A 127,500-nucleotide genomic window follows, 5' to 3' on the forward strand; every position below is an offset into this window, starting at 1 on the left:
AACTGTACCAAGAACTGTACCGAGTCAGCCACAACAGAGCTGGAGATATTCTGTGATATCGTCTTGGAGGGGAGCGTATTAACCATATAATTAAACACTTAGTGGTTTTAACTGGGTAGCTTGTAAATAGGGTCCATATTCATAAAGCGCCTCAGAGTAGCAGTACTGATCTGGGATCAGGTCCTCCCTATTATTCATTATTATCGACTACAGTCTTGGAAGAATAGGTTCTACCTGGAACCAAAAAGGGTTCTTCTATGGGGACAGCCGAAGAGCCGTTTTTGGAACCCTTTTTTACTAAGAGTGTAGGCAAAACAGATCCCAGATCAGATTTCCTACACTAAGATGCTTTACAAATATGGCCGTATCACAACGGACTCACTCTGTCTTTGAGTCACACTTCATTTGGATCGTCCCATATAGATACTCTACAGATGGTCATACTATCAACAAACTATCTGTTGATCAGCAACTGCATGGTAAGGCTACGGTTAGGGTTAGGTTTAGAATAAGGGTAAGGGTTAAGGTAAGGGTTAGGGCTAGGGTTAGGGTAGGGGTTAAGTTTAGGATAAGGGTTAAGGTTAAGGTTAGAGCTAGGGTTAGGGTTAGTAGATAGTTCAAATCTTACTGATAGTCTGTAGAGCATCTACAAATGGACTATCCAAATAAAGTTTTACCTGTCTTTCTCTAAAAGCCATGGCATGGAAGAAGAGAGCGAGGGAGGCTGCCATGGAAGAAGACAGGGAGGGAGGCTGCCATGGAAGAAGAGAGCGAGGGAGGCTGCCATGGAAGAAGAGAGGGAGGGAGGCTGCCATGGAAGAAGAGAGGGAGGGAGGCTGCATTGGAAGAAGAGAGGGAGGGAGGCTGCATTGGAAGAAGAGAGGGAGGGAGGCTGCCATGGAAGAAGAGAGGGAGGGAGGCTGCATTGGAAGAAGAGAGGGAGGGAGCCTGACATGGAAGAAGAGAGGGAGGGAGGCTGCCATGGAAGAAGAGAGGGAGGGAGGCTGCCATGGAAGAAGAGAGGGAAGCTGATGCTGGTGAACAAGCTGAGCTCCTGGAACAGTGGAGCATACAGGGTTAGCCGTGTTAGCTTAACTCGCTATCGCCAGCCGTGTTAACTAGCTATCTATGTGCAAGGCAGCTCCAACCATACTAACTAGCTGCTGTTACGCTGTGCTAGATAGGCAGCTCCAGCTGTATTAACCAGCTCCAGTTGTTTTAACTAGCTTTGGCCGTGTGAGTTAGCTAGCTCCAGCAGCCCATATGGAGCTAGGGAAAACTGAAACATACCTAGTGATGTGACAGGTCAGTTACAAAACAGATTATGTATGGCTGGTTAGCGTTGCATTTCCAGGGCACAGATATATTATTTATACCCTCCCATGCATGTCCCTGACTCTATTACGGGCCTTAAATTCCAGGGATAAAGGAACCATTTTCATGCGAGGAGTGTGTGTGTAAGTGTGTGTGTGTGTGTGTGTGTGTGAGAGAGAGAGAGAGAGAGAGAGAGAGGAGAGAGAGAGAGAGAGAGAGAGAGAGAGAGAGAGAGAGAGAGAGAGAGAGAGAGAGAGAAAGAGCGAGTGAGAGAGAGAAAGAGTGAGCGAGAGAGATTGAGTGAGGCAGGATTACAGAAGCATTTACTGATGTGTCCGTGTTAGAGAGAGAGAGGCCCATTTATAGGACAAATGGGCTGTGAGAGAGAGGAAGAGAGAGGAGGGATAAAATAGAGTACATCAGAGGGAGATGTGGAAGAATATGGAAAAGAGAGGAGAGCAGAGGGTGAATTTGTAAAATAAAGTAGAAGACAGCAGAAAGAGATAAATAAAGAAGGATATAGTGGGTAGAGGAGAGCAGAAAGAGATAAATAAAGAAGGATATAGTGGGTAGAGGAGAGCAGAAAGATATAAATAAAGAAGGATATTGCAGGTAGAGGAGAGCAGAAAGAGATAAATAAAGAAGGATATTGTGGGTATAGGAGAGCAGAAAGAGATAAATAAAGAAGGATATAGTGGGTAGAGGAGAGCAGGAATAGATAAATAACTAAGGATATAGTGGGTAAAGGTGAGCAGAAAGAGATAAATAAAGAAGGATATTGTGGGTAGAGGAGAGCAGAAAGAGATAAATAAAGAAGGATATAGTGGGTAGAGGACAGCAGGAAAAGATAAATAAAGAAGGTTATAGTGGGTAGAGGAGAGCAGGAAGAGATAAATAAAGAAGGATATAGCGGGTAGAGGAGAGCAGAAAGAGATAAATAAAGAAGGATATAGTGGGTAGAGGAGAGCAGGAAGAGATAAATAAAGAAGGATATAGTGGGTAGAGGAGAGCAGGAAGAGATAAATAAAGAAGGATATAGTGGGTAGAGGAGAGCAGAAAGAGATAAATAAAGAAGGTTATAGTGGGTAGAGGAGAGCAGGAAGAGATAAATAAAGAAGGATATAGTGGGTAGAAGAGAGCAGGAAGAGATAAATAAAGAAGGATTTAGTGGGTAGAGGAGAGCAGAAAGAGATACATAAAGAAGGATATAGTGGGTTGAGGAGAGCAGGAAGAGATAAATAAAGAAGGATTTAGTGGGTAGAGGAGAGCAGAAAGCGATAAATAAAGAAGGATATAGTGGGTAGAGGAGAGCAGGAATAGATAAATAAAGAAGGATATAGTGGGTAGAGGAGAGCAGAAAGAGATAAATGAAGAAGGATATAGTGGGTAGAGGAGAGCAGAAAGAGATAAATAAAGAAGGATATAGTGGGTAGAGGAGAGCAGGAATAGATAAATAAAGAAGGATATAGTGGGTAGAGGAGAGCAGAAAGAGATAAATGAAGAAGGATATAGCAGGTAGAGGAGAGCAGAAAGAGATAAATAAAGAAGGATATAGTGGGTAGAGGAGAGCAGGAAGAGATAAATAAAGAAGGATATAGTGGGTAGAGGAGAGCAGGAAGAGATAAATAAAGAAGGATATTGTGGGTATAGGAGAGCAGAAAGAGATAAATAAAGAAGGATATAGTGAGTAGAGGAGAGCAGGAAGAGATAAATATAGAAGGATATTGTGGGTAGAGGAGAGCAGAAAGATATAAATAAAGAAGGATATAGTGGGTAGAGGAGAGCAGGAAGAGATAAATAAAGAATGATATATAAATAACTAAGGATATAGCAGGTAAAGGAGAGCAGGAAGAGATAAATAAGGATATAGTGGGTAAAGGAGAGCAGGAACAGATTAATAAAGAAGGATATAGCAGGTAGAGGAGAGCAGAAAGAGGTAAATAAAGAAGGATATAGTGGGTAGAGGAGAGCAGGAAGAGATAAATAAAGAAGGATATAGTGGGTAGAGGAGAGCAGGAAGAGATAAATAAAGAAGGATATAGCGGGTAGAGGAGAGCAGAAAGAGATAAATAAAGAAGGATATAGTGGGTAGAGGAGAGCAGGAAGAGATAAATAAAGAAGGATATAGTGGGTAGAGGAGAGCAGGAAGAGATAAATAAAGAAGGATATAGTGGGTAGAGGAGAGCAGAAAGAGATAAATAAAGAAGGTTATAGTGGGTAGAGGAGAGCAGGAAGAGATAAATAAAGAAGGATATAGTGGGTAGAAGAGAACAGAGCAGATTGCAGGTAATGCTGCTTTGCTCTCATTACTTTTCTCTCCAGCATTATTGTTTAGGAAATGGATATTACTGGGGACATAATAGCCTTTACTGGCAATTTCCTCTTATTTAATTCCCCTAGTCCTGCAGTTTCAATCAGCTTCAAAGCCAGATGAAACGCTTTGCTGGGTCAGGGAAGGCAGCATCCATGTTTCGTCTACAAGAAAAATAGCACGCCTTGGCAGTCACTGCGTGAGGTTTATTCTCCAAGCAGTGTGCAATGCATACAAAATCAATAGAGCAGTGTAAAAGTCCATGATGGGTAAAACTGTACACTGTTTAATGATGTACTGTAATAAAAACAAATCTGTCATTGAGGGCGATGTTTCATTTCCAGTTAGAGCAGGTAGGACAGAAGTTTGTCAGTGTATCTGTTATGGGCTACTTGTAAGACCCCATCTTAACCATATGATACGGTGCTTACGGTGTAATGTATCTTTGAGTATAGATCTCCTCAGATGTAGAGGCTATAGTGAAGGCCTGTTTTCAACCTGTTTACCATCCGTCCCTGAACGTGGCAGGATCAATCCCCTAGAGCCACTTCCGTATAATGTCGCCAATCCACTGGAAATGTACCTTCCAATGTATTTCTTAATCCTGGCCAACCGGTAGTGCTTACAACACGTTTCATTTTTCTCTTAAGGAAGGATGATAGGCTAGGTTCACACTTTCATCAGCAGATTGCTACAAACATTACACCGCTGCAGGCTTAATTGGAATAATTCAACACTGTACTTTGATGTTAAAAATATGTGTGCTAGCTGCATGGGGTTCCAGGGAGGTCACAGTGCTTGAGGTAGTTGCTGGTAGGGAGCCGAGAGAAACTAGGCCTATGATGACATCACTATTCCCAGCTATTGTTTACAGAGTGTTGTGGTGGTAAGCAGCAGTTTAGGACTGCAACATTTCAGCAATTCAGATGTCCTGCTCATTCCCTCCTCCAACCGAGATTCCTCCACCCGAGATTACTGGAAAACCTGCACATTTTGGTAAAGTTACAGGAGTTTTGCAACCTTACAGCAGCTCAATGTGTTTCCCACTAATGGTGTATTCTGTATACCACCACCCTATCCGTTTCCACTTGTTACACCGTTGAAACTGAGTTCATGTGTTGTAGGTAACATCTCAGGAGACTATAACATTGGTTGAAATACATGGGGAAAGCATGAGAAAGGCCCTACATAACATAGCTAGAAGAACTGAGGCAAAGATCTTCAATGTGCTGTAGCTTCTCTGGCTTCAATTCGTAGGTTTAATACCAATACAGGGGTGAACCTGTGCAGTCGTCTCAAATAAAACTGTGAAGGACCTCGGCGTTACTTTGGACCCTGATCTCTCTTTTCAAGAACATAGCAAGACTGTTTCAAGGGCAGCTTTTTTCCATCTACGTAACATTGCAAAAATCAGAAACTTTCTGTCCAAAAATGACGCAGAAAAATTAATCCATGCCTTTGTTACTTCTAGGTTGGACTACTGCAATGCTCTACTTTCCGGCTACCCGGATAAAGCACTAAATAAACTTCAGTTAGTGCTAAATACGGCTGCTGGAATCCTGACTAGAACCAAAAAATCTGATCATATTACTGCAGTGTTAGCCACCCTACACTGGCTTCCTGTTAAGGCAAGGGCTGATTTCAAGGTTTTACTGCTAACCTACAAAGCATTACATGGGCTTGCTCCTACCTATCTTTCCGATTTGGTCCTGCCGTACATACCTACACGTACGCTACGGTCACAAGACGTAGGCCTTCTAATTGTCCCTAGAATCTCTAAGCAAACAGCTGGAGGCAGGGCTTTCTCCTATAGAGCTCCATTTTTATGGAATAGTCTGCCTACCCATGTGAGAGATGCAGACTCGGTCTCAACCTTTAAGTCTTTACTGAAGACTCATCTCTTCAGTGGGTCCTATGATTGAGTGTAGTCTGGCCCAGGAGTGCGAAGGTGAACGGAAAGGCTCTGGAGCAACGAACCGCCCTTGCTGTCTCTGCCTGGCCGGTTCCCCTCTCTCCACTGGGATTCTCTGCCTCTAACCCTATTACAGGGGCTGAGTCACTGGCTTATTAGTGTTCTTCCATGCCGTCCCTAGGTGGGGTGCGTCACTTGAGTGAGTTGAGTCACTGACGTGGTCTTCCTGTCTGGGTTGGCGCCCCCCCTTGGGTTGTGCCGTGGCGGAGATCTTTGTGGGCTATACTCGGCCTTGTCTCAGGATGGTAAGTTGGTGGTTGAAGATATCCCTCTAGTGGTGTGGGGGCTGTGCTTTGGCAAAGTGGGTGGGGTTATATCCTTCCTGTTTGGCCCTGTCCAGGGGTATCGTCGGATGGGGCCACAGTGTCTCCTGACCCCTCCTGTCTCAGCCTCCAGTATTTATGCTGCAGTAGTTTATGTGTCGGGGGGCTAGGGTCAGTCTGTTATATCTGGAGTATTTCTCCTGTCTTATCCGGTGTCCTGGGTGAATTTAAGTATGCTCTCTCTAATTCTCTCTTTCTCTCTTTCTTTCATTCTTTCTCTCTCTCGGAGGACCTGAGCCCTAGGACCATGCCTCAGGACTACCTGACATGATAACTCCTTGCTGTCCCCAGTCCACCTGGCCGTGCTGCTGCTCCAGTTTCAACTGTTCTGCCTGCGGCTATGGAACCCTGACCTGTTCAACGGACGTGCTACCTGTCCCAGACCTGCTGTTTTCAACTCTCTAGAGACAGCAGGAGCGATAGAGATACTCTGAATGATCGGCTATGAAAAGCCAACTTTCATTTACTCTTGAGGTTCTGACTTGTTGCACCCTCGACAACTGTGATTGTTATTATTTGACCATGCTGGTCATTTATGAACATTTGAACATCTTGGACATGTTCTGTTATAATCTCTGGACTGGCCACCCCTCATAGCCTGGTTCCTCTCTAGGTTTCTTCCTAGGTTTTGGCCTTTCTAGGGAGTTTTTCCTAGCCACCGTGCTTCAACACATTGCTTGCTGTTTGGGGTTTTAGGCTAGGTTTCTGTACAGCACTTTGAGGTATCAGCTGATGTAAGAAGGGCTACATAAATAAATTTGATTTGAACCTTCAGTGTGACACCAAATGACAATAACAGATGTATGCTGAAAATATACAGTATATAAGCATGCTTTGATTTGTATTTTTCCAACATGACTTTCGAGAGTAGGCATTGCAATTCAGGACACATCGGCACAGTATTCCTCAAAGGCATCTCATTTTTGCATTTGTCCTTGAATGCTGACTCTGGACATTGTCACCTCTTCACGAACAATAACAAAAAAGCATTCTATTGGTATCTGCAACATTTGATTTCCCAGAATGCCAGAGGAAGAGTAGAGTGGAATGTTACTCTGCGTTGACAAGTTAGAGAGCGAGGCCCTGACATTTCAAATGCTTACACGTTTTGTACGCTATTGAACTTTCCTCTTTGCCTACAGAAATTTTGAATAAATCACCAAATAAGTAAAGGCAAACAACACAACATATTTATTCCTTCACTTTGTGTCCTGCGGTGGATTCAGAGACAAGAATAATGACAACAATTGTGTTGTGTTTAAAACCTGAGCTGAATGATAGAGCCAGAGACTGGCAGATAGAAACAGAGTGGGCTGGTTTTCAGCACATGCTTCTCATGACGGGCAGACAGTATGAAACAACCATGGCAACAAACACCAACCGCCACAATTCCAGATGGCCGGAATTCAATGGCCCGGGATTCAATCATAGGCACATTGTGGTCCTCTGTGGCTCAGTTGGTAGAGCATTAAGCTTGCAATGCCAGGATGGTGGGTTTGATTCTCACTGGGGAAACCTATAGGAAAACTGTAAGTCTCTTTGGGTAAAAGCAGCTGCTCAATGGCATATGTAATGTGACAAGGGCCCTGCATTTCTGTGACGTTCATGAAGATCGTATTCACAGTAAACGCTGTGGATGTAAGCATCATTTACAAGTCAAAGCTATGTTCTACATCCCATAATAAACAAACCATCTGTTATTGGTAGAAGGTAAAACAGCTTCAGTTTTGTAACTATAGGATCCCACACGTTCTAAGTGGAATGTTTGCAAAGAGCATCGTTATTATGTGCTCAAGTCTCCAATCTGGGGTTTGAGTTTGTATTGTATGTTGTATTTTTCTACAGGGTTGTGTGGGTAGAACAAGAAAACCCTGCAGACAGATAATTTATCCTGTTTGTTGTGAATTTTGTGAACTCCTTGAGGAAAACACCTATTCTGGTTCAAAGCAGGGCACCATGTAGGGAATAGGGTGCCATTTGGGAAGCATGCCATGTCAGCAAAGTCAGGGTAAAATGCCAGACATGGTCAGTATCAAAACCCCTCTTATAAATTTGGGTCAATGTCGTCCGGGTTAAGGGAGGGTTTGGCCGGCCGGGATGTCTGACCCATCGTGTTCTAGCGACTCCCGTGGCAGGCCGGGCGCATGCACGCTGACACGGTCGCCAGTTGTACAGTGTTTCCTCTGACACATTGGTGGTGCTGGCAAGCAGTGTGTCAAAACGCAGTGCAGATTGGCAGGGTCGTGTTTCGGAGTACGCATGGCTCTCAACCTTCGCCTCTCCCGAGTCCGTACGGGAGTTGCAGCGATGGGACAAGACTGTAACTACCAATTGGATATCACGAAATTGGAGAGAAAAAGGGGTAAAAGGTATTTTTTTCAGGAACAACTACTGTACTCTGAATCATTCTAAAATATCAGATGCCACACCAAGGATCCGTACCTGAGTAGTACTGTACGTTGGAATACCAATGAATGAAAAGCAGTCGAATTGGAGAGAATGAAAGAAGTCGCAAACTATTTAAAAACTGTAGAAGGAATAGACGGAATATTATGGAGTCTGACAGCATTGATGCATCATTGGGGGAACTCTTTCACTTTTCCCCCCTCCCCTTTTCTCTCCCTCTTTCTTTAACTCTCACTCTTTCCCCATCCCCTCTCTTTCTATCTCACTTTCTCTCTCTCACTCTTTCTCTCTCTCTTTCCCACCCCACCCCTTCTCTTTCTCCCCACAACCTCTCTCCCCTCCCCTCCTCTCTCTCTATTCCCACTGTGTGGTAGAACCCTACCGAGGGCAGGCCTGACTAATAGTGGGGGTTTACCCTGTAAAACAGCAGTTAAAAGCAGCTATGATGAATCAAGACTTCTCAGTACATCTGCTGTGACAGCTGGAGTCAGAGAGGTAGCAGAGGAGAGCGGAGAGGGAAAGGGAAAGGGGGATACCTAGTCAGTTGTACAACTGAATGCCTTCAACTGAACTGTGTCTTCCGAATTTCAGCCCAACCACTCTGAATCAGAGAGGTTTGGGGGGCTGCCTTAAGAGAGCTTCACCCATTATGAACAGCTTCGATAGTAAAGACGTCAGCTGGATAGACAACTCTGTCAGGGCTGGCCAAGCTGCAATGAAACCTACAGGCGTATCTCCCAGGTTTCAGTCATATAGTACACACGCACATACTCTATGTGGCCAAAAGTATGTGGACACCTGCTTGTCAAAAATCTTATTCCAAAATCATAGGTATTAATATGGAGTTGTGCGAGTTGTGCGAGGTCCATTTTTGTATGGACCTCGCTTTGTGCAAAGGTCATTGTAATGCTGAAACAGGAAATGGCCTTCCCCAAACTGTTGCCACAAAGTTGGAAGCACAGAATTGTCTAGAATGTCATTGTATGCTGAAGCATTAAGATTTCCCTTCATTGCAACTAAGGGGCCTAGCCCGAACCATGAAAAACAGCCCCAGACCATTATTCCTCTTCCACCAAACTTTACAATTGGCACTATGCATTTGGACAGGTAGTGTTTCCTGGCAACCGCCAAACCCAGATTAGTCCGTCGGACTGCCAGATGGTGAAGTGTGATTCATCACTCCAGAGAACACGTTTCCACTGCTCCAGAGTCCAATGGCGGCAAGCTTTTCACCACTCCAGCCGACGCTTAGCATTGCGCATGGTGAGCTTAGGCTTGTGTGCGGCTACTTGGCCATGGAAACCCATTTCAAGAAGCTCCTGAAGAACTGTTTTTGTGCTGATGTTGCTTCCAGAGGCATTTTGGAACTCGGTAGTGAGTGTTGCAACTGAGGACAGACGATTTTTATACACTACGCGTTTCAGCACTCGGCGGTCCTGTTCTGTGAGCTTGTGTAGCCTACCACTTCGCGGCTGAGCTGTTATTGCTCCTAGACGTTTCCACTTCACAATAACAGCACTTACAGTTGACCGGGGCAGCTCTAGCAGGGCAGACATTTGACAAACTTAACTTGTTGGAAAGGTGGCGTCCTATGATGGTGCCACATTGAAAGTCACTGAGCTCTTCAGTAAGGCTATTCTATTGCCAATGTTTGTCTATGGAGATTGCATGGCGGTGTGCTCGATCTTCAGTAAGGCTATTCTATTGCCAATGTTTGTCTATGGAGATTGCATGGCGGTGTGCTCGATTTTATACATCTGTCAGCAATGGGTGTGGCTGAAATAGCCCAATCCAATATTTTGATAGGGTCTCCACATACTTGTGTGTATATAGTGTAAATAGAATGGAAATGATGGGGGAATGAATAGGAGGTGCATCCTCCCAGCCTCCCGGATCCTCCCAGCATTCAGTCTGATTGCACTCTCGCTGTCAGACATAGCTTGAAAGTAGATGTTTTATCCTGTGACATTTGCACTGACTTTCAGAAAAATGGATGTTGTAAAGGCTTCTTGTTTGGTGGCCAAATATTGACAGATCTTCCTGAAATGAGCTCATTTCAAACAGAACCTCCATCACCTCAGGGCATGCAGCTGTAACTACAGACAGAGCTAGCTAACTCAGCTAACTCCAATAGGCACCCAAACTATAAACCAACCGCACAGAAGACATGTTGTATATGGATTGGATATGTTATCGTGGCTTGTCTAGGGTGTCAGAGGTTTGAATCCGGCCTACTGGTCTACTGACACAACCTCTCTGTATCTTTCCCCACTGTCGTCCTCTATCTCTATCTGTTCAGTCAAATCAGAAAATACATTAAAACAGGATGTTGCAGGCACAGTACTCTGCATCCTAGGTGTTGTTTGAGCTTCGAAGAGGTGAAAACTAGTCATGTGGAGTCATTGTCAGAATTTTGTCCTTTCTCTGAACAAAATGCTGATTGTCACTTGTCAGTGTTTTTTAATGACAACATTTCCACCTTCCACTAGTTCTTTTCCTCTCTTGTCTTCCTCCCTCACTAGAGCAATTTGGCGTGTTCTCACTTCTTCCTCTCCCGGGTTGCATTGCCTCATATGTGACAAGTCATTTTCTGTATCCACCGAGCTGTCAATCATACATTCAGGATGCATCCCAAATAACACACTGTTCCCAATATATCACTGCACCTGTACATAGCCCATCTATAATTTAACCCATACAACTCCCTCTTCCCCTACTGTATTTATTTATTTATTTATTTTGCTCCTTTGCACCCCATTATTTCTACTTTGCACTTTCTTCCACTACAAATCTACCATTCCAGTGTTTTACTTGCTATATTGTATTTACTTTGCCACCATGGCCTTTTTTGCCTTTACCTCCCTTATCTCACCTAATTTGCTCACATTGTATATAGACTTGTTTTTCTACTGTATTATCGACTGTATGTTTGTTTTACTCCATGTGTAACTCTGTGCTGTTGTATGTGTCGAACTGCTTTGCTTTATCTTGGCCAGGTCGCAATTGTAAATGAGAACTTGTTCTCAACTTGCCTACCTGGTTAAATAAATGTTAAATAAAATAAATAAATATAGTGCACTGTTTTTGACCAGGCTATGATCAGGAGTAGTGCACTATAAAGGGAAAATGGTGCCATTTCAGAAGTAGTGCACTATATAGGGGAAAGGGTGCCATTTTGGACCCACACACTCAATCAATAATTCAACGCTGTGTTTTTTCCATCTATCACATAGGAAGAAGGCAATGAGGGGCTGCAGTACGTTGCCATGGCCAAACACGGTGTGGAATTAGAGTTTCAGGCATTAAGCTGCACAGGTATGTACAAAGTAATATACTCATTACCTTGCCTTTGGGGGGCAAGTGGGAGGTAGAGGGGGTATGTGACCTGTATGTACAGAGGACACTGGAGGAACTAGAGAGGCCAGAAAAACCTCCAGAAATAGGTTGCATCCAAAATGGCACCCTGTTCCACATGTAGTGCACTACTTTTGACCAGGGCCAATAGGGTATGGTCAAAAACTAGTTTACTATGTAGGGAATAGGGTGCCTTTTGGGATGGGTTTTCACTATGAACTGGGATCAGTCTAATGGAGTGGGTCTGTTTTCCTTCCTTGTAAATGTTTTGCCTTGCCCATTTGCCATCGACTCTCTTTTTATCGATAACAGCATCTCAGCATCTCAGCACCTCACACCCCACCACCCACCACCCCTCTCCCCCAGGAACACCCAAAATACACAAGAACCCGTTTTAATCATGTTACATTTTATTAATTCTCACAGCCGACGGAGAGCGACAGCCTTATTAATCATGTTCTGCCCTCACCGAAAAAAAGGCGGGTGAAACGACCGCGGGAAACATATTGTCGTTTGTTTATGCACCAAATTAATTTCTCTCACAACCACGTCTTGTTTCAGAATTAGATGAAATCCGCCCCAGGTTAAGGAATATTCATGGTTTGCGTGTTAATCCTTGTTTCGTCTTACTCCTCAGTGTATTTCTGTAACGGTTGGTAGCAACAGGCCAGATCCAGATATGGTGATGAACACACTCCATGCAACATTGGTTGAACACAACATGTGTTAGGAGAATAGAGGACAATTTAGTAAAATATAGTAGAGAAGAGAATAAATCAGTACAGAATAGAATTTGATTGAACAGAAAAGAATAGGACAGAATATAATAGGATAGAATATAATAGAATACGATAAAATAGACTAGGATATAATTGAATAGGATAGAATATGATAGAATAGGAACAGAATAGAACAGGAACAGAATAGAAAAGGATAGAATAGAACTGTCATAGGCGTCGTAAGGATTGGACCAAGGCGCAGCGGGTAAAGTGCTCATCTTCTTTATTTGAAGTAACGTGAACACTTAAACAAAATAAACAAACGACAAAACAGTTCCGTAAGGGAACACAGGCTATACAGGAAAACAACCCCCCACAAAACACAAGTGAAACAAACCCCAACTAAATATGGCCTCCAATTAGAGACAACGACAACCAGCTGCCTCTAATTGGAGGTCCTACCAAAACCCCAACATAGAAATAGAAAACTAGATTTAAACATAGAAATAGAAAACATAGAACCTAAACCAAAAACACACAAAACAAACACCCCCTGCCACGCCCTGACCAAACTACAATGACAAATAACCCCTTTTACTGGTCAGGACGTGACAAGAACAGGATAGAATAGGAACAGAATAGAATAGAATATGATATAATTGAATATAATATAATAGGATAGAATAGAATAGGAACAGAATAGAACAGGAACAGAATAGAATATGATGTAATTGAATATAATATAATAGGATAGAATAGAATAGAATAGAATAGGAACAGAATAGAACAGGAACAGAATAGAATAGAACAAAATAGAATAGTATACAATAGAATACAATTACTTTATCTTCCTTCTTAGAGTGGATGGTTGTCACAGGTTTTCAAACAAAGAAACAGCAAAACAATAGCCATTGTTGTGGTACAAATGAACTTGGAATGTACTATGTGGTTTGCCTTCCAGCATTTGTAGATTATGTACAAATATAGATCCTATTTAAATGCATTTGTGCAGTGTTCAGTATAGTTTTCAATGTAATTGTGCATTTCAAGTCATTAGCAGTGCCAGTCTTTTTGGTGATAGGTATGCCATTTTTTCAGCAATATGCTTTCCTGTTAATTGTATAGTCAGTGGTAGTACATTCTTGGTCAGTTATTCACACACACACACACATGCACACACACACACACACACACACACACACACACACACACACACACACACACACACACACACACACACACACACACACACACACACACACACACACACACACACACACACACACCTCCTGCAGCCTACACAGAGGACTCTTCTAGCTGGGTCAGGTCACTGGGCAGCACCATGCCCATTCAGCCCTGGCAGGACTGTTATCAGGCAGCCTGTAAAGCTGTGAGCTCAGAGGTTAATGAGTTACTCTTGACCATACCTGGGCCTAGGCAGACGCTGAGGCACAGCCAGACTGGCATAGACTGGCACAGTGAAGTGGCATGGGGAGTCTGTGGCACCAAGAGTATTAGTTATTTCCCTGGTGTATCATCTCAGAGATCTCACTATAGATGAACAGCATCATTGTAGGGCCGATAGAATAGACAAATATGCATTTAAAGGGCGTGGAGTTGGTTTAATGACCACCTAAGCTGATTGACCACTTGAAATACTATATTTAAACCCCTCTGTATTCAAGTTGTATCTAAACCTGTGATTTTTGTATGCTTCCCAGTGCAAGTTTTGTCATTGGAGTCTCTCTACAATACAGTGGATGCCAGGTAACTAGGGGCAGGTGACAACTCTAGCAGGATATTCCTATGTTCTCTCTGGCTCTGTATCTCTCCCTTTCTATCTCTGTTTTAGCACGGCCCCTCTCTCAACTGGTTGGCATCCTACTATGGCTGTATGACAGTTATCTTCATAATTACAGTCATTGTCAAATCATTAAGAATACACATTGTGCTCAACATGAGTCACTTTGCATTAAATCAGAGGCTGTCCCTTGGGCACCACACAATAAGGATTGGGACAGCTCACTCAGTTAAGCAGTAAGGATAGGACAGCTCATCTACATGGTGCTGGAGGGGACAGCATACATGGGGAGAGCAGGGTGGTGGACACAGGGGATCACCACAGGGGCTTAGGATAGAGGGAAAGAGGGGACAAGGGAGGGATTCTCTCTCTGGTCAATCACCAAGGGAAGGAAGGACAACTTTATTAGGGTCTATCCAGAGCCATATATAGAGGATGTTGTATAGTATGGTATTGCATATTATATTATAATATAGTATAGCATAGTACAATACAGTATATCACAGTATAGTACAGTATAATATAGTATAGTAAAATATAGCATATGATAATATAGTATAGCATAGTATAATATAGTATAGCATTGTATAGTACATTATAGAATAGCATAGTATAGTACAGTATAATATAGTATAGTATAGTAGAATATAGTATATTGTAATATAGTATAGCATAAAATAATATAGTATAGTATAATATAGTATAGAAAATAATAGTATATTATAGTATATTACAGTGTTGTACAGTATAATAGAGTATAGTAGAATATAGTAGAATTTAGTATAGTAGAAAATAGTATAGTATATTACAGTATAGTATATTACAGTAGAGGATAGTATAATATAGTTTAATATAATATAGAATAGTGTGTTATAGTATATTACAGTGTAGTACAGTATAATATAGTACAATATAGTAAAATATAGTATAATTTAGTATAATATATTATAGCATATTATAGTTGTCACGTCAGTCGGAAAGATGGGACCGAGGCACAGCGGAATGTGTATGCTCATCTTCTTTTATTGAAGGAACATGAACACAAAACAAAATAACAAACAATGACGACGAAGACAGTCCTGTCAGGCTAAACGCTAAACACGGAACAACTACCCACAGAAACCCATGAAAAAACACCCCTACTAAATAGGACCTTCAATTAGAGGCAACGAGAAACAGCTGCCTCCAATTGAAGGTCAAACCAATAAACTAAGCATAGAAATAGATAAACTAGACACAGGCATAGAAATAGACTAACATAGAACATTGCCCAACAAACCCCGAAACACATTAAACAAACACCCCCTGCCACTTCCTGACCAAACTACAATAACAAATAACCTCTTTACTGATCAGGACGTGACAATAGTAGAGTATAATCTAGTATAGTATAGTATAGTATAATATACTATAATATAGTATGATATAGTATAGTATAATATAATATAGTAGGATATTGTATAATCTAATATAGTATAGTATAGTAGAATATAGTATAGCAGATAATAGTATAGTCTATTACAGTATAGTAGAGTAGAGTATAGTATAATATAGTTTAATATAATATAGAATACTATATTATAGTCTCGTCAAGTCTAGTCTAGTATAATAGCAACCTCAATGTTAGATTTTGTTCTCAACATTAGCCTCCGTTTGACAGTGGGTCATATACCGTATATGACATTGACTCTGGGCTTATCCATCCATTCTCAGTGCTGCTGCTCTTCCCAACCCTACAGCAGTAGTCAAAGTGGGACCATCACACAGTCATACATGTAGCGCAGCATATCATTACAATAACGGACCAGGGCATACATAGTTCATCATCACCGTTGGCGTTGTGTGTGTGAGTGGATGAGACATGACATGGCCTAATGTTGTCATGTTCATTTGGTGTGATTGTTTTTGCATGTGTGCTAAATCATGTTCGATCTAAATCAGATTGCCATTAATCAAAATGATTCCATGTAACTATGTTTGAGAAGTCACGTCATTCAAATCAACTCATCATCATTCCATAATTTGTAACTGTCATGCTAAGTACGTTACATCAAGCTAATGATGTCTCTTTTCACTGTTATTATGTGTGGTCATAAGTATGCTAGCCTGGTTAAATGAGACCGAACGCTGTGCTCACCATTGAGGAAAGCATTCAGTCTGGTTTAATCAGGCTATAGCCACGCAGGGTGGACAGTCAGATGTAACTCAATATAATTCCATCCATCGGGACACAAGTGCAAGCCCATTGTCAATCTAAAAACAGTTGTTCCTGTAGTATAGACAGCAGAACAGTCCAAGATACATACTTAATTAGAACAAACAGAAGATCTTCTAAGTAAAAGGATTTCACCAGTGGAGGCTGGTGAGGGGAGGAGGACTCATAATAAAGGCTGGAATGAAGTCAATAGAATGGTAACCACCACATGGAAACCAGGTGTTTGATGTGTTTGATACCATTCCATTCACTCCATTTCAGCCATTATTATGAGCCGTCCTCCCCTCGCCAGCCTCCTAAACAAACAATAATCAGTCAGTAGCAGTCTGAAAGGCTTGAGGAGTTAGCCTGCAGTGGGCCTTTCCAAAGCTCTCCATGCCCACATACAGACAGGCTGACATACTGGCTGACCTAGCCTAACCTAACCCTCGAAGTGTGGGGTGAATCCTCTGAGGAACCGCCCTCTGACTAAAACCACTTGTTTACCCTGCACTCCCATGTTGACATCCAGGCCACAGTGACCCAAGGCCAGGTTGACATTCAGAGCCTTACCCACCATGACAATACTGTTCCCTGGTCAGGGATGAAAGGAGGGCTGGACTTTCTGGAGAGAGAACCAGGAGGCAGGGACAGGGACAAGAGCTCCATTGGGAGGTATGAAGGGAGGCAATGTATGTTGGCAGAGAGGGAAGGAGGTAAGATATGTTGGCAAAGAGGGAGAGAGGGAGGGAGGGGTTTGGTTAGTGTAAAGCTGAATATAGTCTAGCGTGTAATGATATATAGAGGTAAAATGCAGTCAGCAAATACAGGCATGCATACCTATTGTTCTACTGTAGTTGACATGATGTATTGTGTAAATATTGTGCATACATCCCTTAATAATGATACATATATACATTATTCTTCTAGGGGAGAGTAGAAGATGGGTTGACTCCATGGTCTGTACAGAATGCCACCGGCCCAGCACACACAGACGGCAAAACCCCAACACCTATCTATGCACGGAGGTTGTCCATTGTGACATAACGTTGCCTGCGGTGACATGAATTGGCTTGTATCGGCAAAGCTTTAGGTGCTGTAAGTACTGGGATCGACTGGCGCAGGAACTAACTTCAGCATGGACAATAGGAGAGACAAACTCATCAGAGATGGGTTAGGTCAAGATGTGTTTATATTATATTGCCTGGCCCAGATCGCTTTGTGCTGTCTTGCCAACCCTGGTCCCAGATCTGTTTGTGCTCTCTTGCCAACCCTGGTCCCGGGATCTGTTTGTGCTGTCCTACCAACTCGGCAAGTCAGTACCAACAGATCGGGGGCTAGGCTAGATGATATATCGTGGGTGACCTGTTTCCTGCGTTTTGAATGTGGGCCACTGTTTTCATCAAAGCTGATAGGAGATTAGTGAGGGTGTCACACAGGGAGACAGAGGAGGGCCATCTGCATACCTCCCACCTTTCAGCGACAACACACAGAATCACGTCTGTAGTGTCGCTCAGACAGGGGTTGAAACATCTGCAAAAACCAACACAAACACCACACATACATACAGTGAGGGAAAAAAGTATTTCATCCCCTGCTGATTTTGAACATTTGCTCACTTACAAAGAAATTATCAGTCTATAATTTTAATGGTAGGTTTATTTGAACAGTGAGAGACAGAATAACAACAAAAAAATCCAGAAAAACGCATGTCAAAAATGTTATAAAATGATTTGCATTAATGAGGGAAATAAGTATTTGACCCCTCTGCAAAACATGACTTAGTACTTGGTGGCAAAACCCTTGTTGGCAATCACAGAGGTCAGACGTTTGTTGTAGTTTGCTACCAGGTTTGCACACATCTCAGGAGGGATTTTGTCCCACTCCTCTTTGCAGATCTTCTCCAAGTCATTATGGTTTCGAGGCTGACGTTTGGCAATTCGAACCTTCAGCTCCCTCCACAGATTTTCTATGGGATTAAGGTCTGGAGACTGGCTAGGTCACTCCAGGACCTTAATGTGCTTCTTCTTGAGCCACTCCTTTGTTGCCTTGGCCATGTGTTTTGGGTCATTGTCATGCTGGAATGCCCATCCATGACCCATTTTTAATGCCCTGGCTGAGGGAAGGAGGTTCTCACCCAAGATTTGACGATACATGGCCCCGTCCATCGTCCCTTTGATGCGGTGAAGTTGTCCTGTCCCCTTTGCAGAAAAACACCCCCAAAGCATAATGTTTCCACCTCCATGTTTGACGGTGAAGATGGTGTTTTTGGGGTCATAGGCAGCATTCCTCCTCCAAACACGGCGAGTTGAGTTCATGCCAAAGAGCTCCATTTTGGTCTCATCTGACCACAACACTTTCACCAGTTGTCCTCTGAGTCATTCAGATGTTCATTGGCAAACTTCAGACGGGCATGTATATGTATTCATGAGCAGGGGGACCTTGCGGGCGCTGCAGGATTTCAGTCCTTCACTGAGATTAGGAGCACTCCCTTTAAGAGTGTGCTCCTAATCTAAGGTCGTTACCTGTATAAAAGACACCTGGGAGCCAGAAATCTTTCTGATTGAGAGGGGCTCAAATACTTATTTCCCTCATTAAAATGCAAATTAATTTATAACATTTTTGACATGCATTTTTCTGGATTATTTTGTTGTTATTCTGTCTCTCACTGTTCAAATAAACCTACCATTAAAATTATAGACTGATCATTTCCTTGTCAGTGGGCAAACGTACAAAATCAGCAGGGGATCAAATACTTTTTCCCTCACTGTACACACATACAAAAACACACATACACACACACACACATACACATACACGTTTACACAAACACACTTGTTTTACTTCCTGGAAGCCACCCATGACGAAAGAGCCACCTTAAGAAAACACACGAGATTGATTTCATTAAACGGGTAGTTAATGTTTTTCACAACTCATTAAAGATAATTGCAATCCTTTTCTCTTTGAGTGACACTAGTTATTGACTATCAGGCAGAAATAGCGGTTGATGTTATTGACATGCTTTACCGCTTCTCTGCAGGGACGCTACCAGACTCTTCAATCATCAATGTTGAATTATTCAAATGTAATTACACTGAAATTCACATCTCTTCCCCGCAGGATCAATAATGATCAGTTCCTTTAATCAGAGGAAATGTATAATTTCGTCGAATGGGTGTGTCATCTGCCCTCATCTGCTCTCATCGGCCTACAACTGTCGTCATCCTCATGGTAACAAAACCACAGAGCAAACAGAACGATAGCTCACAAATGCACGCAGACACACACTTACACACACACACATCCTTAACCATATCCTCCTAGTGTGTCGTCATCCAGTCATCCGGCCAGCAGGCCTACTTATGGTCTTTCAGGAAGGAGAGCCAGAGCCAAACACAACACCAGGCAGAGAGAGGCAGAGTCACAGCCACACAGACTGCTCCTGTTCCTGGTTCAAACACACACCCTCTCCCCCTGGCTGGCTGTTTCTCTTTCAACTTCCAGACTGAGCTGTAACATGCAGTGTATGTCAGTGGAGGCTGATGGGAGCAGCTATAGGAGGACGGGCTCATAGTAATGGCTGGAATGGAATAAATGGAACGGTATCAAACACATCAAACATATGGAAGCCACATTTGACTCCGTTCCAACATTCCATTCCAGCCACTACAATGAGTCTGTCCTCCTATAGCTCCTCCCATCAGGCTCCACTGGTGTGTGTGTGTGTGTGTGTGTGTGTGTGTGTGTGTGTGTGTGTGTGTGTGTGTGTGTGTGTGTGTGTGTGTGTGTGTGTGTGTGTGTGTGTGTGTGTGTGTGTGTAGCTGCCCTAAATTTTAACAAGACAGGGGACCAGGCAAGAACAGCCTACGAGAGACACAGCTGACCATGACTGTTACGCAATTTGACCGCTCTTTACATGACCCAGAGGTGAAGGGAGGAAGTCAGGCTGGTTTCATCACACTGCTATGTGCCCCATCCCTGTTAGGAGATTTATTAGTCATATGTATGGAATACACCGTCCAACGGAATGCTTTCTTGCAGGTTCCATCTCAATAATGCAACAACAATAAGAAATAATAAGAGATAAGAATACAAACATAAAGTAAATGGAATAGAATACACATTTTATACAAGTATAATACAAGAAGGCATAATTTATGCTCCAATGTTTACACGTGTATTGGGGAAAGGTCTGATAGCAGCAGTTGTGATGTGTGTGTAGCATGAATGTATATGTGTGTATGTCCGTGTGGGTGTGTAGGTGTGTGAGGGAGTGCATGTGTGCAGGTGTGGAGAGTCTGTGGAGATGGTCAGTACAGTTCAAGGGTTCAGCAGTCTAATAGCTTGTAGATAGAAACTGTCTCTGAGCCTGTTAGTAGGCAGTGGCAGCGTAGCCTAGTTCGACTAGTAACCGAGAGGTTGCAAGTTCAAATCCCTGAGCTGACAAGGTACAAATCTGTTGTTAGTCCCTGATCAAGGCAGTTAACCCACTGTTCCTAGGCTGTCATTGAAAATAAGAATTTGTTCTTAACTGACTTGCCTAGTTAAATAAAGGTAAAATAAAGAAGACCTCATGCTCTGATCATCTCTGCCTGATGGCAAGTGAGATAACAGCTCATGGCTGGGGTCTGTTGGGTCCTTGCATGCCTTCCTCAGGCACTGTTTTGCGGTTCAACCAATCCAGTTAATGTGGAGGAGGAGTTAAGACGGTGTGTCAGCTTGTTAACGTCCAAAAGCAGAAGTTGCACCACAGGCTCTCTTTTCATTCCCCCTGAAAACCATAACGTGTGTGTGTGAGACTCTCCATGACTGCTTTTGGGACATTGGGGACATTATTTCAGCTAGTCTGTCCCACGAGCCTTGAAATTGCAGGAGCGTGTGACCTCATTTCCATGACCTTTGATTAGAGTGCAACCTTAGTCTCAGTGGCATGGCTATATGAGATGGAGTAGGGTGAAGACATTGCCCCTAGAGGCTGATCTTGGGTCAGTTTTGCATTTCCCAACTAATGGTTGAGGTTAGGATAAGGGAAAGCACCCAGGAGCTATGTGAGATACTGTTGTGACGCTCAAGGACCCATTAAATGCCCTTATCCTCTGATCATTGATTAGCTATAGATTGATATACTTATTGATTAATTATTGGCTTCTTTTATGCATAGCAATAGTAGCCTGGTCCTAGATCTAGTTGTGCTGTCTTGCCAACTCCTATGGTCATTGTCATTGTTTGGCATATCATGACAATAACCTTACGAGTTGGCAAGACAGCACAAACAGATCTGGGACAAGGCTATAGAAATGCATCTCTTTACCACATCCACACACACTATGGTAGGAATACTATTATAAAATACAGTGTGTTGATGCCTCAAGGCAATATCCCAAGTATCTATTACAGTACATACTGTATGATAGCTTACTGGCAATATCACCCATCTGTCTGCACACGTTACTTTTGTTCGTGTTCACATTGATCCAATATCCCTCTTGCTGGAGAAACGGCTCAGAGATTGTGTCCCAAATGGCACTCTTTTCTCTATAAAGTGCACTACTTTTGACCAGAGCCCATAGGAAATAGGTTCCCATAGGTTCATTGGGGATATCTTCAGCTCCACTTCGATGATGATAATAGAGCAACACGGTCTAATTTCAATATGTAAAAATCGTGACATTGAAGCCTTGTAGTTATATGCACGTGACTATTTTTTCCCCTCTAGTAGCACAGACTTTTCTGATAGATACTTTGTTAAGGAAAAATGTACCTACAATAACTGAGATACAGTGCATTCAGAAAGTATTCAGACTTCTTGACTTTTCCACATTTTGTTACGTTACAGCCTTATTCTAAAATGGATTAAATCGCTTTTTCCCCTCATCAATCTACACACAATACCCAATAATGACAAAGCAAAAACATATTTTTTACATTTTAGCAAATGTATAAAAATGCTAAACTGCAATATCACATTTAAATAAGTATTCAGACCCTTCACTCAGTACTTTGTTGAAGTACATGTGGCAGCGATTACAGCCTCAAGTCTTTTGGGGTATGACGCTACAAGCTTGGCACACCTGTATTTGGGGAGCTTCTCCCATTCTCTACTAGCCTCTCAAGCTCTGTTAGGTTGGGTGGGGAGCATCACAGCTATTTTCAGGTCTCTCCAGAGAAGTTTGATCGGGTTCATGTCCGGGCTCTGGTTGGGCCACTCAAGGACATTCAGAGACTTGTCCCGAAGGTTTTCATCAAGGATTTCTCTGTACTTTACTCCGTTCATCTTTCCCTCGATCCTGACTAGTCTCCCAGTCCCTGCCACTGAAAAACATCCCCACAGCATGATGCTGCCACTACCATGCTTCACCGTAGGGATCGTCCCAGATTTCTATCTGTATCTATTCCAGAGATAGCACACCTGATTCAACTTGTCAACTAATCCTCAAGCTCTTCAATAGCTAGTTCAGAGCTAGAGAAAAATGGTGAAATGACTGGAGTATCCCGAGGAGAGGTTTGAGAACCACTGCAGTAGAGCACAGCGGAGTGCAGTACATTACAGTAAAAAAAAGTATAGAAAGTTTTTTCAACATTCATTCAGAGGCGAAAATGAACCTGATTTCAAAGTCTGGAAAATGTGGATTTTCGATTTCCGGAAAATACCAATTTTCAATGTCCTAAAAAAAAACATGTTTTCAACATCCGGAAAATACATATTTTAAACTTCCTGAAAAGACGTCTTTTCACCTTCCATTCAGAACCTAAAATGAAGCCAACTTCAACATAATTTTACTTACTGAAAAGTAACTTGACACTGTTGATCAATCAGACAAATTTGGGTTAAAATGGCATGAAGTAAATTGCATTGACAGAGGAGGGTGTACTGAATTAAATCATAATAAGGTAAGGGCTAGAATTTGTTCTGGATGCTCGAGCAGCAATATGTCGGTCTCATGTGTTGATCTAGCTAATTAGGTAGCTAGCTAGCATGTGTTGCAATGCGCAGCCAATGCGCTACTTGCATGTGCATTGGCCGGGTTTAGATTTAACATGGCTAACTGTTTCTTAGCAAGACGATGAGTTTTATCAGCTACAGTTTGTTTGGTGAGAGGCTGATCTTGGTTGAGTTAATGTAGGCTAGCGGTGTTTATGCTGAAACTGACGTCTGGCTGCACACATAGCAACCTTGCCAGTTTGGCAATCATGCCAGAGTAAATAGATGAGCAATGCCAATTGCATATATTATAAGTTAGCAGCATGGCAGTTTCCCAAAGTTTGAAGTTGACTATGCACTTTACACAGCTAGCTATGCTTTATGGAAGAATGTAGCTAGCTATCCAGGATATATTGTCAACATTGGTACAGTCTCATTGACTTGTAGCTGCTGGCTAGTTGGTGAGCTAGCTGGCTATAATAGCAGCCAAGGACGCTGAGATTCGAATGAAAATATGTTAGCATTGTCAGAAATGCTATAAAAAGGTAGAACATCGTTGGTTCTTAATAATGGACAGAAATGATCTGGGGAGAGCGATAAATTATACATTTTATAAAAAACTGTTGCACCTACAAACTTAGTCAATATGGCATTTTTTAAGTCCAATGGTCACTTTATGGACACGATAGCCTCGTTTTAATCCGACGTCTAGAATATGAGCTAGGATGGCGCAGAAAATACACTTAACTCAGTTAAAAAAATCTGGTATGTTGTTCTCGGTAACGGCCTGACGGCTCATGACGAGAGGCGGGGAATGTGTTGTGTACCTCCAATAAAGTTCATTTGCAAATTTTCATTGAGATTGGTGTCATTGGTTTAGATATGATGATAAGGAGATTTGAATATAACACTGAGCTTCAACCTATGCCTATACTATTGTGGCCACATGTCATTTAATGTGTAATTTACTAAGAGTGAAAGGAAACACTGGTTGATGAGGGATTGGTTGATGAGGGATTGGTTGATGAGGGATTGTCACCAAAGAGAAAAGAACTGAGTTGTGGGTGTGATTGGACCAGTGTTTGTTGACCACAGTGGTTCTGTTAGTTTTCTTTTCCCACTGAGGTACACACACACTCAAACACACAGTTTTACTGCATGGGAGCCACCAAACGATCAAACCACCCTCAGTGCTTCATTATCTCTATTGGCCATTGACGTCAGCCACTGATACGGACGCCGTGTGAGACGACCAGATCTTGTCAGAAGGAGGAGGGGGCCTCTATCTCTTTTTCTCTTTCTCTCTCTCTGATAGTGCTGTGACAGCTGAGGATTTGTTCTGTTCCAATATCACTGTGGCTACAGCTTAGAGTAGGTAGGGGCTGGCTGTAGATAAGCCTGGTGTTGTGTAAAAATGTGTGTCTGTCCCCGCTCAGGGGTGTCTCTTTCAGGGATTAGGAAGAGGCTGAGAGCCTGGGTCAGACAGTATCTCCTCTGGTCCTTCAGATTTACATGGCACCAAAGAGGGTCACTGTCACTCACAGGGAGAGGGGTGGTGGGAGAGGGGGAGAAAGGGGGATGGTGAAAGTGCAATCAGTAGATGAGGAGGACTTTTGACCTCAATTAACCAGCTCGATCACTCGTTAGCGGCAAATGAGAACTGGGGGTGAAACTGAGAAGTAGTGTTTTTAATTGGGATTATTGGCCTTAGTCTTTCAGCTTGGAATGGGGAATTGGTATCTGTGTGGGAGGTGACCAAGAACCCGATGGTCACTCTGACAGAGCTTCAGAGTTCCTCTGTGGAGATGGGAGAACCTTCCAGAAGGACAACCATCTCTGCAGCACTCAGGCCTTTATGTTAGAGTGGCCAGACGGAAGCCACTCCTCAGTAAAAGGCACATGACAGCCCGCTTGGAGTTTGCCAAAAGTCACCTAATCACTCTCAGACCATGACAAACAAGATTCTCTGGTCTGATGAAACCAAGATTGAACTCTTTGGCCTGAATGCATAGTGCCACGTCTGGAGAAAATCAGGCACCGCCCATCACCTGGCCAATACCATCCCTACGGTGAAGCATGGTGGTGGCAGCATTATGCTGTGGGGATGTTTTTCAGCGGCAGGGACTGGGAGACTAGTCAGGATCAAGGGAATGATGAGCAGAGCAAAGTACAGAGAGATCCTTGATGAAAACCTGCTCCAGAACGCTCAGGACCTCAGACTGGGGCGAAGGTTCACCTTCTGTAATGGAAATTATATGATTAAAGGTTTGACTCAATGATTTCACTCAGAAAGCATATAACCTGTTGAAATGTATTCGAAATTATAAGGCTATAATAATGGGTTAAAAACTATATTCCAATACTGTGTGTGAGTAAGACACTGTTACTATTTCAAAATGAACAGGGCAGAGTTGATAAGACGACCTTGTGAGAGGAACAGGGCCTCCCTAGGGAGGGGAACAACTGCCCGAAAACGGCTAGGCTGGCAAAAGATAAGGAGACAGGTGGTCTGGGTACTGTGGAAAAATACAGCCGCCTAAAGCTGGGTGGAGTTCTCTACTGAAGTACGTTTATTTGTGTGTGTGTGTGGTAATATGAAAGGCTGTGTGCATTGTATGAATTTGAGAGCTCTCATAAATAAACATTTTGACCCTTGTAGGCTGGCTATGCGTCTGCTTCATTCAACCAGAATCTTACACACTCTGGGGGGGCAGACTGAGTAGTTTAATTGAAGTTCGGTTTAAGAACATTGATAACTTAATTCTCGTAACACCTTCCAACAGGACAACAACCCCAAGCACACAGCCAAGACAAGGCAAGAGCGGCTTCGGGACAAGTCTCTGAATGTCCTTGAGTGGCCCAGCCAGATTCCGGACATGAACCCGATCGAACATCTCTGGAGAGACCTGGAAATTGCTGTGCAGCGATGCTCCCCATCCAACCTGACAGAGCTTGAGAGGATCTGCAGAGAAGAATGGTAGAAACTCCCCAAATACAGGTGTGCCAAGCTTGTAGTGTCCTACCCAAGAAGATTCAAGGCTGTAATTGCTGCCAAAGCTGCTTCAACAAAGTACTGACTAAAGGGTCTGAAGTTTTTTTTATATACATTTGCTAACATTTCTAAAAAACAGTTTTTTCTTTGTCATTATGGGGTATTGTGTGTAGATTGATGAGGGGAAAAAAACGATTTAATACATTTCATAATAAGGCTGTATACATTTGCAAACATTCCTTTAAACCTGTTTTTGCTTTGTCATTATGGTGTATTGTGTGTAGTTTGATGAGGAGAAAAAAATGATTTAATACATTTTAGAATAATGCTGTAACATAACAAAAAGTGAAGGGGTCTGAATACTAATAGGGGCGGCAGGTAGCCTAGCATTGGACTTGTAACCGAAAGGTTGCTAGATCGAATCCCCGAGCTGACAAGATAAAAATCTGTCGTTCAGGGGCAGGCTGTAACGCCCTGGCCATAGAGAGGGTTTTTTGTTCTCTATTTTTGGTTAGGCCAGGGTGTGACATGGGTGGGCGTTCTAGGTTTCTTTTTCTATGTTGGTGGTTTTCTTTGTTTCGGCGTGTATGGCTCTCAATCAGGAACAGGTGTAGATCGTTGTTGCTGATTGAGAGTCATACATAGGCAGCCTGTTTTTCCTTTGGGGTTTGTGGGTGAATGTTTTCTGTTTAGTTTGTTCCTGAAAGAACTGTTGCTGGTTGTTTTTTGGTTCTTTTTGTATAGTGTTCATTCGGTTATTAAAATATCTTGTAAGATGAACACATCCTCCGCTGCACCTTGGTCTCATTTGAACGACGGCCGTTACACAGGCTCTCATTGAAAATAAGAATTTGTTCTTAACTGACTTTCCTAGTTAAAGGTAAAATAACAATGTTTAATATTTTAGCGTCACCATCTTTATTGCTTAAATAGATACAAATGCACACACAACTTTCAGCTACATATTCAATTGACAGAGGTAATGAACTGCCCGTTGATCCGCACAGCAATTGATAAAACAGGACCATGTTTGCAAGTGTTTCCGATCTTATATCAATATTACACCGGTAAGCTAATGGTTCCAGAAATTAGGAATAGGGACAGGCTCTATAGACCTCTATATACGGTATGAGTGTCTGTGTCCAATGCACCACCACCTGTTGTTATACTGGGCACCTACTGACCAAAAAAATATGTTAGGAAATATATTTTTTCTCAATGACATGTACTGCTATCATAAAGTTATTAAGGAACTACAGGCAGGCACCACATTATTACAAGACAAAACAGCTCGCTCAATCAAGCATGATGGTCTAGTAAGTATATAAGCAAAGCTTGCTTTCATATAATTAAAAAAGGTAGAAAAGGATTAGTCGAATGGGATTAGTGTGGTGTGTGTAGAATCCAATGCTTTAACCTGTACGTGGTACAAATCACATTATTGTGGGAGCACCTCTAATAGTATGAATTAGAATGTTTGAGAAGGTTTGAATCCTAAGAAACCTGCATACACATTCTTTAAAGTACAGTATACCAACATAGCTACTGTAGTAGGTCAAAGCTGTGTGCTGGAAAACCTTGGTGGAGTAGGCATTGTGGTGCTCATGTGAGTTTTCTTTCTTTTTTTCTTTCTTCAGATCAATGCCTACTTCTCACTTTAAACCTAGGTGGGGTTTTTTATAGATCAATTTGTTTGTCTGCACTGTACATTACTTTGGGAACGTTATGTGCATCCCAAACGGCACCCTATTCCCTATGTTTTGAGCAGGGCCCATAAGGCTCTGGTCAAAAGTAATGCATTTTATTTTATAGGGAATAGGGTGCCATTTGGGACGCAGACCTTCTATGCATCAGCCCACATTCTCACAGCACAAAGAGCATTAATTGAATGTATGTCATTGATTTCACAGAGCAGATTAACTGGTATGCAACTATAGGTAAAGACAACTGCTCTCTGGGTTATGTTCTTTGTAATGATAGAATTGCTGTGAATATTGCATGACGTGCACGGTTAGTATGTGAGGGGGAACTAGGGTGTGATGCCTTTGGTTCTCTTCAAGCATGTGCAAGGTGTTGGTTCCTACAGGGAGACTGACATAGCTCAAATCAATGCACGCACGCACAGACACACACTTTGACACACACACGCACACATGCACGCAGAGACACACACACACACACAAAACACACAAGACAACACATGCCAATAACACATCACTTATATCATCCGTCCAGATCTATCTATCATCTCTAGCTGAGAGCTGGAGTGATGATGCCTCATGCATCCATCATACCCACAATGCCCTGGTTAGCAGACAGACACTGTCGTCCTCACTCCTCCAAGGTCTCCTTCAGACTGCTATCAGAAGACACATAATAGATGAACTCTGTCTGTCTTTCTGTCTTTTCTTTACCGACCTCTTTGAGTATTGCAATATGCATCATATTTACCTCAGACACTGCTTGTGATGTAGACTTGTTTTGTGTAATTTCTTATAAATGATTTCATATTGCAGTGAGTGCTCTACAGACACCTGTGCAGACTTATGTGTTCAGTTTGTTGAATGGGAGCTGTTTCAGAGGTTAGCAGAAGGAACAGAATACACCACCTATCATCGACCCACAGTAAAGCAGACACAGTAAAATGGACTGGCGGACAGACAGACCCCCATGCAAGCGCACATACACACACACACACCACACACTCAAAAACAAACTTGGTTCAGCAAACTATATAAGTACGCTTGCAAAGAACCTCGCGCTCAGTCCCACCTTTTAAAACACTCTAATTAATTAACCATTCTATTGAGCCAAAGAGGTCCAGTTCAACATTCTACAGTGAGCATCCATATAATTGTATCCCCTTCAGTCAGTCTACAACAGTCCAGCTCAGCCCTCGGGGCAAGATGAGCACTGCTGCCTCAGTCACACCCACACTCCTCTGTGTATATAGCCAAAGTTGGACAGACCAATGTCTAGAATCTGGAATATGCATTGATTTCTCCCTTTTTCCATTTTCTACAGAAAAAGAGTGTGTTTATGTGTGTTCCCTCGCTTATTCTTTTATTTTTTACAGAAACTGAGAGAGATTGAGTCCACCAGCTCTTCAGCTCCAACCAGTCAATGGTGGGAATAATTCCAACACACTCAGACAGGCGAGGGTAACTACGCCTGTCTGAGGTCACCCTGTCTCTTAGGAGTTAAAGGCCACCAACCTAGGGCAATGTACATAAGTATTCACACCACTGAGTCAATACTTTGTAGATGCACCTTTGGCAGCAATTACAGCTGTGAGTTCTCTGGATGAGTATCTAAGAGTTTTCCACAGCTGGATTTGCAGCATTTGCCCATTATTGTTTTCAAAATTCTTCAAGCTGTCAAATTGGTTGTTGATCATTGCTAGACAACCATTTTCAGGTCTTGCCATATATTTTCAAGCAGATTTAAGTCAAAACTGTAACTTGGCCACTCAGGAACATTCACTGTCTTCTTGGTAAGCAACACCAGTGTAGATTTGGCCTTGTGTTTTAGGTTATTGTCCTGCTGAAAGGAGAATTCATCTCCCAGTGTCTGTTGGAAAGCAGACTGAAACAGGTTTCCCTCTAGGATTTTTCCTGTGCTTAGCTCCATTCCGTTTATTTTTTATCCTGTAAAATTCCCCAGTCCTTAACGGTTACAAGCATACCCATAACATGATGCAGCCACCACCATGTTTGAAAATATGGAGAGTGGTACTAGGTAACGTGTTTTATTGGATTTGCTTCAAACATAACACTTTGTATTCAGCACAAAAAGTGAATTACTTTGCCTTGTTGCAAACATGATGCATGCTTTGTAATATTTTTCTTCTGTGCAGGCTTATTTCTTTTCACTCTGTCAATTAGGTTAGTATTGTGGAGTAACTACAATGTTGTTGATCCATTCTCAGTTTTCTCCTATTACAGCCATTCAACTCTGTAACTGTTTTAAAGTCACTGTTTTGAAATCCCTGAATGGTTTCCTTCCTCTCCGGCAACTTAGTTAGGAGTTAGGAAGGACGCCTGTATCTTTGTAGTGACTGAGTGTATTGATACACCATCCAAAGTGCAATTAATAACTTCTCTATCCATTTTAAATTCAGGCTGTAAGACAACAAAATGAGGAAAAGGCAAGGGATGTGAATACTTTCTGAAGGCACTATACATACAGTAGCTGCAGGATTAACTGTGTGTGTGTGTGTGTGTGTGTGTGTGTGTGTGTGTGTGTGTGTGTGTGTGTGTGTGTGTGTGTGTGTGTGTGTGTGTGTGTGTGTGTGTGTGTGTTCATGCATGCATTTGTACATGAGTGTATCAGGAATAACTTCATGTGTTTCAAAAGTCAACCTGAACTCATTCCACGGGTATTAAACATTTTCCAAGACGTGCTATAAAAATAATTAATTTCTCCCTTCCAACATACACAATGGCCCAGAGTGAAACAACTGCTGTCTCCGTGTGAGAAGAACATGTGTATGCTTCCTTTCTAAGTAAATGGCACAGCATTATAATCAGTGGTCTGTACACCAGATCTAACGGTTTTTAATAAAATCATGGTCCTGGCGTTAATAGCCCGAGGGTGATAACGATTACAGTTTATTATAGATGCCATTTCTATACCTGCTCAGTGGGTGTCTGCCTAGCTGAATAAAATAATGAATTCCACTTCCTTGTCACAAGAATAGTACAGATATGAAGAATGACTATAAATCACGCTGGCAGCCATCATGATATTTAAGACTTTTAAAACGCACCTCTAATGTTCTTCTGCATCCTCTCATGACTTCAGTCTCTACCCTTTTCTTAAACGGACAATCTGTGATTGGTACATAATATATATTTTTTTACTTTTACATTTTGATTTCATGGATCCTTGCATCTATAGCTCTGTCTATGTATTTGAGAGTGGTTACATTTATCCAACCCCATCCATCAACTCTTAAACAAAACAAGTGGTGGGGTGCTCGCTTTGCTGTTGCTTGAATCCCAGATTGCCCCCTTTAAAACACATGATGCATATTACCCAAATCCTTTGTTGCTTGCTTGACATTAGTACCTGGCCATCAATAAAGCTGTTCATACAACAGACAATAACTTTGTCCTTTTAATCAGATTCCAATACATGGAATTTTGCTTTCTTTGTAACAGAGGTAGACTGTGATGAACAAACCACAGGGAATGGTAGTTACTCTTCATATGATGAATGCATTATATGTATGCCTTATGCCATATATCATAAGTACGCCATACAGTTGAAGTCGGAAGTTTACATACACCTTAGCCAAATACATTTAAACTCAGTTTTTCACAATTCCTCACATTGAATCGGAGTAAAAATTCCCTCTCTTAGGTCAGTTAGGATAACCTCTTTATTTTAAGAATGTGAAATGTCAGAATAATATGAGAGAGAATGAGTTCTTTCAGCTTTTATTTCTTTCATCACATTCCCAGTGGGTCAGAAGTTTACATACACTCAATTAGTATTTGGTAGCATTGCCTTTAAATGGTTTAACTTGGGTCAAACGTTTTGGGTAGCCTTCCACAAGCTTCCCACAATATGTTGGGTGAATTTTGGCCCATCTCTCCTGACAGAGCTGGTGTAACTGAATCAGGTTTGCAGGCCTCCTTCCTCGCACAGGCTTTTTCAGTTCTGCCCACACATTTTCTATAGGATTGAGATCAGGGCTTTGTGATGGCCACTCCAATACCTTGATTTTGTTGTCCTTAAGCCATTTTGCCACAACTTTGGAAGTATGCTTGGGGTCATTGTCCATTTGGAAGAGCCATTTGCGACTAAGCTTTAACTTCCTGACTGATGTCTTGAGATGTTGCTTCAGTATATCCACATAATTTTCCAGCCTCATGATGCCATCTATTTTGTGAAGTGCACCAGTCCCTCCTGCAGCAAAGCACCCCCACAACATGATGCTGCCACCCCCGTGCTTCACGGTTGGGATGGTGTTCTTCGGCTTGCAAGCCTCCCCCTTTTTCCTCCAAACATAATGATGGTCATTATGGCAAAACAGTTATATTTCTGTTTCATCAGACCAGAGGACATTTCTCCAAAAAGTATGATCTTTGTCCCCATGTGCAGTTGCAAACTGTAGTCTGGCTTTTTTTATGGCAGTTTTGGAGCAGTGCCTTCTTCCTTGCTGAGTCGCCTTTCAGGTTATGTCGATATAGGACTTGTTGTACTGTGGATATAGATCATTTTCCTCCAGCATCTTCACAAGGTCCTTTGCTGTTGTTCTGGGATTGATTTGCACTTTTCGCACCAAAGTACGTTCATCTCTAGGAGACAGAACGTATCTCCTTCCTGAGCGGTATGATGGCTGCGTGGTCCCATGGTGTTTATACTTGCGTACTATTGTTTGTACAGATAAACGTGGTACCTTCAGGCGTTTGGAAATTGCTCACCAAGGATGAACCAGACTTGTGGAGGTCTACAATTTTTTTTCTGAGGTCTTGGCTGATTTCTTTTGATATTCCCATGATGTCAAGCAAAGAGGCACTGAGTTTGAAGGTAGGCCTTGAAATACATCCACAGGTACACCTCCAATTGACTCAAATGATGTAAATTAGCCAATCAGAAGCTTCTAAAGCCATGAGATAGTTTTCTGGAATTTTCCAAGCTGTTTAAAGGCACAGTCAACTTAGTGTATGTAAACTTCTGAACCAGTGTAATTGTGATGCAGTGAATTATAAGTTAAATAATCTGTAAAGAATTGTTGGAAAAATTACTTGTGTCATGCACAAAGTAGATGTCCTAACCAACTTGCCAAAACGATAGTTTGTTTACAAGAATTTTGTGGAGTGGTTGAAAAACGAGTTTTAATGACTCCAACCTAAGTGTATATAAACTTCCGACTTCAACTGTATATTACGCATAATGCATTATAACGTGCAACATAGGCTTTAATAACTGCTCATAGCCCTGTAACTACATGCATAAAGCATAATGAGCAGGCTGTGTAATGCCAAATGAAGCATTATGAACAGGCTGTGTAAGGCCAAATGAAGCATTATAAAGTATTATAATGCCCTTTATTCTTGAAATTGTATTTTCTCTACCATTTGTATGCAGAAAGTGTACAGGGCTGAAATCAACTATGTATGTCCTCAAAGACGACATGTTCAGACTGGTTCCTACTGCTTTGAAATGAGCATTGTTTCTCAGATGTAATAAAACATACATATTTCCCTCTCTCTCTCTTTCTGTCAGTCAGAACCAATTGCATACAGATGCGAGCTGGGGCAATGACTACCTTTACACTTAGAGCTTAGCATCAGTGGATTCTCAGACGTCTGTTCATGCCAAATTGTTTTGTCTGGAAACACAAGATGAGTTGGGACAGCAGGCTCGCCTTTGGGGAGAACAATTTGTTTACTTGTTAGCTTTAATATCCTATTTTATTTATTTAGATGTGCAAATCTGGCAGGGGCATGAACTTGAGCACAAATGCCTCTGGGACAAGAGACAGAAGCCAAGTGAAACTCTTCAATTCTGTCCCAGTTAGTGGTGCCATTAGAAGCACAGTGTACATGCACAAACACACACACACACACACAAACCCCTCCCTCCCCTCCATTTCACATCATATTTATTACCCCATCATTTCCATTCTAGTTATTTTACAGTAATGTTTTAAGCGGTAGACATTGTTGCCCATAGATAGTTCATGTTTATTGCTCCACATTGCTCTGCATCCCACACGGTTGAACCTGTGTGGCACATGACGAGGTAAATAGATTTTCTGCATGAGGAGTGTGTTGTATATTTAGCCAGTCAAAAGGCCTATAATTGGCAGATTGAATAAACTCCAAGGCACTTAAGCGGTTATTCATTTAATCCTCTTCCTCTGCTTGCATCCCAAATGGCGCTCTATTCCCTACATAGTGCACTACTTTTGACCAGAGCCCTATGGAAGTAGTGCACTAGCGAATAGGGTGCCATTTGGGATGGAAATGCGAGTGCTTTAGGTGCCAGGCTAGCTCTTGCTGCAGCATGTAATAATTTCATGTCTTTTTTGCTGTCGTAATGAAATGTTTGTCTCATTTTCTCACAACAGATAGTTATTGTTATCATTCACTTTCAGAAGGAGGTATTCAAGTTGTTGATGCATAACAGCCATCACAACACATTCATATGCATTAATGAGATCCTTATGGACAGTATTGAAATCATTAGGTTAAGTACAGAGATTAGGTATAGTGCCTATCATAGCCCATCATCTTCAGACAGTTAAACACACACACACACACACACACAGACAGGGGCAGATTGGCCATCTGGAATATTGGGCAAATGCCATGTGAGCTGGTCCATTTTAATCCAGTGGACCTGTCTAACTTGTTTTTTTTCTTTATTTGGCTAATAATGGTGTATAGGATGATGTATTAAAAATGCTAGGGCTGATTTCTGGTCCTAGTCCGTCCAGACAGACAGATACATACACACACACAGACACAGACACACACAGACACACACACAGACATACACACAGAGGGGAGTGAAGACATGGGCTTGCCATTCCCAAAAAAGGAGATCTTGAACCTAAAAGGGTTCTTCGGCTGTCCCCATAGGAGAACCCTTTGAAGAACTGTTTTTGTTTCCAGGTAGAACCCTTTTGGTTCCAGGTAGAACCCTTTTCTGTTCCATGTAGAACTCTTTCCACAGAAGAACCCAAAATGGTTTCACCTGGAAACAAAAAGGGTTCACCTGTTGGGACAGCTGAAGATGCCTTTTGGAACCCTTTTCTCTAAGAGTGTAGCTTCATGTCATGAAGTATGGGTATGTGCAATTGCGGTCAAGTGTATCTGTAACGATCGTCTGGAATAGGGGACCAAGATGCAGCGTGGTGAGTGTTCATATTGAATTTTAATAATACAAAAAACTTGAACATAAGACACAAACGAACGCCAACAGTTCTGTCGGTGCAAACCACACAACAGAAACAACTACCCACAAAACCCCAAAGGAAAACAGGCTGCCTAAGTATGATTCCTAATCAGAGACAACGATAGACAGCTGCCTCTGATTAGGAACCCTACTCGGCCCAAAACAATGAAATATAAAAACATAGAAAAAGGAACATAGAACGCCCACCCAATGTAACACCCTGGCCTAACCAAAATAAAGAACAAAAAAACCCTCTCTATGGCCAGGGCGTTACAGTATCCACCAAGTTGGACCAGCATGCTCCAGTGGTGTCTAGGCCTGCAGTAGATGTAGCCTAATGGACCAAGTCCACAACGTTTCCTATATTATTTGCTTCAGAGCATCAGTGTCGACTGTGGGCCCAGCTCCACGAGGGGGAAAAGGGGGGCTTAGCCCCCTCATTTGAAACTTGAGCCCCCTCAGTTTTAGTTTTATGTCATTATATAAAAATAGCAAAAAAGTTCAAATAATTGATTGACAGGTTGGCGCAAAATCTGTATCTCCGCTGCGCTGTGTCAGCACAATGGACAGAGGGGCTGTGTGTAGGGGATAGGTTATGGAAAGCCACTGGGGTGGTTTGGTATGACTTCTTTGGGTTTCCATCAAAAGTGGGAAAAAACGCTTCTCATCTGTGGTAGGCTACTGTAAGTGAGTAACGTAATACAGCCTGTAATATTTGATTTTGGTTCATAAGGGCGGGGTCAAGTTTACCATTGAAGCTGCTTCACCAAAGACAGTATAGTATGAAGATAGGCTCAAACTGCTTCTCCAATATAAATCCCTGATCACACTTGTAGTTGATGTCATGGTGACGTTGGATAGCTAAGCTTATGCGCAAAAATACATAATCGGGCCTAACAATCATCCCGCGCCGAACTGCACATTTTATAGGCCGTCAAATTAAAGGCATCAAACCACAGAGGCCACTGCCAAGCCCAGCAGCTATGATGCTGCCTAGCTCCATCTAGCTCCCCATGCAGAGCCCACCCATCCTTCCACAAGTGCCGCCAGGATACTGGCTCCACAGCCCCCTCCGCCTCCGACTGTTCCTGACAATCTTGGAACAGAGGAGCCAGCCCAAGTTAGCCTAGAATCCTACCCTAGTGGCCTAGCCACCGGGTTTCTGTCCAAAAACCTTAATTTAATAGCAACGGGTTCATAGGAAGAGGGTGTCTGGAATATTCAGTTACTGCAGAATTCAATATAATTCCAATGCAAGAACCCAAATGACGCCCCTGTGTAGATACATATTGGTGTTTCATCATAGAAATAGATACATTCTATTATGGTTTTCTTGGTAGCCTATTGGTTTCTGTGATTGTAAACTCTACCTGTTGGAAGCGTGTTTATGGTAGGCTGGCATTGGTTAATTGATTACATGGGTTGAATTTGATCCACAGAAGTGTATTGTGCCATATCAAACGCGTAGCTTTACTCATGAACAGCATGGTTTTCCATGTTTGAAGCTGGCCTATAGGCCTATTTGTTTGGCAAGACAGCTGTACATGGCTGCATGTCACTAGGATGTAGGCTATGTTTTTGTTATGTGGATCTCCATTTGCCTTTTGTTTACTGTTAATGTAACTTGACAAAATATATATTGAACAACAATATGAACAACAACAAACGCAACACGCAACAATTTTAATACTTTTACTGAGTTACAGTTCATATGAGGAAATCAGTCAATTGAAATTGATTAGGCCCTAATCTATGGATTTCACATGACTGAGAATACAGATATGCGGCGGTTGGTTACAGATTCCTTAAACAATGGGCATCACTGTGGGCCTCAGGATCTCATCACCGTATTTTTGTGCAATCAAATTGCCAATCGATAAAATGCAATTGTGTTCGTTGTCCGTAGTTTATGCCTGCCCATAACATAACCCCACTGCCACCTTGGGGCACTCTGTTCACAATGTTGACATTAACAAACCGTTAATGTTGACATCACCCACACAACTCCATACACATGGTCTGCGGTTATGAGGCCAGTTGGACTTACTGCCAAATTCTCTAAAACGACGTTGGAGGCGGCTTTTGGTTGAGAAGTTAACATTCAATTATCTGCCAACAGCTCTGGTTGACATTCCTGCAGTCAGCATGCCAATTGCACGCTCCCTCAAAACGTTCAACATCTGTGCCATTGTGTTGTGTTACAAAACTGCAGATTTTAGAGTGGCTTTTTATTGTCCCCAGCACAAGGTGCACCTGTGTAATGATCATGCTCTATAATCAGCTTCTTGATATGCCACACCTTTCAGGTGGATTGTTTATCTTGGCAAAGGAGAAATGCTCACTAACAGATATATAAACACATGTGAACAAAATATGAGAGAAATAATCTTCTTGTGTGTTTGAAACATTTCTGGGATCTTTATTTCAGCTCATGAAACATGGGACCAACACTTTACATGTTGTGTTTATATATTTGTTCAGCGTAGATTGTGTCATTCCTTTATTTATCTGATATTTTGTTTACTAGGCTTACTTGGTACTGTTGTTTTGTTCTGTTTTCATTCATTCGTTTGCATTGCAGTATTTTTGTTTGTATTTTGGTAAAACAGCTGTATGTATGGCTGCATTCACATAGGCTGTTTGTCATAGGTGATTTACCCTATCTATCGTGCAGCCTATTCATTACCAAAACGGCCTTGCTTTAGTGTGCAGGGCGCTGTCCATTGTACTGATACAGCGCAGCAGAGATAGGCTACAGATTTCTCTCCAACCTGTCACTTCAAAAGCACTCAATCAATGATCTCGTATTCTCGAAATTTGAACTTTGTGTTTATTGTGGTATAGCGTGAAATAAGCCACATTTAATATAATTCAAATGCAAGAACACCCCAAAAGTGTGCCCCCTCACCGATTTCAACTTCCCCCTTTATCCTGGCGCAGGGTCTGGTCGACTGCACAGTGGTACTAAGAAATAGAAGACGCCCTCTTCTTGCGCTGTGGAGAGTTGCAGCCAGGTTTACAGTATGTCGTTCCAACACGCTTTCTGAAGCTCTCTCTCTTTTTATGTCACTATCGCTGTTTGCATGTAGACGCAGCCAATCTCTTCCCTATGACGCCGGCGAGGCTGGGCTCAGAAGGGTTTGATCATAATATTTAACACACCCACCCAGTAAGAGCACCATACTAGTTCGACTGAGAAGTATAACAGCCACGGGACAAGTGGAAGCCAAAATCTCTGCACCTGCCAATCGGTGTAGCCTACTCGCTCTGCTGTTCCTTGACCGGAAAGACGGTGACGGGAGATGTATATTTTTGACAGGGTCTGGCCTAGGCTCGCATCCAGGTATCTTCAGCTGACAGTGCATCAAATGTTTTTTTTTAAATCTCGTCGATTTTTTTGCGTTGCTTTTCTTTAACGCGTTTTTTTTGTGCCTGTTGCTATTTCCAACAAGGACTGTGGTTAAATTTTTTTTTAAATCTGAAATTGAATAAAGACTGTCCCTCGGACTTTTAACGAACAATGACGATTGGACAGCATTGACACGTTTTTATGCTCAGCATTGCATGTTCTGAGGATGGAACAGTGCTTTCGAGACGCAATTGTGCTAAAACACGTTTAATTAAAATTCCCTAAACTATTCACTGCTATTATGATTAGATATCGTTCTGTGCTGTATGCAGAATAGCCACAGACCCAGGTGCCTGCTCTCCGCAATGAGTCGGCATGTCCATCTGGCTGAATATGAATAATTCAGTATTTTCTAAAAGACCAGTGCTCTGTGCGTAAACATGGAGTTTCTGATATAATACGGATTATGTTTGGAATGACCAGAAAAAAACTCTAAATTATCTACATTGGGTTTTTGCTCCATATTTCACATTGACTATAATTTGAATATATATATATCGGTGTTGTGCGCTGCTTTTATGGTTTAGTGATATAACAACAACTACTTGGAAGTGAATCCTGTACAAAATGATCAAGATGATACTGTTTCGTAAATTTCGAGTTTTGATACTCATGGTGTTTTTGGTGGCGTGTACCATGCACATTATGATAGACTTGCTCCCAAAACTAGAGAAGCGAGCAGCGGGACCGGAATCCGGCAACGGTGGCTGCCAGTGCACTCACAACCCGAGCGAGGAGGCCGGGAGCTGGGGGAAGCAACGCGCTAGGTCGGTGGCGGAACAGGGCTGGCCTAACAAACACACGCTGAGAATCCTGCAAGATTTTAGCAACGAGCCGAGCTCAAACCTCACGTCCCATTCCCTGGAAAAAATCCCTGCCGCTGGGGAGAGAGCCGAGTCTTTCAAACGAATGAAACAGTACGACGGGGCAGCGGATAACCAGAAGCCGCTCATCAGAGACGCCAGCGGGGGTAAGACCGTTACTGCGCCCGGTATCTCCCGGCTGCCGGCTCTGTTCGAGCATCCTTTATACAAGACTGACCTGCCGACCCTCACAGACGACGACACCTTGTTCAACGTCAATACTGACATCAGGTTCTATCCGAAAGCAGCGGGAAATCAAGAATGGTAAGCTGGGGATAAATGGAAGCAGGCGCATCACCTCATAAGAAATCAAGGTGACAGGTGTATAGTGCCATAAATTGATTATTACCCTCAAGCAATAGTACTTAAATTGACTTCCTCCCTGGCTTTCACTGTTTTAATTAAATGAATACAAAAGTGATATGAATAACTAATGGTCCACTTGTCCAGATACTTGAACTGAGCATCGGTCAGTGTATCTCTGCTTGCTATCCACTATACCCCGTAGCTTACAGGCTACATGACTATATACTTGACTTATTGTCCATACACTATTCATTCCACCTACTGCAAAGTGGTACTCCTGCATGCAAACCCATTCTTTATTCTCTACTGCTGTCTATCTCTCTATCCATCTATCTATCATAATTTCTCCTCACACTCTCTCCATTCTATGGGGATATCATTAACTGGAAGACAAACCAATCTATCTATTCAACTCTTCCTCTCCACCTCTACCGTTGTGTAGTGAATAAACTATCTATCCATCCACACTCAAACGATGGCCTTTCTTTTGATCTGAACTGTGGTGGTCTTCTGAGCACCCCCCTGCCCTTTGCACCTGTAGGCTACTTACCTATCTTATTCTGCCGTGGTTTACTGTAATATCTAATGATCTTCTAAGCATGTGGGGGTAGGCATACTATTTTCATACTTATTTTGTTATTACAATGTAACAACATAATTAAGAATAGAGAGTTTGGCCACAGAAATGTGTCCTGTGTTCAACCAACACTGTAGGCGTACAGATGTTAGGTTATTTGATTTGATTGTAGCCTATGTACGACTTCAATAACGATGCTGTGTAAACAACATGTTGATTGAATTTCAAGGGTGAGTCTCTCCAATATATTTTATGATGATGTGATTGCCATATATGGTGGTTACATCATAAACATTGGCTTTAGGTTGCTTAGCAAGATAGTGTTGTTTATTACTACAGTATTTTACACCTTCATTAAACGTCAGCTTCCTTGATATTGCATGTAGGACTCTACTTTGACGTCCAGTGTGATATTTGATTTAATTCATGTCATTTGATTAGACTTAATGACATTTCTAAGGTCACTTTTTGATGACCTGGATACCGTCATAAAAATCTGAAATCCATCCAATCCCAAAGCAGACCTTGTAAAACACCCATTAATCCAGGAGAATACTGTGAGCCTTATGAACACACCTGAGGCTGGTGGGAGGAGCTACAGTATAGGAGGACAGGATCATTGTAATGTCTGGAATGGCATCAATGGAACGGAGTCCAACATGTTGTTTTCATGTGTCTGATGTGTTTGGTACCATTCCATTGATTCCATTCCAGTCATTACAATGAGCCCAACCTCCTATAGCACCCCCCACCAGCCTCCTCTGCTGTAGCAGTCATCTTCATTACCAAATCTGTAGCAGTGAATTAGACAATGCATTGACAGTTGAGCTCCTTTCCTCTTCTCCTTTCCTACAACTCATCCCTCGCTCCTGTTCTTCAGGCACAATGAAGCCAATGTGGAAGAGGAGGAGTACCCCCCTACAGGGGAGGTGACAGCCGAGTCCTACCCTAACTGGCTTCGCTTCCACATCGGTATCAACCGCTACGAACTCTACTCCAGACACAACCCTGTCCTGGACTCCCTGCTCAAGGACCTGGTCACCCAGAGGATCACCAGTGTGGGTGAGTCTGGGAAGAACTGGAATACCAAGAATACTGTGCAGTGCATCTCTGTGAGACTGTTGTGTGTATGAGAGAGAGAGAGAGAGAGAGAGAGAGAGAGAGAGAGAGAGAGAGAGAGACACATAGACACATAAGTAAAGGCATTTTATAGAAAGCCATGTTTAATCAACATCCGATGCTTTTGTCCCAATCCTGAGTTTCAATTAAACCCCCCTTCATTTTAACCTGAGGCCCTTGTTACAGATAGCAAATACATTCAGAGGAAGTGGAAAATATATGAAAAACCATCAATGCGTCTGTGTCAAACAGTTTGGCTATGGAAAAAATCTGTCAGACCTCAAAGCAATCATACAGAGTGTTTAGGTGACATTATGTGGCTGTCGCAGGCTAAATGGGTCCACCTCAGTGACTGCTTCTGTTCCCACTGGAGAGCTACTGCTGCTATGAAGTTCTGCCTCCCTCGCTCAACAGTCTGAGGTCTGCCATATCATAGACCTGTGTGTGTGTAAGGGGGGTGGGGTGTGTGTGTGTGTGTGTGTGTGTGTGTGTGTGTGTGTGTGTGTGTGTGTGTGTGTGTGTGTGTGTGTGTGTGTGTGTGTGTGTGTGTGTGTGTGTGTGTGTGTGTGTGTGTGTGTGTGCTTGCGTGTGTGCGTGGATGCGAGGGATACATGTCTATGCTGATGTTTGTGTCCATGCAAAGACGAGGGCTAAAATAAGAACCGCTGCACCACCCTCCAGCATTGATATTAGTTCCTCAATCACTCCTGGACAGGATGTAATCACTGGTGCTCCATGGCACCTCTTGTTCTAGGTGTGTGTCACCCACTGTTTCCATTGCTCTGCCCATCAATCAACTGCATCTACACTCAGAGATGGCCATATAAAACGCTGTGTGGGGGGAGGAATGTGTGTGTGTGTGTGTGTGTGTGTGTGTGTGTGTGTGTGTGTGTGTGTGTGTGTGTGTGTGTGTGTGTGTGTGTGTGTGTGTGTGTGTGTGTGTGTGTGTGTGTGTGTGTGTGTGTGTGTGTGTGTGTGTGTGTGTGTGTATACTATACCTCCACACAGACAGCAGCCTTCCCAATCAGTCCAGCCTGGATCAGGGAGAGAGACAACACAGGGTGGAGATATTGAGGAAAGGTTCCACTTTCCATCATTTTTCCTGCTGATAATGTTTGGTTGAGCCTGTCTCTCTGTAAAGATATGACCTTTTTCTCAGCGTGCAGAACATCTCATAACTCATACATCTACAGCAGCACAGGTGTGTGTGTGTCCGTACGTGCGTGTGTGCGCGTGTACGTGCGTACGCCTGTGTGTGTATGTTTGAGAGAGAGGGAGAGAGAGAGAATGAGAGAGAGAGAGAGAGAGAGAGCATTCATCATTATGATACAGAAGTGTTCCACCGAGTGGGAGCTTTTGTAAAAAAAAAAGACATTGTCATTCATGAATTCAGGCATGCTCAGATAGAGAGAGCATGGCCATCATAACCGTTGTGGAATGCATAGCAGTGCTTCTACTACAGGTGACCGTGACTCACACTGTAGGCTACTCTACACTAACACTGGCCTAGTTTCAATCCACTTGAACCATGAATCTCATTTCAATGTTTCATCAGGGATGACCTTTTTGAGTTTTTTCGATTAGATCAGCGCTTCCCAGCTGGTGCATCTCATCCAGTTCCTTTTGGATAACGGGTCCCGGCTCATTATCAGTGTCCTAGTTACAAACAATGGTTTTGTTTGTGGGGGCGGGTCACAACTTCGAAAGCTTTATATATAGGCAGGTCATGGTGGCAAAGTGTTTAGGACAACTAAAGGATTAATGTTAGATGATCTGATAGCACTATCAATATGACCCAGCAACCGGAAAATCTAATACATCTTGCCCTATATCAAAAGAGAGAAATGTTAAGACAGAGAGACCTGGCTGGGAGAGAGAGAGAGTTTAAGAAAGACAGAGAGTTTAAGAGAGAAATACAGAGAAATAAAGAGAGTGAGGGAGAAAGACAGAGAAATAGAAATAAAGTGAGTGTGAGAGCAAAAGAGAAAGCAAGACTGAAAGAGGAGACTGCAGGGCTTGTTTACATTGTGGTTAGGCAGAGCTGCAGGGTTGTGTAATATGCTCAAGATAATTCTCTGTAATATATGGACAAATCCCCTGAAAGCCTGTCCATTATGACAGAAACACAAGCCATTTAGACAGCCCCTCTCAGGCCTTTTGTTAGACAGATAATCAGGCAGAGTCTGGAGCGTGTCTGATTTAGCCTGGCCCACTCCCTCCGTGTGAAACGGAGCGACGGCCAGATCTGAAGGGAAAGATGGGCGTAGGTAATTGTACTGTTCTTTTACACGGGCGGAGAGAGTTTTGGAGTTGGAAGACTTCTAGACTCCTGGGTAGTCTGGAGTTTTCCAGTTACTGTACAGCCTAACCAGGTCCAACTCTAACAGGGTTATTGAGTCTTCTCTTTGCAATAAAGGAGGAGATCCATGCATGGATTCAGCTAAACGTGTAGTAGCTACTTTTTCCTGCATAATAGTGTATTTGTACATCACTGGAATATGATCACTGAAACGAACTGAAGGCAATAGTTTGGTAGGACCTCCTATGAATACACATATTACTGTAAGTGCATTCACAACACTTCAAAATGCTTATAATGCATTATGAAGAGGGTGAAGAGGGTATTCATAGAAAGTGTTACCGGTCATTTTTCTTTAGGTACCGTATGTCTATGTTAAGAAAACACACAGACACACACGGAAAAAGGTGTCACCCAGGTTAGGTTTCATCAACATCAAAGAGAGGATTGCATTGATGTTTCTCTAAAAGTAGGGTTTTTCTGCTTGCATGAACGCGCACGCACACACACACACACGTGCGCGCACACAGAAATCAGAACCATGAACAGCCGCATCATATTTAGATTACGTTGATTGGACTAAATTGTTTTGGTATCTTTTAGTTGTCACTGTATTAGACTAAGCAGAGGTGATATGATGATGTTGAAATATTGAAGTTGAAATGGTGCTGGAATACTGGAGGCAGCTTCTGTTTTCTTTGTGACTTGCGGTAACTCTCTGTGGTTCTAAATCAATAGTTATTTAGAAGTCTGAAAATGTCGGAAACATTAACTTTCTTGACTATGCTGTAGGTCATGTAACTGTCTGTTACATGCAATATGCTTAGTGGACTTCACTGGACAGAGGTTGTTATCTGGTTTTGTGATAAAAGAAAGATGTGGTTGAGTTTATTCTGCCACTGTGTCTTCTTATTGTCTCTGCCTTTAGGCCTGTATATCACAGCGTCAAGGCATATGAACTAACAGGTTATAGAGCAAACAACACAATTATCACAACAGACAGGTTGTAATATAGCTCTTTGGGGGGGGGGGCTTGGCATCCCCAGTGATTTTACCTACACACTGCTACTGGACAGGTCGAGGAAGACAATGCTTGCAAATTGATTTATATTTTTGGAATATTGATAAGTGTCAGTTGGGACATCGAGTACGCATCGTCTCAATGCTCATTTTGGCCAAAACACCTTCGGACTCTAATTATCACTATCGAGCACAACAGCAAGTGGCCACTCGATAAAGGGCCTAATCCAAGTGTTCGGTTTGAGATTCAGTCTACTGCGGTACATAGAACTTCATTGCCCCCTAGCGCTCATACACCATAGGAACATATTCTGCATTGTGAATTCATGTGGAATTTTATACTTTTCTTAGAGTTTTAACGTAAAACCGGCTGTTTAATAGTTAGGAAAATGTTTACATTTGTCACATCCCTAGTGGAGGTGGGGGGAGGGGGGGTCATTGGTGCGTGTGTGTGCGCGCATGTATGGTCGTGTGCATGTCTCTGTGTCTCTATACCTCAAGATGGTACAGTAAATTCACCTTTAACCTCTTTGTGTCTTCCCTAAACAGTCATGAAGTCAGGAGGAACTCAACTGAAGCTCATCATGACCTTCCATAACTACGGACAGGCGCTGTTCAAGCCCATGAAGTAAGTACCAATCGTTTGTATAAAATGTACAAGAAGGATCAAGGATGACATCTACCTGACATCTACCTGACATCTCTTCAAGTAGTGTCTGTAGTGTCTGTAATGTCTGTAGTGTCCGTAGCGTCTGTAGTGTATGCGGTGTCTGTGGTGTCTGTGGTGCCGGTGGCGCCTGTAGCGTATGTACTGTCTGTGGTGTCTGTAGTGTCTGTAGTGTATGTGGTGTATGTGGTGTCTGTGATGCCGGTGGTGTCTGTAGCGTCTGTGGTGTCTGTGGTGCCTGTGGCGTCTGTAGCGTATGTAGTGTCTGTAGCGTCTGTAGTGTCTATGGCGTCTGAAGTGTATGTGGTGCCTGTGGTGCCTGTAGTGGCTGTGGCGTCTGTGGTGTCTGTGGTGTCTGTAGTGTCTGTAGTGGCGGTGGCGTCGGGTGCTGGTGTCTGTAGTGGCGGTGGCGTCTGTGGTGTCTGTAGTGTCTGTAGTGGCGGTGGCGTCTGTAGTGTCTGTGGTGTCTGTAGTGTCTGTGGTGTCTGTAGTGTCTGTAGTGTCTGTAGTGTCTGTAGTGTCTGTAGTGTCGGTGGCGTCTGTAGTGTCTGTGGTGTCTATGGTGTCGGTGGCGGTAGTGGCGGTAGTGGCGGTAGTGGCGGTGGCGTCTGTGGTGTCTGTAGTGGCGGTGGCGTCTGTAGTGTCTGTGGCATCTGTAGTGTCTGTGGTGTCTGTAGTGTCTGTGGTGTCGGTGGCGTCTGTAGTGTCGGTGGCGTCTGTAGTGTCTGTAGTGTCTGTAGTGTCTGTAGTGTCTGTGGTGTCTGTAGTGTCTGTAGTGTCTGTGGTGTCTGTAGTGTCTGTGGTGTCTGTAGTGTCTGTAGTGTCTGTGGCAGATTAAATACGTTGACAAAGTAAAAGACCTTAAAGCCTCTATCATCCATTTATGAACGTTCATGATATCATAATATATCACGTTTGCCTATTTATGTCCTATGTATGTCCTAATGATGCCCTATCTATGTCCAATATAATACTATTTATGTCCTTTTTATGCCCTATTATGTACTATTTATGGCCAATTTAATCCTATTTATGCCCTATTTATGTCCTGTTTACGTCCTATTTATACCCTATTTATGTCCAATTTAATCCTATTTATGTCCTATTTATGCTAAGAAAGGCCACCATTTACTTTGCTTCTTTTACTCTTCTTTACTCTTTTAACACCAAAATACTATATCGTACTCCCTGATGTGCTAGATCAACTAAAGGAATTAACAAAGTGCTACCTAAAAATCAAACATTTTATTTCAGGGAAAAACAACCAGAATAAATGCCAGACTTTTCAACTGCTGCGCTCATGACTGGTTAGGATCCATCATTTATTTTCTGTCTGATCTTTTCTAGTGGGGAATGATCAGTCTGTTTTCAATGAATTAACATCAACAGGCTTACGTGTTAATTAAAAAGATAACCCAGAGCCGTCACACCAAACTCTTGGGGGAGACATTTTGCCAGCATAAGCACGGCACATAAAAACCATCCAGCTGAGATATTATGCCCAGTGAATTCCCCCACCGTTAAAACAGACTGTGTGTGTTGTGTCTTGGCTAACTCGCCTGTGATCAAACAGTAATTGCTCAAGAGCCCACTTTGACATATTGGATGCTGACGTTTCTGACTGAATTGAACACACACACAGAGAGACAGAGACAGAGAGAGACAGAGAGACAGAGAGACAGAGAGACAGAGAGACAGAGAGACAGAGAGACAGAGAGAGAGAGAGAGAGAGAGAGCAAGCGAGCTGCCTCTTGTTCATTGCAGGTGTGATGTTGTGGTGACCCATAGAGGTTAAATCACACTTTTCTGTTAGCTAAACTCCAATGCTTACTTTGATGTTGAATAAATAAAGACTACAACAAAGGCTATGGTTTAAGATTATGTGGTACTTTGTAACAAAGTGAGCTTGCGTACTCCAAGTCCACTTACCCACATTGAAATTAAGCCGATTCACGACTCAGGCTTTTCCCTCTGTGTTTAGTTCCTATTTCTGAATGCCTCTAAACGAGACAATGTCTAGAATTCATCTGTCAGAGGTTCCAATAGTGTTTGCAGAAATATGTATGATTCTGTGATGTCCCTGAGCCCCACAGACAGCTGGGGAGGCTGGACAGACTGAGGCTCTCTCACTGAAGCGTGTGTGTGTGTGTGTGTGTGTGTGTGTGTGTGTGTGTGTGTGTGTGTGTGTGTGTGTGTGTGTGTGTGTGTGTGTGTGTGTGTGTGTGTGTGTGTGTGTGTGTGTGTGTGTGTGTGTGTGTGTGTGTGTGTGTGTTGACTGGCAGTTGTGCCTCAGCACGTGTCAATGTTCACACTGTTAACATGCAGAGTTACTGCCCTGGCTGTCTCCTCGTTTCATGTCTCCTCATATCATTCAGCAAGTCCAGCTGAGCATAGAGCTAATTTGGGCCGGTTAGCTTTGGGATAGCTTTGCGTTAGCTTAAGGGTTAACTATGGGTTAGCTTTGGGCTAGCTTTAGGCTGCCTTTAGGTTAGCTTTGGGCTGGCATTAGGCTGATTATGGGCTAGCTTTGAGCTAGACCTGCTTGGCTGGCTTTGGGCAACCTATGGTCATTAGATTGGCAGGTTAGCATCATGCACCAACTCAACCAATCCAGGGTGTTTCTTGTATGTGAGAAAATGATGTGAAATAGTAGAAAGCCAGCTGCACTTGGGGTGTTTGAAATACAGTATATTGAATGATGATAGTCATTGGAGTGTTTGAAATACAGTATATTGAATGATGATAGTCATTGGCCATAGCAGCTCATGTAGAAAAACACACTTGAGTGTCACACCACAGTAACATCTTGTTTTTCATCAAATACGATTGGACGTTTTTCATCAGATACGTAGTCTTTAGTCTAGCTATGAGATGAGACATAGTTTTCAGTTGTCTTGCATTTAATGATATGTTATTAACCTGAAATCTCCTAATGACACGTCTGAGATTGCACTAGACTTCTTATTAGTCTGAGGGATGAACTTGAGTGGAATGATGGGTGTCTGTGGTGCAACATGTACCGTTTAAAGCTCCTCATAGGACAGATGGTTACTGATGATACTGAAAGACGGAGTAAGAATGTAGAATGTACAGGTAACTGCCCATGTAAAGGAAGCACTACCATAAAGTGTCTTCTTGGGGCTATGTGGGACGCTAGCGTGCCACCCGTGGTGCACCCTATCAACAGCAGGTGCATTTCAAGAGCGGCAAATTTGAAACCAAATAAATGTCAAAATTCAAATTTTTCAAACATACAACTATCTTACACCCTTTGAAAGATAAACATCTCCTTAATCTAACCACGTTGTCCGATTTCAAAAAGGTTTTACGGCGAAAGCATAAAGTTAGATTATGTTAGGAGAGTACATTGACAATAGCTGTGTGTAATGTTTTGTCAATTCAAAGACAGGGTCACCAAAACCATAAAACCAGCTAAAATGATGCACTAACCTTTTACAATCTCCATCAGATGACACTCCTAGGACATTATGTTAGACAATGCATGCATTTTTAGTTCTATCAAGTTCATATTTATATCCAAAAACAGCGTTTTACTATGGCATTGATGTTGAGGAAATCGTTTCCCTCCAATAACCGGCAGTCAAGTCAGCACCACAAATTAAATAATTAAAATTAGAAAACATTGGTAAAATATTATATTGTCATTTAAAGAATTATAGATTTACATCTCTTGAACGCAATCAACTTGCCAGATTTAAAAATAACCTTACTGGGAAATCACACTTTGCAATAATCTGAGCACTGCGCCCAGAAAAATATGCTTTGCTATACAGACAAACGGCCATGTTGGAGAGATCTAAAATCGAAAATACTATGTAAATAATCCATTACCTTTGGTTCTCTTCATCAGATGTCACTTCCAGGAATCCCAGGTCCATAACGAATGTAGTTTTGTTCAAAAAAGCTCATCATTTATATCCAAAAAGCTCCGTGTTGTTAGCACATGATCTAAGCCAGCCGGACTTCTCGTCATGAACGAGGGGAAAAAATATATTTACGTTCGTTCAAACATGTCAAACGTTGTATAGCATAAATCATTAGTGCCTTTTTTAACCAGAACATGAATAATATTCAAGGTGGACGAATGCATTCTCTTTTATAACGTATTGGAACGAGGGTACCCAACATGAACTCGCGCGCCAGAGTCTAATCGGCCATCACCGTTCCATGGCTCTTGTTCGGTCAGATCTCACAGTAAAAGACTCAAAACACTTTGTAAAGGCTGGTGACATCTAGTGGAAGCAATAGGAAGTGCCAAAACATTAATCAACCCCTGTGTGTTTCAATGGCATAGGCTTAAAGGTAATTCAACACATCAGGTATCCACTTCCTGTCAGAAAATGTCTCAGGGTTTTGCCTGCCAAATGAGTTCTGTTATACTCACAGACACCATTCAAACAGTTTTAGAAACTTTAGGGTGTTTTCTATCCATATATAATAAGTATATGCATATTCTAGTTACTGGGTAGGATTAGTAACCAGATTAAATCGGGTACGTTTTTTTATCCAGCCGTGAAAATACTGCCCCCTAGCCCCAACAGGTTTAATAGGGCGTTGGGCGTTGGGCCACCAGAAGCCGCCAGAACACCTTCAATGCTTGCATTTGTTGATGATGGTAAAACATGCTCCAGAATCTCCCATAAGCGTTCATTTGCGTTGAGATCTGGTAACTGAGACACACACACACACACACACACACACCCACACACACACACACACACCCACACACCACACACACACACACCCCCTTTAAACCCCCTGTGCTCCTTTGAGACCCCTCTTTCAAAGTCAGAGATCTCTTCTTCTAGCCAGGGTAGCCAAAATAAAGGCCATTTTTATACATGACCCTAAGCATGATGGGATGTTAATTGCTTAGTTAACTCAGGAACCACACCTGTGTGGAACTACCTGCTTTCAATATACTTCGTATCCTTCAATTACTCAAGTGCTTCCTTTATTTTGGCTATGTCTATGCTAGATATAATGTAACATGCCTGGAGTGTGTTTTGTTGGGGGGTGATCACTGATCTTATAGGCAGGGCCAGTTTTTGCTGTATGAGCTCTCAGGAAAAGCTCTGAGCTCTAGTTATATGCTATAATTATCTTTTATAACCCAACAGCTACAGATGTGTTCTTTTAATTAGAGCAGGCTTGCCATGGCAGCAACACGATCATGCCACTGCAGCATTTTGAATGGCTGATAATTTGAATTCAAATTCTAACTAACTAGCTATATGCTACAACTACATGCTACAACTATGGCCCGGAGTTTCCCTGTTCATATGACCTGACCCAGGAAAAACTCCTGTTCATAGGTTCCAATGACATTGACGTGTCCTTGATTCTAAGCTGGACCCCGGGTGCTGTAGCTTCAGAGTGTTAGCTAGCTACTGAGCTGTGTGTTGGTCCACCCCCACCTGTCCTGTTGTGCATCTGGATGTTCACCAGGCATCAAAGCAGCTTCAATGTTGTGTTCCTTTGAGCTTTATTTAAATGAGTCTACCAGCGTGAGGTAGGAGCGAGGTCGGACACGCCAGAACTCTGACACTTTGCCAAACCACCCACTGCTCCATTTGTAGGGCCTCATAAAAAAGTTAGGAGAGCTAAAATATGTGTGTGTATGGATTTAGATTTTGCGGCGAAGGGTTGAGAACCTCAACAGCTAATGCAACTCACCGCTCAGTGCACGTGGAATGGAGTTCATAAAACCTATTGAGATATCAACTGAATCGATCTCAGCAGTGAGGCCTAGGATGGTCTGGGACACACTTGGAAGACTAAGTGGAGGAATGTTGTTGTGTTCAGATTTCTGATGCCTCGAGAAAAGATTTTCAATGAGTCTTCCAGAGGCGTGACGGTGGGAGAGATAAGCAAGGGGGCTAAGGGGAGTTCATGCTCACACCCTTGGTAGAGAGCCAACAAGTAGGCCTGCAGGGTGGTTCAGTCAAGGGCTTCATTATCCCACAGACTCACTGTGAAGAGTCCTGGCTCACATAATACAGAGGAGGAAATCAGATCAGGGAAGGAGAGAGAGAAAGAGAGAGATATGTCTGTAGGAAGGAGGGGGTGGGTAAGGCCTGGCAGGGCAGAAGGGGTCAGAGATAGATAGATGGAGGGACACCATATTTTTTATTTTATTTTTATTTCACCTTTATTTAACCAGGTAGGCTAGTTGAGAACAAGTTCTCATTTGCAACTGCGACCTGGCCAAGATAAAGCATAGCAGTTAGATACATACAACACAGAGTTACACATGGAATGAACAAAACATACAGTCAATAATACAGTAGAAAAAAAGAAAACAAAAAGTCTATATACAGTGAGTGCAAATTAGGTAAAATAAGGGATAAATAGGGCAATAAATAGGCCATGGTGGCAAAGTAATTACAATATGGCAATTAAACACTGGAATGGTAGATGTGCAAAAGATGGATGTGCAAGTAGACGAGAGCGTATAGGTCGCAATGGTGGGTAGTGTATGGGGCTTTGGTGACAAAACGGATGGCACTGTGATAGACTGCATCCAGTTTGTTGAGTAGAGTGTTGGAGGCTATTTTATAGATGACATCGCCGAAGTTGAGGGTATGTTTGGCAGCATGAGTGAAGGATGCTTTGTTGCGAAATAGGAAGCCGATTCTGGATTTAATTTTGGATTGGAGATGCTTAATATGAGTCTGGAAGGAGAGTTTACAGTCTAGCCAGACACCCAGGTATTTGTAGTTATCCACATATTCTAAGTCAGAGCCGTCCAGATTAGTGATGCTGGATGGGCGGGCAGGTGCGGGCAATGATCGGGTGAATAGCATGCATTTAGTTTTATTTGCGTTTAAGAGCAGTTGGAGGCCACGGAAGGAGAGTTGTATGGCATTGAAGCTCGTCTGGAGGTTAGTTAACACAGTGTCCGAAGAAGGGCCAGAAGTATACAGAATGGTGTCGTCTGCATAGAGGTGGATCAGAGAATCACCAGCAGCAAGAGCGACATCATTGATGTATACAGAGAAGAGAGTCGGCCCAAGAATTGAACCCTGTGGCACCCCCATAGAGACGGCCAGAGGTCCGGACAACAGGCCCTCCAATTTGACACACTGAACTCTATCAGAGAAGTAGTTGGTGAACCAGGCGAGGCAATCATTTGAGAAACCAAGGCTGTTGAGTCTGCCAATAAGAATGTGGTGATTGACAGAGTCGAAAGCCTTGGCCAGGTCGATGAATACAGCTGCACAGTAATGTCTCTTATCGATGGCGGTTATGATATCGTTAACCTCTATGGGCTAGGTGGGACGTGACCGTCCCACTCTATTCAACAGCCAGTGGAACTCCTTTATGCAATCGCTATGTCAGATTTTAAAATAGCTTTTCGGTGAAAGCACATTTTTCAATATTCTGAGTACATAGCTCAGCCATCACGGCTAGCTATTTTGACACCCGCCAAGTTCGAAGCACACTAAACTCAGAATTAGTATTAGAAATATTGTATTACCTTTGCTGATCTTCGTCAGAATGCACTCCCAGGACTGCTACTTCCACAAGAAATGTTATTTTTGTTCCAAATAATCCATAGTTATGTCCAAATACCTCCGTTTTGTTCGTGCGTTCAGGTCACTATCCAAAGGGTAACGCGCGAGTGCATTTCGGGACAAAAAAAATCTAAATGTTCCATTACCGTACTTAGAAGCATGTCAAACGCTGTTTAAAATCAATTTTTATGGTATTTTTCTCGTAAAATAGCGATAATATTCCAACCGGACAATAGTGTATTCATTCAAATAGGAAAACGGCGTGGTCACCAGGCAGACCACTGAGAAACTGAGCTACTATACTCTGCCCAGAGACAGAAGACGACTCAATCCGCTTTCTGAAGGCTTTAGAGAGCCAATGGAAGCCTTAGAAAGTGCAACGTAACCCCACAGATACTGTAGTTTCGATAGAGAATCAAAAGAAGAACTACAGATTCTCAGACAGGCCACTTCCTGCTTGGAATTTTCTCAGGTTTTTGCCTGCCATATGAGTTCTGTTATACTCACAGACACCATTCAAACCGTTTTAGAAACTTCGGAGTGTTTTCTATCCAAATCTAATAATAATATGCATATTCTCGTTTCTGGGCAAGAGTAGTAACCAGTTTAAATCGGGTATGTTTTTTATCCGGCCGTGAAAATACTGCCTCCTAGCCCAGACAGGTTAAGGACCTTGAGCGTGGCTGAGGTGCACCCATGGCCGGCTGAAACCAGATTGCATAGCGGAGAAGTTACGGTGTGATTCAAAATGGTCGATAATCTGTTTCTTAACTTGGCTTTCGAAGACCTTAGAGATGCAGGGTAGGATAGATATAAGTCTGTAGCAGTTTGGGTCTAGAGTGTCTCCCCCTTTGAAGAGGGGGATTGACCGAGGCAGCTTTCCAATCTTTGGGAATCTCAGATGATACAAAAGAGAGGTTGAACAGGCTAGTAATAGGGGTTGCAACAATTTCGGCAGATCATTTTAGAAAGAGAGGGTCCAGATTGTCTAGCCCGGCTGATTTGTAGGGGTCCAGATTTTGCAGCTCTTTCAGAACATCAGCTATCTGGATATGGGTGAAGGAGAAATGGTGGGGGCTTGGGCGGGTTGCTGTGGAGGGTGCCGGGCAGTTGAACGGGGTAGGGGTAGCCAGGTGGAAAGCATGGCTAGCCGTAGAGAAATGCTTATTGAAATTCTCAATTATAGTGGATTTATCGGTTGTAACAGTGTTTCCTAGCCTCAGAGCAGTGGGTAGCTGGGAGGAGGTGCTCTTATTCTCCATGGACTTTACAGTGTCCCAGAACTTTTTGGAGTTTGTACTGCAGGATGCAAATTTCTGTTTAAAAAAGCTAGCCTTAGCTTTCCTAACTGCCTGTGTATATTGGTTCCTAACTTCCCTGAAAAGTTGCATATCACGAGGGCTATTCGATGCTAATACAGAACGCCACAGGATGTTTTTGTGCTGGTCAAGGGCAGACAGGTCTGGAGTGAACCAATGGCTATATCTATTTCTGGTTCTACGTTTTTTTGAATGGGGCATGCTTATTTAAGATGGTGAGGAAGGCACTTTTAAAGAACAACCAGGCATCCTCTACTGTCGGGATGAGGTCGATGTCATTCCAGGATACCCCGGCCAGGTCGATTAGAAAGGCCTGCTCGCAGAAGTGTTTTAGGGAGCGTTTGACAGTGATGAGGGGTGGTCGTTTGATCGCAGACCCATTACGGATGCAGGCAATGAGGCAGTGATCACTGAGATCTTGGTTGAAAACAGAAGAGGTGTATTTGGAGGGCGAGTTAGTTAGGATGATATCTATGAGGCTGCCCGTGTTTACGGATTTGGGGTTATATTTGGTAGGTTCATTGATAAGTTGTGTGAGGTTGAGGGCATCAAGCTTAGATTGTAGGATGGCCGGGGTGTTAAGCATGTCCCAGTTTAGGTCACCTAGCAGCACGAGCTCAGAAGATAGATGGGGGGCAATCAAATCACATATGGTGTCGAGGGCACAGCAGGGGGCAGAGGGTGGTCTATAGCAAGCGGCAACGGTGAGAGACTTGTTTCTGGAAAGGTTAATTTTTAGAAGTAGGAGCTCAAATTGTTTGGGTACAGACCTGGATAGTAAGACAGAACTCTGCAGGTTATCTTTGCAGTAGATTGCAACACCGCCCCCTTTGGCAGTTCTATATTGTCGGAAAATGTTATAGTTAGGGATGGAAATTTCAAGGTTTTTGGTGGTCTTCCTAAGCCAGGATTCAGACACGGCTAGGACATCCGGATTGGTGGAGTGTGCTAGGGCAGTGAATAAAACAAACTTAGGGAGGAGGCTTCTAATGTTAACATGCATGAAACCAAGGCTTTTACGGTTGCAGAAGTCAACAAATGAGAGAGCCTGGGGGATGGGAGTGGAGCTAGACACTGCAGGGCCTGGATTAACCTCTACATCACCAGAGGAACAGAGGAGAAGTAGGATAAGGGTACGGCTAAAGGCTAACAGAACTGGACGTCTAGCACGTTCAGAACAGAGAGTAAAAGGAGCAGATTTCTGGGCACGGTAGAATATATTCAAGGCATAATGTACAGACAAAGGTATAGTAGGATGTGAATACAGTGGGGTAAACCTTTGCATATAGTGATAATGAAAGAGATATTGTCTCTAGAAATAGCATTTAAACCAGGTGATGTCACTGTGTGTGTGGGAGGTGGAACTAAATTGTTAGCCGAGGCCTTTTGAGCAGTGCTAGAGGCTCTACAGTGAAATAAAACAATAGTTACAAACCAAAACAGCAATGGACAAGGCATGGTGACGTTAGGGAGAGGCATGAGTAGCCGGGTGATCATAAGAGTCCAGTGCTTGGCTTCAGGCAGCTAGCGGCGGGCTAGCAGGCTAACAGAAAGGCCTTAGAGGGGCGACGCGACGGAGGAAAGTCTGTTGTGGCCTCCTCGTGCAGTTACATCAGTGGACGGATCAGCAGGGTTCCGTGTGGTAAACCAGGCCAATTGGCAAAATATGTATAGTGGCCAAAGAAATATGTCCGAAGGGCCTCTTAAGCCAACAGTCCAATGTGCTTTAGATAGCTAGCAGGCTGCGGATTAGCGGCTGTGCGTTCAGGGGACGTTAGCTGCTATAATTCTAGATGGGAAAAAAATATATATATATATATATATATATATATATATTTAATAATAATAAAAAAAATATATATATATATATATATATATATATATATTTTAAATAGGTTCAGAGCTTGCGGTAGGAATCTGGAGATATGGAGAAGAATAAGTCCGACTAGCTCTGGTTTGAGTCGCCCTGTACAGACTGGCGAGAGTTGTCCGGGATGAAGGTAGCTGATGACTGCTAGCAAAGGATAGCTGACTGCTAGCTAGTAGCTTCGGAATGTATTCGATGGGCCTCGTAAGCTAACAGTCTGTTGTCTCTAGACAGCTAGTATTCAGGGGACGTTAGCTGTGAAGGTCGGAAGGTGAGAAGGTTCAGAGCTTGCGGTAGGAATCCGGAGATATGGAGAAGAATAAGTCCGACTAGCTCTGGTTTGAGTCGCGCTGTACAGACTGGTGAGAGTTGTCTGGGATAAAGGTAGCTGATGACCACTAGCAAAGGATAGCTGACTGCTAGCTAGTAGCTTCGGAATGTATTCGATGGGCCTCGTAAGTTAACAGTCCGTTGTGCTCTAGACAGCTAGCATTCAGGGGACGTTAGCTGCGAAGGTCGGAAGATGAGCAGGTTCAGAGCTTGCGGTAGGAATCTGGGGATATGGAGAGAAAAATACATTCTCTGGTTGAATCGCGTTGTACAAACTGGCGAGAGCTTTCCGAGCTAACGGTTAGCTGATGACCGTTAGCTGGCTAGCTTATGTTGGAGATTCCAGTAATAGAGGTAGAGAAAAATACTTTAGAGAAAAAGCAGGTCCACACCACATTGGGTGAGGCGGGATGCTGGAGAGTATTTTGAAGTAAGGGGTTAGAAAAATATAAAAAGATATGCGAAGAAAAATATATAAAAATATATATACATGGGACACGACAGGACGGAGGACAAAGACGTCTGACTGCTACGCCATCTTGGAACTATTAGGAAAAGGAGGTAGACCAGAGGAGACAGGAACAGAGCTGAAGCCTGATCAGACAGTTGGCTCTGCCCTGGGTCTGTAAATTGGCAAGAAGAGGGGAAGTGGGTGAGAGCATGGAAGGGCAGAAGGGTTGATTGAAGGGGTATGGAGTGAGGGTATGTAAGGGAGGTCAGAGAAGACGAAGAGACAGAACAGGGATTGTGGCATAGACAGAAAGCAGAGAGGAGCGATGCAGTAGTTGGCACTGCCCACGTCTGTGAGCTGGCAGTGCCAGCTGTGGAGGAGGTCCGAGCGCTCTATCTATCGCTGCAGAACAGACGCACTATGCTAGGGCCCATCCACAAGGGTGCCCATCTGCCACGCTGCCTCCCTGCCCTGCCCTGCCCCGAGCCTGGCATCCATCCTGGGCAGTGGGCAGTGGGCACCCACCCTGCGCCAACCGAAGCTGGCATCGCAGATTTGGGCATGGTATACACGCGCTGTAATGTCAAGTTAATTGGATTTGTCAATAGGGAGGAAAGGGAACAACATTGGCGCAGAGAAATGCGATGACAGAATGCAGCTCATCCTCATAGAGGAAACAACAAGCCCTGTGTTTCTTTCTCTTCTATGATTTTCCACAAATAGATATCCGCTCGGTGCTAGGTCAAAATGGTTGACGCACCGAGTGCTGAATAAACAACTCGTGTATATATATAGGACCCGTGTGTGTTTGTCCCTTCGCGCTACGCCCATGTATGTATGCGCCTGAGGGAGGTGAGGTAGGAACTCGCTTACAGTATATCTAGTCCACATGAACTCAATGAGAAATAACAAGGCTTCGTCTCTCAGCCCTGCGAGGACCCCAATGTGTGTTTGGCAGTGGCCTCTTTACTGCCTGCACTAAAAGGCTGCTGTGTTTTCATCAGCTCAGGCTGTTAATAATACTTATTTTCCAACCATAAACTCATACATATAGGACCCCCTCTCTCTCTCTCTTTCTGTCACTCTCTTGTTCTCTATGTCTGTGTTTTGTCAATCTCTGACTCTGCCCATTGCAACTCACCATAGAGAAGAGAGAGAGAGAGAGAGAGAGAGAGAGAGAGAGCGAGAGAGAGAGAGAGAGAGAATCCAATTTGATACTCCATCCATCACCCGTAAAGTCTCTGCCCACAGAGAGACAGATTCATCTGGTTGTTTTCCTATGGCCTGATAACATGAGATTGATTATATAAAGTTTATAACTGTTCGTATTGATCTTTGCACATTTTACTACAGAATATCGATCACGTTCAATCGTCGTCTTGGTAGTTTCGTGTGGCTGGAATATTTGTACGCTATCTCTGAGTGGATTTTGGTCGTGTTGCATCATACATATTTCACATTTCACACACACATACATACATACATGCAGGCACTCTATCACTCTCTCTCAGAGCAAGGAGTAAATGACTGTCTTGTTACGTACTGAGACCTTTTGTGGTAAATTCTAAGGGTTTTCTGTCAGGGTTGTTCATGAGAAATGGGGAATGATTGAAAGTGAAACTCAGAGAGGCCAGGGATCAGTGCTCCCATCCTCTGAATAGTGGATCGTAAATCCAACTCCACAGATTGAGCTTGATCCAAATGGCTAAATCCAGAAGTTAAAACGTGTACGACTGCTCCCAATCCGCTGTGGGAAAAGTGGAGGGGAAATTTCTCTCTTTCATGGATAAAAGCCATGAACAATCTACAATTCCCTCTTCTGTATTCAAACCCCCAGCTTAACACAGAGCTGTCCTCTCTGTCTCACGCCCGACATTTTGCGATCCATGTAAAAAGGACAAAAAGAAGGAGGGAGGACCGAGTGTTGAAATGCAGTCCGTTATGTTTTCTCTTTCTTTTCTCTGGAAGTCAAATGAGATGACATGGTTCATTTAACAGGGCCAATGGAGGACTATAAAAATACCATTAGTTCATATGAAATGGAGGAGCAGTGAGGTGTGTGTGTGTGTGTGTGTGTGTGTGTGTGTGTGTGTGTGTGTGTGTGTGTGTGTGTGTGTGTGTGTGTGTGTGTGTGTGTGTGTGTGTGTGTGTGTGTGTGTGTGTGTGTGTGTGTGTGTGTGTGTGTGTGTGTGTGTGTGTGTGTGTGTGTGTGTGTGCGCGCGCATGCACGTGTATGTGTGTGGTTGCATGGACGTGTCTGCGCTGATGGAGCCAGTTACCACGGACAGCTGAGCTACAGCCACACACACACACACACACACACACACACACACACACACACACACACACACACACACACACACACACACACACACACACACACACACACACACACACACACACACACACACACACACAGAGAGAGAGAGAGAGAACTTTACAAGTGCTGCACCACATGCAGTATTTCACACTATAGAAAATAACCCTCAATCTATAAATCCTAAGAAATCAGCACATTGGGTAGGTCAATATGACTTCTGGTTATGATTGTACAGACGTGTCCTATGTGGTGTGAAATGTCACATTAGTTTGTTTTACGCTCAGATTGATCAACTTTCTGCACCTGATTAGCAGTTAGCAGTTAGCGGTTAGCAGTTAGCGTTAGCAAACCCTTGGCAGCTCTGTACCTGAGTACCAGTTAGGGGTTTGCATTAACCTGATTCTCAGTTAGTTACGGCTACTAGGTTAGCGCTAGCTAACCCTTGTCACGGAGAGGTTCCTGAGCCTCAGCGTCTGATTGTGCAACGCTAGTTACAGTTGGACCTCGCTTGTCACTTTTACTCAATGTATACATCAGGATCCGTCCCCTCGCACTGACAAGTGTGCCTGTTCTCCTCCAGGGGAGCGAGCTGATCATGATGCTGTGTCCATGTGCATCAGGCATCAATTTGTTAGCCCTGGCGCTTCTGATCATGGCTCGGAGAATAGATGAGATCCACATAAATATGTAATTATGAATAAAATAGACAAACATAGATTAATAAGCCTGGAAGCACAGAGGCAAACTGCCAGACATTTGAGTTGGAAATTCTAGAAATGACACAATTCCTGCCTAGAGATAATGAAGAGCTCAGTTGATTCATAATGTAGTCTGTCATGAGCAATAACAGGCTCTCACTGTCTCATATGTCAACTGGTGACAGGTGTCACCTCTGCTTACTACTCAGAGAGATAGGGGGGAGAGATAGAAAGGGAGGGAGACATAGAGAGAGGGAGGAGAGAGAGAGAAATGGAGGGAGACAGGGAGAGAGGGAGAAAGAGACAGACTGAAAGAGAGAGAGAGGGAGTGATAGAGAGAGAGAAAGAGGAAACAGAGAGTGAGAACAGAGAAAAATACCAAAAGAGAGAGAGATTTATTGCCACGATGAAGCCAAGAAGTAGAATTAATGTGAGTTGACTTTCTGTTTTTAACACGTTGGCTGGGAAAGTTGTTATTCTGTTCCTGGTTTCCTGGACAATGTGTTGGAGATCACTCGTCCAATGCGATGAGTGAGTTTGACGTGGTAAGCTGCAGATGATGCAGAGGGCAGTGAAATTCCTTCCAACACACACACACACACACACACACACACACACACACACACACACACACACACACACACACACACACACACACACACACACACACACACACACACACACACACACACACACACACACACACACACACACACACACACAATCTCCATGGCACCGGCCCTGTGTAATGCTTGGAAGACATCTGTTCCACAGCTCAGCCTGAAGTGGGCCAGGCCAAATTGAAACCTTTTCCATACGTAGTGCACTACTTTTGATCAGAACCATATGGGCCCTGGTCAAAAGTAGTGCACTATATAGGGAGTAGGGTGCCAATTGGTAAGCAGCTACAGTGTCCAGGGTCTCGCTAAAGCCTTCTTTAATTTGACTCTGAAGCTGCTGATCTGATGGAGACGAAGATTGCTCGTCTGAAATGATTTCTCTGCCCTCCTACCTCCCTCTCTTCTTTCATTTTATCTTTCCTCTCTCCTCATCCCTGCTGGCCTCTGTGTTACTGTCTGGGAAGTCAGAACATGGACTGATAACAAGTTTGCATTCTCAAACTGACTTAAGCTTTCTGTTTTAGCATGCAATACAATTCTCTCTCTCTCTCTCTCTCTCTCACCTCTATGAAAATTCCTGCATGGGTTGTGTGTGTGCATGTCTGCTTGTGTATGTGTGCATGCGTGTGTTTGCGCCCCGTGCGTGTGCTGGTGTTGACAGGAAGTGCGTGTCATGACCAATCACAGTGAATTGTTCACCTGGGGGAGATCTGAGTGGAAGTGCATAGCTACCCATGCATTAGAACAGTAATGGCCAGCAGTAGGACATTTAGAACATGTCATAATGAGACAGTCATCATCAACCCCATTACATTCAGTATTTAAGTTAGTGTTCAGCACGGCTGAACACAACGGCTTCACACCATTTGATATCTCACTCAAATAAAAACGCAGTGGATTTTTTCAACGATATTGTCAAACACCTAAGGATTTGGTCTTTTTACAACCATGATCTGAATGAATTGTTGGTAGTGTATTTTAGATTCATGCGTATGTGTCGCTCTATAAGAGTTGTAGTGGTCATACTTCTCACTGTTTGTTCTGTGATGCTGGTCTATGTGAGGCTGCGTGTGTTCACACAAATCTGTGTTACTCTGACACATTTCCATTTAATTTGTCACAAGTGTTTGCATGAGAAGATACGATGTCTGTCTGTGTTGTTATTCATCTCACTGTTATTTTCTATCTGTTTCTCTATCCATCTTTCTATCTATTTTCTCTCCTCTCTCTCCTGTCTCCTCTCTCCTCACTCTCCTCTCTCTCCTCTCTCTCCTGTCTCCTCTCTCTCCTCACTTTCCTCTCTCTCCTGTCTCCTCTCTCCTCACTTTCCTCTCTCTCCTGTCTCCTCTCTCTCCTCACTTTCCTCTCTCTCCTCATTTTCCTCTCTCTCCTGTCTCCTCTCTCTCCTCACTTTCCTCTCTTTCCTGTCTCTCCTGTCTCCTTTCTCTCATCTCTCTCCTCTCATCTCTCTCTCCTCTCTCCTCTCTCTCCCCATCTGTCTCCCCTAACTCCCCTTTCTTTATATCTCCCTCTTTCCCTCTTCTTTCTCTCCTCTTTCCCTCTTCTTTCTCTCCCCATGTCTATGAGCGAGGAGGTAGTGGTCTATCCTCAGACACTCCTTTCCTCGCTGACCTCATCTGTCTGGCTTGGAACATGTGCCTGCCGCTATGCCCGTGTGTCACCCCCAATCTGACAAAACTTCTCTGACATACAGACAGACACGTCTTATTTTAGATTCACGAACCGAAGCCCGGCATTACCCCTCATGCACACCCCCTCACACACACACACACACACACACACACACACACACACACACACACACACACACACACACACACACACACACACACACACACACACACACACACACACACACACACACACACACACACACACACACACACACACATTACCCTCCTCAGACAGCTCTTCTAAATGTTTTACTAGGTCAGCTCCAGTGGCAGCTACAAGCTCCACGCACTGCCTTCCCAGAATGCTCTCTTGTTGGACTTGTTTATTCGATTTGCAGCGGTACGTTTGATCCTAATCCAGCCCTTCCTTCCTTCCCTCCCTCCCATTCTCTCTCTCTCTCTATGATGTTTTCAGTGGTGCTCTGTGGCATTGTGGGTCTCCACGTCTCAATATGATTACAGCTGATCTGGGATCTGTGGATGAGGCTATGAGTGGCAGGAGTATGAGTGGGTCTCTTATGTAATACACTGATCTGGACGCAGTCAGGGAAGGCAGGGCTCTTAGCCTGGGTCACTGGATTGTGACATTTCTTGTTCATTACAGTGTGATTTTCCAATTTTACAGTTTTAGGCTATGAATAGGCTGATCCCAGATCTGTTTATGCTGTCTTGTAAACAATTATCATATGAGTTGGCTAGACAGCATAAACAGACAAGGGACCAGGCTACATACAGTTGAAGTTGGAAGTTTACATACTTCTTAGCCAAATACATTTAATCCTAGTAAAAATTCCGTCTTAGGTCAGTTAGGATCACCACTTTATTTTAAGAATGTGAAATGTCAGAATAATAGTAGAGAGAATGATTTATTTTCTTTCATCACATTCGCAAATGGGTCAGAAGTTTACATACACTCAATTAGTGTTTGGTAGCATTGCCTTTAAATTGTTTAACGTGGGTCAAACGTTTTGGGTAACCTTCCACAAGCTTACCACAATAAGTTCGGTGAATTTTGGCCCATTCCTCCTGACAGAGCTGGTGTAACTGAGTCAGGGTTGCAGGCCTCCTCGCTCGCACATGATTTTTCAGTTCTTCCCACAAATGTTCTATAGGATTGAGGTCAGGGCTTTGTGATGGCCACTCCAATACCTTGACTTTGTTGTCCTTAAGCCATTTTGCCACAACTTTGGAAGTATGCTTAGGGTCATTGTCCATTTGGAAGACCCATTTGCGACCAAACTTTAACTTCCTGACTGATGTCTTGAGATGTTGCTTCAATATATCCACATAATTTCATCCTCATGATGCCATCTATTTTGTGAAGTGCACCAGTCCTTCCTGCAGCCAAGAACCCCCACAACATGATGCTGCCACCATCGTGCTTCACGGTTGGGATGGTGTTCTTTGGCTTGCAAGCTTCCCCCTTTTTCCTCCAAACATAACAATGGTCATTATGGCCAAACAGTTCTATTTTTGTTTCATCAGACCAGAGGAAGGACATTTCTCCAAATAGTACAATCTTTGTCCCCATGTGCCGTTGCAACCGTAGTCTGGCTTTTTTATGGTGGTTTTGGAGCAGTGGTTTCTTCCTTGCTGAGCGGCCTTTCAGGTTATGTCGATATAGGACTTGTTTTACTGTGGACATAGATACGCTTGTACCTGTTTCCTCCAGCATCTTCACAAGGTCCTTTGCTGTTGTTCTGGGATTGATTTGCACTTTTCGCACCAAAGTACGTTCATCTCTAGGAGACAGAACGCGTCTCCTTCCTGAGTGGTATGACGGCTGCGTGGTCCCATGGTGCTTATACCTGCGTACTATTGTTTTTACAGATGAACGTGGTACCTTCAGGCATTTGGAAATTTCTCCCAAGGATGAACCAGGTCTACAATTGTTTTTCTGAGGTCTTGGCTGATTTCTTTAGATTTTCCCATGATGTCAAGCAAAGAGGGACTGAGTTTGAAGGTAGGCCTTGAACACAGGTACACCTCCAATTGACTCAAATGATGTAAATTAGCCTATCAGAAGCTTCTAAAGCCATGACATCATTTTCTGGAATTTTCCAAGCTGTTTAAAGGCACAGTCAACTTAGTGTATGTAGTTACCTTTTGACCCACTGGAATTGTTATACAGTGAATTATAAGTGAAATAATCTCTCTGTAAACAATTGTTGAAAAAATGACTTGTGTCATGAAGAAAGTAGATGTTCTTACCGACTTTTCAAAACTAAAGTTTGTTAGCAAGAAATGTGTGGAGTGGTTGAAAAACTAGTTTTAATGACTCCAACCGAACTGTAGGTAAACTTCCGACTTCAACTGTACATGCTATTGATCTGACAAAGACAAGTGGTGGGATTATGTGATGAGAGGAAATCAAATTTCAAAGGAAGTAAGTGATATTTTGGGGTTTTTCATTGCGCCACAAAAGTGTCATGTTTTGAGATATAATCTGCATGGGAACAACAGTTTACTAGGGATTTTCTGATGAATTAAAGAGTCAATCAAAATCAATCTGGTTTAGTAGAAGTTGCAACAGTGAGAGAAAATATTTCACTCACTTTCTCTAAGCAGGCCCTTATATTGTAATCTCACAGCACCAATGTTCTGTAAACACCTGCCAACAGGATTGTAGGAAGTCACAACATCAGCTGCTACAGAATCACACAGGGTCACAGAACAATCTCTGTCCTTGTACCTCCAGTCTGGCGTCAATCACTATCAACAGATATGAGCACATGAAATATGAGATAAACAGCGAGAGATGAACAGCTTCTATCTCCAGGCCATCAGACTGTTAAACAGTTACCACTAGCCAGCCTCCACCCAGTACTTTACCCTGAACCTTAGTCATTGTTACTGCCGGGACAATACCAGTATCGCAATATTTTTTCCATGGCAAAAATGAAAACACGAAGCAGACCAAACTCTTTGGTCCTTTAAAAACCTGCTTTATGTAAAATATTGGGGCTATTTTCCTAAAGAACTTAAATCTGCTATCGCGATACTGGTAGCTCCCGGCACTACTGGCAACCACCTGCTACTCTACCCTGCACCCTAGAGCTGCCCTATACTCGTAGAGTCATTGAACACTGGTCACTTTAATAATGTTTACATACTGTTTTACCCTTATATATATATTCTGTATTCTAGTCAAGGTTCATTCTATATAACTACTGCTGCACACACCTTTTCTGTTCATATACTGTCCATACTGTCTATACACACCCTTATATACTGTATATATATATATATATATATATACTGAAAAAAATATAAACGCAACATGCAACAATTTCAAACACTTTAGTGAGTTACAGTTCATAAGAGGAAGTCAGTCAATTGAAATAAATTCATTAGGCCCTAATCTATGGATTTCAAATGACTGAGAATACAGATATTAATATGTTGGTTATAGATATGGTCCTCAGGATCACATCACAGTATTTCTGTGCATTCAAATTGCCATCGATAAAATGCAATTGCGTTCGTTGTCCGTGGTTTATGCCTGCCCATACCATAACCCCATGTATTCTCAGTCACCATCTCTTACAAAACTGCACATTTTAGAGTGGCCTTTTATTGTCCCCAGCATAAGATGCACCTGTGTAATGATCATGCTGTTTAATCAGCTTCTTGACATGCCACACCTGTCAGGTGGATGGATAATCTTGGCAAATGAGAAATGCTCACTAACAGGGATGTAAACAGATTTGTGCACAATATTTGAGCGAAATAAGCTTTTTGTGCCTCTGGATAAGAGCGTCTGCTAAATTACGTAAATGTAAATGTGCCTATGGAAAATATCTGGGATCTTTTATTTCAGCTCATGAAACACTTTACATGTTGTGTTTATATTTTTGTTCAAAGTATATATATATATATATATATACTGCTCAAAAAAATTAAGAGAACACTAAAATAACACATCCTAGATCTGAATGAATGAAATAATCTTATTAAATACTTTTTTCTTTACATAGTTGAATGTGCTGACAACAAAATCACACAAAAATAATCAATGGAAATCCAATTTATCAACCCATGGAGGTCTGGATTTGGAGTCACACTCAAAATTAAAGTGGAAAACCACACTCCAGGCTGATCCAACTTTGATGTAATGTCCTTAAAACAAGTCAAAATGAGGCTCAGTAGTGTGTGTGGCCTCCACGTGCCTGTATGACCTCCCTACAACGCCTGGGCATGCTCCTGATGAGATGGCGGATGGTCTCCTGAGGGATCTCCTCCCAGACCTGGACTAAAGCATCCGCCAACTCCTGGACAGTCTGTGGTGCAACGTGGCGTTGGTGGATGGAGCGAGACATGATGTCCCAGATGTGCTCAATTGGATTCAGGTCTGGGGAACGGGCAGGCCAGTCCATAGCATCAATGCCTTCCTCTTGCAGAAACTGCTGACACACTCCAGCCACATGAGGTCTAACATTGTCTTGCATTAGGAGGAACCCAGGGCCAACCGCACCAGCATATGGTCTCACAAGGGGTCTGAGGATCACATCTCGGTACCTAATGGCAGTCAGGCTACCTCTGGCGAGCACATGGAGGGCTGTGCGGCCCCCCACACCATGACTGACCCACCGCCAAACCGGTCATGCTGGAGGATGTTGCAGGCAGCAGAACGTTCTCCACGGCGTCTCCAGACTCTGTCACGTCTGTCACGTGCTCAGTGTGAACCTGCTTTCATCTGTGAAGAGCACAGGGCGCCAGTGGCGAATTTGCCAATCTTGGTGTTCTCTGGCAAATGCCAAACGTCCTGCACGGTGTTGGGCTGTAAGCACAACCCCCACCTGTGGACGTCGGGCCCTCATACCACCCTCATGGAGTCTGTTTCTGACCGTTTGAGCAGACACATGCACATTTGTGGCCTGCTGGAGGTCATTTTGCAGGGCTCTGGCAGTGCTCCTCCTGCTCCTCCTTGCACAAAGGCGGAGGTAGCGGTCCTGCTGCTGGGTTGTTGCCCTCCTACGGCCTCCTCCACGTCTCCTGATGTACTGGCCTGTCTCCTGGTAGCGCCTCCATGCTCTGGACACTACGCTGACAGACACAGCAAACCTTCTTGCCACAGCTCGCATTGATGTGCCATCCTGGATGAGCTGCACTACCTGAGCCACTTGTGTGGGTTGTAGACTCCGTCTCATGCTACCACTAGAGTGAAAGCACCGCCAGCATTCAAAAGTGACCAAAACATCAGCCAGGAAGCATAGGAACTGAGAAGTGGTCTGTGGTCCCCACCTGCAGAACCACTCCTTTATTGGGGGTGTCTTGCAAATTGCCTATAATTTCCACCTGTTGTCTATTCCATTTGCACAACAGCATGTGAAATGTATTGTCAATCAGTGTTGCTTCCTAAGTGGACAGTTTGATTTCACAGAAGTGTGATTGACTTGGAGTTACATTGTGTTGTTTAAGTGTTCCCTTTATTTTTTTGAGCAGTGTATATATATTCCGGAGTCTGACATTCCTCGTTCTGACATTTCTTTCTGACATTGCATTGTTTTGTATTTCTAGTTATTACTGCTCTGTTGGAGCTAGAAACACAAGTATTTCACTGCACCTGTGATCACATCTGCAAATCTGTGTAAATTTGATTGATTTGAACAATCCATAACATTTAGTATAAAGTGTAGTGACTATCAACCCCTACACAAATGAGTGTCACAAATACAACACCTGAAATCATGTATTTTACATAAAGGGAAAACATATAAATATGCTAACCATTGTGTTAATTACTTGTAACTGAATATGAACTTTATTCATCTTAAATATTCCCATTACAAACAGTATAGTCAACCCGATTTATCATATACAGTTGGGGCTGACAACTATTATAGATGAGCAGTATTATAAAGCACACATACTGTAGGCAACAACATGTAGTTATGCACTTGGTAGAATACAATAGCACCAGCTGGCTTGCCTATGTTCAGCTCTGTTTATTAAGGAATGCAGAATTCTCTATCTTCACACAACCTTGTTCTATCTCATTTGCTTGGAATGTTACTATTAGGTTGTCACCACAGATGAATAAGGGACATTTGTGAACGTTTGCATCCTGAAAGCCAACTGCCATGTTCTCAATCTCTGGAATGCTGAAAGTCCTGTTTCTCTGTGGCTGCATCCCAAATTGCACGGTATTCCCTACATAGTGCATCACTTTTGACCAGGGCCCAAATGGCTCTACTATATAAGAAACAGGGTGTCATTTGGGATGCAAACTATAATGCAGTGAGGAATATTGGAGATTCCGGAGTGCTTGTTTTAAGAACAGAGCAAATCAAGAAACCTAAACTCCAGAGTATTCTTCCATCCCGTCGATGTCCACTGAGATTGGTTATTTTGCTTACTTTTGGAAAAATCTCTAAGGCTCGCTAAAATTAAGGACCTTTTTACTGAAAAATGTGTTTTGCTTTTTGTGTATTAATGTGAATATTGATGTGTATATTCATTTGTATAGTGATGTGTATAGTGTATATTCAAATCAAATCACATTTATTTATATAGCCCTTCGTACATCAGCTGATATCTCAAAGTGCTGTACAGAAACCCAGCCTAAAACCCCAAACAGCAAGCAATGCATGTGAAAGAAGCACGGTGGCTAGGAAAAACTCCCTAGGAAAAACTCCCTAGAAAGGCCAAAACCTAGGAAGAAACCTAGAGAGGAACCAGGCTATGAGGGGTGGCCAGTCCTCTTCTGGTGGATATTATAACAGAACATGGTCAAGATGTTAAAATGTTCATAAATGACCAGCATGGTCAAATAATAATAATCATAGTAGTTGTCGAGGGTGCAACAAGCACGTCCGGTGAACAGGTCAGGGTTCCATAGCCGCAGGCAGAACAGTTGAAACTGGAGCAGCAGCACGGCCAGGTGGACTTGGGACAGCAAGGAGTCATCATGCCAGGTAGTCCTGAGGCATGGTCCTAGGGCTCAGGTCCTCCGAGAGAAAGAAAGAAAGAGAGAATTAGAGAGAGCATATTTAAATTCACACAGGACACCGGATAAGACAAGAGAAATACTCCAGATGTAACAGACTGACCCTAGCCCCCCGACACATAAACTACTGCAGCATAAATACTGGAGGCTAAGACAGGAGGGATCAGAAGACACTGTGGCCCCATCCGATGATAACCCCGGACAGGGCCAAACAGGCAGGATATAACCCCGCCCACTTTGCCAAAGCACAGCCCCCACACCACTAGAGGGATGTCTCCAACCACCAACTTACCGTCCTAAGACAAGGCCGAGTATAGCCCACAGATCTCCGCCACGGCACAACCCAAGGGGGGGGGGGGCGCCAACCCAGACAGGAAGACCACGTCAGTGACTCAACCCACTCAAGTGACGCACCCCTCCCATGGACGGCATGGAAGAACACCAGTAAGCCAGTGACTCAGCCCCTGTAATAGGGTTAGAGGCAGAGAATCCCAGTGGAGAGAGGGGAACCGGCAAGGCAGAGACAGCAAGGGCGGTTCGTTCCTCCAGCCTTTCCGTTCACCTTCACACCCCTGGGCCAGACTATACTTAATCATAGGACCTACTGAAGAGATAAGTCTTCAGTAAAGACTTAAAGGTTGAGACTGAGTCTGCGTCTCTCACATGGGTAGGCAGACCATTCCATAAAAATGGAGCTCTATAGGAGAAAGCCCTACCTCCAGCCGTTTGCTTAGAAATTCTTGGGACAATTAAGAGGCCTGCGTCTTGTGACCGTAGCGTACGTGTAGGTATGTACGGCAGGACCAAATCGGAAAGATAGGTAGGAGCAAGCCCATGTAATGCTTTGTAGGTTAGCAGTAAAACCTTGAAATCAGCCCTTGCCTTAACAGGAAGCCAGTGTAGGGAGGCTAGCACTGGAGTAATATGATCAAATTTTTTGGTTCTAGTCAGGATTCTAGCAGCCGTATTTAGCACTAACTGAAGTTTGTTTAGTGCTTTATCCGGGTAGCCGGAAAGTAGAGCATTGCAGTAGTCCAGCCTAGAAGTAACAAAAGCATGGATACATTTTTCTGCATCATTTTTGGACAGAAAGTTTCTGATTTTTGCAATGTTACATAGATGGAAAAAAGCTGTCCTTGAAACAGTCTTGATATGTTCTTCAAAAGAGAGATCAGGGTCCAGAGTAACGCCGAGGTCTTTCACAGTTTTATTTGAGACGACTGTACAACCATCCAGATTAATTGTCAGATTCAACAGAAGATCTCTTTGCTTCTTGGGACCTAGATCAAGCATCTCTGTTTTGTCCGAGTTTAAAAGTAGAATGTTTGCAGCCATCCACTTCTTTATATCTGAAACACAGGCTTCTAGCGAGAGCAATTTTGGGGCTTCACCATGTTTCATGGAAATGTACAGCTGTGTGTCGTCCGCATAGCAGTGAAATTTAACATTATGTTTTCGAATTACATCCCCAAGAGGTAAAATATATAGTGAAAACAATAGTGGTCCTAAAACGGAACCTTGAGGAACACCGAAATTTACAATTGATTTGTCAGAGGACAAACCATTCACAGAGACAAACTGATATCTTTCCGACAGATAAGATCTAAACCAGGCCAGAACTTGTCCATGTAGACCAATTTGGGTTTCCAATCTCTCCAAAAGAATGTGGTGATCGATGGTATCAAAAGCGGCACTAAGATCTAGGAGCACGAGGACAGATGCAGAGCCTCGGTCTGACGTCATTAAAAGGTCATTTACCACCTTCACAAGTGCAGTCTCAGTGCTATGATGGGGTCTAAAACCAGACTGAAGCGTTTCGTATACATTGTTTGTCTTCAGGAAGGCAGTGAGTTGCTGCGCAACAGCTTTTTCTAACATTTTTGAGAGGAATGGAAGATTCGATATAGGCCGATAGTTTTTTTATAATTTCTGGGTCAAGATTCGGCTTTTTCAAGAGAGGCTTTATTACTGCCACTTTTAGTGAGCTTGGTACACATCCGGTGGATAGTGAGCCGTTTATTATGTTCAACATAGGAGGGCCAAGCACAGGAAGTAGCTCTTTCAGTAGTTTAGTTGGAATAGGGTCCAGTAAGCAGCTTGAGGGTTTAGAGGCCATGATTATTTTCATCATTGTGTCAAGAGATATAGTACTAAAACACTTTAGTATCTCCCTTGATCCTAGGTCCTGGCAGAGTTGTGCAGACTCAGGACAATGGAGCTTTGGAGGAATACGCAGATTTAAAGAGGAGTTCACAATTTGCTTTCTAATGATCATGATCTTTTCCTCAAAGAAGTTCATAAATGTATTACTGCTGAAGTGAAAGCCATCCATATTGATGTGTATTGATGTGTATACAGGGCTCGTCTGTGAAAGAGACCTTGGTCTCAGAATGGCTGCCTGTCAAAATGAAGGTTAAATAAAACATGCCTTTTAAGAACAGTCAAACCTAAAGTTATGGGGAGCCACAGTGTCTGTCTGCTCAAAGCAGGTGGTGAAAAAAAGTTCAACCCTGCAAGTCTCTTTTTTAACAGTGAGGAATTTCAAAGCCTAATTGGCATCTGATTGGTTTGGTGAATCTAACATCTATGATTAAGACACACTCTTTTTGCAATGTATTTCACCTAGGTGGAAAACAACTTAGCCCATGCAAGTCAAATCTTGCCAATGGCCTCGCATTTTCCAAATTCCTTCCTGTCTGTATCCGTATAATCACGTTAATTGTGTTTTTGGCTGCGCATTTAGATTTAGAAATCCCACAATTGTATTTCTTTCGTTTCCTTTAGTGGTGGTGTTTCTTCCTCACAACCTAGCAGGAGGTCTAGGCCCACCCTCCCCCACCCCACTCTACAAGACTACAAATCATTAAGAAACTACATTTCCCTGTAGGCATCCATTTTGAACATTTTAGTCATTTAGCAGACACTCTTATCCAGAGAAACTAGGGTTCAGTGCCTTGCTCAAGGGCACATCGACTGATTTTTCGTGGTTTCAAACCAGTGACGTTTTCGGTTACTGGCCCAACGCTCTAACCGCTAGGCTACCTGCCACCCCTTTCACAAACTAAAAATAATGGTTCTTTATTAGTCCAGCTCTGGTGAGACAGACATTTCTCTATTGATCTGCTACCAAAACAACTAGTAATCTATATGACTAACCAACACTTTGCAATGAACAAACAGCACTTTGTCAGAGAGCATTGTGGACAATGAACATGTATACTATAGCATGGGCTTTGTGACAAAAGACAAAGGTTTAAAAGCTTCCATTGTGGGAGCTGGGAACGCTTCACCTCCCTAAGTCTCACTGAGTTCACTCCTTGAACACCATATGACTCCCTGTTCCCTTAAGTTCCCTAATCAGGGGAAGGGAGTAGAAACACGACACAAGAATAGAAGTCTTTGTCTCCCAATTAAACCAGAGCCTGTTGCTGGTCCCCTGGGTTCTTTGTGTGTCCAGGATGTAGGAGGGGCCCTTGTGAGCAGGTCTGGTATCGGCTAGGTCAGGGAGGCACCTGAAGGATAGGAACCTGATCCGTGAAGGTTGCCTTCCCTTGCCCACCCATTTCCTTTCCACCCCCGCTCTCCCTCCCCTCTGTCGTCCTCTCTCTCTCTCTCTCTCTCTCTCTCTCTCTCTCGTCCTCTCTCTCTTGTCCTCTCTCTCATTTTCTCTCTCTCGTCCTCTCTCTAGTTCTCTCTCTAGTTCTCTCTCTCTTGTTCTCTCTCTCTCGTTCTCTCTCTCGTTTTCTCTCTCTTGTCCTCTCTCGTCCTCTCTCTCGTTCTCTCTCTTGTTCTCTCTCATTCGCTCTCTCTCGTCCTCTCTCTCGTTCTCTCTCGTTTTCTCTCTCTCGTCCTCTCTCGTTCTCTCTCTCTCGTTCTCTCTCTCTCGTTCTCTCTCTCTCGTTCTCTCTCCCGTCCTCTCTCTCTCTCTCATTCTCTCTCTCGTTCTCTCTCTCTCGTACTCTTTCTCGTACTCTCTCTCATTCTCTCGCTTGTTCTCTCACCCCCCGTCTCTCTCTCTCTCTTTGGTCATGCTGGGTATTGTCCGCAGTGGGACAGGGCCCCGATTTGAGAGATAGGCATGGCTAGATATAGCCATGGGCGGTTGAGAATGGGAAAGGGAAGGGAAAGGGGATACCTAGTCAGTTGTACAACTGAATACATTCAACTGAAATGTGTCTTTCTCATTTAACCCAACCCCTCTGAATCAGAGAGGTGCGGGGGGCTGCCTTAATCAACATCCACATCTTCGGCACCCGGGGAACAGGGGGTTAACTGCCTTGCTCAGGGACAGAATGACAGATTTTTACCTTGGCAGCTCGGGGATTCAATCCAGCAACCTTTGGTGCGGTTTCTCTGTGTCCTTGCTCTGATGGTTAAAGGGGTTGAGGGATTGATTGTGTGTGTGTGTGTGTGGGGGGGCTGATTTCTGTATCACTACAATGATGTGCTCAATAGGTTCAATAGGATAGGAACAATCTACCCTGCTGTGGGATGCATCACACTGTATTGGTGTTACGGGATGATACATTGGCCATGGTATTCATCTCATTTACATCAACAACACTGGAAAGCATAAGGCTGATCCACTGGCTCTCATCACGAGAAGCACATATCCTCAGGGTGCAGTGAGAATGCTATAGGGACCAAGCTATTACAATACAGGCCAGTGAATTGTGTACTGTCTTTGGTCTCATTATAATAGGTCTGGTAGCATGTACACAGTGGGTAGTTATTATCAGTGGTGTAAAGTATTTATGTAAAAATACTTGAAAGTACTACTTAAGTAGTTTTTTGGGGTATCTGTACTTTACTATTTATATTGTTGACAATCTTTACTTCACTACATTCCTAAAGAAAACATTCCTTACTCCTTACATTTTCCCTGACACCCAAAAGTATTGGTTACATTTTGAATGCTTAGCAGGACAGGAAAATGGTTCAATACACACACTCAAGATAACATCCCTGGTCATCCCTACTGCCTCTTATGTGGTGGACTCACTAAACACACATACTTCATTTGTAAATTATGTCTGAGTGTTGGAGTGTGCCCCTAGCTGTCAGTGAATAAAAAAAAAACAATACAATTGTGCCGTCTGATTTGCTTAATATAAGGAATTTTAAATGATTTATACTTTTACTGTTGATACATAAGTACATTTTAGCAATTACATTTACTTTTAATACTGAAGTATATTTAAAACCAAATACTTTTAGACTTTTACTCAAGTGGTATTTTACTGGGTGACTTCCACTTTTACTTGAGTCATTTTCTATTAAGGTATCTTTACTTACAAAGTAAGTCCATCCACTGTACAGTCAAAATAAACTGGAGCACACAAAAGAAAAGCAGATCTTGGGGATTTGTTTTTGGATGTGCACCCTGCTCTCACCTACAGTAGGCAGATAGAAGTCAAGGAATGTCCTTGTCTGCATCCCATATAGCATCCTGTTCCCTCCATGAAATGTCCTTGTCTGCATCCCATATAGCATCCTGTTCCCTCCATGAAATGTCCTTGTCTGCATCTCAAATAGCATCCTGTTCCCTCCATGAAATGTCCTTGTCTGCATCCCATATAGCATCCTGTTCCCTCCATGAAATGTCCTTGTCTGCATCCCATATAGCATCCTGTTCCCTCCATGAAATGTCCTTGTCTGCATCCCATATAGCATCCTGTTCCCTACATGGTGTATTACTTTAGAACAGGGTCCATTGGGAATAGTACAACATTTGTGACACATCCCTTGAGTGTGGTGGTGCTGGACTATGGCCAGTATGCTCAACCCTTACACAGGAATAAACACAGCCCCCAGGATGTTTTTCCAACTGCTTCCCCACTTCCACCATCGCCCACTCTCGGACCACAATGACATCTTGAACCCGCCATTTAGCAGTTGATGCATGTGTTCCTATAAACCACTTTCAGAATAACAAGGTTGTTGACAGATCTAAATCAGAAAACTGAAAGTTGGGGAAAAACACAGTACAAACACAAACACTCTTGATTTGAGACCTCGAACTCAAATCCATTTACAAAAATACTTTTAGCAAAATGGTGTTATGAGTTGCAGAATTTCGCTCATTTTCCCCAAATTCACAGGTTTTCCAGAAATCCTGTTTGGAGGATTCCAGTTTCTCTAGTAATCAGTAGGGAACCCTTGAGTTGAATGTAGTTTCACACTGGAGCTGAGGCTGTGCAGTCTATTTATTAGGACGCTAAATAAAAGACAGAGCTCTTAAATCAACCACAATTCTGTCATCACTCATGCACCGCCGGTAAATGGCATTTTAATGAGTCTCACGTTGGATTAATTAAAGGGAAAATGGCAGCCGTGTCTATAAACCCCACGGAGCAGCACTCACGGGATGCTGTTGTTGTTTTGGGAGAGGGAGCGAGAGTCCAAATAAACTGCCACTGCTGAGTGCCAAGCCCTTCGCTCACTGCTACTGTCATTGTTGTGGATGTTTATCTGTTTGACTGTTTTTGTGGTACGTCCAGGTCCTTTAAGTAGAAACAGAGAGGAGAGAGAAGGAGAAGAGAGAAGGAGAAGAGAGAAGGAGAGGAGACAGAATGAGAGAGAAGGAGAAGAGAGAAGGAGAGGAGAGAGAATGAGAGGAGACGAGAGAAGGAAAGGAGAGAGAAGGAGAGGAGAGAGAAGGTGAGGAGAGAGGAGAGAGAAGAAAAGGAGAGAGAAGGAGAGGAGAGGCGAGAGAGGAGAGAGAAGAAGAGTAGAGTGAAGGAGAGAGAAGGACAGGAGAGGGAAGTAGAGCATAGAGAAGGAGAAGAGAGGAAAAGAGGAGAGAAGAAGCAGGAGGGCCAGTGGTACTCCTTTGTCTAAGGAGAGGGAGACAGAGAGGGAGAGCGATTAGGGTCATGGAGAGCTGGGCTCCTACCTAGTGACCCTAGCTGACCGACCAGGCTTTGGAATTGCCAGCCAGAGCCCACACATGCCAGACAGCTGGGACTCTAGAACAAATGGAGAAACAGTTAAGAGAGCTGAGAGAACTGTGGAAAGAAAGAGAAGAGAGATACATTTGAACTCTTTAAGATAAAAAGAGCAGAGATATACAAATCACATTTTAGTTGTCGTAATGCTTTGTAAATAACAGGTGTAGACTAACAATGAAATGCTTACATACATGTCATTTCCAACAATGCAGAGTTAAAGATAAAGGAGAAAATATATATATAAAAAAGATTGAAATAATGACACAAGGAATAAATACACAGCGAATAACGAATAACAATAATGAGTAAAAAAAACATGGCTATATACAGGGAGTTCTGGAGGCGAAAGAGGTGCTGGCTAGCAGAGTAGAACACTTGAAAAAGAAAAGGAGTGCCACACTCTAGGAGAACGTTTCGACAGACAAGCTGTCTTCATCAGGGTATAATGACAAACACAGCGGGTCACTAGAATACATAGTCTCAAAGGACACGTACAGGTGTCTGTAATCATGGCCGGGTGTTGCTTGATATTAATCAAATCAATCAAATGTATTTATAAAGCTCTTTTTCATTGATATCATTGGTTAATTTACAGATATAAGTAGAACATATAAAAAACAGAAATGGACAGCATACGATCATAGATACAATTTGGCTACATTGGCCTACAAATAACATGCAATATACATTGAGTACCAGTACAGAGTCAATGTACATGGGTCCAAGGTAATTGAGGTGGCTATGGACATACTGTATAGGTAGGGGTAAAGTGGCAAGGAAACAGTTAGGTAGGCTGTAGGTAGTCCTGTACTCTAGGCTATTATCTCTGTTTTCAGAGAGAGAGAGAGGCAGACAGAGAGAGAGAGAGAGAGAGGGACAGAAAGGGTGTGAGAGAGAGAGAGAGACAAACAGAGAGGGTGTGAGAGAGAGAGAGAGAGGGTGAGAGAGTGAGTGAGTGAGTGAGTGAGTGAGTGAGTGAGTGAGTGAGTGAGTGAGTGAGTGAGTGAGTGAGTGAGTGAGTGAGTGAGTGAGTGAGTGAGTGAGTGAGTGAGTGAGTGAGTGAGTGAGTGAGTGAGTGAGTGAGTGAGTGATTGAGAAGAGGGAAAGAGATAGAGAGACAGACGGTAAATTGGAGGAACCAAACTTCTCATTAGGTCAAACTAATGGATGACACGTCCTCTCCAGAAATGAACCCACACAGATGGAGGATAATAAAGGCTCAAATGTCTAGTCACGACCCAATTAATTGCACTATGTAGACACGCGCGCACGTGCACACACACACACGCGCACACACACACACACACACACACACACACACACACACACACACACACACACACCACACACACACACACACACACACACACACACACACACACACACACACACACACACACACACACACACACACACACACACAAATAATCTCAATCTTCTGCTTAGTCATGGAAATAATTGCCTGCCTGAAATGAACATATTTGCTCTAATTTAGTACTGCACTGTTGTCGGACAAATGCTTTGACCATCATTGAATACATTCTTAATGATCACTGGACTCTACACCAGAGGCTCTGCTCAGTGGGTTTCAAGAGGCCCTTTCGAAGAACCTTTTCACAGAAATGTTTGATCGCACTCCAACACTGGGCCTTATTGGATCTTGGCATGTCTTCCCACAACCCTCCCCTTCCCTCTTAGCGGCTCACTTTCTATCGGACCTGCCTGCCAAGTTCCACCGTGAGACCTGCCTTGAATTGTCGGAAGAACGAGAACCTGATATTAGATTAAAAAACATTAAAAACCCACGTTTGTTTTCCCTGGTTGTAAATTGGAGCCCTTGCGACCCCAATATAACGTAATTAGGGTCGAGGGTTAGTTACTAGTCAGTCTTGACCCATGTATATCCTTAGCATCTTTGTCAGTTGGCCAGAGAAAAAGTGCTCTCTCCCCACACTTTGTATCCAGAAGTACATTGTAAGTGTTTTTTCCTAAGTTTCTTTCAAACTTGCTTAACACAGATGAGAGAGAGAGAGAGAGAGAGAGAGAGAGAGAGAGAGAGAGAGAGGTGTATTCCAACTTGTTTGTTTACCCACTGACAAGCTCAAGCCAGGGAGGAACGTTCTGCTAACCCTGCAGTTTCATGACACGTTCACATACACTTTTTCTCTTCAGCTTCTAGCTCACAGACCTACAGTATGTGGTGCTGCTGAATACTAGGAGGCTCAATATGTTTAAAAAGGAGCAGACTGCATCCCAAATGGTACCCTATTCCCTACTTTTGCCCAGGGCCCATAGGGCATTTACAGTGCATTCGGAAAGTATTGAGATTCCTTGACTTTAGCAAAAAATTCTTCAAACCTGTTTTCACTTTCTCATTATAGGGTATTGTGTTTAGACTGATGAGGAAAACGCTTATTTCATCCATTTTAGAACAAGGCTGTAAAGTAACAAAATGTGGAAAAAGGGAAGGTGTCTGAATATTTCCCGAATGCACATAGGGCTCTTGTCAATAGTGCAATATATGGTAGGTATAGTAGGGGGTCATTTGGGACACTCGTTCTGGTAAACACCCATTGATTTTGTGTTTAGGCTGAGGGCTGAGACACAGGGACAAGCAGTGGAAAGTGCTTACGATCCCTATCAGCACTAAGAGGCTGAAAGCCATACAGCTTGTCCTCATTACCATAGCGACAGGCCTTTGTGCCACTTTCTGATCCTTTGTTGCCGCTTTTAGGCTTAGTGTTACGGAAGATGGGGACATATTTTTGCATTCAACATTTTATAATTTTTTTTATAATATTAAATCTGTAAATCTGTAGGCATTATTTCCCCTCTGTCTCCTCTTACCTTCTTTATTTCTTCCCTCATCTTCTCTCTTTCTCTCTCTCTCTCTCTCTCTCTCTCTCTCTCTCTCTCTCTCTCTCTCTCTCTCTCTCTCTCTCTCTCTCTCTCTCTCTCTCTCTCAACCTGTGAAGGATTGAAACAACTGGCTGCTCTTCTCTAGGGAACATGAATTCCTGACTGTTCTCCCACTTCACATGACTCCTTTATATCTGCCCAGAGTGCCGGGCCAGACGCAACTTTATGAGAGGAAATAACTCTCCGACAGCATGTGGCATTCCCAACATACCCGGCTTGCATCCCCGTTCTGTCACAGTGCTGTACTGTACCGAAGGATCCAGTGTGATGGGTGGATTTTAGTCTTGCTACCAAGACTATAATTAAATAAAGGTTAAATAAAAATAAATAAATACAAAATACCAGTTACAGTACTGTATCCTCTTTCTCATAGGACAGTTTTTAACCCTACAACAGAGGGTTGTATCACTAGGAACCAAACGGAAGAAAATGGGTTGAAACAGGAAGGGATTAACCTGAACTTGTCTAAAAAGAAAAGCTAGTTTTCGTTGCAAAAAGTGTTCCATTGAAAATACTTTTGCTTCGGTTTTCTGCAGTGTGCATGAATTAATACACCCCATATCTTTGGGGGTATTTTAGGCTAAACTATAAGCTGTAACTGCTAGAGGAACTGTGATTGTATGCTTGTATTCCCTTCACATGACCAAATCTATGGGAGTATTCATTGTTCAATATAGTCCCCCGGCCTTGTGTATTTTGATATTTAACCGTCACATTGACACGAGAATGTCCTCCTCTGCCATGTTTGTTTTGCTTACTCTGTAATTCAGAATCGGCCACAAAGTCTATCATGAATTTATTTTCATCCCTAAAGTCTAAGAAAGGATCACCTCCTTTCAGAGTTCATTCCATCGCTGCCACATTGAAAACCGCTAATCCCCTGTAGGTAAGCTTAACAGAACATACAGTATCTCAGTATTAGAAGAGAGAGAGCACTTCTCAGTCCTCATTGTTCTTGTTTCCTGGTCTTGTTTTCCATCGGCTATGACATTGTAACCTAGCTACAGTAGCTGAGCATCCAGCTATGGATGGAGGTTGGAGCAGTTAGAGGAGAGACAGGAGACACCATGAGACTAGCCTGGTTCCACATCTGTGCTGTCTTGTCAACTCCTATGGTGGTCAAAGGAGTTAGCAAGACAGCTCAAACAGAGCTGGAACCAGGCTAGCCTCAGGGTGTCTCCTGCCTCTCCTCTAACTGCAGGCACGAAGCCCGTTGCAGCCTGGGAAGAGTTCATCCCTGGAGAAGCCTCACTCAGGTTCAGCCTACTGAAGTGTTGCCCTGTAAGAGACTAACTATTTATTGGAAAAGGACAAGGTTATGTTTGCTATTTGTTGTAAAGCAGCTCACTAGTGGTCTATCGATTTGTTGGGATGCTTGGCCTTATGGTAGCATTTCCCAAACTCGGTCCTGTAGACACCCTGACTGACACAAAAAAAGGCCATAGGAAGATAGGAAGCCACTGAGCCAATAGCCTTCACAGGACCTGAGGCTAATACTGGATATGTGGCCGACAGTTCAATTCACCCCATAACTTTGTCCCACCAGGAGATACTGTGTATATAGGGTGTATCCCATATGGCACCCTATTCCCTGTGTATTCCACTACTTTGGTCAAAAGTAGTGCACTAAATAGGGAATACAAAGTAGTGCACTAAATAGGAAATATGTTGCCATTTGGGACGCACAATTGTCTCCACAGTCTGGCACATCCCCAGCTGATATATTCAAAATGAAGACATTTTAATAACCTTTTACTGCAGTGGACTATATCAGGGTCACACATAGTGTTTGTTGGTAGTCTTAAACAAAAGTATACACCTCATACACATGGTTATGGACCTTAAAAAAATAACACACCTGTACCATGTCAGATATAGAGTTGAAATATATTACATTTTGAGTTTGCATCACAGTATTACACTTTATATACATCACAGAAGACTGAAATATAACAAAAACGTTTTTCATAAAAACACCAGAAATTTTAAAAAATAATAATGAAATGATGAAAAATATGAATAGCGTTCCACCCATGAGGCCACTAGGTCATTTGACTGCAGGAAAGAGCTACACCTGTTCTAAAATGCACATCTGTTAGTAAAGAGCACATCAGTAATCAGATCAGAACAGATGATGGCATAGTTATTGCTAGTGCTGTAGCTGCAGGAGAAAAAGACTAGTGCTTTCAAAGTTGGGTTTTAGTAGCCTGCATTCATCTATTACGTGGCCTTGTGGAAAATAGTAGTGAAATTATTAAATCATTGTGGAGAATTATTTAAAGCAAGGCAGTCAAATTATTTTATCAATGTTAAATTTGAATTCAACTCATTATAAAACAAACATATTTTACATACACAATATAATAGCCTAGTTAGGGTTGCAAAGCTACCAGTAATTTACCAAAGTTACTGGAATCTTCAGTAAATTTGATAATTAACAGAAAATCTATAGCAATCTATCATAACTTTGGTATTTAAAAAAGGTATTCATACATAATATTGTTTTTGTTATATCTGTGTCCATATTGCCCATGAGTGTCTTGTAGATAGAACATATGGTTCAAGAGAAAATAGCCTAGTTAATGGGAAAAGTATCTAATCAACAATTACATTATTTTCAATTAAAACTGCAACTCGTCCAACTATTGAATTTTGACAAGTTTGACGCCAAACATTGACAACAAATACATATTGACATAGTAAAATAAATTAAAGTTTGCAAAAAAATAGAGGATAGGATATTTCATGCTGAAACCTTCATATTAAACATCATATTAAACACAAATGGTATTCACTAAGTTCATGGTTTATATTTAGGATAATGCTTTACAGCTTTGTCGTTAAATGTTTTAAAATCATCTTATTGAATTATTTCATATATTTTACATGTGGTAAGGCCAGAGAGAGGGCCAGCGATAATTACAGACACCTTTGATACCAAAAACGGCCACTAGATATATTGTGATAGATTACATAAAATCATTTAAAGATATCAAAATTCAGGTAGTTTACTGGTAAACTTCAAACGTTTCCAGTTATATACCCACCCTTTGCCACCCTAAGCCTAGCAAGTAGTGACAACAGCATACAGTAGACCTAGCTACTGGAATTCATGGAAGTAAATGGATTCATGGAAATATAAATAGTATGCAGTACGTTACTTACATACTCCAACTGAACTTGTGATTCCAGGAAGCCCACTAAGACGATTGTGTGAAGGATCCCAAAAGCCCAGTATAATTCTGCAGCTTTATGGCAGGTCTTCACAGCGATCCCAGCTCTTTTGTTCTGAGCCATCATTGACTGAGCACCAGTCTGTCTGTGGAGAGTTAAACTCTGGAGATCTTGGCTGAATATGCTCCGACTGCCAGTCAATTAACGATAAAGAAAAACAGAGATGGTTCTAAACAGCTGTGGGCCTACGGAACAAACTAGAGAATATACTGTAGCCATAGTAACAAAGCTTTCATAGATGTTAATTCACACTTTGTGGGTCAATGTTCTGCTGTTTGTCACAAATGTATGAAGATATACTAAACATTAAACACATACAGTAACACAGGATATGAATAGAGGAATGAACCCCTTTCAACAACAAGTTGTGTCTGTCGATGCTCAAAGACCTATCAATCGGGACATTGGGTTTAGAGTGTGTATTGTGGTAACTACACTGTAGTAGTACAGTGATATTCCTGTCTAGGAAGTAGACCATGATCCTTTGTGGTGTTGTGTTATTATGTGTTAACCTTATGTTGATTTGTGCCCTACACCAGCATAGAGTGTAAATGGCCAAGCCCTGGGTGGTTACCCAGACGTAGAGGACCCACAGGGTGGCTGGAGCACTGGGACACACAGGCAGCGCACACACACATACAGTACATACAGACATACAGAGACTTGCACAAGTATGAACACACTCTCACATACACATCAATATATACAGTATATGAGTGAGAGCGAGAGCGAGAGAGAAGACAGAGTTCTCTCCCTGGTTTGAAATGTGCCTTGACAGAAACTTGGTCTGAGTGCAAGACAGCCTGCATGGTGCCTGGGGTACACTTTCATCCACAGCATAGGAGGGGAGGAGAGGAGAGAGGAGAGGAGAGGAGATCCCAGGAGAGGAAGGAATATGATGATGGGAGGAGAGTGGAGATGAGAGAAGAGGAGAGAGGGCAGGAGAGAGGATGTGAGAAGAGAGGGAGTGAGTAGAGGAGGAGATGATGGGAGGAGAGTGGATAAGATAGGAGAGAGGGAGAGTAGTTGGGAGTGGAGGATGGGAGACGTAGATGAGAGGAGAGGATAGAAGAGATGAGATGAAGAGGATATAGGAGTCTGGAGGAGCGGACAGCAGAGGAGAGAAGTGTAGAAGAGAGAAAAGAGGAGGAGAGGATGGTGCTGCAGAGCAAAGATTCTCAGTAAACCTCATCAGGAACCACCAGGAGCAAGTCTAATTAAAAAACACAATGACCCCTAATTCTCCAAACCCTGGAATATATGAGTATTCTATCTATTATTATTATCCCAGTCGTTCAACGCTACTGTTTCCATTCAACTTATATTATTCAGATGTATACGGGACAAATGTTTAAGCTATAATGATGACTTTTAAAGAATAAGTGATTTGTGTCTGTGGTTCTTCTTTGGTATGGGCATAATCACTTTCAGATACCTGGGTTTTGCTTAGTTCTGTCGTGACCAATATGATGTGGCATATAACTACAATGGTTAAGTGTCATTATTTTCTATTCTGATGAGAACGTATTGCAAGTGAATAGTGCTTCTAATGTACTATAAAGGCAGCTATATATTTTTGTCAGAGACAAAAACGTTGTAGATCAGAGAATATTTCTCCCTCCATACCTCAACATCCAGCTCAGTCTTGCATTCATTTGAAGCCTCATCAGCATCTAGCGACGGTGATAAACAAAGCACCTGCCTTCTGATCGTCATTAGTATTTTCCTATGAGCATATAGCCTGGTTAAAATGGACTAAAGCTGTGAAACAGTGGTGAGCGTGATTCAGCCTGTTTTATCCAGGCTAGTATGCATGTATATGCAACTTTATCAATATGTAGTCTATTTCAGTACAGTATGTTGCATCTCAAGTAGGGAATATTTCCTTCTGGCTGTTTCTCACCCGGTGTGCCAAAAATATCAGAGGCCAGAACGAGTTGTTTAACATTGATTTGAAATTCAGTCTAGTGAGCTGCTTCAGCTCTGCCCTGTGTGTGTTCTGAGATTCCCGCTGATAGATACGCGAGGGACTATTGGTTATCTGTGGAAGAAGAGGAAAACACATCATCTCCCATCTCACCAGTGCAAGCATTCACCCAAAGCTTACATATACTCACCCACTGCACTTAATTTCAATTTACTATGCTCCTTCAGGCTTTATTGAATCTGTACTCCCCTGTCAACCACATAGTGGCGGATCCTCCTCGAAAATTAGAAATGCGAAGGGAGGAAAAAAAGTATATTTTTGTGCAAAAATATGTTTGTAAGCGACATAATCCTATAATTAATTTTGCAGTGAGTGAACACGTGACTATAGTCACGTTGAAGTGTGTCTGGTTTGGTTATTATGGAATGAGAGAGAGAGAGAGAGAGAGAGAGAGAGAGAAAGGTTGTGCTAAGTAGAGTTGGTGCCAAGTGAGAAAGTTTAATAAGTACGCAGCACCATATCCAAATAGATTTGGAAAATCCAAGCAGGTTGGGACCCTCTTAGCAGTAGTGTAGAAGTATATAATATTCTTACCAGCCTCTCACTGAGCTGAACTCCTACTAGGCACGGGCTGCTTCTCTCTCTCTCTCTCTCTCGCTCTCTCGCTCTCTCTCTCTCTCTCTCTCTTTCTCTCTCTCTAACCATTCCTCTCAGTCTTTCTCTCCCCCCCATTTCTCTTTGTCTCTCTCCCTATCTACCTCTATCTCTCTCTGTCCCTCTCTCAGTGTGGGCATACAGGAAGCAGTTACTTAGTGAACCTTATTGTTTGTCGTTGGCCCAGTATGGTGGCTCCCGAGTGGCGCGCTGGTCTAAGGCACTGCATCTCAGTGCTAGAGGCGTCACTACAGACACCCTAGTTTGATTCCAGGCTGTATCACAACCGGATGTGATTGGGAGTCCCATAGGGCGGTGCACAATTTATTTATTTATTATTATTTTTTCTTTAATTATAAAGTCAGCAAAAAAAGAAATGTCCCTTTTTCAGGTCCTTGTCTTTCAAAGATAATTCGTAAAAATCCAAATAACTTCCCAGATCTTCATTGTAAAGAGTTTAAACACTGTTTCCCATGCTTGTTCAATGAACCATAAACAATTAATGAACATGCACCTGTGGAACGGTCGTTAAGACACTAACAGCTTACAGACGGTAGGCAATTAAGGTCACAGTTATGAAAACTTAGGACACTAAAGAGGCCTTTCTACTGACTCTGAAAAACACCAAAATAAAGATGCCCAGGGTCCTTGCTCATCTGCATGAACGTGCCTTATGCATGCTGCAAGGAGGCATGAGGACTGCAGATGTGGCCATACTGAGAGACCCCTAAGGCAGTGCTACAGGGAGACAGGGCGGACAGCTGATTGTCCTCGCAGTGGCAGACCACATGTAACAACACCTGCACAGGATCGGTACATCCGAACATCACACCTGCGGGACAGGTACAGGATGGCAACAACAACTGCCCGAGTTACACCAGGAACGCACAATCCCTCCATCAGTGCTCAGACTGTCCGCAATAGGCTGAGAGAGGCTGGACTGAGGGCATGTAGGCCTGTTGTAAGGCAGGTCCTCACCAGACATCACCGGCAACAACGTCGCCTATGGGACCAGACAGGACTGGCAAAAAGTGCTCTTCACTGACGAGTCACGGTTTTGTCTCACCAGGGGTGATGGTCAGATTCGCGTTTATCGTTGAAGGAATGAGCGTTACACAGAGGCCTGTACTCTGGAGCGGGATCGATTTGGAGGTGGAGGGTCCGTCATGGTCTGGGGTGGTGTGTCACAGCATCATCAGACTGAGCTTGTTGTCATTACAGGCAATCTCAACGCTGTGCATTACAGGGAAGACATCCTCCTCCCTCATGTGGTACCCTTCATGCAGGCTCATCCTGACATGACCCTCCAGCATGACAATGCCACCAGCCATACTGCTCATTCTGTGTGTGATTTCCTGCAAGACAGGAATGTCAGTGTTCTGTCATGGCCAGCAAAGAGCCTGGATCTCAATCCCATTGTGCATGTCTGGGACCTGTTGGATCGGAGGGTGAGGTCTAGGGCCATTCCCCCCAGAAATGTCCGGGAACTTGCAGGTGCTTTGGTGGAAGAGTGGGGTAACATCTCACAGCAAGAACTGGCACATCTGGTGCAGTCCATGAGGAGGAGATGCACTGCAGTACTTAATGCAGCTGGTGGCCACACCAGATACTGACTGTTACTTTTGATTTTGACCCCCCCATTATTCCATTTCAGTTTATGTCTCAGTTGTTGAATCTTGTTATGTTCCTACAAATATATACACATTTTAAGTTTGCTGAAAATAACCACAGTTGACAGTGAGAGGACGTTTCCTCTCACTGTCATATATTTTTTATTTAACTAAGCAAGTCAGTTAAGAACAAACTCTTATTTACAATGACGGCCTCTCACCCACTCTTCACCCTCCCTTCCTTCCTCCCTCCCTCATATGATCCCATCACAGGCCCAGACAAAGATGCCTGTCAGATGGGGTCTTACATTTGCTGTGGATTACATATAGATGATGGATCTCCCCCAGTGCTCCAGCCCTCCCTCCCTCCTTAACTCCTTCCCACCCTCCTTCCCTCCCCTTACAGTAGCTGGCTGGAGGTGCAGCAGAAATGAAATGTCATTACAAGGTCACTCAGAGCCTTGTGGTACACTGCTGCAGTGGGGGGGCAGAGTATGTTATCCTGCAGTCTTATCATTGTTTGCACCATGCACTAGCCAGCTGAGCTAACCATACAGGACTACCGCTAGATCCCGTATGGAGGGGAACACACACAGGAACCTCAATGCACCGCACCATGGCTTCAGGGCTGTTCAGCAGGTGCAGTCCTATACTGTACATGTACGCTTTACAGCTGGCAGAGACTGGCTGGAACACACAGGAAACCACTGATGTTATACTGACCAGTTTGTCTGTCTGTATGTATGTCACTCAGCCCTCATGCCCAGTGGGCTCACATCGCCGCCAACGACAGAAGGAAGAAGGGTACTTTGTCGTCTTGTGGGCCAACCAATCAGCTACACCCACTGGGATGGGGGCAAACCCCATAATAGAAAAAACGGGGAGGAATGTGTATCCATGAACCAGCACAGTAACTGGTTCTATGACCAATGTCTCAAAAAACAAGTCATCATATGTGAGACCAAAAGAGCTCAGCCCTGTTTGACAAGCCAGCCAAGCTTCGCAAACATCAAGAGGGTTGTAATGGAGATGTTTGTGGGAAAATCTGTTAAATCATTGTAAAGGATACTACGTGGATAATCAGCTAAATGTATCTGGTCTCATATCAAAATTAAGGCTGTTGGATGAAAATATCAGTTATTTTTGCCTTTTGTTTCTGTGATTCTATGCCCATCATTCCTTAATAAAAGCTTTATAATAAGCCTCATGATTAATTAGTCTACATTTTTCATTGACTAAGTGGTGGCCTTTGTCCCCTTTTTTTCTGCCATAAAATATTTCTGTTGAGTGTGTGTAAGCGACAGCCTGCAGACTGCACATCAACAGCATCTCACACACTTCTATTGGCGTTGCATAGAAAAAGACACTAGGACCATTGTATTCTATCAGAAGCGTTCAACCTTTTTCCCACATTTTGCCCACAAATAAAGGTGAAATAAAATAAAATAAGAAAGCAGTATACATTGCCTCTTCCACTGAATCAGAGTTCAGTTGTTTTTTTTCCTTTTACCTCTGCATTGTCAAAGTTGTCTACACACAGGTCCAATTGTGCTTGTCCAGCACGGTTGAAACTGGCGTCTGTGATTTACGTAATCCTAGCTGTTTGCCTTGTTTTGTGCTGTTTTATAGGACAGGGTGAGAAAGGAAAAATAACTAATCCCTCAGAAGTAAAATGAGGGATAACAGAAATCCAACCGATAACTCTGCTACTTCCTTATCAGCTTGATGAAGAGCTAGAGTTTTGTACAGGGTCAACAAACTGCTAGAAACAAATAGTGTGCTAGAAAACTCCTCGGAAACTTCCCAGTTTATTCACTTAATCTATTTTCTTTTTTCAATTCATACATTGAGTATAAATGGAGTTACAAATATTTTACCACTACCGTATCCATATAAGGAAGTACCTCAGTTGCCATTACCGTTTGACTCGTTCTATGGGGTCATACTGATGCTAAAGTGTTCTCTCTTTTTTACTGTGTGACATCTCTGCTGCCCTCTCCCTGTCAACAAGATCACTGTCACTAAGAGGGAGGGAGAGAGAGAGAGAGAGAGAGAGAGAGAGAGAGAGAGAGAGAGAGAGAGAGAGAGAGAGAGAGAGAGAGAGAGAGAGCGAGAGAGGAGAGAGAGAGAGAGAGAGAGAGAGAGAGAGAGAGAGAGAGAGAGAGAGAGAGAGAGCGAGAGAGAGAAAGACAGAAAGAACGAAAGAAAGAAAGAAAGAAAGAAAGAAAGAAAGAAAGAAAGAAAGAAAGAAAGAAGAAAGAAAGAAAGAGAAAGGGTGAGAACGAGGAAGGTAGAGATAAAGAGGGAGAGAGAGGGACAGGATATGAATGAATTAGCAAAGCCTGTGTCTTAGCTGGTAGTGCTAGCCCTCCCTCCATCTCTCTCTCTCTCCCTCCCTCCAGACAGATATATTAATAAAGTACACTGAGTACAGCACTGGCCAGATCTCTTAAGCACAAGCAGGACCATGGAAAAGTTTTAGTCAGCACATCTCCTACACAAAGCAGGCTTTTCAGCCTCATTCCCCTGATACAACTGGTCCACAGATGGAGACTCAGAGAAGGATACGTGTTTTCTCAACGGCGCTCGTCCTCAAGTGACTGTATGGCTGGTTGTTTGTGTCAGTTAAGTGCAATACTGTTTAAGACTGTGTAAAATGTATTTCACTACATCTAAAACGGTGAATATACAGTACAGTGTACAAAAAATTACGAACACCTTCAAAATATTGAGTTCCACCCCCAGTTTGCTCTCAGAACAGCCTCAATTCGTCGGGGCATGAACTCCACAGGGTGTCGAAAGCATTCCAAAGTTGTGTCAAGTTGTCTGGATGTCCTTTTGGTGGTGGACCATTCTTAATACACATAGGAAAAACGCTGCAGGAAAAATCCTGCAGCGTTGCAGTCTTGACACAAACCGGTGCGCCTGGCAGCTACTACCATTCCCTGGTCAAAGGCAATTAAATGTTTTGTCTTGCCCATTCACCCTCTGAATGGCACATATACACAATCCATGTCTCAATTGTCTCAAGGGTTAAAAATCCTTCTTTAACCTGTCTCCTCCTTTTCATCTACACTTATTGAAGTGGATTTAACAAGTGACATCAATAAGGGATCATAGCTTTCACCTGGATTCACCTGGTCAGTCTCTGTCATGTTCCTAATGTTTTGTACACTCAGTGGAGATGGAAGTTAATATGATTTCATGGACAATGCATTTAGGAGGTCATACTTTTGAATTACTTTTCAAGTTGTGACGTGAGATGCAGGTTTATTTAGGAATAGAGGATCATGGTACAGTCCTCCAGTTGACATGCCATACAGCACATGCTGTCAGTGCGTGCCCAACAGTGTGTGTGTGTGTGTGTGTGTGTGTGTGTGTGTGTGTGTGTGTGTGTGTGTGTGTGTGTGTGTGTGTGTGTGTGTGTGTGTGTGTGTGCCTGCTTCCGTGTGTGTGTGTGTAACCAGCACCATCCCGCTGTCAGGTTTAGCCCAACAGACTGCACATAAACAGCGTTTCACACCTTTCTAGTGGCGTTTGGTTCAGATTCATATCAATGTAATTACCTGGGCTAGCGTCAGCTGCTACTTCTTTACTGAGGCGTATTAATACAGCACGCTCCCGGCCCGGCACATCACAACCCTGTCGGTAAGACATCCCGCCAAACCACAGCAGCTGTAGGCTCTAAGCTTCCTCCTAGACAAGAAACTGCAGACAGAGTCACTGTGACCATGGCAACCATTGTGCTGCTAGTCAGTCAGGCCGGAGCAAAAGCGGGCTGCACTGTTCCACTGTTTTTAAAACGGCAACAGCACGAGAAGTAAGAGACGTTTAAACAGCAATAGCGCTGGAATAGTTAGTGTGTTTGTTACTGCATTTGAATGAGAAGTTATAGACTGTTGGTAAAACAGCAGAAGCATGTGGAGTTAGAGGACTCAGTATGTAGTCACAGCAATGGTAGACAGTATAGTGTGTGTGTGTGTGTGTGTGTGTGTGTGTGTGTGTGTGTGTGTGTGTGTGTGTGTGTGTGTGTGTGTGTGTGTGTGTGTGTGTGTGTGTGTGTGTGTGTGTGTGTGTGTGTGTGTGTGTGTGTGCGGACAGGGTAGGTTCCACGCTGTAGTAGCTCCCAGTGTTGTTAGTGAAGATGACATTTTTTTTAAAAGGCATTTGTTTGTTCCTTGAGCATGTAGCCTGCTCTGAAAACACTCCTTCAGACTGGACCAAGACCTTTCTTCTACTGTTGAGACAAGCAAGACCCTTCTGTCACTGCTATTCTGAAAAAAAACATTCTGTCTGAAACCTAACTCACATGGCCAGTTTGGAGTGTTCTTATCTAACTTCTGTTTGACAGCATCTTACTGACTGTAGCAGTCAAGCACGTCTTGACTTCTGGATGAAAAAGCTCTTACCATTTCCATTAAGGCTACAGAAAGATACCGAAAGAGCACTTAAAATCAGCATCCTTTTGTCTGCCTTTTTACCACTTCTCTGGTAATCTAGTGTTGATAAGGTGCTTGATATGGTGACTTAAATGGCAGGCAGGTGTGTCACGGTGCATTATGGTGTACCACCACTATGAGGTCACCTTTAGAATTCTGGACCTACCCTTTCCTCAGGTGCACAGTGTTGCCTTTTATACTCTCCTGAATCAGTGTGCCACGTCTCGTTTATTCCCCCTCCCATCCGCAAATAAAAACTTTTGTTCCCTTTTGGGTCAGGGAGAAATTGAATGGGTCATAATAGCGGCTGTGGGATTTATGGTTAAAAGGGAGCTTGCCTGACATGGAAAGAATAGGATGTAAGATATTTTCCATTACGGACTTGGCAGTGCTGGGGTTGTCAGGCGAGGTGGATGCAACACCACCCTGCTCTGAGGTGGAATGGCTGGAGGGAGACGAAACAGAGGAAGGGAAGGAGGGAGGAAGAAAGAAGGAGAAGAAGAAAGGACTGGGTAATGTGGGATATGGTCCGGGTTTAGCTGACTGACTGGGTTTGTGCTAGCATAAGGTTGGTGGTAATGGGACCTTGTCACCTACCTGCCACCCTAGATACTCTGTGCAGACGGACGGACCCGACCGACCGACCGACCGTATCAGCAGCCCCAAGCAGCACCAGCAACAGCAGCTGAGTCAGACCATGTTCCATGTCTCCTGTCTGTTCTTCTGTCTGTCCTGACTGCCTGCCTGAGGGGCTGAAGGAGCTGCTACAGGATATGAACAGGAAACTCAAGCAGCCGTGTGGCTCACTGTACTCTACTGCTGGGTCCCGCTGTCTTATACTGTCTGTGTCCCAAATGGCACCCTAGTCCCTTTATGGTGTGCTAGGGAAAAGAGGGACAATTCAGACATGCACATCTGGGCAGCCTGCTCCCAGACTGGAACTATGAATGTTAGCTATAGATATGCAGATAGATCCTAATGCAGTCACTTGTGATAATGCAGTCACTTGTGATAATGCAGTCACATAAGTGATTTCAATTGATTTCACATTCATTTGCACTTTAGGAAAACGTTCACTACATTGTCCTACTGTATCTTTTCAGTGCAGGAGAACTCTGGTGCTCGTGGCCTTGAATGTTCAATCAATCAATCAATCAAATGAATTTTATGAAGCCCGTTTTACATCAGCAGTTGTGCTTTACAGATACCCACCCTAAAACCACAAAGAGCAACCAATGCAGATGCAGAAGCACAGTGGTTAGAAAAAACTCCCTAGAAGGCTGTAACCTAGGAAGAATCCTAGAGAGGAACCAGGCTCCGAGGGGCCAGTCCTCTTCTGGTTGTGCCCGGTGGAGGGTACATGTGGCCATTAAGGCTACAGTAGATGACCAGCAGGGTCAAATAAAGACAGACAGTTGTGCTTCATACTGAACAGGATTTTGTTAATGCTAACATTCTTCTAACGTTGCCTCGACCTTTGTGTCTTCCAGGCAGACCAGGGAACAGGAGACACCCCCGGACTTCTTCTACTTCTCTGATCTGGAGAGACACAACGCTGAGATCGCTGCCTTTCATCTGGACAGGTGTGTGTGTGTGTGTGTGTGTGTGTGTGTGTGTGTGTGTGTGTGTGTGTGTGTGTGTGTGTGTGTGTGTGTGTGTGTGTGTTGTGTGTGTGTGTGTGTATACTATGTGTGGTGTTGGAGACATTTCCGGCATGACTAACACACACATCAAATGTTTTTTTTGTTTTGTTTGGGGGGGGATAGATCAGCTTTAATACTGCAGATAGATTGTGGGTTCTGTCAATGTAATTGTCTGCATCATTTCCAATCCCCATATATATTTTTTTAAATATATTTTCCTTTATTATTTTCCCCTAACCCTACCACCTCTTCCCTAATTGGAGTAAACTAATGGACAACAACACTTAGGCTTCTACTTCCAGCTTATACATACTATATACATTTTATGGACAGTTTACATAAGTTCTGTCTTTATTTATTTTTATCCCACCCTACCAACAACCCCTCCCATCATCTTTAAAAACCATCCAGTCTTGACTTCTACTTGAGATGTTTCACAAAAGTTCTGAACCTTTCTATTCTCATAGTTTGCACTGATTTTAAATTAAAGATGAAAACCTTTACTAAAAGTACTATTATATTATTGATCGACTGACCATGGCTTTTCAATTCACCCAGCAGTGCTATTTGCAAAGATAGCTTTAAGTAAAAGCTGTGATTTTTCAGCCATTCCTGAACCTGCGACCAAAAACAAGCTACATGTGGACAGTACCAAAACAAGTGATCTAATGATTCTGTCTCTTCACAGCAAAATCTGCACAGCTGGGATGGTTGTATCCCCCATATATATAACATTCTATTGGTTGCAAGAATTTTGTATTGTAATTTATATTTAAAAGCTCTATGTTTTGAATCCAGCATTGTATTGTGTAGCAGTTCATAAAGCATGTGCCATTGAATCGGTTCATCAAAAATCTCTTTGCAACTGTTTTGCAACCTGTATGGCACAGCTGTCAATTTTTTGGTCCTTAATTATGGATATGTGGGATGGTAGCGTCTCACCTGGCCAACATCAGGTGAAATTGCAGAGCGCGAAATTCAAAAATACTAAATTCAAATATTTAACATTCTTGAAAATATATGTGTTATACATCAAAATAAAGCTTAACTTCTTGTTAATCCAGCCAAGGTGTCAGATTTCAAAAAGGCTTTACAGTGAAAGCAAACCATGCGATTATCTGGAGGACAGCACCCCGCATACAAATGCATGACAAATCATATTTCAACCAGGCAGGTGCGACACAAAAGTCAGAAATAGCGATATAAAAAAATGCCTTACCTTTGAAGATCTTCTTCTGTTGGCACTCCAAAAGGTCCCAGTTACACTACAAATTGTCCTTTTGTTCGATAAAACTCAGTTTAGCTGGCGCGCTTCAGTCAATAATCGACCGATTTCCCTCCTTCAAAATGCATACAAAATTAATCCCAAACGTTACCAATAAATTTATCCAAACAAGTTAATCAATGTTTATAATCAACCCTTAGGTACTCTAATATGCAAATAAACAATACAATTTAAGACGGAGAATCGTTACCGGAGAAAAATACCAAAGAACGCGCTCTCAGTCACACGCTTGGAAACACTACAGCCAAAATGGGAGCCACCTAGAAAAACTACAATTGCTCATTTTTCCAAAAACCAGCCTGAAACTTTTTCTGAAGACTGTTGACATCTAGTGGAAGCCCTAGGAACTGCAATCCGGCATGATTTCGCCCTATTATAAAAGTGCCAGCCATTGAAATCAGTGGTAGGATGAATATTTTTTTGGGGGGGGATGGTTTGTCCTCAGGGTTTCGCCTGCCATTTCAGTTCTGTTATACTCACAGACATTATTTTAACAGTTTTAGAAACTTTAGAGTGTTTTCTTTCTCTATCCAAATCTACCAATTATATGCATATCCTAGCTTCTGGGCCTAAGTGGCAGGCAGTTTACTTTGGGCACGCTTTTCATCCGGATGTCAAAATACCGCCCCCTATCCCAAAGAAGTTAAATGGAACTGGTTTGCTTATTTATTTATTTTTACAAATTTTGGTCTTTAATAATAGTGATAGGCGTCCCGTTAACGGGACAGTTGTAAATCATTTAGCGCCTTGTGTCACGATCACAGATTTTAGAGAAACAACAAATGTCGGTACATAGAAGTGTCTTATATCAGCTGAAAGCTTAAATTATTGTTAATATAACTGCACTGTCCAATTTACAGTAGCTATTACTGTGAAAAATGCCATGCTATTGTTTGAGGAGAGCTCCTAACAACAAAACACTTTTTTCACCGCGATAGGTTTGATAAATTCACCTCTGAAGGTGAAATGTGTACATTCTGAAATCTTGCACTGATTTATCATCCAAAGGGTCCCAGAGATAACATGAAGTGTTGTTTTGTTAGATAAAATCCTTTTTCATATCCTAAAAAGGTCCATATAGCATGCACGATCGATTATTTGTATTTCCACTTGTTCAATTTGCAAAGAAAGGAATCTGTGAAAATCTAACTCTAAACGTTGTTTCAACCAGTCAAACTAGTCAAACAGTATGTATTCCTCAGAGATCCCAGAACGTAACCAGACTTCATTATATCATTAGGAGTGTAGTATATCCTATAGGACACCAAATTTGGTCAGAGAGCGACACCTTCATGGCACGCCGATGACGCGCCCGGTTTTCACTTGATCGACTGAAACTTTGTCAAATAAGCACCAATCGGGGTCAAACAAAGCTAGCTAGATAGCCAATAAGCTGGGCTTTACTGCAGTGTTGGGAGACCCCATATCTGCCGCAAAGTGTCGCTGCTAACCTTGTGTGACAGCAAACCTTTTCCTTTTGGATAACAATTATAAGAATATGGAGAGTTATGAAGTTATGAAAACTGGGTGTTTTGCAAATGTTGAACTTATAATATGGCTACTAATACTGGAAAAGCTAAATCAAAGTCCAAGTATACAGATTTGATGATATTCTTGCAGAAAAATATAATGTAAATGTGAATGTCTCCTTCACGATTTGCCCAAATGTACCTGGGTGACTTTACACTAAAAGTAATGTGGTTTGATCATACTTCAAATTATCCGTCTGAAACTTTGCACATACACTGCTGCCATCTTGTGGACACCATCAGATTTACAACCAGAGTGATGGCTAGATTTGGGACCTTTCTGTTGCATTTCGAGTATGGTGTTAGAAAAAAAAGGTTGGTTTTGTCTTTGTATTTTCTTCTACCAGATCTATTGTGTTATATTCTCCTACATTCAATTCTCATTTCCACAAACTTCAAAGTGTTTCCTTTCAAATGGTACCAAGAATATGCATATCCTTGCTTCAGGGCCTGAGCTACATGCAGTTATATTTGGGTATGTCATTTTAGGTGAAAATTGAAAAAAAGGGGCTATCCCTATTTACATTTACATTTAAGACATTTAGCAGACGCTCTTATCCAGAGCGACTTACAAATTGGTGCATTCACCTTATAATATCCAGTGGAACAACCACTTTACAATAGTGCATCTAAATCTTTTAAGGGGGGGGGAGGGTTAGAAGGATTACTTTATCCTATCCCAGGTATTCCTTAAAGAGGTGGGGTTTCAGGTGTCTCCGGAAGGTGGTGATTGACTCCGCTGTCCTGGCGTCGTAAGGGAGCTTGTTCCACCATTGGGGTGCCAGAGCAGCGAACAGTTTTGACTGGGCTGAGCGGGAACTGTGCTTCCTCAGAGGTAGGGAGGCGAGCAGGCCAGAGGTGGATGAACGCAGTGCCCTTGTTTGGGTGTAGGGCCTGATCAGAGCCTGAAGGTAGGGAGGTGCTGTTCCCCTCACAGCTCCGTAGGAAAGCACCATGGTCTTGTAGCGGATGCGAGCTTCAACTGGAAGCCAGTGGAGAGAGCGGAGGAGCGGGGTGACGTGAGAGAACTTGGGAAGGTTGAACACCAGACGGGCTGCGGCGTTCTGGATGAGTTGTAGGGGTTTAGTGGCACAGGCAGGGAGCCCAGCCAACAGCGAGTTGCAGTAATCCAGACGGGAGATGACAAGTGCCTGGATTAGGACCTGCGCCGCTTCCTATAATGCATACCTTGATTGTTTATACACAGCAGGCATCACACACGCTTAGCAGTTGTTCTGTGACCGTGTTTCCACCCTCTCTGCCATCCAATACAAACACACACACACACACACATGCAAAAACTTTTATACAACTCAAACAAATGTCTATGTGGAATCAAAACAGAGACAGAAATGTCTCTGGTATTATAAGGAAATTAGAGTTTTCTTCTAACAAGTCTGTCAGTTTTAAGCTGTGATAACTGAACTAGTAAGTTATCAGTTCTTCCATTCATCATTATACTATGGTATACATAAGGGACTGGTCCAATACATAAGGATCTGGTCCAATACATAAGGATCTGGTCCAATACATAAGGATCTGGTCCAATACATAATGGTCTGGTCCAATACGTAATTGTCTGGTCCAAACCATAACGGTCTGGTCCAATACATAAGGATCTGGTCCAATACATAATGGTCTGGTCGAATACGTAATTGTCTGGTCCAATACATAAGGGTCTGGTCCAATATGTAATGGTCTGGTCCAATACATAAGGATCTGGTCCAAAACATAATGGTCTGGTCCAATACATAAGGGTCTGGTCCAATACGTAATTGTCTGGTCCAATACATAAGGGTCTGGTCCAATATGTAATTGTCTGGTCCAATATGTAATTGTCTGGTCCAATACATAATTGTCTGGTCCAATACATAAGGATCTGGTCCAATACATAATGGTCTGGTCAAATATGTAATTGTCTGGTCCAATACGTAAGGGTCTGGTCCAATATGTAATTGTCTGGCCCAATACATAAGGGTCTGGTCCAATACATAAGGGTCTGGTCAAATATGTAATTGTCTGGTCCAATACGTAAGGGTCTGGTCCAATATGTAATTGTCTGGTCCAATACATAAGGATCTGGTCCAATACATAAGGGTCTGGTCCAATATGTAATTGTCTGGTCCAATACATAAGGGTCTGGTCCAATACATAAGGGTCTGGTCCAATATGTAATTGTCTGACCCAATACATAATGGTCTGATCCAATGTATAATGGTCTGGTCCAATACATAAGGGTCTGGTCCAATACATAATGGTCTGATTAAATGTATAATGGTCTGGTCCAAGTTTGGGTTAGAGTTAGCTTCTTGCATTGGATAACACTTACTGATGAATGGAATAATGTCAGGACCTGTTCTAACCACCACAGTGAGTCTACATTCTCACAGTATCTGTTCTCTATGTCATCCTTATCAGACCAGGTGTAAGAACATCAACACTTATCAACCCTAAGGTTACACACACACACACACACACACACACACACACACAACACAAATCTGTGCCTGGTTCCCTTGTTTTGGGATAGAGAATAAAGCTCACTGTACTAGCAGGCCGGCAGGGTAGACGTTACACTATAGCCTACTTCTCTCTCTCTCTCTCTCTCTCTCTCTCTCTCTCTCTCTCTCTTTCTCTCTTTCTCTTTCTCTCTTTCTCTTTCTCTCTTTCTCTCTCTTTCTCTCTCTCTCTCTCTCTCACACACACACACACACACACATACATACATACATACATACATACATACATACATACATACATACATACATACATACATACATACATACATACATACAGTGCCTTGCGAAAGTATTCGGCCCCCTTGAACTTTTCGACCTTTTGCCACATTTCAGGCTTCAAACATAAAGATATAAAACTGTAATTTTTCGTGAAGAATCAACAACAAGTGGGACACAATCATGAAGTGGAACGAAATTTATTGGATATTTCAAACTTTTTTAACAAATAAAAAACTGAAAAATTGGGCGTGCAAAATTATTCAGCCCCCTTAAGTTAATACTTTGTAGCGCCACCTTTTGCTGCGATTACAGCTGTAAGTCGCTTGGGGTATGTCTCTATCAGTTTTGCACATCGAGAGACTGAAATTTTTGCCCATTCCTCCTTGCAAAACAGCTCGAGCTCAGTGAGGTTGGATGGAGAGCGTTTGTGAACAGCAGTTTTCAGTTCTTTCCACAGATTCTCGATTGGATTCAGGTCTGGACTTTGACTTGGCCATTCTAACACCTGGATATGTTTATTTGTGAACCATTCCATTGTAGATTTTGCTTTATGATTTGGATCATTGTCTTGTTGGAAGACAAATCTCCGTCCCAGTCTCAGGTCTTTTGCAGACTCCATCAGGTTTTCTTCCAGAATGGTCCTGTATTTGGCTCCATCCATTTTCCCATCAATTTTAACCATCTTCCCTGCCCCTGCTGAAGAAAAGCAGGCCCAAACCATGATGCTGCCACCGCCATGTTTGACAGTGGGGATGGTGTGTTCAGGGTGATGAGCTGTGTTGCTTTTACGCCAAACATAACGTTTTGCATTGTTGCCAAAAAGTTTGATTTTGGTTTAATCTGACCAGAGCACCTTCTTCCACATGTTTGGTGTGTCTCCCAGGTGGCTAGTGGCAAACTTTAAACGACACTTTTTATGGATATCTTTAAGAAATGGCTTTCTTCTTGCCACTCTTCCATAAAGGCTAGATTTGTGCAGTATACGACTGATTGTTGTCCTATGGACAGAGTCTCCCACCTCAGCTGTAGATCTCTGCAGTTCATCCAGAGTGATCATGGGCCTCTTGGCTGCATCTTTGATCAGTCTTCTCCTTGTATGAGCTGAAAGTTTAGAGGGACGGCCGGGTCTTCGTAGATTTGCAGTGGTCTGATACTCCTTCCATTTCAATATTATCGCTTGCACAGTGCTCCTTGGGATGTTTAAAGCTTGGGAAATCTTTTTGTATCCAAATCCGGCTTTAAACTTCTCCACAACAGTATCTCGGACCTGCCTGGTGTGTTCCTTGTTCTTCATGATGCTCTCTGCGCTTTAAACGGACCTCTGAGACTATCACAGAGCAGGTGCATTTATACGGAGACTTGATTACACACAGGTGGATTCTATTTATCATCATTAGTCATTTAGGTCAACATTGGATCATTCAGAGATCCTCACTGAACTTCTGGAGAGAGTTTGCTGCACTGAAAGTAAAGGGGCTGAATAATTTTGCACGGCCAATTTTTCCGTTTTTTATTTGTTAAAAAAGTTTGAAATATCCAATAAATTTCGTTCCACTTCATAATTGTGTCCCACTTGTTGTTGATTCTTCACAAAAAATTACAGTTTTATATCTTTATGTTTGAAGCCTGAAACGTGGCAAAAGGTTGAAAAGTTCAAGGGGGCCGAATACTTTCGCAAGGCACTGTACATACATACATACATACATACATACATACATACATACATACATACATACATACATACATACATACATACATACATACACACACACTCTCTCACACACAAGCACACACACACACACACACACACACACACAAACAAACACAGACACACAGCCCAGTGGAATGCCAGGCCAGGGCCAAAGGCATGTGTTTGTGTGGGCACAGTGGGCTGAGGAGAGGAAACCAAGGGACATGCCAATGCTAGCTGGGCATCATTTAAGGCAGGGAGGAGGTAACTGTGCTAGCCCCTAAAGACTAGCTTGTATTTAGGTTGTTGTTAGTTTGTGTATGCCAAGCGGAGGCTGGCTATATGAATTATGGCCTTGTTGTTTGGCCCAGGGCCGCACCATCTTCTGGACAGCAGCCTGTGGAACTCTGCGTTTGTGTCCCAAAGGGCACCCTATTCACATTGCAGTGCACTACATTTTACCAAGTAGTGCACTGCAAAGGGAATGGGGTGCCTTTTGGGATGCGGCCTCTCAATCGGATCTAGATGTATATAGCAGTGTGTTTAAAGCTGTCTGGAATAGCTTGAGGAATGTGTAGATAGAGGAGAACAGGAGGAAATGAATAGCCTCTTCTCTTCACTCCCTCTATGGTTGGACAGTGGACACTGTTGATACAACATTGTGTTATCGTTATACTGTGTAAGGGTTAACTCAAAGCCTTTCCACTTCCACACATTGTACCATGTTAACGTACACTATGCAGTTCTCTACACTCTCTGTATGCAGTACTCTACCCATGACAAGAGTGGGGTACAGAGAGAGAGAGAGAGAGAGAGAGAGAGAGAGAGAGAGAGAGAGAGAGAGAGAGAGAGAGAGCCTGGCTCCATACAGGAGTTCCTTTGTCATCTGGTTCATGGTGACTGTGCACTTTGAGCAGCTATAGCTCCTGAGAGCTTTCATCTGGTGGCTAGGGTTTCATCCTTGCAGCCCCACGCCCTGTCTCCCTGTCTCTCTCCCTGAGGGCTAAGACTTCAAGGTTACACACCACAAACCCACGCTCACACACTCCACTCCCAGGAGTCTAAGCCTTAGAGAGGTCATGCTGCAGGAAGCAACGACAAGGATGGTTAAAGAGTTATGGAATGAGTGGGAGGCCTGGCCCAACTAGTGTGGCATAGACAGAAATAAGGTCAGTTGGAAAAGAGAAGTTAAAGCAAGAAAAGAATGCATAGAGAGAAGGAGAGGGGTAGAGTAAAGGGTTGAAAGTGGGGAGAGAGAAGGAGAGGGGTAGAGTAAAGGGATGTTAGTGGGGAGAGAGAAGGAGAGGGGTAGAGTAAAGGGTTGAAAGTGGGGAGAGAGAAGGAGAGGGGTAGAGTAAAGGGTTGAAAGTGGGGAGAGAGAAGGAGAGGGGTAGAGTAAAGGGATGTTAGTGGGGAGAGAGAAGGAGAGGGGTAGAGTAAAGGGATGAGAGTGGGGAGAGAGAAGGAGAGGGGTAGAGTAAAGGGATGAGTGTGGGGAGAGAGAAGGAGAGGGGTAGAGTAAAGGGATGAGAGTGGGGAGAGAGAAGGAGAGGGGTAGAGTAAAGGGATGAGAGTGGGGAGAGAGAAGGAGAGGGGTAGAGTAAAGGGATGTTAGTGGGGAGAGAGGAAGAGACAGGTAGACAAAGAAAGAAGATGAGTATGAGAGAGAAGGAGAGAGAGAGGGGGAGAGGAGCGAGGGAGAAAGAGAAAGGGAGCAGGAGAGAAAGAAGGAGGAATCCTAGTCTCTCAGCCCTGTGTGGTTTGAGCGACCGGATACTGAAGTTCAATAAACAGCACTTTAAAAGCCAATGAAAGGAGATAAGAGATTATACTGTAAAATAGATTAATTATTAATAATATTTCACACACACTAGCAGGAAGAAAGAGAACCATACACACACACACACTCCACCGTTGACACTTTGGATTGAAAATCATTCCAGGCTTCTCCCTTGAGCAGGAAATTGTGTCCTGGTTTTTATGGCATATAATTTACAGATGTTTATTTGTGATAATACACTGCTCCAAAAAATAAAGGGAACACTTAAACAACACAATGTAACTCCAAGTCAATCACACTTCTGTGAAATCAAACTGTCCACTTAGGAAGCAACACTGATTGACAATAAATTTCACATGCTGTTGTGCAAATGGAATAGACAACAGGTGGAAATTATAGGCAATTAGCAAGACACCCCCAATAAAGGAGTGGTTCTGCAGGTGGGAACAACAGACCACTTCTCAGTTCCTATGCTTCCTGGCTGATGTTTTGGTCACTTTTGAATGCTGGCGGTGCTTTCACTCTAGTGGTAGCATGAGACGGAGTCTACAACCCACACAAGTGGCTCAGGTAGTGCAGCTCATCCAGGATGGCACATCACTGCGAGCTGTGGCAAGAAGGTTTGCTGTGTCTGTCAACGTAGTGTCCAGAGCATGGAGGCGCTACCAGGAGACAGGCCAGTACATCAGGAGACGTGGAGGAGGCCGTAGGAGGGCAACAACCCAGCAGCAGGACCGCTACCTCCGCCTTTGTGCACGGAGGAGCAGGAGGAGCACTGCCAGAGCCCTGCAAAATGACCTCCAGCAGGCCACAAATGTGCATGTGTCTGCTCAAACAGTCAGAAACAGACTCCATGAGGGTGGTATGAGGGCCCGACGTCCACAGGTGGGGGTTGTGCTTACAGCCCAACACCGTGCAGGACGTTTGGCATTTGCCAGAGAACACCAAGATTGGCAAATTCGCCACTGGCGCCCTGTGCTCTTCACAGATGAAAGCAGGTTCACACTGAGCACGTGACAGACGTGACAGAGTCTGGAGACGCCGTGGAGAACGTTCTGCTGCCTGCAACATCCTCCAGCATGACCGGTTTGGCGGTGGGTCAGTCATGGTGTGGGGTGGTATTTCTTTGGGGGGCCGCACAGCCCTCCATGTGCTCGCCAGAGGTAGCCTGACTGCCATTAGGTACCGAGATGAGATCCTCAGACCCCTTGTGAGATCATATGCTGGTGCGGTTGGCCCTGGGTTCCTCCTAATGCAAGACAATGCTAGACCTCATGTGGCTGGAGTGTGTCAGCAGTTCCTGCAAGAGGAAGGCATTGATGCTATGACTGGCCTGCCCGTTCCCCAGACCTGAATCCAATTGAGCACATCTGGGACATCATGTCTCGCTTCATCCACCAACGCCACGTTGCACCACAGACTGTCCAGGAGTTGGCGGATGCTTTAGTCCTGGTCTGGGAGGAGATCCCTCAGGAGACCATCCGCCACCTCATCAGGAGCATGCCCAGGCGTTGTAGGGAGGTCATACAGGCACGTGGAGGCCACACACACTACTGAGCCTCATTTTGACTTGTTTTAAGGACATTACATCAAAGTTGGATCAGCCTGTAGTGTGGTTTTCCACTTTAATTTTGAATGTGACTCCAAATCCAGACCTCCATGGGTTGATAAATTGGATTTCCATTGATTATGTTTGTGTGATTTTGTTGTCAGCACATTCAACTATGTAAAGAAAAAAGTATTTAATAAGATTATTTCATTCATTCAGATCTAGGATGTGTTATTTTAGTGTTCCCTTTATTTTTTTGAGCAGTATAGTTATTGATGATCTGGTATTCCATCACGAAGCCCTTATAGAATAAATAAAATAAGGTATGAAAGGCCCTAAAACTATTCTCTCTCATCAGCATGTGGTTCCATACACAGTGTGTTTATGACAACACAATGGCTTGTAGAACGACGGTGTCATATGTGTTATCCCTTGTGGGATCAATAAAGTCTTATTGAATTGAATTGACTTCTTCTCCTGGGTTTTCTAATGGGATAATTCCAGACATCTACGTTATGTTTCACACTGATCTTGATGTATGTATATCTATGGTCTCTTCCCTCAGGATCCTAGACTTCCGGAGAGTGCCCCCGGTGGCGGGAAGACTGGTCAACATGACCAGGGAGATACGGGATGTGACCAGGGACAAAAAGCTCTGGAGGACTTTCTTCATCTCCCCAGGTAAACACACTGCTACTACGTTCTGACAACAATCCCACAACATTCCCACAGACTACCTACGGAGTACGGCAAACTCAAAACTTAGATTAGATATTTCTTTATTGTCGGTTTCTTAAACATAACTTATTCCCACTATGGTTAGCGTTACTATGTGATCCTAGCTACAGCAGTAGTTGAGGATAGTTTCCATACTTGTGACCAGGGAAAACTCTGGTTCCTAGCTACTGTGTAGGCCTGTAGATGAATCAGACTGGCTACTTAGATTAAAACTCTGGTTCCTAGCTACTGTGCAGACCTGTAGATGAATCAGACTGGCTACTTAGATTAAAACTCTGGTTCCTAGCTACTTTGTAGACCTGTAGAAGAATCAGACTGGACATTTATATTTACCTCTAGTCAACAGTAGTGTGTTGTGTATTCACTATGCCGTATACAGCTTAGTTGAGTTTATTTGCAGGAACGACACAGAAAAACACAGCATCTCCAGGGAGTCCCCCAAAACACACACACACACTTCAAAAACCTTTCTGAAAACAAGCAACTGCAAAGCACAATAATTCACCAGAAAAACTCCTATTTAGAAGCTGGATCCAAGTCCTCCCCTAACAAGGAGTCCCATAAATAATTCCCTTTAGCTTAGTGCTTCAGTGCTGGGCCAGTGGTGGCGAGGAACACAGACAGACAGACAGACAGACAGACAGACAGACAGACAGACAGACAGACAGACAGACAGACAGACAGACAGACAGACAGACAGACAGACAGACAGACAGACAGACAGACAGACAGACAGACAGACAGACAGACAGACAGACAGACAGACAGACAGACAGACAGACAGACAGACAGACAGACAGACAGACAGACAGAACTACACACACACACTGAACTACACACACACACTGAACACACATCTGTCAAAGGTAACCTAATCATCCTCATAGATGAGTTGTTAAAGCTCTTGTCCAACAGACGGACAGAACAATCTCAAGCCCTCTGTCTGTTACTTGTCCTTCATTCAGTCCTTTCAATCCCACTTTAAATGAACTGAGTGAAAACCCAGTGTTTTTCATGATGCTGATACAGGCATGTACATGTAGACTGGTTTTAAAGGGACTTAGCAAAGAGGCCCTTTACATGAAATTGGAAGTTCAGTATGTTGCAAAATAATGTTTGATGGTTCCCCACCCAGACATGAGGTGGTGGCTAAAGTTAGTTACATTATGTAGTGGCTCTTTCATGAAAAGCCAACAACGGATTCCAGTTTCTCCTGGCCCATAGACTAAGTAACAATGTGAGGAACCATCTAAGATTAAGTTGTAAAATAGTGAACTTCCCCTTTAATGTAAAGGGCCGTTGCTGAGTTCTGAACTTCTAAAACCTGTCTTCAGACTGTCTGTTAGATCCCCATGCAGCCCAGTGAACAGCTATGTGGAATAACAGAGACCATTCTATCTGACAGGAGATTACTGCTACACTCAGACAGTTTGCTGGCTCAGCACTCGCCTCCCTACCTCCCTGAACCCAAGATTAAGAAACCAATACCAGTCTGGCTCTACAACACCCTGCCAGCTTCCTCTCCTTACCTCTCTGTCTGTCTATCTGTCTCTCTGTCTGACTCTCTGTCTGTCTGTCTCTCACTCTTTCCCACTCCCCCTCTCTCTTTCTCGCTTTCTCTCACCTTTCAACTTTCTCTCTCTCTCTCTCTCTCTCTCTCTCTCTCTCTCTCTCTCCTCTCTCTCGCGCCTCTCTCTCCCACACACACACACACACACACACACACACACACCACACACACACACACACACACACACACACACACACACACACACACACACACACACACACACACACACACACACACACACACACTGTCCCCCTCTCCTCTTCCCATGCTCCCCTGCTGCCATCTAAAACCCAGTGTTTTCCTCTCTCCCCAGCCAATAACATTTGTTTCTACGGCGAGTGCTCCTACTACTGCTCTACTGAGCATGCTCTGTGTGGGAAGCCGGACCAGATCGAGGGTTCTCTGGCTGCCTTCCTGCCAGACCTGGCCCTGGCCAAACGCAAGACCTGGAGGAACCCTTGGAGACGATCCTACCACAAACGCAAGAAAGCAGAGTAAGAGACAGACACTCCTTCCACAAATGCAAGAACATGCATATACCCTTATAGAGAACAAGGAAGCAGAGTTAAACACACAGCCTTTATCCTTATAGAGAACATGAAAGCAGAGTAAAACACACAGCCTTTATCCTTATAGAGAACAAGGAAGCAGAGTAAAACACACAGCCTTTATCCTTATAGAGAACAAGGAAGCAGAGTAAAACACACAGCCTTTATCCTTATAGAGAACAAGGAAGCAGAGTAAAACACACAGCCTTTATCCTTATAGAGAACAAGGAAGCAGAGTAAAACACACAGCCTTTATCCTTATAGAGAACAAGGAAGCAGAGTAAAACACACAGCCTTTATCATTATAGAGAACAAGGAAGCAGAGTAAAACACACAGCCTTTATCCTTATAGAGAACAAGGAAGCAGAGTAAAACACACAGCCTTTATCCTTATAGAGAACAAGGAAGCAGAGTAAAACACACAGCCTTTATCCTTATAGAGAACAAGGAAGCAGAGTAAAACACACAGCCTTTATCCTTATAGAGAACAAGGAAGCAGAGTTAAACACACAGCCTTTATCCTTATAGAGAACAAAGAAACAGAGTAAAACACACAGCCTTTATCCTTATAGAGAACAAGGAAGCAGAGTAAAACACACAGCCTTTATCCTTATAGAGAACAAGAAAGCAGAGTAAAACACACAGCCTTCCATAACTGTGTACCCTTTATATATAAGGTCACCTCACACCCCCTGATTACACCAGTTCACTGGGGTTCACCAGATGACACCTCATTACACAAGGTGCCATGGCATGCCTTATCAGGAAGTGACTCAGCAGGAACAGCCAGTTCTCTAAGGAAAACACATTCTCCAGATCCCCACCTCTGATATAAATAGGTAGATTGGTGTTGCAGGAGAAGTAGCAGCTCATTATAAACTGAGTTAGTTGCCCCGGGAGACAGGGTCTTCTCTCACTTCCATGTTCCTGTGTTCTTTGATTACGTCAACAGAGTGCAAAGAGAGAACATGGAATGACTCCATCTACCTTCTTTGATACTTTCACTGTCTATCTATCTGTCCATCTCTGCCTTTCACTGTGTCACTGTGACTTCATCTCTTTCACTTGATTTGTCACTGTGACTTTCTTACTTATACTCTCCTTTTTTACTTGTCACACCTTGTCTCCTCCCCTTCTCTCTCTCTCTTTCACTTTCCCCTCTCCCTCCCCTCTCTCAGTCTCTCTCTACCCCTCTCTCTCTTTTTCACTCTCCCTCCCATTCACTCCCATCCGACCCCTCTCTCCCTCTCTCCTTCTCTTGTCAAGTTGCTGTGTGCCTCCCTGCTTTCGAGCAGCAGGGGTCTGTCCTTAACAACACACACAAAGCACACACAGGCATGCAGGCAAGCAAACACACACACATACCCACACATCATGGCTCGACAGGAAGGGAGGGGAGCTGCCAAAAGGAACTGGACCAAACAAAGCCTCTCACACTATCTAAATGTCACTCTCTCTCTCTCTCTCTGTGTGTGTGTGTGTGAGTGTGAGTGTGAGTGTGTGTGTGTGTGTGTGTGTGTGTGTGTGTGTGTGTGTGTGTGTGTGTGTGTGTGTGTGTGTGTGTGTGTGTGTGTGTGTGTGTGTGTGTGTGTGTGTGTGTGTGTGTGTGTGTGTGTGTGTGTGTGTGTGTGTGTGTGTGTGTGTGTCCATGTGATTGGTTGTGTGGTCAGGTGGGAGGTGGACCCAGACTACTGTGACGAGGTGAAGCAGACTCCTCCCTTTGACCGTGGTTCTCGTCTGCTGGACATCATGGACATGACCATCTTTGACTTCCTCATGGGTGAGGACAGAAGCTCCATTACACGCTATTCCCTCCACTGCACTCTATTCCCTATATAGACATTCTTGGTGAATAGGGGTCCTCTTTTCCTATGTATATTAATGTTGTTTTCCTCTGTATCCAGGTAACATGGACCGGCACCATTACGAGACTTTTGAGAAGTTTGGAAACGAGACCTTCATCATCCATCTGGACAATGGAAGAGGGTGAGGAGAAAACACAACACATCTCAACTCTTTTTAATCTGTTCTCTAGACGGCTGGTAATGTTGATTTGTCACATAGCCTTCTAAAACTCTCTTTCATTAACTTCAGTTCTGAGTTGTTACACTAAGCAACAGCACATAGCAACAGCTCAAAGCAACAGCTCAAAGCAAAGGCATAACAAATGTTTTAAAGGTATTTCTAAGGTCTGGGGTACGCGGTGCATTTCAGAATCAAGCTACAAAGGCATGTGGCAAACTCTCAGTCCCTGACTGTCACACTCAATGGGAAGGGAATGTGAGTGGAATGTTCAATGAGAATAGAATGTTCAGGACTCTGGAGCTTAGCTTTCAGTCTGATGGCTTCTTCACTGATCCTGAGAGAGGTACTGCTGTTGGTGACTGTGAGACAGACTGTGAGAAACACAGACCAAGGTGTTGTATTATCAGCCAGTGAGTGGTGTTGCTTGGCTCACCTCTCTCCTCTCCTCTCTTTTCTGCTCCTCTCTTCTCTTCTTTGCAGGTTTGGGAAACACTCCCACGACGAGCTCTCCATCCTGGTGCCTCTGAGCCAATGCTGCAGGTCAGTATCTGTTACTTTACCTCTCTCTCTCTCTCTCTCTCTCTCTCTCTCTCTCTCTCTCCATCATAACACACCCTCCTGTGTAAACTGCTTGCTTGCACAGTTTCACTTTGTCATTACTAAGTATAATTAGTGTGCATTTCTTCGTTTCCCTTTATATTCCTAGTATCCTTACTAGATTTACATGTGCATCCCTTTTTAACAAGTCCATCTGTAAAGTAAGACCTCTTGCCTCTCCCCCTTCCTCCCTTTACCCGCACTTCCACCTCCACTCCCTCTCTCCCCTCCTCCCTTTACCCGCACTTCCACCTCCACTCCCTCTCTCCCCTCCTCCACGCCCCACAGAGTGAGGAAGTCGACCCACTTGCGTCTGCAGCTGCTCGCCAAGGAGGAGTACCAGCTGAGTCGTCTGATGGAGGAGTCCCTGCTGCATGACCGCCTCCACCCCGTCCTCATCCAGCCCCACCTGGAGGCCATGGACCGGAGGCTGCGCCTGGTGCTCCAGGTCCTGGCTGTCTGCGTGGAGAAGGAGGGCTACAGTAAAGTGGTGGAGGTGGACGACCACCACTGGGCCAGAGAAGCCAGAGGGGGCAGGGACACAGCCACCCACAGGAACCCAGGGCACAGGTAGTGAGGCCTGGCTAGTAAGAGAGGGAGATGGGGGGTGGAGGGGTGGTACCCCTGCTTCTCCCGCTTCTCCCCATCCTGGACCTCCAAAGAAACTACCGCAGATGGTGAGCCAACCATGGGTGTCTGGTCTCACGGAGAGACTGACTGGATCCTGTGACTGTGCGGGAGCCGCCATTTTGAATTCAGTGAATTCCGAGACTTGCCGTCAATGCCTCTATGGAACCTCCCATGTACGTGTGTTTATATATAGGTACTGTTGGTCCACAGATATAGCAGTGAGCTGAGGAGAGAAGAGGCCTGGTCTTTGCTAAGTACCAATGTTTTATTACTTCTCTTGGACATGATAAATAGGGACCATTTTGGTTTTACTTTGTTGGTTTTCTTATTTTATGTTTTCTGGGTTGTTTGAATGCGAAGGCTATCATTGTTTGCTCGGGTTAACACTAAGCTAGCTACAGTATATTTGTGTTACACAACCAAATTAGATTTTACTTTAACAAGTTAAAATGTGGTTTGAGCTTTATTTATGCACAGTAACTGGAGGAATGGAATAGAAGGTTTATAAAGCTTTAATTTTAAAGGGAGAGAATGAAAAGAATATAGTATATTATTTATGATGAATGTCAGTATGACCGGTATTTATCAGTTGCCTCCATTTTCAACCCATCACTATCTATGACTATGCTATAGGCCTCCATTATACAAGAGGCTGTTTACAGTACAGAAATTACCTGGTATTTACTAAGAAATTATATGGTAAAATGGTAATTGTACAGTAATACCCCATTAATTACTACATAAAGTACTCATTTAGTACTTTGGGATTCAAACAAGCATTTATATATACACCATTTTGATCCAGGTAGTTCCCAATTGTGGTGAATATTAAGCATAAAGTATAGTGAAAGCCCCAGCTAGAACTCAGCGATGCCACATAGTTTCCTTATAAGCACCACCTAAATACCAGTCGAAGCAGTACACCATTAAAGAAAGTGCTACCGGTTTCCTTTTCAATAACGCTTTCAGTTCAACTTAAATTCAGTGTTCAAAGCCTGGATGGAAGCAGCTCTCTTAAACAAGGGCTCTTATAGAAGCACCTCTCAGCAGCCCAGAAGTTGAATAGTGTTGAGTGCCCTTGCCCTCGTCCATTAAAATTAGATATCATTCAATCTTTCCATTTCTTTTCATCAAAGCCTTCCATCAAAATGTGTCACTCGTTCATGGTTGGCACTTAAGATAATTGCTGCCCCATTTATTCAGAAATTCTGCATTTTTGACTGATGAACTTCTAAATCAATGCTTTGCTGGAATGGCTGGAATGAAAACATGCTGCGTGGTATACTAGGACATGTTTTCAAGGACATGAGAATGGCCTTTACAGGAAGTTGTGATAGATGATGACAGTGTGACTGACATGGCTGAAATGTTTGTGTTTGCTGAGATCTCACATTAGCTGAGCCTATCTGTTCTGGTCTCAGCTTGCATGGCAGTCCTGGCTTACAGGATGTGGAGATAAAGGGTACCTCCCAAATTACATCATATCCCCATAGGGCTCTGGTCAAAAGTAGTGCACTATATATGAAATAGGGTGCCATTTGGGATTCATACAAATAATAATAATAATACAGGACTATGTAAATACTGCCATGAGAGAATATCAATCTGACACTATTCATTTAATTGGCCTTCGAGGTCTTGGTAAAAATCCCCATATAGCTGCATATCATGTAACAAATGAGATAAATACATTATCTCATTGCTTTATCCCCACATGAGATTGTTTTATTACCAACAATCTCTCACCAGTTTTGCTCACACTTCACGCAGCCTCAAGTTGACATCAGTAACACCGAAATGATTATTTTGGAGATCGAAATAGTCTAGTCTCTATCCATGTGGCTGTAAAGATGGGTTGGAACTGTGATTACAGTGTATACCAGTATACAAGTCAGATGCACTACCCCGTTGTCATGCCATTCATCTTTCATACCAACTAAAGTTACCATTACAACACCAAACAAATGTAAAATGCAGTGTTCTGTTACAATCCAGGCTACACAGTGTTCCTGTTGCATTGTTCAATGCTTTTCCAAATGAAAATAGGATTTATTGACGTGTCAACATTTAAAAATGGATGTGGAAATAAGGGGTATGTTCTAAGGTTGATACTAATTATGTTTTGGTACTATTTAATGTTATGTCCATTTTATGATCTGAAAAGCTGTCTTTGATTGCTGGAAGTGTTGAGCTCAATACAGGCGTTCTATATTCCACCAATAGCCCCTAGAATCTGTCTACGTATGGCTAACCATGTGCCTGTGCAACGTTGGGTATACTTGAATGTTTCGGGTGGCCATACGACCAGGACTACAACTACATAGAGTTCACACTACAGCCTGTGTGACCTGGATCCTCAGACTAAGTTGAAAGAGTTAACATTATACATTTACGTTTGAGTCATTTAGCAGACGCTCTTATCCAGAGCGACTTACAGTAGTGAGTGCATACATTTTTGCATACTTTTTTGTACTGGTCCTCCGTGGGAATCGAACCCACAACCCTGGAGTTGCTCTACCAACTCAGCCTTCTCCTCCCTTCATACAGCAGCAGTTAAAGGGTTAACTCAGCCCTGGGCGATTTTCATATTGTCACTGTAAATATCTATAAATATATTGGAAGACCTAAGAGGCTGCAGTGCTGCAGCGATACGCTTCTGTTCTGTTTTCTCCTATTGCGTTGTTGCTGTGAACATCTGTTTGCTAAATGATAAAGGTGTGCAATAAAAAAAATGTACAACAAAGAGTGTGTGTGTGTGTGTGTGTGTGTGTGTGTGTGTGTGTGTGTGTGTGTGTGTGTGTGTGTGTGTGTGTGTGTGTGTGTGTGTGTGTGTGTGTGCGTGTGTGTGCATCCGTCAGTCTGTGTGCATGAGTGTTTGCACATGTGTATGTGTTTGCGCATGTGTGTGTGTGTGCACGAGTGTGTGTGTATCTATCCTTGGAAGGGGGTCAGAATATGAAATAAGAATTAAAGAGATATTTTAACGTCTGGCTAGAGGATCAATGCTTGGCCTGAATAAAGAGAGAGAGGGAGGTCGGTTGTGAATATGCATTTTTCAAAGCCCTAGAAACGCAGCCAGCCATCCACACAGACCGTCTGGAGGTACTGTATGAGTATTATATTCGAAGTATCCTGACCCCTGACGTCTTCAGCTGCACTCTGACCCCGGACGTCTTCAGCTGCACTCTGACCCCAGACGTCTTCAGCTGCACTCTGACCCCAGACGTCTTCAGCTGCACTCTGACCCCTGACGTCTTCAGCTGCACTCTGACCCCAGACGTCTTCAGCTGCACTCTGACCCCAGACGTCTTCAGCTGCACTCTGACTCCCTGAGACTCGACCCAGCTTCCCCCCTTAAACTGATACCTCAGCAGCCTCCTGCAGAATCACACATAGACACATAGGATACTTATACACACTCTCTCACACACACATACACACTCACACACATAGACTTAGACACAGACTTACACACACACTCTCTCATACACACACACAAGCATTCACACACACACATAGACTTAGACACACTAAAACACACTCTCTCTCTCTTACACACAGACACACACTCTCTCACACACACAGTCACACAGTAATCTGAAGACTGCAGTGTAATCTTTTCGCTGAGTGTTTATCTCTAAGCTTCTCTCCTTAAAGGTATTATCAGCATCATCTTGTTCTTCCGGGAACTTGAAGCTCCTCTACCTACAGCTGTTTGGATCACTGGCTGATCAACTTGTACTTTCAGCAACAGCAGCTGTTGCGTAATGGCATAACCCCAATACTCATGGTTCAATAGAGGGTTCAGGATGATAATGCATTTGGCAACTAGAAGGAGAACAGCAATAGTCTTTCTGGTTGATTTTACTGGCTTGAAAGCATATATGCATAATCAACACCCAATAACTTCTCCCTGTCCCCATCGCAGACCATCCTTCACCAACCCTCACCTGGCTAGAATCACAAAATAGGTAGTACACTAACAAGCCCTCTACAAGGTCCTGAAACCTAAAGATTAGATATTGTCGTCATGTCCTATCATGAACAGGATATCACTTATGATGTGAATGTCTGCTCTGATGTCATGTCTGATGTCATGTCTAATGTCATGTCTGATATCATGTCTGATGTCATCTCTAATGTCATGTCTGTTGTCATGTCTAATGTCATGTCTGATATCATGTCTGATATCATGTCTAATGTAATGTCTGATGTCATGTCTAATGTCATGTCTGATATCATGTCTGATGTCATGTCTAATGTCATGTTTACATTTACATTTTAGTCATTTAGCAGACGCTCTTATCCAGAGCGACTTACAGTAGTCTGATGTCATGTCTGATGTCATGTCTAATGTTTGATATCATGTCTATTGTCATGTCTCATGTCATGTCTGATGTCATGTCTGATGTCATGAGTGTTTTGTGGCTATTGACATGCCTTGGCTCTGGTATCTTGTCTGAACAAACATTATTCTATTGAGAGGTCTAGTCCTGAGTATCCTGTATTTATCTGTGTTTGATTGTGAGGCCTAGTCTTGGTATCCTTTGTTATCTGTGTTTACTGACTGACCTTGGTATCCTGTATAAACTGTCACTCTCCAGGTTCACTGGGTTGCCAGATCAGGATGCAGGAAGAGGTGGACAGCCCATCGGCGTTGCTAGGCAACACAGTGTGAGACCATAGTGACGGCTGTGGTGTTCAGCAAACAGACAACAGATCCCTAATGTGAGGATCAGCCGGCTAATACCAAGCTCTACAGCCTGGTGCCCAAAAACAGCAGTTTTAGTTAAAAGACTTGTACGGTGTCCATATTAGGACAGTCAGTCTCAGCAGGACAGTCTTATAAAGGAGGTTTAACTCATCTTTCTCTGACTTCATTGACATAGCCTTCTAAAGGATGGAGCAATGGTACTGTACAAGGGAATCTACCAGGGTTCAATTAAAACAATTATGGATAGGATTTATGCAGTGCTTTACCGGAGGTTCAAAGTGTTTTATATTGTATGAAGGGGGGAATTCACATCACCCACCCCTAATGGTGTCTTCCATGGTAAGCATAAGACATCAAGCATGTGAAGAAAGTCCACCAAAGAGCATAGCCAAGCCACAATGAGCCCTCCATTCTTGCTGTACGTGTATCTTCATTGAACACCAACATCACTAAATGAAAGTCAAGGATGTTGGGACAACAGCAATTGAATGACTTGAATGGGAAAGTCCATTCCAGTAATTGTATGTCTGTGGTGGAGACACCTAACGTGAAAGCATCTGAATTGATTATGTCTTCTATGACTAGACAGTAGAGGAAACCCTGTAGTGAGGATGGCATTTGGTTCTGTTTAGCATCTGTGCAGCAGAGTAGGCTGATGGGAGGAGCTATAGGAGGACAGGCTCATTGAAATGGCTGGAATGAATGGAACGGAGTCAAACGTGTGGTTTCAATATGTTTGATGTGTTTGATACCATTCCATTTACTGCCTTTCCAGTCTCAAATAGGGCCCGTCCTCAAATAGGTCCTACCACCAGCCTCCTCTGGTGTGCACTTACTGCAAAGCTGCTCTTCGAGACTTTGTTTGATAGGGAGCGTGAGGAGACTGCTACGGAGCGCGAGGAGACTTCTGGGAGTGTGAGTAGACTGCTAGGGTGGATGAGGAGACTGCAAAGAAGGATGAGGAGACTGCTAGGAAGGATGAGGAAACTGCTTGGGAGCGTGAGAGGACTGCAAGGGAGGATGAGGAGACTGCTAGGGAGGGATGAGGAGACTGCTAGGGAGGATGAAGAGACTGCTAGAGAGTGTGAGGAGACTGCTATGGACGATGAGGACACTGCTAGGGAGCGCGAGGAGACTGCTAGTGAGCGTGAGGAGACTGCTAGTGAGCGTGAGGAGACTGCTAGGGAGTGTGAGGAGACTGCTAGGGAGGATGCGGAGACTGCTAGGGAGGGTGAGGAGACTGCTAGTGAGCGTGAGGAGACTGCTAGGGAGCGTGAGGAGACTGCTAAAGAGGATGAGGAGACTGCTAGGGAGGTTGAGGAGACTGCTAGGGAGGATGAGGAGACTGCTAAGGAGGATGAGGAGACTGCTTGCGAGGATGAGGAGACTGCTAAGGAGGATGAGGAGACTACTGGGGAGGATGAGGAGCCTGCTAGAGAACGTCAGGAGACTGCTAAGGAGGATGAGGAGACTGCTAGGGAGGATGAGGAGACTACTAGGGAGGATGAGGAGACTGCAAGGGAGGGTGAGGAGACTGCTAGGGAGGATGAGAAGACTGCTAGGGAGTGTGAGGAGACTGCTAGGGAGGATGAGGACACTGCTAGGGAGCATGATGACACTGCTAGGGAGCATGAGGACACTGCTAGTGAGCATGAGGAGACTGCTAGGTAGGATGAGGAGCCTGCTAGGGAGTGTGAGGAGACAGCTTGGGAGGATGAGGAGTCTGCAAGGGGGGATGAGGAGACTGCTGGGGAGGATGGAGAGACTGCTAGGGAGTGTGAGGAGACTGCTAGGGAGTACGAGGACACTGCTAGGGAGCGTGGGGAGACTGCTAGTGATGATGAGGAGTCTGCTAGGGAGGATTAAGAGAGTGCTAGGGAGGATGTGGAGACTGTTAGGGAGGATAAGGAGACTTCTAGGGAGCGTGAAGAGACTGCTAGGGAGGATGAGGAGACTGCTAGGGAGGATGAAGAGACTGCTAGAGAATGTGAGGAGACTGCTAAGGAGGATAAACAGTATGCTAGGGAGGGTGAGGAGACTTCTAGAGATGGATGAGGAGACTGCTAGGGAGGATGAGGAGACTGCTTGGGAGGATGAGGAGACTGCTAGGGAGGATGAGGTGACTGCTAGGGAGGATGAGGAGACTGCTTGGGAGCGTGAGGAGACTGCTAGGGAAGATGAGGAGAAAGCTAGGGAGGATGAGGAGACTGCGAGAGAGGATGAGTATACCGCTAGGGAGGATGAGGAGACTGCTACTGAGCGTGAGGAGACTGCTAAGGAGGATAAGGAGTCTGATGAGGAGGATGAGGAGACTGCTAGGAGGATGAGGAGACTGCTAGGGAGGATGAGGAGACTGCTAGGGAGGATGAGGAGACTACTAGGGAGTGTGGGGAGACTGCTAGGGAGGGTGACGTGACTGCTTGGGAGGATGAGGAGACTGCTCGGTACGAGGAGGAGGCTGCTACGGAAGATGAGGAGCCTGCTAGAGAACGTGAGGAGACTGCTAAGGAGGATAAGGAGTATGCTAGAGAGGGTGAGGAGACTTCTAGGCAGGATGAGGTTACTACTAGGGAGGATGAGGTGACTGCTTGTGAGAATGAGGAGACTGCTAGGGAGCGTGATGAGACTGCTAGGGAAGATGAGGAGACTCCTAGGGAGGATGAGGAGACTGCTAGGGAGCATGAGGACACTGCTAGGGAGGATGAGGAGCCTGCTAGGGAGGATGAGGAGACAGCTTGGGAGGATGAGGAGTCTGCAAGTGAGCGTGAGGAGACTGCTAAGGAGGATGAAGAGACGGCTAGGGAGGATGAGGACACTGCTACTGAGCGTGAGGAGGCTGCTAAGGAGGATAAGGAGACTGTTAGGGAGGATGAGGAGACTGCTAGGGAGCATGAGGAGACTGCTAGGGAGGATGAAGAGACTGCAAGGGAGGATGAGGAGTCTGCTAGGGAGTATTAAGAGAGTGCTAGAGAGGATGAGGAGACTGTTAGGGAGGATAAGGAGACTTCTAGGGAGGATGTGGAGACTGCTTGGGAGATTGAGAAGACTGCTAGGGAGGATGAAGAGACTGCTGGGGAACGTGGGGAGACTGCTAAGGAGGATAAAGAGTATTCTAGGCAGGGTGAGGAGACTTCTAGAGATGGATGAGACGACTGCTAAGGAGTATGAGGAGACTGCTTGGGAGGATGAGGAGACTGCTAGGGAGCATGAGGAGACTGCTAGGGAAGATGAGGAGACTGCTTGGGAGGTTGAGGAGACTGCTCGGGACGAGGAGGAGGCTGCTAAGGAGGATGAGGAGACTGCTAGAGAACGTGAGGAGACTGCTAAAGAGGATAAGGAGTATGCTAGGGAGGGTGAGGAGACTTCAAGAGATGGATAAGGAGACTGCTAGGGAGGATGAGGAGACGACTAGGGAGGATGAGGAGACTGCAAAGAGGATAAGGAGTATGCTAGGGAGGGTGAGGAGACTTCAAGAGATGGATAAGGAGACTGCTAGGGAGGATGAGGAGACGACTAGGGAGGATGAGGAGACTGCTTGGGAGGATGAGGAGACTGCTAGGGAGGATGAGGAGACTGCTTGGGAGGATGAGGAGACTGCTTGGGAGGGTGAGGAGACTGCTTGGGAGGATGAGGAGACTGCTAGGGAGCATGAGGAGACTGCTAGGGAAGATGAGGAGACTGCTTGGGAGGTTGAGGATACTGCTCGGGACGAGGAGGAGGCTGCTAAGGAGGATGAGGAGACTGCTAAAGAGGATAAGGAGTATGCTAGGGAGGGTGAGGAGACTTCAAGAGATGGATGAGGAGACTGCTAGGGAGGATGAGGAGATTGATAGGCAGTGTGAGGAGACTGCTTGGGAGCGTGAGGAGACTGCTAAGGAGGATAAGGAGACTGTTAGGGAGGATGAGGAGACTGCTAGGGAGCATCAGGAGACTGCTAGGGAGGATGAGGAGACTGCTAGGGAGGATGAGGAGTCTGCTAAGGAGGATTCGGAGAGGGCTAGGGAGGATGAGGAGACTGCTAGGGCGCGTGAGGAGACTGCTAGGGAGGATGAGGAGACTGTTAGGGAGGATGAGGAGACTGCTAGGGAGCATGAGGAGACTGCTAGGGAGGATGAGGAGACTGCTAGGGAGCGTGAGGAGACTGCTATGGAGCATGAGGAGACTGCTAGGGAGCATGAGGAGACTGCTAGGGAGGATGAGGAGACTTCAAGAGATGGATAAGGAGACTGCTAGGGAGGATGAGGAGACGACTAGGGAGGATAAGGAGACTGCTTGGGAGGATGAGGAGACTGCTAGGGAGGATGAGGAGACTGCTTGGGAGGATGAGGAGACTGCTTGGGAGGGTGAGGAGACTGCTTGGGAGGATGAGGAGACTGCTAGGGAGCATGAGGAGACTGCTAGGGAAGATGAGGAGACTGCTTGGGAGGTTGAGGAGACTGCTCGGGACGAGGAGGAGGCTGCTAAGGAGGATGAGGAGACTGCTAAAGAGGATAAGGAGTATGCTAGGGAGGGTGAGGAGACTTCAAGAGATGGATGAGGAGACTGCTAGGGAGGATGAGGAGATTGATAGGCAGTGTGAGGAGACTGCTTGGGAGCGTGAGGAGACTGCTAAGGAGGATAAGGAGACTGTTAGGGAGGATGAGGAGACTGCTAGGGAGCATCAGGAGACTGCTAGGGAGGATGAGGAGACTGCTAGGGAGGATGAGGAGTCTGCTAAGGAGGATTCGGAGAGGGCTAGGGAGGATGAGGAGACTGCTAGGGCGCGTGAGGAGACTGCTAGGGAGGATGAGGAGACTGTTAGGGAGGATGAGGAGACTGCTAGGGAGCATGAGGAGACTGCTAGGGAGGATGAGGAGACTGCTAGGGAGCGTGAGGAGACTGCTATGGAGCATGAGGAGACTGCTAGGGAGCATGAGGAGACTGCTAGGGAGGATGAGGAGACTGTTAGGGAGGATGAGGAGACTGCTAGGGAGCTTGAGGAGACTGCTAGGGAGGATGAGGAGACTGCTAGGGAGGATGAGGAGACTGTTAGGGAGGATGAGGAGACTGCTAGGGAGCGTGATGAGACTGCGTGTGGCGTCACATAAGTACCTGCAGTCATGACTCACTTTAACATTTACCACAACACATGCAAACGTATGTAAGCTTTATTCCATGTTGGTGTGTAATGGTCTGTGTGTGTGTGTGTGTGTGTGTGTGTGTGGTGTGTGTGTGTGTGTGTGTGTGTGTGTGTGTGTGTGTGTGTGTGTGTGTGTGTGTGTGTGTGTGTGTGTGTGTGTGTGTGTGTGTGCGTGTGCGTGTGTGTGCGTGTTTATGTGTGTGTGTGTTAATTTGTGTGTGTGTGTGGTCAAGTCTACTCAATGAACCGAAGCCACTCTTGTGAGTAACCGACCATTTGGGAAACACATCTTGATGAGACTTGTCAGCAGTAGACTGATCCCACAGAATATAATGATGAGTGGAGACATGTGGGCTGACCAGCAGATGGAGCCAGTGTTACAGGGATGGAAAGGCAAGGCCAGAGCACCAGTATAAAGGCTCCTGTATGAAGATACTCTGACTTCATCTACAGGCTACAACTAGATGGCAGTTTTGTTGTGTGCACATGTGCTGATAGATTCCTTCAAAGTTTCATAAAACAGTATTCAATGATAATGACTTAAAACAGTATTCAATGATAATGACTTTGAGACAAGAGTAGGCCTGTTCCGAGTTCAGAGTGATCGCATGAGCCATATTTGCAAGAGGCCTGAGTTTTTCCAAGTGTTGTCCATCACTCAAATGTAAATGCTAAAGATACGGTGTCCATATTAGGACAGTCACAGTCTCAGGACCACTCTTCCTGAGAGAAACTGCTGATAAGACTGACACAAGTCCTGTTGACACTGAGACTGTTCTACTATGGACACCGTAAACAGCTAAATCAGTGCTGAGGAGATGTGATAAAGCACTCCAACACCCGAGACTATAATAACATCGAAGGGGGACAACGTTGGGGGCCAATTTTCTTATCATGCTGTTGTACTTGTCAAACTTGACCCCTAGGTAGTGCATCAGGCCTGTCTTCTGTGGACCACTGTTATAGACTAGACTCTGTTATAGACTCAGACTCAACTTATAGACTAGACTCTGTTTACTATTGGCTGGTCAGTCATCAGCTAGACAAGACTGCTAAGACCTTTGAATCCAAATGGATAAACACACAAAAGCAAATCAGACTACCATTTTTGTGACAATTGTTGAAATATGGTCATTTTGTCCATGTTTTACTATAGATAAGAATATACCATGGACAATGGACCCACATTAAATATAAACATAATTTTCAAAAACATATTTACATGTGAGAGTTTTTTTTTATTGCTTCTCTCTGACATTGCCTACCGTTCAACCCATTCAGCTCTGTCTACAGATGTCTCGCGTGTGGCTCTCTCCTGCCTAGTAACAGTATCCTAGGACCTAGCCCAATGTCCTGTCGTCTCTATGGTAACAGAGAAACCCCCTTCTTGCCCTCCATATCCAGCCACTCACACCTCTGTCTATCCACAGATCATAGAGGGTGTGCATGGTGGTGTTGCTCTCACCAGAGGCGCTGACCCCTGCCTGCTCCCCCTCTCCCTTCTCTGAGTTGGTTCATCCCGTTATTTAACCTCTCCTTCATTGGGCTAGTCTGATCAATTAGCAAACCAGATGTAAATAATACAACTAGACTTGATTAGTGAAACATCTGTTCACTTTATGTGTGTGTATGTGTGTCTCTGTGTCTGTGTGTCTGTGTGCATGTGTGTCTGTGTGCATGTGTATGCGTGTGTGTATGTGTCTGTATGTGTGTGTGTGTGTGTGTGCGTGTGTATGTGTGTGCGTGTGTATGTGTGTGCACGTGTATGCGTGTGTGTGTGTGTGTGTGTGTGTGTGTGTGTGTGTGTGTGTGTGTGTGTGTGTGTGTGTGTGTGTGTGTGTGTGTGTGTGTGTGTGTGTGTGTGTGGGTGTGTGTGTGTGTGTGTGTGTGTGTGTGTGTGTGTATCAGAATGCCCACAAGAATAGTAAACGAACAAAAAATTGACCAACTGGGGACATTTTGTTAGTCCCCACGAGGTCAAATGCTATTTCTAGGGGGTTTAGGGTTAGGGTTAGAATGACATTAAATGTTAGGGTTAGGAGCTAGGGTTAGATTTAGGGTTAGGGTTACACATTATCCTATCCCCAACAAGATACGTCTGTTTTGATCAATGAGGATGTGAGTGAAACATGACTTTGGCTACAGAGCTGACATCAGCTGGGATGGACTGGGTTTACATCTACCACTTTAGTAGATGCCTTTTAAAACACTCCATCTTTATTTCTCTGTTACTACACACACGCAGGCATGCACATATGAACACACACACTATTCACTCTCTCTCACACACACAAACACACGCAACATTTTTCTCTCCCTCTCTCGCCCCCCCCCCCACACACACACATACACACTCTCTCTCTCTCTCTCTCTCTCTCTCTCTCTCTCACACACACACACACACAAATAATATCCGCTGAGTTATGATAATATACAGCCTTGTTCCCACCCCTGACATTTAGTACTGTGGAGGGGAGTGTATTGGTGGGCTGGGTGGTGAGAGTGGCTTATAAGCAGACTGAGAGCAACAATAACACCATGGAAATGCAGACTAGGTCCCACGGGCCAAAAGTAGTGCACTATATAGGGAATAGAGTGCTATTTGGGACGCAAACAATGGAAATGCAGTGATTGACGATTCAGTCTTCCCATTTAATCTGCTTTCCTTTCATCAGAAAATGATAGGCGGGATTTAATATCCCCACTATATTTGAATGTGATGACGGATGGGTCCTGGTCAGCTCATATTGCATATCTCTAATATCACATATGCACATCTTGTGGGAATATTCATGAAATATTCAGGGAATTTTGTGGGATATAGTGGGAATATTGGCTAAGGATATTCTCACAGCGGCCTATCTGACCCCAGTGATGCAAAGTATGGATAACTTACTGTCCATATGATTAATAACATGTTTGACATCTAAGAAAACTGAATTATGTTTTATTTGAAAATATCGTCAGATAGCCTCCTGCTTCTCGGACAAAATGTACACCTTTAAAAAAGAGATATCTTCCACGTGTAACATTTAAGAGTCTAAACATGTCACAGTAATGATCCATAGGCCTATCGAAGTGAAGGTACAACACATTTCTCTGCTAAAATGTGATTTTCTTGTTGTTGCATTTCCTGTCTTGTGTAGCTCAGTTGGTAGAGCATGGTGCTTGCAACACCAGGGTAATGGGTTTGATTCCCACGGGGGACCAGTATGAATCAAAAGTATGAACATGTATTTAGTCACTACTGTAAGTGGCTCTGGATCAGGGCGTCTGCTAAATGACTCAAATGTCAAAAAATGTAAAGGGCCAATACGGCAGCTCCAAGGTGAAATGTAGTATAGAATGTATACAACAACACATTCAAGAAAACAAATAGAAATTGTTAATAGAAAATAGACAAAATATTGGGGCCTCCTGAGCGGCGCAGCAGTCTAAGGCAGTGCTAGAGGTGTCACTACAGACCCGGGTTACTGGGCCGTATCACAAATGGCTGTGATCGGGAGTCCCATAGAGCGGTTCACATTTGGCTCAGGTCATCCAGGTTAGGGGAGGGTTTGGCCGCGGGGACTTTACTTGGCAAATCGTGCTCTGGCGACTCCTTGTGGCAGGCCGGGTGCCTGCAGGCTGACCTCGGTCATCAGGTGAATGGAATGGGGTTTCCTCCGACACATTGGTGCGGCTGGCTCCCGGGTTAAGTGGGCATTGACTCGACCTTCGCCTCCCGAGCACGTTGTGGAGTTGCAGCGATGAGACAATATTGAAATTGGGGAGAAAAAGGGGTAAGATATAAACAAATTATTAAAGTGAAGTAGGTAAAAATTATTAATATTTCTTGTGACATAAGGACCAGGCTACTACAGTGTTTTTGTGGCTCATGCGACGGTCGCAGACGGAGACAAAATCACTGTCTGTCGTCAAGGTCAGACAGAGGCGCGTCCTTTTGCATCAAGAGCCCCGGAGAGAAATTAAACTCAAAATCAATCGCCCTTGAACCCCTTTGTGTGTGTGTGTGTGTGTGTGTGTGTGTGTGTGTGTGTGTGTGTGTGTGTGTGTGTGTGTGTGTGTGTGTGTGTGTGTGTGTGTGTGTGTGTGTGTGTGTGTGTGTGTGTGTGTGTGTGTGTGTGTGCATCTTCCTGTGAGTAGCGGGCTGCCGCTATAATTACCCAGCTCAAGATATATTCAGCGGAGGAGGAGGAGGGGAGACAGACGACGTTTCCGCACTGAATGAAAATATCTCTGTTGCACAACAACAATACCGCTGCGGAATGACCGAGATATGCTCGAGCAGGTCTGTGCTGTGCAGCCGCAACGAGCTGTGTTGCTCTCGCATGGCAGGGGGAATAAAGACAGGATGAGTGAAAAGAGAGAGAGAGAGAGATAGAGAGAGAGAAAGAAAAGAAGAGAGGGAGAGATGGATAGAGAGAGAGAGAGAAACAGAGAGAGAGAGGGAGAGAGACAGAGAGATAAACAGAGAGAGTGACAGAGAGAGAGTGACAGAGAGAGACAGAAAGAGAGAGAGAAACAGAGAGAGAGAGAGAAACAGAGAGAGAGAGACAGAGAGAGAACGATAGAGGAACAGAGAGAAACAGAGGGAGAGAGAGAGGGAGAGAGAGAGATACAGAGAGAGCGAGAGCGAGAACGGGAGAAACAGAGAGAGAAACAGAGAGAGAGAGGGAGAGAGAGAGCGAGAGAGAGAGCAACAGAGAGAGCAAGAGCGAGAGAGACAGAGAGACAGAGAAACAGAGAGAAACAGAGAGAGAAACAGAGAGAGAATGAGAGAGGGAAACAGAGAGAGAAACAGAGAGGGAAACAGAGAGAGAAACAGAGAGGGAAACAGAGAGAGAAACAGAGAGGGAAACAGAGAGAGAAACAGAGAGGGAAACAGAGAGGGAAACAGAGAGAGAAACAGAGAGGGAAACAGAGAGAGAAACAGAGAGGGAAACAGAGAGAGAACAAGAGAGAGAATGAGAGAGAAACAGAAAAAGAAACAGAGAGAGAAACAGAGAGAGAATGAGAGAGAAACAGAATGAGAAACAGAGAGAGAAACAGAGAGAGAACGAGAGAGAAACAGAGAGAGAAACAGAGAGAGAAACAGAGAGAGAAACAGAGAGAGAAACAGAGAGAAACAGAGAGAGAAACAGAGAGAGAAACAGAGAGAAACAGAGAGAGAAACAGAAAAAGAAACAGAGAGAACGAGAGAGAAACAGAGAGAGAAACAGAGAGAGAACAAGAGAGAAACAGAGAGAAACAGAGAGAGAAACAGAGAGAGAAACAGAGAGGGAAACAGAGAGAGAAACAGAGAGAGAAACAGAGAGAGAAACAGAGAGGGAAACAGAGAGAACGAGAGAGAAACAGAGAGAGAAACAGAGAGAGAACAAGAGAGAAACAGAGAGAAACAGAGAGAGAAACAGAAAAAGAAACAGAGAGAACGAGAGAGAAACAGAGAGAGAAACAGAGAGAGAAACAGAGAGGGAAACAGAGAGAGAAACAGAGAGAGAAACAGAGAGGGAAACAGAGAGAGAACAAGAGAGAAACAGAGAGAAACAGAGAGAGAAACAGAGAGGGAAACAGAGAGAGAACAAGAGAGAAACAGAGAGAAACAGAGAGAAACAGAGAGGGAAACAGAGAGAGAACAAGAGAGAAACAGAGAGAAACAGAGAGAGAAACAGAGAGGGAAACAGAGAGAGAACAAGAGAGAAACAGAGAGAAACAGAGAGAAACAGAGAGGGAAACAGAGAGGGAAACAGAGAGAGAACAAGAGAGAAACAGAGAGAAACAGAGAGAGAGAAACAGAGAGAGAAACAGAGAGAGAAACAGAGAGAAACAGAGAGAGAAACAGAGAGAGAAACAGAGAGAGAAACAGAATGAGAAACAGAGAGAGAAACAGAGAGAGAAACAGAGAGAGAAACAGAGAGAGAAACAGAGAGGGAAACAGAGAGAGAAACAGAGAGGGAAACAGAGAGAGAACAAGAGAGAAACAGAGAGAAACAGAGAGAAACAGAGAGAGAAACAGAGAGAGAAACAGAGAGGGAAACAGAGAGAGAAACAGAGAGGGAAACAGAGAGAGAACAAGAGAGAAACAGAGAGAAACAGAGAGAAACAGAGAGGGAAACAGAGAGAGAAACAGAGAGGGAAACAGAGAGAGAACAAGAGAGAAACAGAGAGAAACAGAGAGAGAAACAGAGAGAGAAACAGAGAGAGAAACAGAGAGAGAAACAGAGAGAGAAACAGAGAGAAACAGAGAGAGAAACAGAGAGAGAAACAGAGAGAGAAACAGAGAGAGAGAAACAGAGAGAGAAACAGAGAGAGAAACAGAGAGAGAAACAGAGAGGGAAACAGAGAAGGAACAAGAGAGAAACAGAGAGAAACAGAGAGAGAAACAGAGAGAGAAACAGAGAGGGAAACAGAGAGGGAAACAGAGAGAGAACAAGAGAGAAACAGAGAGAAACAGAGAGAAACAGAGAGAGAAACAGAGAGGGAAACAGAGAGAGAACAAGAGAGAAACAGAGAGAAACAGAGAGAGAAACAGAGAGGGAAACAGAGAGAGAACAAGAGAGAAACAGAGAGAAACAGAGAGAGAAACAGAGAGAGAAACAGAGAGGGAAACAGAGAGGGAAACAGAGAGAGAACAAGAGAGAAACAGAGAGAAACAGAGAGAGAAACAGAGAGAGAAACAGAGAGAGAAACAGAGAGAGAAACAGAGAGAGAAACAGAGAGAAACAGAGAGAGAAACAGAGAGAGAAACAGAGAGAGAAACAGAGAGAGAAACAGAGAGGGAAACAGAGAGAGAAACAGAGAGAGAAACAGAGAGAGAAACAGAGAGAAACAGAGAGAGAAACAGAGAGAGAAACAGAGAGAGAAACAGAGAGAAACAGAGAGAGAAACAGAGAGAGAGAGACAGAGAGAGAGAGAGATGAAGTTTATAGAAAGGAAGTCTTTATATCTATATAATCCTTATTATTCACAGGCACCTGAGCAGCAGCCAGCAGTCAGCCTCCAGCCTAATCCAGCATTCATAGGGAGGGAAGGAAGGAGGGAGGGAGCGATAGCAAGATGGCCGGATGGGAGGAGAGAGACAGTCCCCCTCCCTCCTACTCACCTCCTCCCTCCTTATTTTCGTTCATGGCACAATCAGTGACACACACACGCACACACTCTATCTCTCTGTACACACACAGTCTCTGGCACAGTCCCTCTCCATCAAAAGAGTCTTTCTCTCTCTTTCTGTCTCTCTCTCGCTTCCTCTCTTTCTCTCTCTTTCTCTCTCTTCCTCTCTCCCTCTCGTACAGAGAGACACACATACACTTGTCCATCTCCCTTTCTGATACACTCTTTGCCCTCCTGTCTCTCCCTTTCTCACAATGACACACACTCATAAACACATACAGATGTATGATCTTAATTTGATCACTCTTAATTTGATCACAGTAGGAAATGCACACCTGTAGTGTATTTGAGTTTTAAAAAGACTTCTAATGTTTGTCAGTTCCACTTTGAAATTTCAGAATTTTAATCCACATAATAATTCCCATTTCCTGTTGCTGCAGGATTATTTTCCTGCTGTAGCAAACCAGCTCAAATTAAGATCCTACATCTGCATACACAAACACACACACATAAACAAACACTCAACCTCTCCCACATACACACATTTGTATTTACACATGCATGCAGTAGCCTTGCCACACACATTCACAGAGAGATATACATAGAGAGATAGAGATGGAGAGAGAAATGGGAAGACATTAGAGAGAGAGGGAGAGAGAGGGATAGAGAGAGAGCTAATCTGAGAGGCTTTGAAGCTGGCATCCTCCCTTTCTCTCTGCCTCTCTGTGCTCCTCAGTACGGGAGCAGGTGGTCCCACTGATCGACCCCTCCTCTTCTCCCTGACCCCCTCCCTTCCCTTTCTTTCCCTGTGCATCAGCAATCTCTGCCTTCTCCTCTGACACACACACACACACACACACACACACACACACACCACACACACACACACACACACACACACACACACACACACACACACACACACACACACACACACACACACACACACACACACACACAGTCTGTGGCTCTGTGGCTGGTGGACGGACTACTAGACTCCCCAGCAGAGTCAGAGGCGGGCCCCCTGAGATAATTCTACTATACATCCCCCCTATAGACTCCCCCCTCCACCCCTCCACCTCCCCCCACCCATCTGGAAAGGAGAGGGGCTGCCTTCTAATTGCTTTCCTATCCCCCAGAGCCCTCCATCCTCCTCCTCCTCCTCCTCCTCCTCCTCCTCCTCCTCTATCCATCGCTGCGCCCCCTCTCCTCCCCTCGCACCCTCTACCCCCTCC

The 127,500-nt window shown here is 43.7% G+C and overlaps 1 protein-coding gene and 1 long non-coding RNA gene across 2 annotated transcripts; both read left to right on the forward strand.

Moving 5' to 3' along the window:
• The first annotated feature begins 23,100 nt into the window (after positions 1-23,100).
• LOC145877414 (uncharacterized) lies at positions 23,101-27,092 on the forward strand. The gene is made up of 2 exons (XR_014391704.1): positions 23,101-23,285; positions 26,100-27,092. It is a non-coding gene; the product is annotated as an uncharacterized LOC145877414 (long non-coding RNA).
• An 11,186-nt stretch (positions 27,093-38,278) lies between these two features.
• LOC106606596 (extracellular serine/threonine protein kinase FAM20C) lies at positions 38,279-112,065 on the forward strand. The gene is made up of 10 exons (XM_045715555.2): positions 38,279-39,757; positions 41,257-41,438; positions 45,364-45,442; positions 92,491-92,583; positions 103,780-103,895; positions 105,836-106,016; positions 107,741-107,850; positions 107,975-108,056; positions 108,576-108,635; positions 108,981-112,065. The coding sequence occupies exons 1-10, from the start codon at positions 39,198-39,200 to the stop codon at positions 109,264-109,266; spliced, it is 1,749 nt and encodes a 582-aa protein (XP_045571511.1). The 5' UTR covers positions 38,279-39,197; the 3' UTR covers positions 109,267-112,065.
• Positions 112,066-127,500: the final 15,435 nt, after the last annotated feature.

This window comes from Salmo salar, chromosome 03, assembly GCF_965601325.2.
Source record: "Salmo salar chromosome 03, fSalSal1, whole genome shotgun sequence".
In the NCBI taxonomy this organism is placed as follows: Eukaryota; Metazoa; Chordata; class Actinopteri; order Salmoniformes; family Salmonidae; genus Salmo; species Salmo salar.

Bases quoted from the DNA above. Each gene is read 5' to 3' on its own strand.
- LOC106606596 (XM_045715555.2), top strand. From the start codon at position 39,198: ATGATCAAGATGATACTGTTTCGTAAATTTCGAGTTTTGATACTCATG. The intron at 107,851-107,974 runs GTGAGGACAGAA...CTCTGTATCCAG, and splicing joins CATCTTTGACTTCCTCATGG to GTAACATGGACCGGCACCAT. The intron at 108,057-108,575 runs GTGAGGAGAAAA...TCTTCTTTGCAG, and splicing joins CATCTGGACAATGGAAGAGG to GTTTGGGAAACACTCCCACG.